General features: G+C 36.9%; 1 protein-coding gene across 1 annotated transcript; it reads left to right on the forward strand.

Moving 5' to 3' along the window:
- The first annotated feature begins 1,817 nt into the window (after positions 1-1,817).
- Positions 1,818-62,980, forward strand: PTCHD4 (patched domain containing 4). Its single transcript, XM_078001327.1, has 2 exons — positions 1,818-2,248; positions 62,017-62,980. The coding sequence occupies exons 1-2, from the start codon at positions 1,823-1,825 to the stop codon at positions 62,518-62,520; spliced, it is 930 nt and encodes a 309-aa protein (XP_077857453.1). The 5' UTR covers positions 1,818-1,822; the 3' UTR covers positions 62,521-62,980.
- The last annotated feature ends 81,199 nt before the right edge of the window (positions 62,981-144,179 follow it).

A 144,179-nucleotide genomic window follows, 5' to 3' on the forward strand; every position in this document is an offset into this window, starting at 1 on the left:
TCTCTTAACTGAAGAATCAATTCCAGTAGAAAAAAATAAAAGGTATCTATTATGACAAGGAGTCCTTTAGCTTGTTTATATGCATAGATGGGTCCCTTTCTACGTATCTTATGAAGAATGGGCACTTTCACTGTTGTTAAGAAAGTGTTACACAAAACATCTCTTGAAACTCAATCTTTTCTATGAAGTCATTCCAAAAAGAACAGAAACTTTGGAAAGCAAATCTCCAGTTCACACTCGCACTTTAGAGTTTGCCCTAAAAATTTCTTCATATCCTTTCCAGAACATGAACTTCCAAAAACCCCAATACGTTACACACACACACACACACACACACACTTATTAATATTAAAGTTTTTGAAGTTGATCTGATCTGAAGCTGAGAACTCATGTTCACACTTTTGGATGCTGAAGGAGGAATTGTATCTGGTGGGGGTTTTCTTTCTTATACGGTGAAGGACATTCACTGTTTTCTACAAGTGACTCCAATAGGTTTCCCTCTACCCAGCCAACTCTCTTTTATTCAGGCAAAACTACCTGGTGTGTGTCTGGAAGTGTCTGTTTCTGGAATTCCACTCACAGATAGACAATGAGCCTAAACTAGATGACTTGAAACAGTCCTCATAGGTGAGGGGTGGAAGGAGACACTGGGAAAAGGGGACTGAAATCAGCTTTAGGAACTTTCTATCCTTTAATCTCAAGAATACGGAAAGTGAATGTAACATGTTATGAGAAAACCTCATATTGCCTATAGATCTTCACTTTCAACACACACACATGCACACGCACACGTACATCCCAAGACACAGGCTACTGCTATTGGCAAATGCCTCCTCTCCAGCCAACAGAGGAAGGAAGCGATCCAGACAGTCCCAACGCACCAGGGATAGATGTGGTCTCCGCAGCCCTCAGCTGCAGCGGACTGGTCTGAGGAATCACAGCGAGGAAGGTGTTGCGAGGAAATCCCTTGCATGCTGCGTGGTGTGTTAAAAATGCAGCATCATCCTCTCTGCTCCTTTTCTTCGCTGAAAAGCAGAATTCGAGGGCACAGGGAAACTGGAGGGGCGAGAAGGTTGCCTCCTGGAGCCCTGGAGCTCTCTCCCTCCACGCCCCACTCCTTGGGCTCTAATTGCTCCTGCTCCAATGGGCCAGCAGCACCTTCACCATTTATTTCCTCTTCCATTCACTCCAGCGGGGAGAGGAGAGGGAACACAAAACTCTAAAAATAACTGTCAGCATCTTAAAAAAAGAAAAAAGCTTATCTGCCCCCCCACCCCCAACGTGCTCCCTCCCTTCTCCCTCCTTTCCTCCCCCCCAAGGCCCCCCCTTATGGGGCACATGTCTGCTTCTTACAACACCGAGGCACATGGTTCCAGTTAGGCACCGAACCCCACCAGGAGAGAGAGGAAATCCACATCTGTGGGACGCTCCACACGGAACCACCTCCAGCGAGGGAGGCCAGGGGACTGCAGCACCGAGATGAAGGGCTAGACCCAGGGAACGCTGCTCATGCGGTGAGAGCCAGCGCGGGAGGCGGCGAGGGCGCGGGGAGGCCGGGGAGGGGGTGGGCCCGGCGGCGCCCCCGCAGCGCCCGCCGCCCGCCCCCACGCGCGCTGTCGATATTTGCCCGCCTTGCTGCAACTTGCTGCAGTGTTTGAAAGAGTAGTAGGAGCGCATGGAGGTGGGGCCGGGGAAAGACCAGGCTGAGTGGTTGTGGGGTGAGCGCGAAGTGGGTGGGGAGGCGGCGGCGGTGGGGAGGAGGGACTGGCCCCAGGGGGTGGGATGGGGGAGAGCGGGGTAGCCCGGCGCTTACACATGTCACATGTGCTTTTTAAGACGGCCGGGAGCGCCTGCGAGCTGGATCTGGTGGAGGATGCTGCGGCAGGTGCTTCGCAGAGGGCTCCAGTCGTTCTGCCACAGGCTGGGTTTGTGCGTGAGCCGGCACCCGGTCTTTTTCCTCACCGTGCCCGCAGTCCTGACCATCACCTTCGGCCTCAGCGCGCTCAACCGCTTCCAGCCCGAGGGCGACCTGGAGCGCCTGGTCGCTCCCAGCCACAGCCTGGCCAAGATCGAGCGCAGCCTGGCCAGCAGCCTTTTCCCCCTGGACCAGTCCAAAAGCCAGCTCTATTCGGACTTACACACCCCTGGGAGGTATGGCAGGGTGATCCTCCTCTCCCCACCCGGGGACAATATTTTGCTCCAGGCTGAGGGGATCCTGCAGACCCACCGAGCCGTGCTGGAAATGAAGGTGAACCACAAGGGCTATAATTATACTTTTTCCCATCTGTGTGTGTTGAGAAATCAGGATAAGAAATGCGTGCTGGATGATATTATTTCAGTGCTAGAGGATCTCAGGCAGGCTGCCGTCTCCAATAAGACAACAGCCAGGGTGCAAGTGAGGTATCCCAACACTAAATTAAAGGTATGCTCTTTCTGCATGCTTCTGCCAATTAAAGAGGCAGCACTTCATTTCTTGCCCTAAACAAGCAAAGAAAATGCAGAGGTCTCATCCTTAAGACTCAGAAGCTAATGCTTCTTTCATTTCTGGGGGGGAAAGATGGGCAACTGAGTGAAGAAAACAGGCAATGAATGGTATGACTAGATATTAAGAAATTCAAGGCCAAACAAAACAAATGCCAAAAAATAAAAAAGAAAAAAAAAAAGAAAAATGGAAAAAAAAAAAAAAGTTGTTTCTGAGACCCTGCAATTACATCTTTGTTCAGGGTTAATAAATCAGTGAATGGAAGGGGGAGGGGGAATCCTAAACAATTTGTGGGATTTCTTTTCATTATGGGGCTCAATGTATTTCTTATTACTGATTACACATCCACCTGGTGTCATATCCACCTATTTACATCTTCAGCCTGGGTTGATTGTTAACGTGTGGGGAGTTTGTATTTTGGTGCCGTGTGATCGTGTGTCTGAAAGCAGTGAGTTATGAATGTAGTAGGGATTCCAGGAATGATGTGTAGTGTGTTTGCATAGCAAACGAAGCAGGAATTTTCTGTGTGTAAAAATAGGAATGTGCACCTAACTGATGCACTAGTTAACTGAGTCCAGTGATCTTCCTTTCCCATAAAAAATTCCAAATGAGAGCAAGATTATTACAACAGTTTAATAACAAAAGGAAAGAAAAAAATCACAGTCAGCAAAATTTACAAAGAATGGTTATGTCAGCATTAAATATATTGTGCTGTTTAGATTCTCAATTTAAATTTTGTTGCTCAAATGAGATTTCTAAACTAATTCTACACTGTCAAGATTGAGCTGCTGCAGGCAATGAGGCATGCAATCTCCAGGTGACTGAAGTTTCAGGGACAAATGTGACTTCCAAAAGAGTCACTGCACCATTTGTCTGCTTGACCCTGTGCATGCCCAGAAGCTGCACAGCCAAGAACTCCTAAGACAGGTGTTTCCCAAGAAGAATAATTTTTTTTAATGTATGTGAGGATATGTGTGTGCATCTGTGGAGATAGTGGAATAAAAGAGACCCCAGTTTCAATAAATGAATGGCCTAATAATCACTAATTTGATATAGTCAGCATCTATACATAATAAAAATAACTTTTTCAGGAGTTTTGAGAGAAAAACATCTTTTTCCTAAATTGATGTAGAATTTAATGCACTTAGAAACTAGAAATTCCCCAGGAAACCTTATAACCTGCTTTTTTTTTTTTTTTTTTTTTTTTTTTTTTTTTAATTAACATGGTGTCCTCATTTAAATGGATCCAGAGGCTGACAAGGGTTTCAGCTTTACAAAGCTGAGCAACCCCTTGATGTTTAGTGAAACGAAACAGATGATTTACCAGCTTTAAATCTAGGTTAGGGTTTGCCTGCTTCAAACTTATTGATGGGAGCATGATGGATGTGTGGTTAGGCAGCATGCTTTTCATTTCCCGAATCCTTTTCCATCAACATTATTGCTTGCTAAAGAAAAGGATGTGGTGGAGAGGTAATCTTGCTAACCTATACTCTTTTAATTGAGTTCTTTCCTATACCAAACACCTGGAGTAAAGAAAGATTTGAAACTTTGTCATATTTAGGCTTCAGTTTGCTTTTCCTATGGAGTCAACTTTGCAGTTCATTAGTATGCATTATTGGTTGGGTGCTCTAGTGCTTGTATTCAGCAGTATCCTCCAGGTGTAAAATTTTTGTTCAATCAGCCACTGAGGAAATGTTGTTTATCTGGTAATATCATTATGCTATTTACAGTATAAAGTCCCTGAGGTATTCAATTTACTCATTTAGTAATCATTGGTTATGCTCTTATGATTTACTAAATGCTCTTCTAAGCACGTGAGACAGAGTTTGGGGCAAGAAAAGCGAAGTTCTCACTCTTGTGAGTCTTAACAGTAGCAGTCTGGGTGACAGAGGGAGACCCTGTCTCAAAAAAAAAAAAAAAAAACAGTAGATGTCAGTGTCCTCACCCAGAGTAACCTGCAAGCAGGAACTCTGCAATCTTTGAGTGCACCATTGATCCAACACCATGCTAGGCCTATAACAGGTGCTCCATGGAAACTTTATGCTATTTGGTGGTTGATATATATCTTACTAGGAGTCAGAGGGTAATCACAAAAGAAGGGAATCATTAATTACAAATGTTAATATCATAATAGCATAAAAAGAACAGAAGTATTACACATTAGCTAAAGTTCTTATTCTGCAATATTCTAGTATCTATCAATGTTTCCTCAAATGTCTTGTCTTAACTCCCTCTGCATGGCATCAGTGGGAGTCTTTCAACTATGTTTGGGTAAATTGGGCTTTTGAGGTCTTCTGAGAGCAATGGGCCCTCTCAAGTGTTCAGACACAATTTCACACAATACAAAATGTAATATTTAAAATATAATATTAAGAGTACCATGGATGCCTAGAATCTTGCCAAAGACTCTCCAGGGGCTCCCAGGATCAGGACTCCCTGGCAGAGAGCAAAATGACATGACCTTTTGTTACATGTTATTTAAAAATGATTTTGGTTCCTGTGTTTCAAGGGCTCTCAAAGTATGCTTCTATGATGCTGATACATACTAAAGTGTGAGAACTCCTGGTGTACAAGATTTGAGGAAAATTTTTATATGTATATTTTTTAGCCTTCAAATTCATTTTGCTTTCTCCTGTTCTACTGGGTCACTACTCTTCCAAACTCTAACCAATATGAAAAATTTTAGTACCGGAAAATGCTATTGGTAGGCAGAAAATTAGGAAATTGCAGAATAAATAGTGGTGGCTGCATAACATGAGTATGAATTGGCAATTACTTGACATTAAAGAAGCAGGTCAGTGCTTAGGGACAGGCTGAAGATGTGTAAACACTGATTGACTGACAGAAGTGGTCAGAAACCTTTGTTATGACAACAGAAGGTCATCTTCCAAATATTATGAAGACATCCAGAGAGTCCTGGACACAGAGAGGTTTAGAACTTCTGATAAACATGATTATGTTGACAAGGTGATCCAGACAAGCAGGACACAGAAAGGTGCCTTCTGTGGAATTCCAAACAGAGGCTTAGATAAAGCTGGTATGAAAAAAGCAGCCATTGACTTAGAATACCACAGAAGAAATGGTACATATACACAATTTCAAAAGCTGTGTAGAAAAGATGCCAAAATCTAAAATCCCTACATCTATATGACATGACCTCTGCAATTATTCCCTTCATTATAATCTTTCTTTTATATTCCTCACTAGGCACACGAATCATATCATACATCGTTTCTGTACTATTCACTTTCCCAACCCCAACCTAACCTAGTTCTATGTAGATAGTATTCATGACAAATAGTCATTGATTAATTTATTGATTAATTTGCACACTTATACTGCTATATCACAAAATTATCATCACTTTTTATACTTTTGTGGCTTGCTTTTATTTTAAAGGTATTCTTTGCGTTCTCCAACTGTCTTTAAAGTGCTTTTGACCCAAATATTTAGGGGTTATTTTTTTTTCACCTATTAAAATATACACATCATACTATTGTATACGGTAATAGAAATGGGCAGACTGAATTTTTAAGTAAAATGCTTATTATATTGTTGAAGTCTACCTCTTGATTTAAGTGAGATAGGCATTCAGAATCTTTAAGCAAGGACCGTTCTAGACTCTAAGAAATGTTTTCATTATTGTTCAAGGAGGTCGGGTGCTTACAGGTAATATTTCCCTGTTTTTAGGTAGGCCATCATAACCTCACTTTTCCACCTGGCTAGTTTCATGAAAACAACAATTCTCATATGTCCCCAGTTATTTATTTTGGCTGCAGTAAAGACATAAGTAAATATTTAAGCAGACAAATGTCTTTGGATATGGGTTTGATTCCAAGTCTAGATCCCAATATCCTGGCCAACAGTGAGAGAGAAATAAAGCAAATCTATTTCCCTGAATCCTGCCATTCCCATTATATTCCATTAATAACCACACCTCTGAACAGATGTTAAAGTTAAGTCAGTATGTACTTCAATGTACCACATTTGAAATAAGAGCAAAGATAGACTTTCCTGCTCCTTAACAGAAGACAATGTTTCTTTGGGTACATTTCGGGTACATGCTCCAGGTTTGGAAGATGTTGCCATTAATTATTTAGCTCCAATATCAATGGAACAGTAACTTAAGCCAACATGAAAAGTGAGAACCAGCAATACTTAGGGAAATTTTCAAGCAAAGTTATGCTATGGACTTCTTTCTCTAATTCTAAAACCATATAAGTTATACATGTCAGGATCTTCTCTGATATTTTGATTTAAGCTTACCTTTCTGACTGAGTAAAACATCACTACCTTACTGAATCTTCAGTTTGTATCCTACATGGTGCTAGGTGTTTTAAACACACATGCTATTTAATTTTTTAAAGTTTTTAAGTCAGGGGGATTATTTCTATTCCCATTTTATAAGAAAGAAAACTGAAGACCAGGAGGTTAAGTGACTTCCTTAAAGTCCCCAAGCTAGTACTTGCTGGAGCTTGGATTTAAATCTAGGTCTGTCTGGTACTGAAGCTCATATTCTTAACCACAATACTATATTAGATCCCACGACATCCTCCATCATTCTCTGTAATGACAACCCTTTATACTAAGAAAGAAGTAGGGCTCTAACTCCTGTCATCTGAAACCCATGATAAAATACCACTACTAAGGTTTCACACTATTTCCCTTACTTGCTCAGAGTGACTGGCTCATAAGAAGGTGACAGAGTGAAGCTTCCAGTTTGGGCAAATTCTTACTGTCCCCTTACTGTGGAGAGTTTGGCAAATTCTTCACTGGCACATGATTTCACCTTTAATATCATTTCCTATCAAGTCAGAACAAACCAAGGTAAGTTAAAAATCAGCTAAAAGTAGATTCCTGTAACCTAGCCCAAAGTTTTGAGCCAGTGGCTTATGTGCCAAAGAAGCTTGAGTACTCCTGGCTTCAAATGGCCTGAAAAAGTAAAATTGATGGGATAGCACAATATGCTCTACATTAAGAAATATTCAGGAGACCTGGGTTCTATGAGACCCAGGTTTCTGTACTGGTTAGAACTCTGGGTTGTAGCCTCAGTTCTTTAAGGATCAATTGTGTGACATTTGGCAAGTCTCATCACTGATGTAGGTGTCAGCTTCTTTCTCTGTGAAATGATAGAGTTAGGCCAGGGATTGTCAGGATTCTTGTCAGCCAATCAAATTCTATGATTCTTAGGTACCATTCTACCATAGAGTAGATAATTATCATTATAGTGGATTTGGGGGTATATTCTAGTATGTTTTTCTTCTGGAGTTAAGTAGATGTGCTTGCTTCCAGTTGAATGATGCTACTGAAAGACTTTTTTCATAGCACCCAACTGAATTATTGTACATATTTTTCCTGGCCATCCTATTGGGATAAGTTCTTTTATTAAATTTTTCTGAACACCCAAAGTGGGCTAAAGAATTGCTTGGCACTGGGGTCTAGCTTCTCCTCCTTGGTTTCATCAAGGCCTTAAAACCAGATTTAAATCTGGTTTTAAATGTTTCATAAGTACTTTTTTAAGCTTCCTTTTATTTTCCTAAGCCAAGGATTAAGAGAGGGTTTAAAAAAAAAACAGGACAGAAAAGGGTTATCTCCATTCTTCTTCCCATTTCCTTATCTTCAGCTTATCTGATGATAATTTCCTTTAGTGGTTCAGGACCACTAAGGACTTGGGGTGTCAGTGGAGAGTAGAAATCAAAGAGACATACACATCATGATGGAGGTGTATAAGGAGACCAAGATCATCCCCACCCCGCCAAAAATACCATACTTATTTCCCTGTCCTGACACCATAAGCAATAATGCACCCTAACCATTTTTATTTTCTTAATTTTTTCTACTTTAAATAATTCTATATTGTAATTGAAGCAATATTTATGTTTCATTTTTCAAAATATATTGTGTATGGACAATATTTTGCATTTTAACCCATTAGCGATTACACCGTGATTTGACCACATTGCTTTTAAATCTGTTCTAGAATTGACCAACTTTTGCCCAGACCTGTTTCAGATACATCCAGACATATGCTCAATATAAATATTTTTAAAAAATAAATCTGAAATTTCCAACCGCCTAGATTTGCCCAACACACATTTGATTGGACAGCAGATCTATTTCTTCCCTAACTTAGCTAAACAAATCACTCAAGTCTCCTCCCCAGGGTGGAATCATGGAATGACTCATTTCTCTAGAGTGTTTCTGCCAGTGTGCTGGTGGACAAGGGTACATTTATAACGGCTCTGGCATGCAGAAATATTTAGGCAATGGTTCTGACTTAAAAGCATGCCAAATTGCATTGTAAGCCACAAAATTAATTTCAGTTTGTTTTCTAAGACCAAAGTGTTTTGTATAGACCAGCAGCATGAGCACCAACTGGGAACTTCTTTGAAATTAAAACTCCCCAGGTCTTATAAAAGACCTACTTATCAGAATCTACATTTCAACAAGCTCCCTGGGTGATTAATATGCCCCTTTGGGTTAGAGATTCTCAGATCTAAAACTCAAGGTTGACCTTAGCACTCCTAATTCATGATGTGATTTGGAAGACTCATATACTGTTGAGACTGAATATACCATAAGAAAATATGGTAATTGAGCCTCTCAACATATCATTTATCATGGTGTTATCTTGGAAACACCAAAGAGATATCTGGAGAATTATCAAGAGGCTGTTCTACATTGAAAAACCCTCATCCCTATCACCTACAGTTGAGCCTGTCACCTGGTTAAGCTTTAAGCTGATTACAGTCGTTCAATATTTTCTAAAACGGTTGAAATTAAATCTAACCATCTCTTTAAGAAAAAAAAAATCAGCAGCATTTTTCTCAAGTCCCTTTGCTGTTATTTCACAGTAGTGGCAGCATTAAACCCTAGTTACTCCAATTATGTTAATATTATGTGAGAACACAATATATAGGCACTATACATGGGAGTAAAAGTATTTGGAGGAAAATGAAACACAAAATTACAGAACAGTGTACCTTTAAAATGGCATTGTAATTTATGCTTTTTTTCAGACAGGATTATTATGGAAGAGCCTCTCACTGAAATCAAGGCTCATTTTCTGTCATTGAGATGAATTCAGGGCCTCTGAAAGGTGCCTGATGAACAGCATTCAAAAATGAATGGGTTGTGTTTAGTTACAGGATTTGTGTTGGAACAGTCTATGTTTATCTTCTGGAGCTCCCCTCCCAACATGCAGAGGACTCACCTGGGATCTTCTAACTTTGCCGTTTCAAAGGCTGAAGGCAGGTCAGGCACGGTGGCTCATGCCGGCAATCCCAACACCTTAGGAGGCTGAGGTGGGCAGATCATTTGAGTCCAGGAGTTCAAGACCAGCCTGGGCAGCATGGCGAAACCCCATCTCTATGGAAAAAATACAGAAATTAGCCAGGTGTGGAGGTACACATCTGTGGTCACAGCTACTTGAGAGGCAGAGGTAGGAGGATGCCTTCAGCCTGGCAGGCTGAGGTTGCAGTGAGCCAAGATTGCCTCACTGTACAGCCTGGGCAAAAGAAGGAAACCCCGTCTCAAAACAAAATAAAAAGACTGAAGATAAAGCATAAGTTCTGGGTTCTAGAAAGCCAAAAAGGTATATAAAGGGCTCTCATAGCTTCAGAAGGTTCTGAAAGATCAGGCGTTCGTGACAGATGGAGGTTTGATTGGATGTTAAGGGTTCACCCTCAAAGTTTACTCTTCCCTTTAAATTTGAGCTACATTCTCTTACCTCAGTAGGTCTTTTAATGACATGGACAGTGAGAATGTTCAGTTCTGATTGTCAGTGCAGGTCTTACTAACGTGGGCAAGACAGATATCGTGTGGGTAAGATTCAAAAGCCATTCACATACACATTCATTTAGGTAACTATTGAGTCCGCTAAGTCTCAGGCAATGTGTTGGCCACTAGAGATTCAGTGAGAAACAAAACAGATGCGGTCCTTGCCCTCTGGGGGCTTGAGTCTTGTTAAAGAAAACATACACACCCAGAATCACACAGATAAATTCATAATTACAAATTATCATGGATGAAAAATACACGATGCTGTGAGAATAGAATACCAAGTTTGGGGGTAAAAAACCAGTTTTCTTGAGAAAGTGACTGTGAGTGGAGATCTGATAGGTGAGAGGGAGTTAACACACAGGGGTGAGTTAAGGTTAGAGACAAGAAAGAATATGATGGAGAGGACACGGTGCCCTAGAAGCACTGAAGGAAAGACACTGTGGATATAGGTTAAAGAGTGATGGTTGTGAGTGCTGAGGGTCATGTAATGAATTTCTTGAGAGTCAGCATAGGTAGCATCATTTAGGTCAGGATTTGTGCATCCAGATTGTGTTACATCTCAGCTCTACCCCCATTAACTCTATGACTTCAGATACTTTTTGATTGTTTGTTTGTTTGTTTGTTTGAGACAGTCTCATTCTGTCGTCCAGGCTGGAGTCCAGTGGCGCAATCTCGGCTCACTGAAACCTCTGCCTCCCGGGTTCAAGCAATTCTCTTGCCTCAGCCTCCCAAGTAGCTGAGACTACAGGCACCCACCACCAAGCCCAGCTAATTTTTGCAGTTTTAGTAGAGATGGGGTTTCAGCATGTTGCCCAGGATGGCCTCTATCTCTTGACTTTGTGATCTGCCCACTTCGGCCTCCCAAAGTGCTGGGATTACAGGCATGAGCCACTGCACCCTGCCCATTTTTTAACTTCTTTGTAACACTTCCCTCATAGTAGCCCTTACCTCACAGTACTGAGTGTATTAAATCAACTCATAATATCTTAGGCAGTGCTTCTCATACTCTAATAATCATCTAAGAATCTTATTAAAAATGCAGATTCTTCTTCAGTAGGTCTGGAGTGGGGTGAGAGTCTGCATTTCAAGCAAGCTCCCGAGTGACACTGATGGCGCTGGTACATGATCCACACTCTGAGTAGGAAGATTATAAGGTGCTTAGAACAGCACCTGGTTCATTATACATTCTTAACAAATACTAGTGCATTAAGTTATTGAGCATTGACCTTCTGCCCTTATCCAGAAGACATGGAATTACCTTCTTTTGAATTCATGATTAGATTTAAAAATCATTTTTGTTTCAACCCTCAAAGCTGAAAATCTTTCCTATTTTTGGTAGTCCTCATTAATTCCTTAGTAAGTGTAATAAGATGAACATAGACCCTTCTGCCTTTTGCACTGAAGAACTGGAGCTGCCTGCAGGTCATCATTCGGAATGTGACCTCTCTTTGCTAAGGACAGTAAAAAGTAGCAAAGGAAGATCTCTTCGACCCTTGTCTCAGTGTGCACTGGGTCTGAAAGTATTTTCAAGGTTGAATTTTTATGATATTCTCAATAGAGCTAGCCTTGACCACTCTCTTCCCTCTTGGTTTTGTGATGTTATGGTTCTTCTATTCCTCTGATGGTTCTCTACCATTTACTGGCTCACTTTCTTTTCTATTCCCATAGGCATATTTTTTAATAAAATATTTTTTCTCAGAATCCATTCTCTTAATATTCTCATTCAAGCCAAGCATCTGCTATTTGCTTCCATGTCTGTAACTCTTTCAATGGCATCTCTATGTTGCCATTAACTCAGACTCAGTATCTCGGTCATCTATGATTAAGTTTTCCCCACTCAGTCAAAACATATAAACAGTAATATCTAATAATCATTCTACAGCAGTAGTTCTCAAAGTGTAGTCCTTGGACCAGCAGCATTGACATCACCTGGGAACTTGTTAGAATTGCAGATTCTCAGACCTAATTCGAGATCTGCTGAAACACTGGGGGTAGCACACACCAAGCCCTACAGGTGACTCTGATTCCAGTTAAAGTGTGCTCAGTCTTGGCTGAGTGTAGAAATCATTAGTGGAGCTTTAAAAATACTGATTTCATGGATCCCATCTAGAGAAATTCAGATTTAATTAACCTTGGGATGACCCAGGCACTGTGACTTTTAAAACAGATTACCAATGCTCAGAACCAAAGTCTCTTTTTCAAACATATTTTCATTTTCATTCTTGACTGTCTCTACCTGAGGCCTTTATTGTCATTTGTCTATTTTATTTAAGTGACAATCTAATCTTTCTCACTATAATTTATCATGCTTAAACCTAGTCTATTTACAAGATCATATGAATCTCTTGATTATTCTCTTCCTTAACCAACTCTTACAAGCACGTCCCATTTCGGGAAGAAAAACTACAAACTCCTGACCATTGAGAACTTCCCTTAGCTCAGCCTCCAAATTCCCTTGTAGTTTCAGTTATCGTTACATCAAATGCTGCAACAAACAAAAACAATCACATCCTGAACTTTCGTAGTTTCTTATCATTATTCATACTGTTCCTTTTGCTTGGAATTTGTTGCACAGTCAAAATCATACATATATCTTAAAAGCTGAGGCCTTAAAGCCACTTTTTCCATGGAGCTTCTCTAAGTACTTCCAGAAGTAGAAAGCATTTTCATGTACTTGAGGTAGGTAGTTCCCTTAGTCTCCATCTAACTTGTGTTATAAATATACAGTGAGTCTCTACTAAAGTACAAGTGTATGTGCCTAATGAACTAATAAGACATTTAGTTTTCTCTGCATAAATTAATTTGCCTGGGAGGATATGATCAGCAAGAAGGTCTGCAGGGCAAGTCCTTGAAGGAAGCTATAAAGGAATCGAATCAAAGCCCATTCCAGTCAGTCTGATATCCTATGATTTGTCCAAGCCCTGCCTACAGAAAGATATTGAAAGCCATTTTCATGAATGGTCCTGAGATACACGAGGCATGAGCAACAGCTTTGGGCTCAGAAAAAAAAAAAAAGACCACCAGAAGAGGGAGGGAGAGACTTTCTACCCACCTGTACACAGCATCCATGTGGCTTCAGCTAAGGAAAGGTTGCAGAGAGCATAACGTGGCTTGGGCACCTGATAGGTTGCCAAATATAGCAAGTAAAAATACAGGACACCCAGTTAAATTTAAATTTCAGATTTTGTTTTAAAGAATAACATTTTGGTATAAGTATGTAATAAATATTGCATTCTTTACTTATCTGAAATTCAGATTGAACTGGGTGTGCTATATTTGATCTGACAAATATGGCACCATGAGAGTTTGCAGAATCACATCTGGAGACTTCAGCACAGACTTCGACGTCACATGGTCACCAGCACTTGCAGTTCTATCTCACAGCAGTGACGATCAGCCAGAAGGTTAAAGAGGAAGACCATGAAAGTTCTAGTGGACACTGCTGAAGCATATTCTATATTCTAAGGACCCCTAGAAATGCATAGGTGAAGGTTTGCAGGGGTCAGAGCTCCCATCATATTCAATAGGGATGCCAGCAAGTTAAATTTAAGTTACTCTTAATATGACCTCTTTTGTATACTCTGGCCTTGAGAAACCCAAGTTACATTTATTGTTTTAATATATCCAAGAAAGTACACTCAATTAAGATTTCACTGAATCCAAATGCCTTTTGTTTTATATTTAACTATGAGAAGATAGAAACTATTTATACATAGGAAAAATTTGATTACTGAAAATAAGTGACAGGCACATATTAGTGAAAAGTTACAGACCGAAAATATTAACAGGCTAAAACCTGAACCCCTAGACAATATAGGTTACCCTTTCTATGTATGAAAAATTTCATTAAAAACAAATGTGAAGCATGCTGTTAACATTTGTACTACAGCACTAATAAGTATATGTGTTATTTAGAGCCCTTCTTATATTCCTTCAAAATGATGAAGCTTTTGAAAGTAGCCTTTTACAAAGCCTTTGAAGATAGGTATTGTATCTCATTTACGTTTATAGCCTTCTCCACATAATTTAAAAACAGTTTTGCATATAAGAAAGCCTTCAGTAAATGACGGATGAAATGAACTAAATGTAAATGTATTTGTTTAGGAAGGGAATTCTCATTTAGTGCTGATTCTGGTTGCCTGAATCTATTTAATTCAACATTTACCATACTTTTCCACTAAGAGTGGGAAACATTGGATACCATCCTAATATTCCATATGTGGCTCTTGCATAGTACCCTTCCCTCATGGGAAAAGCCTAGCTTGTCATTTCTCCCTTCCCAGGAACTGAGTCTTTCTGTACGATTCAAAGTAGGGGACAATCTCTACAGGGCAAAGATCTGGGTAGGTGAGGCAGAGCTTGCATAATAGGGCATGAGGACAGGGAGAGTAGGGTGCCAGTAAGTGCCCCAGGAGACAGATACTAACCCTGAAAGAACGCCTCAGGGGAATGAGGGAAGCTCAGGGTTTGAACTAGTTTAATGACCCCATTTTATAGATAGAGCATACCTCTCTGAGGGAGTAGCACATAAAACTGATATTAGCAGCTTGGCTTTTATTTTCATTTCATTCTTTCAATCATTTTCACCTTGGGGATTGTTTTTAAGGATATGGATTCTTTCTAGGTTGTGAGTCTTTAGACTATTTTATTAGCTAATCACATCTTATCAGAATATCTCTTCCAAAGCAATGTTCAAATTTATATTTTTAGAGTTAATTTCTCTTAAAAAGTGGTTTATAAACTGATGTTATCTTACTCACCTTCGTCTTGATTGAAAAATATTTTGGTAATTAATAATTAACTTGATAAGAACTTCGCACTCCCCATCTTTCTCTCTCAGTTCAATATCCTGTGAATTCATTGACTGGAAATTTATTTCCAATCTTTACCTATAAAATACACAGTTGTCATCATAGGGTGTGTGTCTTTTTTATCCTATTTATTTTTATTGTTTTATCATAAACTTATAAGCATCCATTGACAATCTGACCCACTTAGACTAAAACAACAAATGTTTTTACTGGGTGGATCCTGTTTCTTGCTGGATTAATAGGGGAGCCAGTTATTGATCGAGTCTGTCTGTAAAAAAGTTTAAATAATGATGAAGTAATACATAAGAAACAGACAAATCTATGAATCAAATATCTCCATTTCCTTGCATATGACTTTGGATGTGACACTTAACATCTTTGTCCCTCAGCTTTTCTGGGTTCAAAAAAATGGTATTGTTAGTATCCACCCTACAGATTTTCAAAAATTTTAGCACTTGGTAGTTTTTAAAACAAATTATAGCTAGTTTTTATTAATATAAACTCAGAATCATAACATCACTGGAAGGTTAGGAAACCATGTGATAAATCACTTACCATCCCCACACTAATTCTATAAAAAAAAATTCCAGACTTTAACTATAAAATACACAGCTGTCATCATAGGGTGCATTTTTTATCCTATTTATTTTTATTGTTTTATCATAAGCATATTTATAATCATTTTACTGGTTGCACAAAAGGTCATCAAGTAGTTGTGACATAATTTACTTAACCATTTATTGTTATCTTTAGAATACTTCTGGGGCAGTGTTTTGGCACTGAAATTTAAAATCCTTAACAGACATAAGGAAGAAAGTAAAACCTTCTGACTTGCTAATAGAAGCTGTAGGGAAAAATAATTCTTATATGATTTAGAATGTTGCTTTCATAAGTTTAAACTTATAAAACTTACGCTTTCATGTAAACTTAAGAAAGCAAAGTATAAATATAGGCCAACAAGTTCCAGGGGAGCAGTAGTCTCAAGAAAAACCTTGGATAGAAATTAGGAGGACCTGAGTTATTTATAGGCCAATGCCAACATGCTGTAAATTGCTTTGTTAAGGACCACATCCAAGATTAAGCTTCTAAGAATACCTTGTGGCTTATCCTATTAAAAAGTAATTTTTACTCCTTTTCACTTGGTATAGTTCAATGATTCTTCAAAGAAACACTTCAGGAACTTTCCAATTATATAATGCCTGGGGCCCCTCTTAAGATCAATGGAATCAAAATATCTGGGGAAAGAACCCGAGCATTGGCATTTTTCAAGATTCTTGAATGATTCCAGTGGATAGCCAAATTGAGAAATACTGAAGAATCTGAAACTGAAGAAAGATCCCCCTATCCTACCTAGCTCTTTTGCAGACAGGATGAGAGGATAAGGGAACACTATAAAATAGGATCCATGCTGCTTCCCCTGAAACTCAGCTTCAGGCCAAGTTTGGAGTCTCAAGGGAGAGAACATCTGCCCTGACACCAGGTACCACAGTACCATTTTCCTGCCAGGTAAGTTGCCTCTAAGGGAGCTCTGTAGCTAAATGGAACAACTTTATCCTTTCCTGTACTTCCCTAATCTATAAATATTGGCTAGACATATGGTGTCTTAATCAATTTGCTATGCTTCTAAGATGTCCCGGATTACTTATCATTGGGAAAATATGTCCCTAGACACTTTCAAAGGCATACTCATTTAACACATTAATGCAAGGAGATTCATTTTAAAAAGTAAATATGTAGACTCGTGGTAAATATTTGTTATGTTGATGACAGGGTCAAAAGTAATACATTTTCATAGCTTAATGAAGTAAAATGCTAAAACTTAATATAGACTTGTGATTTTTATTAAATTGTTATTAGCTCTCTGATTTCCATCAAGATAAACTAAATTCCTACACATACTGAGATGGTCAGTGTTTGTGACTTTGCAACTAATTTATTAATATTATCTGTTGTTAATCTATACTTTTGATAAGCATATAGTAAGAGATAAGCATATGTCAAATTAATGAAAGACAAAGTGAATTACTCTTTGACTTTTTAACTATCACGTTTTGAATATTAAAAGCATGATATTAAAGAATTTTAATCAGGCTTAGCTTAAACAACACTTACTTGACATTCTTCAGCCGAATTGCGTGTTTTCTGTCTCTTTACCTGCGAACAAAATGTTATACTCTTATTCTAGATGTATTTACTAGTTTTAGCAAACGTGAGATCTCTAATTCATTCATATAAGGATCCTGGCTTTCCCAGTTCAGTGTGGCAAGTCAACTCATATTCAAACAGTACTAACATAATATCTAATTAAAGGAAAAGTATGTTCATTAAAGTGCAATGAATATTTAGAGTAGTTCCAGCTACACAGAAGCCATAATCATCCAAGTGCCCTTCTTGGGTCAGTAGAAAGCTTTTCCATTAGCAGACCAGTGGGTTCACAAATCATTTACTCCCTCTCTTATTATTTTTAAATGGCAATTATAAATCACTTAATACATAAGATGAAAGGATGTTTCCCCAGTCAATATGAGTGTTGTAGTATACACCACTGGTCACTGGTAACTGGAAATTTTACATTACAAAAGGAAAGCCAAACATTTGGTACCCCCTCATCACCTTTATATTAAATCTCTATCTTTGACAGAAAGGCAAAAGCACTTTACATAGTTGAATTCGTATCTGCCTTATATTTTGCAATGCCATATAAAATAGGGAATTAACTCCTCTTCTATTTACTGCTCTAACACATCTCTAAAGATTTTAACTTAAGCATCGTGTTTTGTGCATAGAGTTTCACAAGATGCATCTCCAAAAATTGTGGAGGGTTATCTCATCTACGCACTTCAGGAAGCTCTGTTGTATCTAAATTTCCTTACTAAGGATGACTTACTCACTATTTAATGTCTTTCCAGAAGAAAATTTGTTCTCATATCTATTTCAAACAAGTGATTGCTATTTGTTATTCTTCTAGCAAAGAAGAAGAACCTAAGTCATTGCTTTATTTTACTTGAACTGTCCTTTACCTGTGACCTTGGAAATGATAATTATATTTTCTTAGCTTTCACCTCTCTGACAAAAAAAATCTCTCACACATAGATCTCATTATCAACCTCCCACCCTTTTTGTTTTTAGCTCCTGAAACATTAAACTTTTAAGTTCAAGAAATTGATGCATCTCCTAAGTGTTAAACACATATGATGTGTTATTTATAAAGATATCCAGGTGTCTTCTTAACTTTCTCCTCCCTGTATTTGTCTTATTTCAATGAATACTTTTCTCAATAGAGATGTATTCTATGCTTACATTGTTTCAGACACTGTGCCTGGCACTGGGGTTATAGAGATAAGTCACAGGCTTTCCTTTTCAGAAATGTACAATCTAGTCAGGAAAGAAGGCAGGTAAATAGGAAGTTAGCAACACAGTCGGGTAACTTGAATCTTAAAAGTTAGTCCAAAATGATCCAGAGTTCTAAATAATGCAGAATTGTTGTTACATCAGATTCAACCTCCTCAAGAGCTCTATAATTTTTTAAAAATGGGCTTTACCAGTTGGTGAAAATCTTTCAGAGCTGCTTATTTCAATTGGTAATAAATGTTTTCTTTTTCAAAATTTATTCATTAAAATTGAGGTCAATGGAGAGCTGCTCTCTGCAAGCAGGGAACTATTTTGCTATGATCAGTTACTCTGAAGGTTATGAAGTCAGCATAAAATCCCAATAATGCTATAGACTTAAAAAATGAATACAAAGCAGGAAAATTTTATGGGTATGGACCAAGAAATATCAAGATGAAAAAACCTGAGGGTTATTAATCATCCACAGGACCTGGCCAGAAGATTGTTGGATAGTGGAACTTTCCATGACCCCAAAAATTATCCTCCCTTTGGTCTTTTTTCCCTAGTGTGTAAGAACTGTTAAGGTAACTGTGGGACTGTTTAACAAGCAAATGTGAAAAATATATATATTCTTATTCTTATAAAATAATATATGACTTCTTTTATAAATCCTGAAGCATCCATAGCTAAGATGGTAAAATTATGAAGTAACTATAGCCAAGATGTTGAGCATTTTTAATAAGGACCAAGAACAAAGAGTTAATTCCTACTTTTGTATTGGGTAATATCTGATTTAATAAACATCTCTGACTTCATGCCTACTTGGATGATTTATCAGCATTTTTATTCCCATTAAACAAAGGGGGAGTGATTTTTATACCTTTAACAAAACGTCATGTTAAATCTTTCTGGAACAGGATGGGTAAAAATAATCAACAAATGTTATCTCGCAGTTTACTGATTGAAAGGTTGTTTGATGTGTGTTCCTGAGAATTGATGTTCATGTACAAACTGCAGGACTCCAAGTCTCAGTGTTAAGAAATATAAAATGAAAATGTGCATTTTTCTCTTTTTCCTTAAGGATTATTTTGTACTAGCAAAGTGAAGTACAGCATTACACAACTGTCCAATTAATTCAATTATCATGAATGGAAAATCTAGATATTGTTATCTGACTGTGCTAAGACAACACTTTTGTTTTAGTTGTCTCAGTAATTATTTGGCTCTGTATTTTGTTTACTTTAATGCAGACACAATAAGACTTCAGGTTGGGAAGTCTCTTTCTTTAAATTTTTTGAAGACAGGGATAGGTCAAGTCTTGTCTGATATGGATCTATGGCAGCAGTTCCACCCTGTAATGGTGATGTGTGCTCAATGGACCAAGTGCTCCATGTCATTTGGAACAGGACCTGCTCCAAATAATGTGCATGAATTTATTTGGTTGTCACCAACAGCCCTTAGAGCACTATATTATTCTCATTTTTACAGTAAGAAAACTGAGGCACAGATAGTTAAGTAACTTATGAAAGTCTACTCAGATTGGATGGATCCAGTATTCTTACTGCAGCACCTACATTCTTACTCATTCCTAAAGCATTGACCAGCCATATAGGTCCCTCAGTCTTTAGTTTCGTTGTACATAATATATTTAAAGTTGTTCTTGATAGTTTTCATGGGAAACTCAAGATTAAAAGTGGGAAAGGATTTACTGTATCATAAAATTCATTCTTACTTAGAACTAATGAAAGAATATTCCCTATAGAATTTTTTCCAGAAGCAAGTTAGTCAGTTTTATTAAGTTCAATTTATGTGCACCTCATTTAATTGATCGAATTTCTGCCACTTTTCTTGGAATACTCATCTAAAGCTCTAATAAACCTGACTAATATCGTGACACTTCTCTATTATAAAACTATTTCTCTTTATTATGATATTCCCTTATTACTTTTTATATTAACAACGTAGAATGACCTTACATAATTCTTCTTTTCTTAATAAGTCATTTTGATACCTAGTTTTCATTAACAGGCTAGAAATCGAAAAACACAACTTGGCTTTGTAGAATAGAAGCTAACGTAAACAGACACATATTTGATGTAGTTTTACACTGATGTCTTTCTGCCACAAATTTTGACTGGGGGAACTGGTAGCCAAAGTTTTTCTTATCTTGTTTAATAACGACTACACTGAGAGTACCCAAAATATTTGAAGATATGGTGAATAAATATTTATGGAGTCCTTACTGATAATAATAGATTGTGTGTTACCAAAGCAGTATGAAATAGTACCTCAACCAGCAAAGAATTTACGATGTAGTTGACATGTCACATATATACAGACAGTCTACAAGGCAGTAAATGCCTAATGACGGATGCAAGCACTACTTGCTATGGATAGGAGTTTAGAGGAACAATGGATCACCTTTATCTTTCCCCAAGGCTTCTAGGATGAAATGAGATTGAGCTCATTCCAAAAACAAAGGTGGGAATCAGGTGGAGAAATGCAAGAACACTTTGCACAAAAGAAGAGCCAGTCTTTAGAGCATGCTCACTTGGGTGGTAAATCAACATTTTTATCCCCATTAAACACATGAGTGCATTATTTTACTTTTGAGAGCTAGGCAAGGTAGGCTAATTAAAGACACAGAAGGCCATCTTGAAACAGCCCAATGTAGGACCCTCAAGTATTTCAATATTTCAGAGAACTTGAAACATGTGTAAGTTCTCTAGGTCAGGGTTTCTTGACCTTGGCACTATTTAGGGCCAGATGATTCTTTGTTGTGAGATTGTCCTGTGCATTGTGGGATGTTTAGTAGCACTCCTGGCCTCTACCCTCTAGATACTAGTGGCATCCTCCTCCTCCCCCAAGTCGTGAAAAACAAAAACAAAGTCTCCTAACATTGCGAAATGTCCCCTGAGGCACAAAATTGCCTCCTGTTGAGAACCACTGCTCTGGGATCTATGAACATTGAGTGAAATAGTTCTCACAGATGTCTCTCTGCCCACAAGCCATTAAGAAAATCATCTTTGTACCTCACCTATTTCCTCATAGTGAATGTTGTCAACCACCTTCTTCAGTGGTCTCAGAATGTGTGTCTTCTATGTCAAAAGTACACAGGCCACTTGGCAGGAAGCCAGATTCTACTCTCTGGAGAATTTCTGGGATGCCCAGTGAAAGCCACTAAGAAACGCTCACTAAAATATATTCTCCACTGAGGAAAAACTCTCTAAGCTTGTTCACTTGTGAACATTGTAGTCCTATTTAGATTAGAAACCTATTTCAATTGTAAATCCTGTTGGTCTGGGAAGCTCAGCATTTAGGAGAGAACACAGCTGGTGCTTCCTGGATGTTAAATAATTCATCTTCCTCATTTTGGAGAGTGAGAAACAGCGAGCTGAGATGCTAAATCCTTGGTAATATTGCAAAACCTAGTCACTGGCACGAAGGAGGGAAAAGGCCTACTAAATCACAGAGGCCATTCTCCACAGCCTTAGGGGAAGCTGTAGAAAAAATGCTATTTGCTAACTTGACTTTTCCCCATTTTGGCAACATAGGGAAGATAGGTTGCCCTGAGAGAGTTTTGTGAAATTCAGTTAAACACAATCAACCTGTTATAGGTATTTTGTATATTGTCAGACCTATGTCTCTCAGCAGACAGTTCATTTTTCAAGTGAAGTATTTTGACCTTTCTAAAAATATTTTACCCAGAGATTAGAGGATAATCATGGAAAATGGGGAACCACCTGCTCAATTGCAGTTGGCAAAAAATAGATGACATTTGAGTGACTGCTTGATGATAAATATTTCCCATTAAAGTTTCAATTCTCACATTTGGCTATTTATTGCATAATCTATTTTAAGCCAAATTATCCTAGTACCTGCTTTAAGTGCATCTAGCATTTTCATATAACCCTGGAAACCACATTAAATTCTCCAAAATGCTCAGCTTCTTCAACAGTGTTTCACAGTAGCTCATTACCCCTTTTTCAGGTAACTAGTAATCTTAGAACTTCTATTTCTGTTACATGAAAGAGATTTTTTTTTTACTAGAATGCTTATTTTATATCTTAAAGACACAATATCCATTTTCATATATGACAGAATTCATATGTATACTATTACATTTGTATGCTCTTATCTTAGTCACATCAGGCTGCTATAACAAAAATACCATAGACAGAATGACTTAGACAACAAAGATTTATTTCACACAGTTGTGGAGTTTGAAAAATCAAGACCAAGGCACTATCAGATTCATGGTCTGGTGTGGGCCCCACTCCCTGGTGCATAGACTGTTCTTTTCTCTCTGTGTCCTTGCATGATAGAAGGGGCAAGGGAGCCTTCCAGGGCTCTTTAATAAAAACACTAATCACATTCGTGAGCACTCCACCCAGATGACCTAGTCACCTCCCAAAGGCCCCACCTTCAGATATCATCGCATTGGGGATTAGGATCCCAATATACTAATTTTGGGGAGAGATAAACAATCCATATCAGCTCAGTTCAATCAAGTGGCATTGATTATGGGGTTCTCCTGAGAATTTACAGTGCTGAGTGATCTCAAAAATCATTATGTTTTGATATATGCTGCTTAACTGGTTGACTCCATGTGACATAAACAATCAAACACATTTTTTCATTGGTCCAATTATGTAGTTTTGCATTTAGGTCCACTGAGAGTAAATGCAGAGAAAAGTAAAAGGTAATAATAGAAGTCTACATGCAACCATTGTGGTTATCAAAGCAATGCAAGTTTCTAAGTGATAATTAGAGGGGGATTTTCTTGGGGTATATAAATAGATAAAAATTGAATTTCCTAACTGGAAGCTGGCCAGGAGTGGTTTGTAACAGCTATATTCTCTTGAAAAAAACACTATAGTCGTTATAACAAGAGAAGGGAAGGGAGAGAGTTCTACCAAATAAAATCTCAGTTTGGGTTCATTTATTAAACTTTATTCTCATCTCGTAAGAACAAAGGGGGAAAAAACCATTCTGGTGATTGGACCCATGGGCCAGGCAACCCAATATTCAGGCTCTCATAGTGAATCCAAGACATTGCAAGTAATATTCAGTTTATGACAGTGGGGCCAAGGGAGGTGTTTTGAGCATCCACACTATTTTTTCCTTCGTGATGTTTTCTTCAGAAAACATTTAGAAGTTAGGAATATAACCTGAGCTACTATAGCTTCTTAATAACACAGATTGCTTTAATATGCCCCAAAGAGGAACACTTAATTCAAACAAGCCTTCATTTTAATATGTTTCAAATATTTCTTCCTTGGGAAATTTTATTTTATGTGCATTTTCTTTCATTTGAAAGTCGACAAGTTGTATCATAAATCAGATGTTATACTGCATGACAAGATACGTATTATTAAACAAGTTGCAGGACCTCTTAAAAGTCAGAACAATTGAGAAAGCTGTTCCAAAATAATATCAGTAAGTTTAGAAGTGTATAGAATACAAATTAAAATTGCTGAAGAAGTTTAAAATAAGGGTCCTTGGAAGTAATATAGATAATACAGTTCAAGCAGCCGTGTATAACTAACATTAAAAGGTAGAAAATAATCAATCCATCCTATTAATTGAATATATATTCATTCAATTTAAACTGAAATCATGGTGCTGAGACTATAACTGACACTTCTAATTCTTTCAGAATCCTATTCAGGGGAGACTGGGAGAATTCACTCAAAAAGCTTCGTGGGAACAGTGCTTCCCCCAAAAGCTACTTCCATCTTCTGTTATTTTGTTTCTATAAAGGAGCCGCTCCAATAGGAATGAGTGATGTAAGAAGACTTAAACATGGTCAAATGTCTGGGAATCAGTAGCCCAACAATATACAATGAAAAGGTCTTAACCATGAAGTAATGACATTTAAAAATTAGCTAAAGTAAACTCATTCAGACATAGCAAGTTTTAGGATTATTTTCTGATTCGTTCTCCTAAGTAACTTACATTCATTTGCCCTCTGGTATTTACTCTCCAATTTTCCATTTTCACTGGATGTCTGAATGTCTAGTTCCAATGAATTGTTAAGTAAACAAGCTGGCACAGTCACAGCTATACCAAGACATGGCAAGTGCTAAGGATATAGCTAATATTCTTGATATGGATTTTAAATACACCTTGTTAAAATTTTGTTTAGCCATTCATTTATTCAACAAACATTTCAGTAAGAGTCCCCCATATACTTGAACCTATGCTGGACCCTGAGGGAATGAAGATGCGTTAAACTCAATCTCTGTCCTCAAAGCTGCAGAGCTGAGTGGGGGGAAAAAAATATATATATATATATATGTGTGTGTGTGTATATATATATGTGTATATATATGTATATATATGTGTGTGTGTGTGTGTGTGTGTGTATATATATATATATCTGGAATCAGACCAACTTGGGATTGCATCCTGGCCTTGTTACTTTATAGCTGTGTGATATTGAATAAATGATGTTATCTCCAAGCCTTTGCTTTCTTATTTTAAAATGGGGATAATTATAGGAAATATCCTATATATCACTGGAAGGACTGAAATGAGACACGCTTTTCAGTGTCTACAACAAAATAAGAAATGAGTAAATATTAGCTCTTATGCTCTGAAGGGAAGAACAATAAATAAAAATAAATTCAACAAAACCACAGAGGTCTCTAAAATGGGAGTGCTAGGTATCTCTTGTCACCTTAAGAAAAAGAAGAAGGAAAACGAGCCATCTTTTGTGGGTAGAGGCATTGCTAGAATAATCAAAACCTGAGACTTTAGAAATATTACTACTCAAACACTTTTAAATGTGATCAAGGAAATACTCTATTTCTCACCTCTGCTGTTAGAGAAGGGAATAGAATCAAACCATAGTAAAGGATTAGGCCACAGAAAACTTTCTGATTCTAAAGGTTGTTAGTAAAAATTAATAACTCCACAAAACATATTTTTAGAAGTACAGCATGCAGTTGTCTCTCCTGGATAATTTAGATGCAGGGCTGACTGGAGCCAGAGAGGTAAAATCTTGAGGATCTTCCTCTCCTCCCATGATTGATATAAGGATGATATGCAGAGTTGACAACTTACAATAAACCATTGTGGCAGAGATGGAAAGGCTGTCATAAAAGGTCTGGAGACATAGGTGACAGTTGTATTTCTGTAAGAAATGGGGCATATTCTGTAATGTGTGGGATTGCATAATCTTTCAAAGGTTTGATGTGGAAACAGTAAGATATAAATTCGGTTTGCAAATTCTGTCTAGAATTGCAGCCTCTAAATCTTATGGTGCTATTCCATTGAAGCCCAATGGTATGACTGCTGTTTGACAGGATTTTGAGGACTTCATCATTTGGAATCCATGCCAAAAATATTTGGACATTTAAACCTCAAATTCCTATCTCACTCATTTCAATAAAAGAGGAGTCTTAGCATGATGAAAAGTGGGAATGAATAAAATTGGAGTGTACCAATACCTGTTTTTCATGCTCTAGGCCAAGTGTCAGTAAACTGCATAGACAAATGAGCATGGCTGTGTGCCATTAAGATTTTATTTAAAAGAAAAAACTGGCAAGGGCCAGGTTTGTTTGGTGGGCTATACATTGCCAACCCCTGCTTTATATTAAAAAGCACAGTGTCACTCAATCATTTTTTTCAAAATGATAAATAGTTTTTCTTCTACTGAGCAACGGATATGCTCAGTTCCAAGTTTGGATTGTAAATTTGTTTTCTTTCTGTCTTCAAAATGTTGCATCTACAAATGCACTTTGACTGGAAGACTCAAATCTACAAAGAAAAAAATAGACAAATATATTACACGTTTCTATTACATACTTGCATTCAATTTGGAAGTAATTTGTGGACGCTAAAAGACTGGATGAAAAGAATGTAGTTTCAGATAACAGCAGAATACCCTCATGGTGTGTCAAAACTTTCTGACAGGAGGGAATAGAAAATGTCAGATTCTTTCATGCAAAAAAAAAATCGCTCAGTTCATGAAACTGCCTTAGGACGCAAATATAAACATTAAAATGTTAATGAAAATACACAAAACAGCAATTTTCAACACCCCCCATCAGTCTCAGGAAATAACTCATAAAATAAGAATTTCACTGGGTCCTGTAATGAGGCTCAATTGGGAAAAACAAGGTTCCTATTCTTACTCATTTCTCCTATTCTTCCCTTCAAACCTCCATAGTTTTTACATTCTAATTCTCATATACTGCAGGGAATTTTACTTTAGATTTTGGATCCAGTGTCTAAACCTGAAAACTCTCTGCTTCTGCCTCCAGATTAAGTAGTATCTTGTCTTAAGATCTGCTAGAATTCTGTATAACTTTTACAGTGCATCTGATAAGCTTTATCCCCTCCACGAGGCAGACAGCCTCACTTTTATAAATACTTGGCATCTGGAAGCATGCATTTAATTTTTGAATATTGCAATGAGCTTGGCACCTATTTTTGGTGGCATTTCTTAGAGACATTGTACATAGAACAGCAAGCACAGGCATTTGAATTTAAGGAGTGATAACATTTTTGGGTTTGAGACTGTATCCATGCTTTGCTGTTACAAAGAAAATGCATTATAGCAAATGACCTAAACTAAAAATAAAGACATTTGCGGAAAGGGCAAATGTACTTAAGGTGAAACTTTGAGACTAAGATAAAAAATAGTGAGATAACAGAATCTTACCATTCTAAATTACAGTCTTGATTTTGAAATTCAAAAAACACTGACTCTCAGCATAAAAATAATTAGGTATTTTATAGGGAGTGAATAATACTTCTCTAGTAATTCTATGAGGTGTATGTCTCAGATGGACATCTGGACATTACTAATATTGTAAATACCAAAGAGAACAGTTTGGAGAAGGTTTGATTTGTTGAAAAACCATTTGGGGAAGTCTTAGAATCGACGTGGAAATTTATTGAAATACTTTTGTGTATTTCTCCATATTAACGGTATGTTCATACCTTCTAGCAGTGAATACCTTTAATACATGGGTTTGTGTCTGTGTTTGAGCCTTTTTCAAATGCACTGTATTTCTCTCATTTCTCCCAGCTCTAATATTTTTTCCCCCATATTATCAACAGTCACTGATACTGTCTCTCTGTTCTGTACAGAGTGGAAATCCAACAGATTATTTTTGATACATTAGCTGGGGACTAGACCCAAGACCACAAAGATTCACCAGAAATCTGAGCAGACCTTGATTTGGCTCTTTCTTTTTGGCTACTATTCCTAGGTAAAAATTAAGCCAATGAGAGAAGTCAGGTAACTGTCTGAGGTGCTGGATTTTGTTGGCAGTAGTTTCTGATTAATCACTTTATTGATAGATGTAATATTTAGGGATCAGTTTTCAATATCAGATGTCTGCCTAGTGTTTTGACTAAAGCAAGACCTAGAAATTGCAGAATAGAAAGAACTGCAGGGTAGAAAAATAAGAAGAAAACTGCAATGCAGTGACTTGGGAAAGTTGACCAAAGGATCGGTCAAGCAAACAGCATCTTGAATAACAAAAGTGGGTCAGTGTCTTGCTTGGAAAGGGCATTCTGGTCCGTTTCTCTGTTCAGAATGCTGAACTGATATTTCTATCACACCTTTCAGCCTCTGTGAAAGACTTATTTTATTGGGAGCAGGGGACATTTTCACCAGACATAAATTGAAGCTTATATATCCATGCATGGAGGTGCACTGTATTATATTGTGTTGGATTGCATTTGCCTTTATATCCTCATTTTGAAGACTAAATAACTCATATATCTGGAAGAAAGTGATTTCTCCAAGGACACAAAGCTGAGAAAGAATAGGCTTAAACATACATCTTTTGACTGCTTATGGTGTTTGCCTGTCTGCACACTGCCTGATAGGAAGCTATGTAGAAATCACCTGTTTTGGGGCTTGGATTTCGATTAAAAAATTGCTCAACATGGGTAGTGACAGGAAGCAAAAGGATTAAAGAAAGGGTGGGGAATAGCGCATAATCTTTCTCTTTTCTTGGAGTTAATCAATGTGAAGAGAACAAAGCATTTGTCTCTAACAGTGTATCACTGGCCTTTTGTAATATCTCCCACCGTTCAGCTTGTGAACTTTAAAAGAGAGGAGGCTAATCTGTTTGTTTTCTGCAGTTATGACCTTGAGCGCCAAGATTCTAATTAATTTGTCAATATGTTTCTGTGCATGTCTTAAGCTATGGCAGTCAGCAAAGAAATTTTGCAATGAGCAGCTCTTTCTTCCAGCAGTCCAAACACTTTTAATTTTTTTACTAGTTATATAAACATTCACAAATAATTGCAGATAGCTTTTTAAAAGATAAGAAAAAAAGAGTAAAAAAGAAAATAAAGATGTGACTACATGTATTCTAACAATTATGGTTAAACTTCAAATTCAGATGAGTTTTCTGGATGTTAGGAGATCAAATTTAAAAAAAATGCATGACCCTCTCAACAGGAAATAAGGGGGCTACTAGTTTGTCTTATTGCTGAATCTTGGAGAGTTGACATATTGGACAATAATCTCAATGACATCGTTAGCAAGCACAGAGGAAATTTACACGTAACTGCGGCGATCAGTAACCTATGATAAAAATTGAGAGTGCAGCATTAAAACACTTTAGTGATAGAAGTTCTGTGAGAGGGCTAAATGATATAGTTAGGTGTATAGACCTCTTATGTTCAAACTGGTACTGAGAAGAGATTTTCACATAGTCTACAGAGTCAATGGACAACATGTTCCTTAAGTAGTCTTTACCAAGTGTTACTTTATTTAGATAAACATTTGGTTAGAGTTGGATTTCAGAGTGTTTGAAGTTGGGTTATTTGATAGGGAACTAAAGAGCTGATGTCCTATATTACTAAGTAAGGGAAGGTGAACGTGGTCAGAAACTATAAGAGGTAGTAGCAGGACTGATGTTTCTTTGTGAAAACTGAGAGTCTAATTACATTCTCACTTGGGTGGAGGCCTGCTTTCTCTCAATTCTGTGGTCTGAACCAGTTTGCTCACTCAACTGAACTTGTCACTGCTAAGTTTCTTTAGGAAACAAAGCTCATCTCACTGTAATCCAAAGAAACCGGTGAATATTATACCTAATGAATATTTAGATTTTAGTTAAAACATGATATTCAAAATGCAACTGCCATAATCATCACCATGGATTTATATATATATTATGCATATGTCAACGATGCAATTTTGAAGACATCTCTGAATACGATAAAATACTTGGTACTTCAAATCCATGCTTCACCAAAATGAGATTTTACCTCTTTGTAGGTGCTGTACTGTGGCAGTGTGATGGGTCAATAAGAAGACTAGTCTTGGAAGTTAGACCAATCTTCTAGTTGACTTGTAGTCTTAACTCCATCCATTAAGAGATACGTTGCCTTGAACAGCCTCTTGACTTCTCTCTGTAAAATGTGAATACTAATAGTATCCATTTCACAGAATTGTTGAGGCATTAAAACATAGGAAAGCACCATCTGGCATATAGTTGACACTTAATATATAGTTTTTACTTTTTTTCTTTCTTAATACCTCTACCATGCTCTAAAGTTGTTCATAAAATCTCCTTGTTTATAATATAGAACCATCCTTTTGGCCCCCAAATTTACAACTGATCATTTTAAACCCTCATTGTGGGAGCTAGAAAATAGGATGCATCAGACTTTTTTTTCCTTTTTTCTGACTCCTCTGAGGCAAAAACTGACTTATAGTAGGTGTGTCACTAAGGGAAGGAGGAAATTGCCTCTGGACCATGGTGACTATGCTTCCTGTGGCTCCACTTGTTATAAGGAAAAACCTAGGATGAATGCTTGCCAGAGATTCATTATTGTATTTCACAATAGGAGAAAAAAGTCACTATAAATAAAGATGGAAGAATATCAATAAAGTTGTAACAAGAATATGTAATAAGAGGAAAATCAGCCTTCTTGGATTGATAGACCAACCTTATTACCCAGTGTAGCATGGCCTTAGTAGTATGAGATTAACTCTTGCATGTACCTAAATTAAGAACTAGAATCATAGTGTTATAAAGTTTTAGGATTGGGAATGACCTTAAAGGTTGCCCATTCTCTTGCTGTTCAAAGTGACATCCACTAATTGGCAGCATCAGCGTAACCTTGAGTCTTTTGAAATGCAGAGTCTTGGGCCCCATCTCAGACTTACTGAATCAGAATCTGCATTTCCACAAGGTTCCCAGGTTTTTCTTCCATACACAAAAGTCTGAGAAGAACTGGCCAGGACTATACTCATCCAATTTTTATATAAGCTTCAAATATGATATGTAAATATCACATATTCATCTGAGTCCTTGATAAAACGTGTTCATGGAAGCAATGAACAAGGTTGGGGACAGAGACCTTCAATATGCCTCTGAAAAACTCAAGCCTAATCTAAGTACCTAAGTCCACATATTATTACACATTTCAAATTCATCTAATTGAATATCATCACTCAAAGTATTTTTTCTTTACCTTTTCCACAGTAATATCATGAGACATTTCCTCTAGCATTTTAATTGTGTAATATATCATACATACAAGAGAATACATAAAAGAAATAGGTATAGTTTAAAGGATAATTATGAAGCAAACACCCATGTAAACACCACCAGGGTTAAAACATAAATCACTGCCAGTAGCTCAGCATATCTCTGGCATCTGTCCCCAGAAACATACTTTCACCTCCTCTCCAGTGGTAATAACCAAGGAAGTATGACTTTAGTGACCTTCTCTTTCCCTTATTTTCCTTTATAGATTTTCCATGTAAGCACTGAATCCTAAATAAGATGACCCTGTTTTTTCCATTTTTGAACATTATATAAATGGAATTCTATAGTATGTGTTCCTCGCTGATTGGACTCAGCCTTCTATTTGTGCGATTTATCCATATCGATTTGCTTAGCCTTATTTGTTCCTTTCCTTTTATGTTATAACATTTCATTGAGGGGTAATTTCACAATTTATCTATTCTAAAGTTTATGGGTATTTGCATCGTCTGCTTTTTGGGGCCATTGTAGATAATACTGCCATAAAAATATTTGTGCCTGTCTCCTAGTGCATGTATGCAAAAATTTGTCCAGGCTCCCCAGCTAAGAGAGTAATCCCAGAATCATGGAGTCTCTGCATCTTTACCTTTAAGTTGATAATTCCGAAGGTTTCTCAAAGTGGTTCTGCCAATTTATATTCTCACCTACAGAATAAGTAAGAATCTTATCATTGTCAATCACAAACCTTTTCAGATGTTGTCTTGACGAAGTCCAGGTACGCTGGGTTCTCTATAATTCTTTGATAAATCAACCTGTGGCTCTATCTGAAAACAAAGGAAAATAGAAACCAGAGCTCACACCATCTTTTCATTATCCCAGTTTCTTGTGTTAATTTCTTACTCATCACTCCTTGAAATATCATGCCTTAAATCAACATCAATCCTTATAAACCCAGGTGAGAAATTAACTTTTTCTTTTTTTTTAGGCAGAGTCTTGCTCTGTCGCCCAGGCTGGAATGCAGTGCTGTGATCTTGGCTCAAATGCAGTGCCGTGATCTTGGCTCACTGCAACCTCCGTCTCCCAGGTTCAAGCGATTCTTGTGTCTCAGCCTCCCAAGTAGCTGGGATTGCAGTGGGCACCACCACACCCAGCTATTTTTTTTTTTTTTTTTTTTTTTTTTTTTGTAGAGATGGGCTTTCACCATGTTTGCCAGTCTGGTTTCAAACTTCTGACCTCAAGTGATCTGCCCACCTCAGCCTCCCAAAGTGCTGGGATTACACGCGTGAGCTGCCACACACAGCCTCTAGAGATTCACTTTCTTCCTTTCCTTAGAACCCAAATTACCTTTGTCCATCCCCAGGATTCTGGTACTCCTCTGTTTTCTGTGGCTGCATCATCACTGCAGGCAGCTCAGTCTCCTCACATTCTCTTAGAACAGTGGGTGGTAATTAGCCCAGGTCAGGAAACATAGATAATTCAAAGGCATTATTCAACAATGTTTTCATCATCTTCTATTCCTTACTCAGCTTCAATTCATTTTTCCCTAAGTTACCCCTTCATTCTCACTGAAAGAGGAAACAGAAACTAAGTACTAGTTTTAATCTTTATTTTTTCTTTTTGGTTAGCCACCAAGAGTAACATTACTAGGCCAAAACAGTGGGCTTATTTCTTGTCTGATTTTCTTTTTTTATCTGAACAAAGATAAACAAATCAAACCTCAACAATAACAAATAAAAGGAACTTTATTTTTTCTTTTAGTATTTGGTGGCTCATTTTAAAGTTAGCCTTCTGAACACTATTCTTATGGATCTGTGAAGGTCTTTTAAATTATCTTATTCTTTTTATTATTTTGACCTTTCCTTTTAAAAGTTAAGCTCATTGGAGAATACACTGTGCCACCTCATTTTCTATAGGCTCTTCCCCTTTTCTGCCCTCGATGGAATTACTTCTGTTTGCATAGCCTGAGTGATGTTTTTGAGACTTTTCAAATCTTTGATCTTTCTTTTTCTGTGATGAGTTACATGTCATAAATTCTGTCAACTTCTTTTCAACTTTTGAAGTCTTCCTTTCTAAAGTTCACAGTGCATGTCTGACTAAGCCTAAGCTTGATCAAAATGAGATTTAAAAAAGAAGAAAAGACACAAATCTGTGCATACTTCCTGTATAATAAAATGGAACTTGGCTTCTGGAGTTTATGTGCCTCTACACATCTTCAGTGTAGCATGTCGTCTTTAAGTACAGTACTTCCCGCTTATCCACAAGAGATGCATTCCAAGACTCCAGTGGATGCATGAAACATCAGACAGTACCAAACCCTGTATATACTGTTTTTCCCTACACATACATACATATGATAAAGTTTAATTTATGTATGAGGCACAATAATAGATTGACAATAACTAATAATAAAACACAACAATGATAACAATATACTGTAGTAAAAGCTTTGTTAATATGCTCTCTCTCCCTCTCAAAATATCTTATACTATACTCACTCTTTTTCTTGTGATGATGTGAGATAATACAATGCCTACATGATGAGATGAAGTGAGGTGAATTGCACAGTCATTGTGACAGAGCCTTAGGCTACTACTGACCTTCTGTATTCCTAAGTCTGCATAACCATACTTTACTTGCAGTGAATGGCTTGGTGTCATTCGTCTTCAGGGGATCCCTTGCTGAAGAACAACAAGTTGCCATCAATAGAATGCATTTTCTGTTCATGTCTTCCACTCACAAATTTAATGACTTCTCCATCTTAGCTAATCCCTTATCATGCACAGTGGCAGTAACTTAGAGTGTGAGGTGCCACAGCAAAATTAACCTAATTTTCTTCCTTTCTTACAATTTCATGGGTAGAAAATTGGTTATTAACTGTAGATCTTAGAGACCTTAGCATATGACTTTTTTTCTTTTCTTATTAAGTTAAGAACTTTCACCTATTCTCTTTAAGAAAGCACTTTGTGGGTTCCTTTTGGCATATTGGAGTTGCCAGCATCCCTACTCTTGTGTTTTGAGATATAATTAAGTAACTGTTCCTTGAACACAAGCACTGTGGTACCAAAACAGAATTTCTTATAACTGTGGCAGCTACTAAATGACTAATGGGTAGAAAGCATCTAGAGTATGGTTTCTCTGGACAAAGGGAGGATTCACATCTGGGATTTTATGGTGTAGGACAGCATGAGATTTCATCACACTACTCAGGAGGTTGTGCAACTTAAAACTTATGAATTAGTTCTTTCTGGAATGTTCCATTTTAATACTTTCAAACCATAATTGACCACAGGAAACTGAAACTGCACAATGTGAAACTGTGGATGAGGGGCACTACTGTAATTTTCTTTTTCCTCACCTGAGCACTTTTACCTTTTGTCCTGCCTTTGCATGACCTTAGTCTGGCTTGTTAGCATCACCTCTTTCTCTTTGCAAATTGTATTTCTCTTGAAACTCTTCTGTTAAGTATTTCTCTGCTTATACACACATACTTAATTTCTCAAAAATGAAAAAAAAAAATCAAACTTTTTGCCATTTTCCTGGTGTGAAATTTGACCTAATACCACTGAGATGACATTGCAAGCACTGGAGGAAGTTCTAGAAAGGTGATTCTCAAGCTTGAGGTTGTATCTGTTTAAAAAAAAAAAAAAAAAGTTACTGAATGACACCGTTAAAGAACACAAGGCAGGCTTTATTCAGGGGATGATCTTAGTAGGTACAGGGAGCACGCAATGGGATTTTTCAGTCGGGGAGAGAGATAAGGCTCAACTCTGAATACAACCAATGAAAGTGGGAAGTGGGGATTTATAGCCGAGGAGCAGGATACGCATTTATGTTTAGAAAACTACTAAGAGGAGGCCGGGCGCGGTGGCTTACGCCTATAATCCCAGCACTTTGGGAGACCAAGGAGGGCAGATCGCGAGGTCAGGAGATGGATATCATCCTGGCTAACACGGTGAAACCCTGTCTCTACTAAAAATACAAAAAATTAGCCAGGCATGGTGGTGGGCGCCTGTAGTCCCAGCTACTCCGAAGGCTGAGGCAGGAGAATGGCGAGAACCTGAGAGACAAAGCTTGCAGTGAGCCGAGATCGCGCCACTGCACTCCAGCCTGAGCGACAGAGCGAGACCCCTTCTCAAAAAAAAAAAAGAAAAGAAAAGAAAAGAAAAAAGAAAGAAAATTACTAAGAGGAAACATCAGTGGCAAGGGAGATTCTGGCTAAATTGAACTGACAGAATTCCTGCTGAAGGCAGGCCAAGGTTGTTAGATAGCAGCTGGAGTATAGTGCAGGATGAGGAACCTAATCAGATATTGAAAGTGATCAGATATTAAGGATAAAGGAATCTGTCTAAATTGACCTAGGAGGATTCTTGCTAAAATTGGACAATGCAGACATGAACATGGAAATCCAAAAGCCGAGGCTCGGTTAAAAAAGATCTCAGAAGAGCTTGAGTAGCGTTTCTTCAAGGAGAGAATCTTTGTCAGCACAGACTCAACTCAAAGTTTATTAAAACAGATATTGGTAAACTCTGTCCCCTGTTTCTGATTCATAATTTTTTAATATAATTTCTGATTCATAATTTCTGAATCATAATTCAGAGAATTGACAGTTCTACCAAGTTCTCAGGTGATATTGAGGCTGTTGGTCCAGGGAAAACACTTTGAAAACCACTCAATAGAGTGAAATATCAGAATCTTCTGGAAGATTGATTTTCCCAATTCACAGTGACCCAACTCATCTTAGCAATTTGTCATTATTTATAATAATAGAGTTTGAGCTGTTAGATGTATTATCATCTTCCAAGTAAGTGTTTCAATGGTATATCATATGACTAGGAAAAATCATAATATCTCAATGTATTTCTCTACAAAATGAAGAGAGCCTTACTCATCTACTACACAAATAATGAAAGGGGAAAATATAATTTCAGCATAAAAGTAAAGAAAAAGCATTTATATTTTGCATTTGATATACATTTTGGTATACAAGGATAATAGAGCATCAGGATGAAGTGGTTCAACTCTTATGAGAAATATGTCTCTGCCCCTTTTTCGGAAGGGTGAAGTGAAAGCAGTATGTGTGCATCAGAAAATGATTCTGGAAAGGAAGGTACCACCCTGTCCCTGACAAGGTAGCTTATGCTTGGATACCTGTATCCAGCATTTTATTATTAGTCACTTCTTTAAGACATTTTATCTCTTAATCATTTTTTAGGGAGTCAGGAGATTAAGGAGTGAAAGGCAAAATTTTCATTGACTGCAAAGAGAGTTTATTCTGATAAAATATGGTGCTTGTGGTAATTAGACCTTGAGCAATGGAAGTACTGGCAGATCTGGAAAATTCTGTAGTATGCCAAGGCTCAGGAGTAAAAGAAATAGCAGTGAAACAAAGAAAACCCTGACTATTACTCTGGGTGAATTTAATTCTCATTTAAATATCAACAATACTATTTCCAAGATCCATTTTATTGTTTTTCCACCCTCAGCCTTGTTCTATAAGATATTAACCAAATGGTCCCTGGGTAATCTTCTTTTTTTTTTTTCAAGGAAATTAAGAGAATGCAGTAACAGTCAACTGCCAATCTTTACATCTAGCCCCTAATTCTAATTCTTCATGTCAAGGCCCACACCCAAATGCCCCATTTATCAGGTTTGACCTGAGCAACCACATTTACTCACCCAGTAATAACTGTCCTTAGACATCTCCCCTTATCCAAATGGACCATCACTGAGACTTAAACCTGTCATTTTAAGTCAGTGTGCCTGCATTTCTTGTAAAATAAAAATGACTATTATGTTTGTCACACAAAAGACACTGCACAGTTAATTTTAGTCAAAAGCGTACAGTATACCGAAGCGTCCTGTTTTTCTCTAATATCCAGTGGCCCAGTATTTTCTACAAAATGTAGTAGCCACTAGGGCCATAATTCTTCAAGGGATCCTTATGTTTGACTTTTCAAAATCTGTTTATTTAATGGATGGTTACTTCTGGGACTTGCTGAAGGTGCTTTCCAAGGTAACAGATTATTGCTCTGGACTGCCCTGCTCATGAGAAGCAAACAGCATCCAATTTAATTATTCATTAATTCCCTCCTGAATTAATATTCTTAAGAGTAATTTTCCATAAAATTTTGCTCCCAACCCTATTGTCTAACACAATATCATAACACCTAATAGTAAAAATTTCAGGCCCGAGTAAGAAACAAACACAGGCTCTTGAACTCAATGGAAAAGATGTTTGAGAGAAGGCAGTAACTGTGTAAAAACACTCAGTGTTGGTCCAACTACCCTTTTGACATTAAGAAATAATATTGATTACCTGAATTTCATCCACCTGCCTGCAAATTTCATGTTTTGTTCTCTTCTATTGTCATGACTGGTATTACAAGTCTCCATGCACCTGGATGTAGAGTTTTCAGTAAGCATAATATTTCTTAATGCCTAGATTCACTGTGAAAAAGGCCAGACATATGGCCTGGGGCATTTTTTGCAATGTGAGCATCACAAACTCCACATTAAGTTCATAGAAGAAAAAAGGGGAAGGCCTGTCTCACTCAATGGAGAGGTGCAGCCACAGTGGCACTCCTGTCGCTGAACTTGGACGGAGGCAGATGCTCACATGGTTGTTCTTAACAGTTAGGGATAAAAGAGCACATCAGGCTCCAAAAATTACCAGAAAGGATGAAAAAAGTACAAACTGTCACATTTTTTTCAGAGGTCCAGAGGGCTTCTCACTCTCAGCTTCTTGCAATCTCTACAAAAATAAATGTGAGAAATTCTTTAATTACAATATTCCAGCTCCACACAGTTCAGGCTAATGGGATTTCCCATGATACTGGAAGGAGGTTGAGCAAAGTAACCTTTGAGAGATGATTTACTGTAGTGGCTACAAGTTGATTTCAAATTTTTGAGTTTCATGTAGAAATTAGACCAATTCTTTTTATAATCATAACCCTGTCCTTTTCTGTTCAGAAAAGACACACAATTCTAAAAGAAATATTTTTAGCTGATAAGATGCATACAACTCTTTGTTCAATAAGTAAATGTTGAGAGATACTTTAGTGTAGACAATTGCAAAACAAAAGAAAACAAAATCAAACACTGATTCCACCTTCAAGGAGTTTCCAGCAAAAAGGTAGAGAAATAAAAATAATGAAAATGCCGTTTAATAATGACAAATGTCATTGGAGTGACTCAGAAACTACCTCAAGACATTAGAGGAAAGAGATTTCTTTCAGTTTAACGTTCTTAAAAATTATTATGTCAATTCTAACTTGGTATGCCACAGATAAAAAGTTCCCTTGCAAATAAATTGACAGAAAATTCTGAAGTTTCCTCAGAAATACTGTGGCTTTAATGGACTTATTGAACAACTTAAAAACATGTGCATTTTATTATAACCAGAAAATGTATTAATTTGTCAAAATATTCTTAATGTAATATGTTATTGCTTTGTAAATAAGAGCTCATTCTTATAATTCGTTATTACTTAATTTCACTTCTATTTAAAGTGTTGCTGTGCCGTATTAAGTTAGAATTTTGGAAATGTCCCTTCCCACTACATAAACACACACACACACACACACACACACACAGAGAGAGAGAGAGAGAGAGAGAGAGAGAGGGAGAGAGAGAGAGAGAGAGAGAGAGAGAGAGAGAGAGAGAGAGAGAGGAGAGAGTGCTATTTTTCTCCTTAAAATATACTGCTAACTCATCTGGCCTTGAATAATCAAGCTACTCTTTACAAATAATTCTTAGCACATTCAATGACCTAACCTAACACCTTTCTTTTTATGACTAGTTCCATCTTTATAGATGTCTGGCTATGAAACAGGAAATTTGTGAGGTCATCTCTAAGGATTTTCTTCATATTGCACACAGCAGAGAAGAATTTTTTTTTTCATACTTTCTTTTAACTAGTTTTTTAATATCTGATATAAATTTTCTACAATGTGTCATTGCTTTATGCTGAGCACGTTATCCAAAGAAATGCCTGGTTTTGTGGAGAATAACCAAGTCAAGGACAAAGGGTACATCATTATATAAAAATGCAAATTTACCATTAAAAGGCAAATCCTTCAACTCAAAGGTTGAACAGGATGCAACTTCAACTTGACTGGCGGGAATTCAGTGTTCTAGGCATCGAAAACATATTCCAACTGAAGACTATTCTTAGGATCTAAATCACTTTCATTTCAATGAATTAGAAAATATGAGTGCATTTTAAGCCCATGTCTTACAAAAAAATCATTCTGAGATACTTAAACAAATGTCAGCAAATGGGTTGTCATCCATTAGAATTTCTCCTCTGCTTAATGTATTTTCCCATCCCTTGTTTAACGTATTTTTGGGGAAATGCTTCATTAATGGAGACTATACAAAAGGTGTTACTATTTTGCAGTACTGTTTGCCTCCCTGAATTTTCCCGATTGTGTTTTCCCTATTCCTATGGATTCTCCCCACGGCTTCTATTCTCACATTTTTCATTCTCTCCGGACAGGTATGGCTTTAGCCACGGTCTGTAAGCTGATTTTTTTTTTTTTTGAGACGGAGTCTTGCTCTGTAGCCCGGGCTGGAGTGCAGTGGCCGGATCTCAGCTCACTGCAAGCTCCGCCTCCCGGGTTTAGGCCATTCTCCTGCCTCAGCCTCCGGAGTAGCTGGGACTACAGGCGCCCGCCACCTCGCCCGGCTAGTTTTTTGTATTTTTAGTAGAGACGGGGTTTCACGGTGTTAGCCAGGATGGTCTCGATCTCCTGACCTCGTGATCCGCCCGTCTCGGCCTCCCAAAGTGCTGGGATTACAGGCTTGAGCCACCGCGCCCGGCCGAAAAAATTATTCTTAACACTTGTTAAAGAAAGTAATTATTCTATACTCAGAGGGGCACTATTATGATAGGTGCAGGGACCACTGCAGTGGGGTCTTGCAATGGGGGAGAGAGATTGGGCCCAACGCTGAATACAGCATGGGCAGAAGGTAATTTACAGTCAAGGAGCAGGGTGTGGGTCAGTGGATGAAAAATTACTAACAGGCAAAATAGGGATAAGGGGACTTATGGCTAAACTGATCTGATAGGATTCTTGCTGAAGGCAAACTAGGACAATTAGACATTACCTGGTGAATGGTGGCAGAGGAGAAACCAGATGTGATTAGAATTAGACTAGATATCAAGGGGCGGGAGATGGAGGGGTAGTATAAGGGTCTTGCTAAAATTGAATTTTACAAAGAAGTACACAAACTAGCCTAGGGGAAGGTTCAAGAGCCTGACTAAAGTTTCCCTGAGCAAAGAACCTTTGTCAGTTTCCCCTTTTGTTCAGGAAAAGAGACATTCTCCTTTCCTTGGAACAACGGAAGTCCATTATTGTTGTCAGATCATCTTATCCATCAAAGACTTTCTGAGTCACCTGTTGGGACTTCGTAATACAGAATATTTGCTGGATGGTACAAGGAGTCAGCCATTTAATTAGGGATATTTCTATGAAAATAAAGAAAACCAAACGTTAATAGTTAGAAATCCAGTTTCTGAGTTCAGAGGGCAGTCAGTAGAGAAGATTTCTAGATGTTAGGTTGGTATCACTGCAGTTTTTATCTTGTTAAAGAAAAACCTATTTTATTAGATGGTGGAGGATGATGGAGTGAGGATGGCAGTGACAACCTGAGAAATTTTCTGACTTGCAGTTTGAATTGTTCAGTGATGTTACTGGGTATTCTGGTGAATGTTCTGAGTGGCCTACACAGCAGCAGACATGAAAGTTGCCTACACATGATTTGTGATGGTGATTGACTTGGAGTTTATATCAAGTAATCCAGCTTCAGCTTGCAAAATCCTGGAAAAGAGCTTTTTCATTTTTAGTGGTGCTAAGTCAGGAAGGTAGGAGAAAAATTGGAAAGTTGGTTTCAAGAGTTGTAGCCAGATATTCAAGAAAAGTAGAATTCAGAATCTAGTCCTGTTTGCTGGTAAATAACAAAACCTTAAAGACAGTAAACAGGACTAAAATTTAGTACCTGCAAATGGGTGCTAAATTTTCCATTGAAACATAATTTTTCTCTCTTTAGTTACCCTTGTTTCTATCAAATATGATAAATTACAGTGAGACTAATGTATTTGCAAAATATGTCCTGTCTCATTAAACATGGCCTGATTATTTACATAAATCCAGAATAAGTGGTCATTGACTACATAGACCTTTTTTTCTCATTTATTTATTTTTAGTTTGCTTGGTGGGTACTACTCATAAGGGATCTCAGATCAGACATTAAAATCCTCTCAAGGACAGAAAGCCAAGCCAGATTTCACTTGTAGTACCTATAGATTTGTGTGACTTCTCTTCTTGAGTTCTCCAAGATGTTCTAACTTTCCTAGGCCTACCGGAAAGTAACATTCCTTACTCACTTGTAATGCTGGAACCCTGTAAGCCAAGTACCTTGGCTTTTCAAGGGACGTTGTAAGCATTAGCTTCATAAAGTCAACCTTAGTTTCTTAAAACTCTGTGATCATGTCTGATTTTATGCATCATTTTCAAGTACGATATTCTAGTCAAAACCTTGGTAATGTAATCAGTGTTTCCAGTTATGTCCGGAAAAACAGATTCTGCTTGAACTTATGCAAATAACTATATTGCCATGAAAAATAAGGGCACTCAATAAGACTTTCTGAATTCTGGAAAGATCAGATAGGGAGAAAAAGCAATTGTTTCACCTTTTTTCTCAAAGGCATACTTTAATAAATGGCTACAAATTATAGAAATGTAAGAGAAAAGAAAGGGATTATTTAAATCTAGAAAATTAAACATTTAAAAACAACAAAATTTCCAGCAGAAAAGTCATAGAAATTATAATCATCCTCATCAGTTCTTTCAGTTTCGTATGATTAATTTTTGTTCTGCTTGATCTTGGGCTAGCAATTTTATCAACCCATCAGTTTTTTTCATTAGTTGTGGAAATTTTTTCTCACTTCAGTGGCATGGTCTCAAAGTTATCAGAGATTTGTCTTTCATAGTACTGTATATGTCAGAGTTTTTTAATAAATCTCTTTGAAGATGAAGCATTTGGCTTAGAATTGATTACAAATGCTTTCAGAGAAAAATCAAAGTAAAAAACTATCTGTAGTGACCACAGATTTAAAATTGTTCAGTTTAAGAATCTGATGAGAGTTTATTGATAAGGAAATTTGGTTATTTCTGTGGCGTGTAGTGTTTAAAATAATAACTGGAATTATGACTGATAGTATTATACCAGCATGTATCAAGTTTATAGGAATTTCATATAACTTCTGGAACACTTATTAATAACATGTACTCATACAAACATCATATAAAGAAGATTTAGCTTTATTCTTATTTGACAGTGCTTCCCATATAATTTATTATAACAAGTAAACTGAATTATTTTTAATATCTCATTTTACAGAGTGAAAGAGCAAATCCTCTGAGATTTTCCAGGGGCCACCTGAGAAATCTCAAAGTTAGTTTGAGGCAAAAAAGAACTTCATTTAGAATTTAATTTTTGGAAAGTTTATCAAAAATGTCAAAAACCTTAAATATTTGATTAGGTAAGTTGTCAGATTACTATGAAACAATATTTGGGTTATCTTAAATAATCAAGAACATGATAAAGGTTGACATAAAGCACAGGAAATTATTTTGCTAAGACACAAAATCTTTGTTTTATAGGAAGATTATTTAAAGGGTAAAAAAAAAGCCCTTTAATTTCTTATTAAGAACAGACCAAAAAAAATCCAAAAATACTCGGTTAATTAGAGAAAAAAACAAGTGGTAGTTTTGCACCAGTGCACTTTAGATATTGTCTTTAAAATTTTTTTCTTTCTTTAAACATAAATGAATCCATTTAAATTTTAGCCAGCTTGATCACACATAAATTCCTTTTTCAAGATTTCTTTTCCACAGACCTTCTACAACTTTTTTATATCCACTCAATTTTTGTCCTATATTTTTCCTCTTTATTATTCTTGAACAACCAGTCATTCTACTTTAAAGCAAAATTACTCTCCTTTAACCTTAGCCAAATCAAATCTTTCATACCTCATATATTTTCTCATAAAAAAAAAAAAAAACATATCCTAGGCCAATCATGATGACTCATGCCTGTAATCTCAGCACTTTGGGAGGCCGAGATGGGCAGATCACTTGAGGCTAGGCGTTCGAGACCAGCCTGACTAACAATGCGAAACCCTGTCTCTACAAAAAATTACAAAAATTAACCAGGTATAGTAGTGTGCATCTGTAATCTCAGCTACTGGGGAGGCTAAGGCATGAGAATCACTTGAACCTGGGGGGCTGGGGTTCTAGTGAGCAGAGACTGCACCACTGTACCCCAGCCTGAGCCATAGAGTGAGACTGTCTCAAAACAAAACAAAAAACCAGAACAGAAAAAAACACATCCTAGTTTCCTTGCCTGCTTTTTATATACAGTTACTTTCCTTCACCCTTATTATTTCTGGTAGTTTTGATTACATATATTGAGAGAAAATGAGGAAGTAGACAATTGTGAATTGTCTTTCCCATACTAGGAGCCTATAGCAAATTAGCAAATGTTATTAATATACCATTGCAAGTTTCTCATAGTCATACACTTCTTCATAGTACAATTCCTCATGTTTACCTCATGTTTACCAACAGAGCCAAATATATTTATCTTATCTATGCAATACGAAAACAAGGTGCCCAAAGTTTATGAACTTTAATTTACATTCAATAACGAATGTTCCAGTAGTTTATGTTAGAAATGATCTAGATTTATAATAAACATCTATTACTTAACTTAGCATAACTCTAAAGTTGAAAGTTACCAAAGAGGTTTTGGAAACTATTTAAAGGTAGACGTATTATAACTTTACACAAAGCTACCCATCATCTCAAGCTATTTTCCTGTTATCTATTTTTAACCTTATTTGCCTAGTAAACCCAAACAGAATAAAAATGTATGTTTATGTTATAGTAATACTGACAATTTAGAAGATGTAATGTTTTCATTAAACCAATAATATTAAGTTAATCTTATTTATCAATGTTTTACCAAAGTCATATGAACTGGAAAAACATTTGGGTGAGTTTTCATATTTCTGGAAGTTTGAGGAATATTTAATTTAATTTATATATGCACTTACTCATTTCTTAGCCAATTTGAATAGAACTTTCTTAAGGGATTCTATTAATTAATGTCATAATGTTATCTACATATAGAAGAAAAATATTACATATATATAACATGTATACATACACACATATAAACATACATAAACATATAGACAGATGTAAACAAAAATCGTATCACTTTCATTCAAAAATTTTAGCCAGGGATATGTACAACACAGTAATACAAAACTTACTGGTTTGTATAAAATAGTTGGCTCTCATCTTTTCTCCACTTTAGATTTTTATCTGAATTGTGTTTCTTACCAAAAAAAAGGGACAAATTGAGGTTATGTACTCAATAAGGGTGAAAGCTTTTACCACTATTCATCAAGATTTTTGATATTTTCATTTGCCCTGATATGTAATCTTGTGGAGGCTATGGACTACCTTTTAGGCTGAGGGTACATCTAGCAGCTGTCTGGGTGTCTCCAAAGCCCATCTGAGTGGATGAAAGATCCAATCTATTTCCAATTAGATGGTTTACTTTTTCAGTCTCAGGTGGTTGTTTTTGAGAGACCCTGAATTCCTTGAGAGCTTCCAGTGGAGCTTGGGGACCAAAAGCCCCAGTGAATGTAGGGAGCTAAGGAACCTAAGTGTGAAGGGAAAGGTCTGGCAGGAATTGGCAGAGGAGTGGAGGCAGAGATGGGTTTGAAGGGGACATACAGAAGGTGGTAAGAGGAAGGGTGAGGAGAGAAGTTAATGGGAAGGGAAAGGACATAGAAGAATGACTCCCAAGAGATCTGAAGTTCCCCAAAGAGGCCACTGACGTTCCCAGTTGTCCCCTGCAAAATCATGTTAACAAGAAGGAGATGGACAAAGTTGCCAAAACATATAGTAAAGATTTGAGACGAAAGGCTTCAGTGGACTGAGAAGTTCCCATGAGGAAACCAGTATCAAATATAAAGAACAAAGAAACCTCACAGCCAGTCAGGAAGAAAGACTTCTAGCCCAGGGAGTCAGGGACTAATTCCCACTCAGATCAAGAAGCCAGGAAGACTTTCCAGCCCAGGAGGTTTCTTTCAAAAGAAGCTCGCTACCAGAAAGAACTTCTGACACACGTATCTCATCAGACAGTTGTAAAGATTTTCAGTGGTCACTATGCCAAATTCCTTAGGGTGATACACGAGACCTTTCTAATGTCTCCCTCAGGTTCATACTTATTGTCTGTTCTGGATGAGCAATAGCTGTGAGGTCATGTTCAAATTGCTGTTGGAGAGAATGGTAGGCGTCATTGCCCTTTAAAACGAGGAAGATCTCTTTCTTTTTCCAATTGAGTAGCCCTGTCCCTGAGTGCCATTCCATTCCTTCAGAACCTCTCTCAGTATTTTCTTGCAAACAGCTCCAATGAGGTCCAGGCAACTGCCAGCTCCAGTTTTGAGAAAGTATTATTTTGGGGGTGTGTATGTTATTATTGGTATTTTTAACAATGCATTGACACAGCAATACGCATTTGAAAAGACTTATCCTAAATACCTGCTTATGTAACAAATTACAGGGCTATTGCTTCAAATAGCCCTGATCTTTCAGTCAAAGCAGACACCCACTTACCAAGTTAATTATTCTTCCACAAAGTACTTTCATGTAAGTGAAGAATGTTAGATTGTTTTCTTTACATAATCTCTCTAAAGAAGAGAGTCTTTGCCCTTATTCATATGGTGTGACATAGTCACTTTGAATTCTCTGACTACTTGCAAATTTATAGGAAATTAATCTGTGTTGCAGTAAGGGAGAGTGACAGGCAATATTTTTAAGAACAATGGACCAAATTTTTATATTTTTGTGCCTGTAGCTTTGTTTATAACAGGTGCTGTCAAAAATCAGTTTTTTCTCAAGTGTGTTAAATTGGGAGCAAAGTCTATATGTACCTTTTATTGTATTTGCATATCCCACTGTGTATTTTTTTCTTGTCCCTTTAACATTATCATGTCATTTTAATTAAGATAGCTTCTATCCATGAAAGATGAAATACATTGATTTTATCTTAATACTGCACTAGACACAGTGTTCTTCCCGTTCTTGAGCAAACATCAGTGATGCCTGTGACATGTTACAGTGTATTATAAAGAATGTTTAATATCTATAGCAAGAATGAAATATTGCATTGAAACATAGATATTAAAGTTAAAGTTTGCTGCAAATTGTTTTGATGAAATTATATTTCTCTGGCAATCCAGTAGAGTGTTCAAAGAATGGGGCAGCAAAAACAAAATGAAACCATGTGAGTGTAGGATCTCATCTGACTTTTGCATACTACCATTTTATATATGAAATATACAGATGGGTGATAAAATAGAGAAGCTTTGAGAAGCTCCTTCATGCCTGCACCAGATGCTTTTAATTATAGAAGGATCCTTCAATGGAGAAACTTCTGTACTGTGGAATTAGGAGGTTTGGTTCTTACTTTCATCTCGCAATCTTGCCCTCAACGAATGCCACAAAGCTGCAGGCACTCTTTCCACTATGGAGCGTGTCCCATCCAGAAGCCCCATCTGTTTTGTGCCCGAAACAAAAGCAGACGGCAGTGCTCACACACGAAGCCTGACTCTAAGTCCCAAGGGATCGTAGAATGCCTACAGTGAAGGAGGGTAAATTCTGTGAGCTCAGTTGTCCCAGCAAATTTGCCTTCACAAGGAATTGTTTTCCAGAGTAAAGAAAGCCTATGTCTAGGTGGTCATTTGAAGTATATTAGAAGGAAAATTGAACCGACTCTTTTAGGTTTCTCCTAAAAATACCAGACGCAGTCTGCCTTTCAAACCTGTGTTGACCTAGGAGCAAGTTCTAGATTGTATAGAAAGTGGACCTCCTGGACTGGAACAGACACAGTTGGAATCTTTTGTTCATTTTAGCTAAATACACTTTACTTAGAGAGTCCTGGACACTTTCTATATTTGTAATGTAAGCTGAGGGTTGATAGAATGTTGTACGTGTCAAGAGCCATGATTTGTTTTTATTTATTTTATTTAAGTTCAGTGAATCATTCAACCATAATTTTGTAATTAGATAATAACTGTTGATGGAGCCCTACAAAATAACAGATGGAATGCTATGTCTCATCAAATATCATCAAACGTAATTCTTATAATAAAGCTTATGAGTTAGACAGTCCCATTTTATAGCTGAAGAAAGAGGCTAAGAGAATCTAAGTAATTTTCCAAGGTCACAGCAGTAGTAAGTGCCCAAGTCAGCATGCAAACTCAAGTTCTCTGAACGTTAAAACCAAACCACTATTACAAGCCATGTTGCCTGTGATGCCAAGGTGGTTTTGCCATCATTGCTATGGTAACCAGGTTATATGACCCTAGCATGAACTGTGGGTCTTTCCTCTGAAGACCTCTGAAGAGATCTCAGTCTATTTCTTAGCACATTGTAAGAACAGTTTTGGGAGCATTCTCTATGGTAAAGTTTTGACCTTTTTTAAAAAGGGTAGTTATTCATGAAGAAAAAATATTGATTGCTAAATTATGAGAAACTGAGCGGCTGAGACTAGGCCCTATTTGGGAACATTCAGAAGAAAATTAAAGCCAACCTAAAAGAAGAGTGCAATTTCCATTGGAAGTCTTGTCTCCAAACCCCATGAAATAGGAGGTAGGCGATATCAGAATGGATACAGCTAGGAGGGATATTTATATGTGATCGCAAGAAGCAGCATTCATGTTTATGTAATGGTGGCAGTTAAACTCCGCAGGGCTGGAATGCAAGTTGTCTTGATTAAAATTGGCCTAATTTTGAATACCAGATTCACAAGCGATGACTGCTTTCATTATAAGGAGACTATCTATCTTAATATTTGTCTCTATTGCATAAAAATTTAAGTAAATCAATTGTCAAAGTCTTTTGGGGTTATCAGTCATATTTTCTTTGCTCATCGTAACTTACTAGCACCAGACTTATTAAGGTTATCATATTTTCAAAACAAAAATGGTAGTATATGATCAAATGAAAGATTTTAACTTGTGAACATTATTAATTTAAAAATCTCACAAAAGTATAAAACTAAAAACACATGTAAAGAAGTCATCCATGATTGATCTCATTCAAAAAATGAAATGGCATGAAATTTTACCTTCCTTATTAAAGCTGCTCCAAGCATAGTCAACATAGTTTAATGTGCTGCTGACTTATTTCCTTGCTTACAACATATTTAGCTTGATTGGGTCACTTCTCTCCTACAACAGGCAAGTATTTGTAAGTGGAATGCAAGCTAACTTTAATATTAGCCTTAAGACAACCAGAAAGGCAATGCTTTTTTTCCTTTCAAGAAATTAAAAACAAAGAATTATTTTCTTTTTTTTTTTTTTTTTTTTTTTTTTTTGAGACGGAGTCTTGCTCTGTCGCCCAGGCTGGAGTGCAGTGGCCGAAGAATTATTTTCTAAGTATATAATGATTTTTGATTAATTTTTTGTGATAAGTTAAATTATCAGGTGAAACACATACACTTTGCTTTTGAGTTAATTTTTCATTCAGGTACCTTACAAATTTAAAAACAAAATTTAATTTACCTTCCAAAGGCATTGAGGTGCTCCCTTCCTAGGTATCCAAGAGCATGGAATTTAATACAAAGACTAGGCTATGCACTTGACTAAAATAATCACATCAGCCCAGAAAATGTTAACACGCTTGCAAAAGTGAGCTGTTGCACCCTCATCTCCTATTCTGAGAAAAGTAATATTTAACTTCCACATGGAGTGGAAGATAGGAGAGTACTTACTTTCTTGGCTTTATTAAAAGACTTTCAATTATTTTAATATCTTTGAAGCTGAATATCTTGGTTGTAGTAAGGAACAATTGTATGGACCTCATTAGAATGTATATCACACACTGTATTTTCAAAGCATGTCTGTCCTTTTGGGGATTAAAAATAAAAGGTAATTTAGCAAAGATAAAATGGACTTAAGCAAGTGTTATATTCTTTATCTAGTACTTTACTGACATTATTCAATAATTATCCCTCACTGTGGCTTTGAGGTAGTTATCTTTCAAATAAAGGAAGCAGAGAGATGGGTGAGGAAAGAGGAGGAAAACAGAGAGAAAGGGTTAGAGAGAGAAAGAGAGGGAGGGAGAGGGGAAAGAAGAGGAGAGAGAGAAAGGAGAACAAGAAAGAGGGAGGGAGGATTTTTCACATAGGAAAACAATGAGATATTAAAATCTAAATCATATTCAGTAAAGATACAAGGGTGTCACTTTCGTTTTATCAAAAGATTAAGACACAACTAACTTCACTCCCAAATGTAAAAAAAAGCTACATTATTGATCTCACATTCTTTCTTATGTTCATTCTTGTACATTTCCTTGAGATGTGTGCCCCATATTTGTTTCTTTTGGCTTCAGAAAGGTGACACCTTCATTCCCTATCTTCAGTGAACTTAGAAGTCTAGTTGGAGAGATAAAAAAGATACACAGAGAACAATAGTAAAAGACAATATGCATTAGTTATCAGAAGATGTTTCTTTGAGAATAAAAATTTGATACAACCTTAGACAGCAAAGCAAAATAGAAATTAGAAAAATGGGCTTCATATATGACAATACTGTTTCCAAATGACATAAATCAATGGCGTATTTCCTAGAAGTTGTATTCAACTTCATATTCTAGACTTCTGCAATTACAACTATCTGTATAATCCAAGAAAAAAAATAAACTAGCTTTCACTTAGCATGATACTTTATGCATAGCAAATACTCAAAAAATAATTATTGTTTGGTTGGTCAAATGATTTGGCCTTTGATTTGAAATTAAAGAAAACAAATGTATGAGATGGAAAGGTACAAAGGAAAAGATTAAAAAGAACCTCCTGTGGGCCAGTGCAGAAGTCAATTTCAATACAAGGAGAGTGATATTGAGCCAACAAGGTCCCCATGATCTTTTCTTTGAAAAGAAAGCACCATTTAGCCAAGTGCAAGGCCAGATCAGCTCAGGAGTTAAGTGTGTGTTAGCACTTTTCCCTACCATTAGCAGCCAGGAATCTGTTGGTATTCACTTTTAGCTTCAAGCAAAATACTATCTTTTACTTGTCTCAATGGGCAAAACCACAGTCTTTCATGAAGCAGAAAAACTTGTTTCTACTGTAGTATGGATAGTATACTATCTATACTAAAGAAAATATAGATTTTATACTATTTTTAAAAATAAAATTTTTTTTAAAAGACAGTACAAAATAACCTAACCAAGAAATCAGAAATGACCTATAATCCTATATCAAAAACAACTCAAGTTCAGTTAGACAGATTGCTTAGAACTTGAGCCTGGGCATAAGGAAATCCTGATTCTTGATCCTTCTTCCTCTCCCATTGCCTAAGTGAAATTTGACTGGACGTAATATCTAAGTCATGCCTCCCATTCCAATTTACCCTTTGTTCAGTTTTCTCAACACACTTTTTATTATTTTTTTGGTGAGTCAATCAAATTTTATAAAGATAGTATAAAATAACCTAACAAAGAAATCAGAACTGGCCCATAATCCTATACCAGAAACAAGCCAATGTATTTCCTTTGAATATTTATATATACACACTTATTGTTACATAGTGGAGATCATGCTGTAGTGTGTATAGTTTTGGAGCCCCAGCACGTATCTTCACTCTTCAGTAATGCCCTCTGTATTGTAAGTCTCCATGCTGCTTTATTCTCTTGGAATTTTATTTACGTGCTTTGTCTCTAAACAAAAATATAACCTCTTCAAAGAAAAAACTTTATCTTCCCTTTATTTGTCTTTATCTTGGTTTTGACATGCAGGATAGCAATGCACTTTCCCAGATATTCAGTACATGTATTATTAGTTAGGTGCAAAAGTAATTGTGGTTTTTGCCAACAAAAGTAGCAAAAACCACAATTACTTTTGCAGCAACCTAATATTTGTTTTAATTGATTGAATTTATGAGAATCATTAGAATGAGTAGATCACTTTTAACAACTTTGATAATTTTAGAAAGAAAATTTTTTCCAAGAATCTCTCAGCACTCTAGAAGTGGTGGTTCTTTGGAAAAAGCCCAGGTGTGGGAAAAATTTATTTTCAGAATAGTGTGCATTCCGTAAGATCTAAAAATCCTCTTTTCTAATCCTCCCATAATCAGTTAGGTAATTCTTGCCTTAGACAAAGCTGTAAGGAAGGCAAAAAAAAAAAAAATTATACCATGCCATATCTCTAGTGCTCATATCCATCCTCAAGGCACACCTGGAGTTCATTTCTCACATTGCAGCGAAAGAGAGCTTTGGAATAAGAAAATTTCACAATCTTCACTACCAGTGTCCATCTCTGAGAAATCACTCTTCTCTTACCCCCCTTCATTATATATTCCAGTAATTCTCTAAGTCTCAGGAATACAACATGCTTACTTACACAAAGGTCAGATCTAGACCTTCGTGTATGCTGTTTCTTCTGCTTAGAAGACCCTTTCTTTCCATGTCCGCCAAGCAAATCTTCCAGCTTTACTCAGATGATTGATACTTACGCTTCAGGACTCAGCTAAGATAACACCTTCTTTAGAAAGCCCCCTTAGTACCCACTAAGTTAGGTGATTCCTCCTCGGTGCTCTCTTTTCATCTTATGTTAATCACTGACACAGTACTTTATATTTTTTTTAAATGCCTGCCCGCTTACTTCTTTCCCTGACCCCACACCATAGGCCCTTTGAAGACAGGCCCTGTAGCTGTCCACCACTCTGTCCTCAAAGCGGTCTGGCACAGAGCATGTGCTCACTGAATCTTTCTTTAATGAATAAGCAATTGCCTCTTTCCTTGCCTCTTTCCATCTGTGCTGTGTGTCACATCCTTGGGTACCCCCACATATTCACACACTGGTGCCCTATGAAGGTACCTACAATGCCAAAGGTTCTTATCTTCCCTAACTTTCTTGTTTCCATGAGGATGTTTTGAGCTCTACTCTGAGTTTTGCCTCCGTAGTTTGTCAGTCTGATCTACTTTTCCAGTCAAAGGTGCTCATGTTCCAGATGTCATAGTCCTATAGCCTCTGGTTGTAAACTAGAGCCTCTTTAGAAGAGAATTTCTTAGTCCAGAAGAAAGGCAATAATGGCAGGACTTTTAATCTTTTACTGAAGGGGGACACTATACATAGAGATTTGCTGCTTTCCTCAAATGCTCCTGCGTTAGTGGTGGCCAACTTCTCTTATGTAGGTCAACATCAGAGCTAAGTGTTGTTTGATATTGGAATGCTTGCTTTTAAGAATCACTGTGATCTCTTTGTGAAAGCCTCATTCATGTAATAATAGTAATATTGCTTTTTATGGAAACTTTTGGGATAGAATCACTAATATAAGTTACAGAGAAACAAAGGTTATTTTTACATGGCTCACATTTAATGCAGATGTTAACTACTTCTGCACATTGTTAATAGCTTTGTGCAAAGACTTTACATAAGAGAGAAATTAAAACCTATTTGAACTAGTATTTGATAAGCAAACAGCAGAGAGAATACTAGTAGACATCTGGAGATAAAATGAATTTTACTATCTAAGAAATAAATTAATTCATCCGGGCTACAGAGGTGATTTACATCTAGGTAAATTAGAGCAAATTCCTTATCCTTCTCCATTTGAGAAGAATTATCTCCAGAGATTACTCAAAGAAAGGGAAAACACATGACTTGGTCTAGCTTTACAAGAAGATAAAATGCTTCTTGTTTCTATGGAAATGAACACTGGTCAGTGTGTGTGTTTTCCCTTCCTTTTTATTTTTATTTTTTTCTCTTGGTACAGATTTCTGCAGCATACTATGTAGTGTCTTACGACTTTACCACCAATGAATCATTAACTATAGGGCAGATAAGACCTTTAGAGATAATATAAGCCACACTTTTTATTTTGGAGATGAGGGCGCTGGCATTCAGAAAAGCCGAACAGCATGTCCTCTGTCACCCGGCTGTGTAGTAGCAGAACTGGAACTTGAAACCAGGTGTCTTGGTCCTGTGCCCTGTGTTCTTCCCACCATATTACAAACATTTACTGGAAAATGTGGAATAATCTTAGATGCATAAGTGAAGAAACAGTATTATTCAAGCATTTTATTTATAACATATATTAATTGAAATAATAGCCAACTGTTTCTGAGCACTATTCTAAATACTTATTATATATCCACATATTCAATTTCTAATGCCTATATAATTCTTATTTTAACCAATAATAAAACTGACACAGAGTGAGCTTATGACCCTTGCACATCTTGTCAGTGTTGAGTTTGGGACTCTAAGCAAGGCAGTGGACTCTTGGATCTGTGTACATAACCATTATATTGTAGTATCTGCCATTTATATGTATAATATATATATAAATTATCCAAATACATGGACAGTTGTGTTAAGAATGTGGAGTCAGACACACAAATCAGGTGATTGGCTGTACTACTTAGTAGCAGTATAATATTTCTTTCATTGTATCCTCTCTCTTGGTCTCAATGTCCTTATTGGTGACTTGAGGCTACTGCGGTGTAACACTTCTTCATAGAGTGATTGGAAGAGTTGCCTAAGATAATGCGAATAGAATTCTTATGTCTTAGAACTGATTCTGCCACATGTGTTAAAAATTTCCAACCAAGTCCCAGTTAATTGATATGCTAGAGTTCTCTTTTAAATTTATTTTATATTCTGGATGGTTAGAATTTTTATTTTATTTCAGCAACACAGAAATCTTGTTTTTTTAAATCTTCTTCTTTGAAAAACATGTGAACTACACCATGGCCTTTTCTTAGCTTACTAATGTGACAAAATAAATGGAATTTACTACTTATTTAGAGCATTTTAATGCTTTAAAGTCTTCAATTTGAGAATGACTTTTGATTCTTCTTTTAAAAATTAAATATCTTGTACAAACTAGGTATTTCTCAATTTTTCTCATTTCTACTAAATATGAAGTTCTGGTGTGGAAAATAAAGATAACCAACATTTTCATTTAATCCTAGTTTGTGTATATACTTGACCCTGGTAATAAAACAAAGATATATAAGTTAGAAAATAAATATGAGGAAAAATCTGATTAAAAAAGAAACAATGTCATTCCTTTGGAAATGTCACCATCTACTAAACACAGGAAGACTTTCTTTTCAGTGATAAGAGACAACTAACCATCTAAAACTTTCCAATAACTTTGCCGTGTCTGCCTCATGGAAAAATCAATGAAATCTGAATTGCAATTGTCTTGGACAAGAGCTGTGCTGTCAAATTATCTTGCAGTCACAGAAAGTGTCTGAATGCCAACCTAGTATATAGAAAGAACAAATATTGTACTTTCTCCCCTGTAATTTCAAACCATCATCAAGTAATTTTTTTCTCTGCACTATTGTCTGTGACATTAATGTCTCCATCCTCTCTTATCACTTTAATAATTTTTTAATCTTCTCTCTGAGGTTTAGTTTTCTACTCTAGAGCCGTTGAAAGCTCTGCATTGAGTAGGAGTAATTTTTAACGCTACAGAATAGTAACCTGAAACTAAAAAAGAGCTTTCAAACCCAAGATTTTTTTTTCTCTTCAGCATTAGTGCTGCTGGAGACACAATGTGATGAGATGCTTTGTGACCATGAGATAGCATCATGACCTGTAATTCCAATGATTCACCTTGGAACAATTTACCTACTAGAAACTGCCTCAGCTGACGTTTTCTTGTGCTGCATCAAGAACCTGAAATACTGCAGGGACGTCCTAACTGAGCTCTTTGCTTTAGAGTCACATTTACTTCCTACATCATTTTCCACAGTCCGATGAGAGTGAGAACTTTTGAAAGTAAATCATGTCATTCGCTTCCTTAAGACCCATCAATGGATTTGTATTGAAGGATAATTAAGTCCAACTCCTTAATAAGGCTTTCATGACCTTTACTGAAGAGGCTCTGCTGCCTTCTGTAGCCTCAAATCCTATTACTCCCTTCAGGTCCCTGAGCATCTTATGCTGGCTTTTGCCTGTGGGCCATGATACATGCAAATTCTTTTTGCTTGCACTCCTTAAGTCCCCCTGTCTGTTGACCAGCTTACTTCACATGCTTGGTGTACAGTGAAAATGAAAAAGAAACATATTTGGGGGAAATGCTGTACTAGAATAAGCAGATTGAAAAAGGGATGTTGTTGTTTCTTTTCTGTATCAGCCTCAAATTTCTACATACGTCTTTTTTCATTTGAGTTCCTACTATTCTCAGGCACTTTGATCTGTCTCTTACTTGTCCTGGTCTTAATAAAGTAGCCTCTAAAAAGTAACCTATAATTAGTTATATACATCTTAAAGTGAATTTACTCAGCTAATAAATATTATGGAATGTTTATTATATATTAGGCTTTTTCTAGGCACAAGGAAATTATCAGTGAACAAAACAGGAAAGGTGTCAGCTTTCAACAAGCACACGTTCTAGCAGAGGACACAGAAAGGAGCAATTAAATGACAAAATAAGATCATTTCAAATAGTAGGAAGAAGATAAAAAGGTCTATGCAATAGAATGATTGCAGGGAAAGGCTGGTTTAGGTCTTGTGGGTCAAATAGTTTCTTTGAAGCTAAGTCCTCTGTGACCAGGATGTAGTCCTGGCAGAAGAAAGCATTTCAGGCAGAGGGGACAGCTGATGCAATGGTCATAAGGTGGAAATTAACTTGGCAAGGATTAGGAGGAAAGGTAAAAAAAATATATAATTGGAGCCGAGTTCATGAGAAGGGTGATAGGAGATAGGTCTGAGGACTCCTTTAGAAATGGGCTAAGCAGGGCCTTTCAAGCAAGGCAAGAGGCATTTGTTGTAGTCCTAGTGCAAGCGGAAGCCAGGGGAGGGTTTTAGGTGTAGGGATGATGCTGTCTCATTTCGAATTGTACAAGTAGAGTCTGGCTTCCGTGTGGAGGGTAGATTGAAGAACAGCAGTGGACACAGGGATATGAGCTAGGAACCAAAGTTGTGTACTCTTAATGATGTCAGTTCAGTGAAGCACTCACATAGGAGAGCGTTGAAAATAGCATGTTAGCATCTTGTCATATTCTTACTTGTCTTTATTGGGACATAAAGGTGATTTATACACTTAAAGGAATTTCAGAATTTTTGTAGGAGGTTTTTGGGGAAAAGCAGAAGTTGAATCAGTATACGAGTAGGTGTCATTGCTAGGCAGTTGCTTTAGTGGAGAGGACGACATTGGAAAAGGGGGTCTACAAGTGAAATAAGTTTTAATCATAAAGAACATTTCATGGGGACCAGGAGCCAAACTGGCTTCCCTGAAATCGCTCCCCTAAGATTCTAGAAAGGACTTGACTTGGACTCGGAAGATCTGAGTTTCAACCTTGGAATCATCACTTTAGTAGGTTTACCTTCTCTGAGCTTCTAGGTTTGCTCATCTATTAAACAAAAGGGCTTCATCATGTAAAAAGTAAGATCTTTATCAATTATATAAATAATCCATTAATGACTCTCTTAGTTATAATGATATCCTTTCTGACATCCAGGCATCTTCAGTGAAACTTTATACGTTGCATTTTCATAGAAAAATAGAGCTGAAAATTACTTAATTATTATGTAAACATATGTTTATATACTCATAGTTGCTCATTTTATAGATAAGAAAACCAAATAAACTAGCCATGAGCTAATGAATTAGCCATGAACTAAGGAAGTTTTCCCATTAATGTGAGCTGCACACTGCATCTCAGTTCACATGATTCCTGTTTAAGTGTTCTTTCCTTATTACTTGTAGTCATCTTATAACTTCAAGGAAGTTCTGTCCACAGGATAATTACAATATTTCTTACATTCATTCTTTGTCTTTCCTACATAGAAGCATCTATGAGTTGGTTAGTTTGGGAAGCGAATAAACTTTTCTATAATCCCTTACAAAATATTATAGTTTTCCCATACAAATAATGTACAAAAGTGTATTTCTCAGAACTAAATTAGTTGGATTTTTGGGCCAACTGCAGGTACAAAATGTGGACCTTTTAATGGAGCTTTCAATTCCAGAACAGCCAAAAACCTTATTTATTTTGTTCTGATGCATGGAGAAAAATATGAATAAGAAATTCATTCTATCTGTTATATAAATTTTAAAATAATAGAAAAAGAGGGATAGAAGTGTACCTTTTATAAACTGTTTTTTGTAAAAATGGGAATTAGACAACTTCAAAAGAGGGGTTAGCAGCTAGCCAAACTCAATGAAGATCTGTTGTTTAAAAACCGATGATACTAGCTTTCTTTAAAATTTTGTCTTTTGTCCAGATACATTATCAGCACCTCTTTTATTCACTGTAATCTCCAAATGAGCCCCCAGAGATGAATAAATCATTTTGTTGCTGCTAAAGATCTCTAAGAAATCTTTTTGATGATAGAAATAAGTAAAGATAGCTGCAAATTCTTAAGTAAACAGATAATGCTTTCAAAAAACTGTCTCTTTCAAATAATCAGAAGTACAAGTCCACATCAAAGTGGGATTTCAAAGGTGTAGAAACAAGGGTGGAACTAAAAATTATACCAAGCTTAAAACAGAAATAAATGAGCCTAACTGGGGAGCAATTAGAGTCAACTTAAAGAGTAGAAATTTTCCACAATTTCTCAGTTCTGGGATAAGATCCCCACCTTCTTTCTCAAAGCATGCCTACCTTTCTACTTGCAGCTCATGGTAATAGCCCATGACATTTAATCAAGAGAGAGCCTTGGGAACCACAGCCAAAATTTCCATTTGATTCCAAAAGGAAAAAGATGGGAAAATTATAAAGATTACATGGAAATGGGAGACATTCTGAGAAAAAAAATCAAATTCTTATTGGATTGTTCCTTTAGAGTTGGTCACATTGAAATAAATAGAATGATTGTATTCATTTATTATGTAGGGAGAAAGTGGAGTGATTATAAAATTCGTTTCTTGTTCAGAAATTGAGGGAGTAATTAAGAGCCTACCAACAACAACAGCTAAAAAGCTCAGGACCAGACTGATGATACACAGCCGAATTCTACCAGAGTTACAAAGAGGAGCTGGTACCATTCCTTCTGAAACTATTCCAAACAATAGAAAAAGAGGGACTCCTCTCTAATTCATTTTATGAGGCCAGAATCATCCTGATACCAAAACCTGGCAGAGACACAGCAAAAAAGGGGAAATTTCAGGCCAATATCCTTGATGAACATCAATGTTAAAATCCTCAATAAAATACTGCCAAACCAAATCCAGCAGCACATCAAAAAGCTTATGTACCATGATCAAGTCAGCTTCATCCCTGGGATGCAAGGCTAATTCAACATATGTAAATCAATAAATGTAATCCATCACATAAACAGAACCAATGACAAAAACCACATGATTATCTCAATAGATGCAGAAAAGGTCTTCAGTAAAATTAAACACTCCTTCATGCTAAAAACTCTCAAAAACTAGGTACTGATGGAACGTATCTCAAAAGAATAAGAGCTATTTATGACAAATCCACAGCCAACATCATACTGAATGGGCAAAAACTAGAAGCATTCCCTTTGAAAACTGGCACAAGATAAGGATGCCCTCTTTCACCACTCCTATTCAACATAGTATTAGAAGTTCTGGCCAGGGCAATCAGGCAAGAGAAAGAAATAAAGCGTATTCAAATAGGAAGAGAGGAAATCAAATTGTCTGTGTTTGCAGATGACATGATTGTATATTTAGAAAATCCCACTGTCTCAGTCCCAAATCTCCTTAAACTGATAAGCAACTTCAGCAAAATCTCAGGATACAAAAATCAATGTGCAAAAATCACAAGCGTTTCTATACACCAATAATAGAGAGCCAAATCAGGAGTGAACTCCCATTCACAATGGCTACAAAAAAGAATAAAATACCTAGGAATCCAACTTACAAGGGATGTACAGGACCCCATCAAAAAGTGGGCAAAAAGTTCTCTTCAAGGAGAACTACAAATCACTGCTCAAGGAAATAAGAGAGGACACAAACAAATGGAAAAACATTCCATGCTCATGGATAGGAAGAATCAATATTGTGAAAATGGCCAAACTGCCCAAAGTAATTTATAGATTCAATGCTATTCACATCAAGCTACCACTCACTTTCCTCACAGAATTGGAAAAAACTGCTTTAAATTTCATATGGAGCCAAAAAAGAGCCCGTATAGCCAAGACAAACCTAAGCAAAAAGAACAAAGCTGGAGACATTACGCTACCTGACTTCAAACTATACTACAGGCTACAGTAACCAAAACACCATAGTACTGGTACCAAAACAGATATATAGACCAATAGAACAGAACAGAGGCCTCAGAAATAATGACACACATCTACAACCATCTGATCTCTGACAAACCTGACAAAAACAAGCAATGGAGAAAGAATTCCCTATTTAATAAATGGTGTTGGGAAAACTGGCTAGCCATATGCAGAAAACTGAAACTGGACCCCTTCCTTACACCTTATACAAAAATTAACTCAAGATGGATTAGACTTAAATGTAAGGCATAAAAACATAAAAAACCCTAGAAGAAAACCTAGGCAATACCATTCAGGACGTAGGCATGGGCAAAGACCTCATGACTCAAACACCAAAAGCAATGGCAACAGAAGCCAAAATTGACAAATGGGATCTAATTAAACTAAAGGGCTTCTGCACAGCAAAAGAAACTATCATCATAGTGAACAGGCAACCTACAGAATGGGAGAAAATTTTTGCAATCTATCTACCTGACAAAGGACTAATATCCAGAATCTATAAGGAACTTAATCAAATTTACAAGAAAAAAAACCATCAAAAAGTGGGCAAAGGATATGAGCAGGCACTTCTCAAAAGGAGACATTTAATGAGGCCAACAAACATATGAAAAAAACCTCATCATCACTGGTCATTAGAGAAATGCAAATCAAAACCACAATGAGATACCATCTCACGCCAGTTAGAATGGCGATCATTAAAAAGTCAGGAAACAACAGGTGCTGGAGAGGATGTGGAGAAATAAGAATGCTTTTACACTGTTGGTGGGAGTGTAAATTAGTTCAACCATTGTGGAAGACAGTGTGGCGATTCTGCAAGGATCTAGAACCAGAAATCCCACTCGACCCAGCAATCCCATTACTGGGTATATACCCAAAGGATTATAAATCATTTTGCTGTAAAGACACATGCACACGTATGTTTATTGCAGGACTGTTCACAATAGCAAAGACTTGGAACCAACCCAAATGCCTATCCATAATGGACTGGATAAAGAAAATGTGGCACATATACACCCTGGAATACGATGCAGCCATAAAAATGGATAAGTTCATGTCCTTTGGATGAAGCTGGAAACCATTGTTCTCAGCAAACTAACACAGGAATGGAAAACCAAACACTCACCCATAAGTGGGAGTTGAACAACAAGAACACATGGACACAGGGAGGGGAACATCACAAACCAGGGCCTGTCAGTGGGTGGTGGGCTAGGAGATGGATAGCATTAGGAGACATACCTAATGTAGATGATGGGTTTACGGGTGCAGCAAACTACATGGCACGTGTATACCTCTGTAACAAACCTGCACGTTCTGCACATGTACCCCAGAACTTAAAGAATAATTAAAGGGAAAAAAAAAAAAAGAAATTCCTCACTTGGAATTCCTGGTGATCCTACTAACAACATTTTTACTTTCTGTAAATATTGTAAACTTTTTGTGTTTGCAACACACTCTCAAGTATTAGGGTTGTTTTGTTGCATGTTAAAAATGCAAATACAAACAAGTGCCTTAGATATAAGTGCCTGAGCTAAACAAGTCCACAAGAATTAAGACATGTGTCTGCTAGAGTACATAATACCTCTGAGTTCTGTGAAAAACCAGAGTTATCACACTATTGAGTTTGTTGTCTTCTGCCCTACCCACCCTAGGAAGAACTGTTTCTTCTCCTGATTTTACCCCTTTATATCCTTGTTAGATAAACGCCTTGGCAAGTTCAGTTGACACACAGTCTACTTGTAACATAAACGTACCTTAGTGCCTGCCTGTCACCTGGTACTTGAGCATACTTTCAATGCTATACTTCATCATGCAACCTGCTACCAGCTTCAGTATTCTGAGAACCATTGCCACTGAAATAAATGATAGTGTGGCAATAATAAACTTTCCAAATTAATGATAATTTGTTGACAGCTCTTCAAGATTTCATTCTTCATGTTGGGGAACACTGGATGATAATTACTGTTCTCAACCTGTTTTAGTAACTCTTTGGCCACATGCATGTGCCTTAAAGAGGAGTGATTGCTTCTCTTAGCAATTTCCTACTTTCATGATCTTGCCTTCTCTACCTCATCTCAAACTCTGGAAATGAATTGATTTTTGGCAACTTGATCTGAAATTCTTATCAGTCTCATTTAGGGGATTTGTCTACTGTCATCAATAAGAAAAGGTCAACCTATGTCTGAGGCAGGTGTTGGAGGGAGCATTGTAATGTGTGAATAGGTGTTCACATCATATTTAGGAAATATTTCAATGCCATTAAATTAGTTGTAAGAAACAATATTTTTGTACTGCTCTTCAGTATGCAATTATATTCCCAGAATATAGAGAACATATAAGAATATTCATGTTTGTGTGTATTTGTATGAGTGTTGGCATAGGTATATGAATGAACCCTGGAAAGATTAGTGTGTTTATAGAACAGATAATTATCTTAACTTTTGAAATATTATTAGTTCATGGCAAGCTTTACTTTTGGCTGAAACTGAATCATAAAGCTTGATCCTGTATTAAGGAGTTGTAATGGATTGTTACCAAAGGAAATGTTGGGAATTGGGATACAAGTGAGATCAAAATATTTATCTACATTTTTCTATGCATGTGGCGATTCTTCTGTAACTTTGTAATACTTTTGTGTATTTTCTGTCCTTGATCATCATGCATGGTATCCCATGTAGCTCCGAATGTTGAATATAAAATTCTAACTTGCCTCTCCACCCACATCAGTTTCACAATTACTAGCACCTATCTCTGCCTTCCTTGTACTCCTTTCACTTAGAGTAAGAATCTATTTCCTGGAAAGTAAATCTGTTTGGTAATTGAAGTCTCTTCTTTTTCTGTTTTCAAGGATGGGAGGAACAGTTTTATTGGACACCAACTGGGCGGGGTAGTGGAAGTGCCAAACAGCAAAGACCAGCGGGTCAAGTCAGCCAGAGCCATTCAAATCACCTACTACCTCCAGACCTATGGCTCTGCCACCCAAGACCTCATAGGGGAGAAGTGGGAGAATGAGTTCTGTAAGCTTATGAGGAAGCTCCAGGAGGAGCATCAAGACCTCCAACTCTACTCTTTAGCATCCTTTAGCCTCTGGAGAGACTTTCATAAGACCAGCATCCTGGCCAGAAGTAAGGTCCTGGTAAGCCTCGTGCTGATCCTGACCACAGCCACCCTCTCTAGCTCCATGAAGGACTGCTTGCGCAGTAAGCCCTTCCTGGGCCTCCTGGGGGTGCTCACAGTATGCATCTCCATCATCACGGCAGCAGGGATCTTCTTCATCACCGATGGAAAGTACAACTCCACCCTGCTGGGAATCCCGTTCTTCGCCATGGGTAACTATCCATCCTTGTGGTAATCGGATTCTTACCGGTTTGGGGCAAGGTAGTATATTTCTTGAATTCTCAGGTGGAAATCTGTTTTAATTTTGCATTGGTGTGTCTATGTCGTTATGTAAAATTTTACTTGGGGTTGTGTCTGTTTCACCTTATTGGGCCTTTTGTGAAATTATGGGATGACCGAACCATCTTCTCATTTAATTTAATGCTGTCAAATGTTTTTAAGTTATACAACATTGGAATTCTCTACTCAGATCCCTCAAAAATAACAGGTCAGGGATTACGAGAGACAGAGTTAAGGAGATCCAAAACCTACTTTGAGCAAAATGTTGTGGTCCATATTTATGGCCATTCTCAAGTTAATGGGAGTGAAAAGTGAATATCATGAGATGAAAATTTTGAGAACCAATGATGTGTCCTAATCTCAAAGAACTTAAATAAGCTTTGTTTATTAATTTATTTCAAAGTTTCTGCACAGAGTATACTCCATTCCCCTCCCTCTATATAAACTAAAACCTTCCTGCTGCCACTTAGATATATCCTCTAACTTTTTTCATCTTTGGTGAAAAGAATTAATGAATAGCCTTAGTCAAGATTATCTCATCTTGTAATTTTTCCACCAGCTGTACATAAATGGTCTAGAAAATAGTGTAGGTGGTGTGTGTGTGTGTGTGTGTGTGTGCCTATTCCTTCAAAGAGAAGATCAAATCGGAATAAAGGCAAGTACGTGCTTAGCAACAAGATTGATGTGTCTTTTCAGAAAAGAAATGATGATGGTGATAGCTATTGGTACAGCAAGAGGGTTCTACACATCAGGTGTGATGTAATTCCCTATGTGTTGCGATTTAGAGAATAAGCTACAAAGAGTTTATTGGTGGTGAACTGACATGAGCAAGACAGTCTTCATATTAGACACCTTAGGGCTTGCTAGGGCTTTTGCTAAAATTGCTGGTGAACTAATTAGGTGATGGAAAGATTTATCAGGAAAATAGAAAATTACGTATTCCATACCAATAAAGAGAAGAGCTACCTCTCCTGATGCTGGATTGTAACATAGGTTCTGTGAAGCCTGAGAAGTGTTTTCATTCCTTAAACAAAATAATTGTTTCTCGCTCTCCAGGTTAAAATCAGTTCTGAATTATAGCTTTATTGGCAATTTTAAAAGATGCAGGCATGTGGTCAGAAAGTCTTCTAGGTGACGTAGGCACTTTCTTTTTTGACCTTAGCAAACGATTTTGAGAATGAAAATACGAAGTGTGTTTATATGATAGATGCTGGGGTCTAACTGATTTATCCATAAACTCAATATCATTGTGGCCATGTTAAGATGTTAAGTTGTTAGTTCACCTTTTTTTTTTTTTTTTTTTTTGAGATGGAGTCTTGCTCTGTCTCCCAGACTGGAGTGCAGTGGCACGATCTCAGCTCACTGCAACCTCTGACTCCCGGGTTCAAGCGATTCTCTTGCCTCAGCCTCCTGAGTAGCTGGGATTACAGGTGTCAGCCACCACTTCTGGCTAATTTTTTGTATTTTTAGTAGAAATGAGGTGTCACCATGTTGACCAGGCTGATCTCAAACTCCTGATCTCAGGTAAGCCACCCACCCCAGCCTCCCAAAGTGCTGGGATTACAGGCGTAAGCCACCGCGCCCAGCCAGTTTATCTTCTTAAACCTCAGTTACTTCTCATATAAAATGGGGAGTATAATGATATCATTTTCAAAAACTAGGTTTGAAAAATGTAACAGTATTTAATTAAAGTTCATAGCCTGTAGTAAATGCTAAGTAAATATCGGCAAGTTTTACTCTTTAACCTGATGTTTTAAGTGCAGTGGATTCACTGATGACTACAAAACAGTCCTTGGCTTCAGGAAATTGAGGCTTCCTGGATTTTGCGTATCATCTCTAAATACATATTAATGTTGTTAAGAAATGGTATCTTTCTTTTTCCCAAAGAACATATTCTATAAAAAATTCTTGTCATCAATGACAAAGATGAGTCTAGATTTGAACCATTTACACTTGCTACATTTTTTTGAATTAAGTCTCATCGCTTGAAATAATAAGATTTATAAGAACCATACAGCATGATTTACAAATGAAACATATTTCATTGGAGGTTAACAAATTGGACACCTTACTGCTTTTGAGGGTTCCTTTCTAAAACTGCTTTCTAAAACTAATTAGGTCATGAAATGATTTACCAGAAAAATATACAATTACATATTCCATACAAATAAAGAGAAAAACTACCTCTACTGATGCTGGATTGTAACCTAGACTCTACAAAGCCTGACAGGTATTTCCATTCCTTAAACAAATAACTGGAATGCTAAAAGCCACCGTGAGGGAAAAGTCTAGACCCTTCAACACACACTTTGCACCTCTCCCAGTGACCTTTATATTCATACATGAACCCTGGACAGTGTAGGTGCAGACTTTAGGAAGACTGCTTAACAGTCCCTCTGAAGTGTTTCTGCAATGCAAGTCCTTAAAATCTTCTGAAGCGAACATTTCTGCTATTTCTGAAAACACACCAACAAAAGACCTAAGAACATATACTTCAAGATTTTTGCTCCATGAAGGGGGCATTTGTTTTGTTGTGTTTTGTTTTATTTTTAAAATGATTGTAGTAGAAAAGAGGCCAAGATTGAGAACTGGTGAAATAAAAGGAACACTCCGCTGGGTTTTCATCCCAGCTTTTCTACTAACTCTGTGAGTTATATTGGGCAGTTCTGTGAAGTCCCTTTGCCCTAAGTCCTTCATACATAAAATAAAGGATTTGGAATCTTCAGCCTTGCAATGTGAAGATTTCAAAATACAATTTGTTTCATCTTTGAAGTTAGTATTTAATCCTTTATAAAAAACCTTTAAAGTATGTGTTATCCTCAAATCTCTAATCTGTAGTCTCCTTTGTTGCATTCTAATGTTAGAGATAGAGAGAAAGACAGAGAGAGACAGAGGCTTTAGAATAGAAAAATCACAGCTTTGCATACAGAGCCTCAGATGCACAAAGCTGTGAGACATAAAAACACATTGCTATGAAGGTGGTGAGGTAGAATGTGATGTTGAGCATAAATATGTTATGTTTGCCACATATATATCTGCTGGTGGTACACACAATGATGGTTGAAACCAGTTTTTGATGAATTACAGTTTACATGGTATCAAAACTGCATAATCCCTAAGTTAGTTGGGTATAAGGGAAAGAAGCCCAACTCTTCTGGTAAACCTCTATTTCTATTCCTATCTCTCTATAATGACTTCTTTGAGGTAGTGAGTATTTATTTACTCCATTCTGTGTCAATATTCAAACTATTCATGCTTGTCAGTATCGTCCCTGAAGCTGGGTGTGTCGCCGATACTGTTTGTTCCTCACGCTGAACTGGCTCAGCTATATTCTCTTTGACTGCCTATCTCCCATCTGTACTGCATCTCCTTGTTCTTTTTGGCTGGTCATTCATTCACTTAATATTGTCAATGTCATTTCAGAGGCGTATATACTGTACCTAAATATCCCACATTATTTAAGCCAGTGACAACTTTTATACTTTGTCCTGGTGTTCTCATAATAAAATTACATGTGTCAAATTGTATGTCTCAGATTTGGGTTTAGAAGAAAAGATTATTAGAGGTGCATGCAGTCTTTCTGGCGAAGCATTCAGAAAAGAATTCCAGAATTCTAATAATTTTTTTTTTCTTTTGAGATGGAGTCTCTCTCTATCACCCAGGCTGGACTGCAGTGGCATGATCTTGGCTCACTGCAACCTCCACCTCCCAGGTTCAAGTGATTCTCCTGCCTCAGCCTCCCAAGTAGCTGGGACTATAGGTGTGTGCCACCACACCCAGCTAATTTTTTGTATTTTTAGTAGAGATGGTGTTTCACCATGTTAGCCAGGTTGGTCTCAAACTCCTGACCTCAGGTGATCCATCTGCCTCGGCCTCTCAAACTGAACTGGGATTATAGGCATGAGCCACCGTGCCCAGCGATTTTATATATATATATATATATATATATATATATATATTTTTTTTTTTTTTTTTTTGACACAGTCTCGCTCTGTCGCCCAGGCTGGAGCGCAGTGGGGTGATCTCCGCTCACTGCAAGCTCCACCTCCCGGGTTCATGCCATTCTCCTGCCTCAGCCTCCAAAGTAGCTGAGACCACAGGCGCCCGCCCCCACGCCCGGCGAATTTTTTGTATTTTTAGTAGAGATGGGGTTTCGCCGTGTTAGCCAGGATGGTCTCGGTCTCCTGACCTCATGATCCGCCTGTCTCGGTCTCCCAAAGTGCTGGGATTACAGGCGTGAGCCACCACGCACCCAGCCCATAATGTTTTTAAAAAACTACTTGAAAGGACCTCATTTAGCGCTAGCCTAACATCCTTTCTCTCTCTAAGCACATACCAATGAGAATGGCACTCATTTAATTTATAACTCATTATCCGCCTTTTTTTTTCACCTCATTTGCTTTATGTGGATGTGTTTCCTCTTTCTGGAATGAGAAATATGGGCTAATATCACACACAGACGCCAAGCTGGCTCATTCTGTACTTTGCTGATATTCTATGGATAATTGCCAGGGACGGTAGTAGCCTCGGATCACTTTTTTTTTTTTTTTGTCCATTCTGAGTCTGTGTTATGTGTAGAAGTCTCAATTCAGTCAGCTCGACACCACAGGACACAGTGATGACTCGTGTTTTGCAAGTTAAAACAAGCCTTTCAGACACAGATTTTCACTCATTTTTCCAAACTGAGACTCATATTCAATTATTTATTAATTTTCAAATATTTATCGAACATCTACTATGTTCAAGGAATTTTGGTTTCTGGAGTCAAAGACATTGAACAGAATTGAATAAGTTGTCACCCTCACGAACCTTACATTTTAGGACTGAAGAAGGGATGAATAGAACAACTAAATAAAGAAATATAAACTATGTTGTATGGTTCTTAAGTGACATAAAGAAAACAAATAAAGCAAAATAAGGGGTAAAGAGCCTAAGTGGTCAGATAAAAGTCTTTCTAAAGAGTAAAACTGAAGCAGAGAGATAAACGAAGCACCTGAGATGAGTGGCTCTGGCAGAGAGAAATATACCTGCCAAGGCTTTAATATAGGACCTTGCTTGGTGACGCTGAAGAAGAGCAAGAAAGTGAATATGTCTGGATCAGAGTCTGATCTGAGTATGAGTGTCACGAGAAGGGGTCTAAGAGGTAGTACTGGGTCAGGTCATACGGGACACTGAGAATTAATCTTCGGGTCAAATGAAAGCTGTTTGAAGTATTCTGAGACAAGAGTGTGTGGCCCGACATACTTTATAAAGACATTTTTGTCTACATTACATAAATTAATCTGCAATGGGGCAAGAATAATTCTACAGAGACTATTCAACAGGTTATTCCAAATTCTGCATGAGACATAATGGTGATGTGAAATAGCATGGGAGCAGGGATGGTGATAAAAAGGAATTAGACTCAGGGTAAATATTTGAAAATAGAATTGACAGGACTCAGTGAGGAACTAGATATGGTGTGTAAGAGGAAAAGAATTGTTAAGAATGACCTCAAGCTTAGAGGACCAAGTAAGTGATAGAATGCGTTTGCCATTTACTGCAGTAGTGAAGACATGGGAGGAATTCACTGTGGGGGAAAAATCAAAACCAAGTGGCAAATGTAGAGTCAGTAATATAAGACAGTACATAGACCAGGCTCAGAGGAAATCTGTAAATCAGAGCTGAAGATACAAATTTGAGATTCATCACAGCATAGCTAATATTGAAAACCACAGAATCCAGTGAGATCAACTATAAAGATAAATATAAATGAAAAAATAAGGCATCCAAGATTTGAGCCCTGGAGCATTTTAATGGTTAGAAATTGGGAAGATGAGGGATTCAGAAAATGATGCTAAGAAGGATCAGGCAGAAAACTAGCATGAGAAGCAAGAGAGAATAACTAACCAGCAGCAGAGTAAAGAAAGTGTTTTAGGAAGGAACAAGAGATTGATTGTTCCAAAAGCGGCTAAGAAATTGTGTCCACTGAGAACTGAGAAGTAGTCATCTGATTTAGCAAAATAGAAGTCATTGGTGACTTTGAAAAGAGCTGCTTGGGGGAATGCTGAAAATGAAAGGGTAATTTCAAGAGATTCAATACAGATCGGAGGAAATGAAGTGAAGATAGTGAATATAGACAATTCTTTTGAGGGATTTTCCATTAAAAAGAAATTAATGTTTGCATGCTGATAGGAACACATAGGTGAGAAAGAAAACTTTATAGGAAAGCAGAGAGAGGAAGAAATTGCAGAAGCAATGCCACTGAGTAGGAAAGAAGGGACTAGATTCAGAGCATAAGTGGAGTCATTGCACAGACACTTCACCTACTATAGAAAAAGGAAAGGCCTAATAGATGGACAGATCCAGATAACTCAGTGTATATGGGGATGAGAGCATGTGGAAATTCTCCTCTGTGCCTTCAGCTTTGTCAGCAAATATGAAGTCAGTCATCAGCTGAGAACAAACTTGGGGAAGGAGGCATTGGTTTGTGGGAAATGAAAGGAATTTGAGTCACCTTGGAAAACTGGACACTGAATTAGACAAGAAAATTCAGAAAGATAACTAGAAAACTCTAAAGGCCCACTTGAAGTTTGTGTTATGAATTTTTTTTAAAAGAAATGAGTAAACATGGTTTCTGTTTTTTTAACCCCTAGGCACATATAGCTGTGTAGAAGACTTAGGTAGGTGTTGAGTTGAATTTAATCAGAAAACAAAAAATGAGGTTTACAGTATACACAAAGGTGTGACTATAATGACAGATCATGAAAATTGTGCAGGCCAGGGTCAGCTAGACTAGACCATGTTGCAATAACAAATAAAGCCTTAATTATGTTAACATAACAAAGATATATTTCTTGCTCGTCTCACAGTTTGGTGTGGGTCAGGAAGATCTCTTTGCCACCTCTCTTCCAACAGAGACTCAGGGATCCAGGATGCCTCCATCTTGTAACCTTGCATCCTCAGAGTTTGTGCTCAAGGCCATGTAGGCAAAAGAGAAAATAGAGAACTCACACCTATTTGTAACTGCCTTACCTCAGAAGTGATGCAGTTACTTCTTATACATTCTATTGGCTAGCCAACAGCAAAGAGTATAGAAAACACTGATGAGCAAATGGATTGTTTTATAAACATCACTTGTCTCTTTCATATAAACTAAGCCAAACAATAAAGGAAGTGGCAATATTATTCCCTATCATCACTATGATAAGAAATTGATAAGTTGAAATAGTATGGTTCTTGCTGGGTCAGATAATTGTTTTAGGTTGGAGTCTGTTCTAGTTATCTATGGCTAGATATCTAGTTAACTATGTTGGAGATATCTAGTTATCTATGACAAACACCACAAAATTTAGTAGGATAAAATAACCACTTTATTATGTTCATGGATTCTGTGGGTCAGTAGTTTTGAGAAGACACGGATCTTCTCACCTCTGCGTTGTGCACTTCTGTTTCCCAAAGCGTGAACCAGCAGTGTTTAGGATATAGTGGGCCCACTAAGACTTAATGCTTGGCTGAAGTTCTTTACAATGATTATTTTACAGTATTAGAAATGTCTCTAATATGTTGCCACAGGGCTTATTTTACTCAGGATCATCAAAAACATCAAAATCCTTCCTAAAATAATTCCATTGCTGTAAGAGAAAGGACCTTATTATGACACCCGGAATGTTTAGTTGGAGCTATTTCTTAACCTTACTAATTGTAGTCATGCTGTGCTTTGGTGATAGTCGCCTCCTTTGAAAAACACTGGCCAACGATGTGAAAATATTCCCATGCTTATGCTTAGAGGCTTAGAGTCAGAAGACTTGGAGTCCAGTCCAGCTCCTGCCTCTTACCTGCTGGATGTCTTCTCCCTGGGCCTCCTTCATCTTACTTTCTCATTAGATGAGGAAGAGCTCATTGTTCTTTAACATCTCTTCCACTTTAGCTCTTTAATCAGTGAATCACTTATTTGACACTCATTCTGTATGTCATCACTTCTAGAGATTTGACTCACTGGGAGATAGAACTGTGTCTCCTTGGCATCTTTGCCATTGTCTAAAGTACCCATAGTCAGCATTTTTAAACACTGACTTATTGGTGGCTTTTATGACTGCTAGAGTTCTTCGAGCAAGAGAAGTCTTAACTTTTGGTTGTTTTAAGCTTGGATATTTTAATATGCCTATTTTTATGTATGTAATTCTTTAGTTTTAGCTTTCTTGCCTATTTATTTCCTTCTCTGTCCTTCTTTTAGAGCTTTGACATGGACCTACTGTGTCAGAGCTTTCTAATGAAGTGAGACATTGTCTCACTAACTGGTTTTGCTAGACCTTTTAAAGGAGGTGGAAAAGAAAGCTATGTTGGCATAAAAAGTAACAGGTGCATTTTATGTCAAACATTTGAGGTAGCATTGACTAGTGTGTACTTTTTATTATATAGCACTGTCCAACACTGCTAGTAATTTTCCTGACTCCCTAAAGTTCTACATCTTCTTTGGAATCCACCTCCGTCTCTTGCACTTTTTACTGCAAATGAGCTTCCTCAAGTGGTTACTGAAGTTTAGGAATGAGAAAGAGTACTGTTACATAACAATTTTACCAAGTGTGAGATGCATATGGACCCATTTTAGTAATCTTGTTTATCTTGAGGGTAGCTGATATGCTAGTTTAGATTTTTTAAATGGAAAGATTTGTAAATATGCCTCCTGTTGTTCAATATGTGCTGCTCTTGCTTTTTATTTCTTGAGTCAGATAGTGAATCAGGATTGAATAGCTAAGCAGGGAGGGACATGGGAGTGACATCAATTTATCCAGCACATAGTACAATAATTAATATGTCAGGTACTTCCATTTCTCCAGCATCTAAGCCATCCTCAAATACATGTCTATCAAAAGCAACCTTAACACTCCTCATTAATCGAAGTCCACTTTACTGTCGTGTCAGAATGTCCCAAGAAAAAATATTCCTGGTGCAGGACAGCTGCAATTGCCAACCAGAATAGGATATTTTTTCTGCAGTACTACATCAAGCAAGGTAAATGCTGCAGTTGAAACTCTGGAAACTTGTAGGGTGAAAATACGTTAAGGGTTATGCCATTCTTTTTCTGAAGAAAAATGTATTGAGAAACTGGAGATATACTTCCTGGATTCAATTATCTTTCAAGCCAGTATTATCATACCTAGTGATCTAACAAAAAAGAAAATTGGCAGAGAAAGATGAGATACATTCTATGTTTATTTGATGGTCCCAGAGGCCAACCTTAGGCTTCCAAGAATTGAGGAACACCTGTGGTCTGATTCCCACCTGCCTTCCTGGAACATGGTGGCTTATGTTTACAGCAAGTGTTTGTGTATCATAGTTGTCGGCTTCTTTGTTAATGATTGAGTAATGCCTTAACCCAGACCAAGACAAAATTCTAATATTCAAGACTTTGCATACAGATGTCACGGTGTACCCTTAGCAAATCAGTCTGAGTACAATCCTAAGTTTGAGTGTAATATAAATAAGATGCTGCTGTTTGTTTTGCTGCTTCCCCACATTGACTTAGTCTAAATAGAAATAAGACTAGGTCCAGGCCAGTGATACCTGCAGTGATTGTTTTCCTTTTAGGTGTAACATTCTAAACTCAATATTCTATTTAATGATATAAAGTAAGATAGTATGTTAGTAAAGAATATTAATAGTATTTGAGGTGACATAATAAAAAGCACAAATAATATAGCCATATTAGTAAATGATAAAAGCCAAATAATGAAAGAAAATGAGATAATTTTACCAGAAAGAACTGGGGACAAGATTAGGTTAAACTACTTTATAGCACACACAAAAAAAAAAAAAAGAAAAAGAAAAAGGAAAAGAGGAAGGAGGTTAAATGGCTCACTTCATCACATGAAAACCAAATAAGATCACAGAAAAGAGATCACTGAAAGGCACCTAACATGTAGGTTTTGGGGTGAGACTGATGAACATAATGAGGACTCACTGTAATACTTAGCAGTAAATTAATGGCTTCACTCTTTATAATTCTGTTACCTTCCTCCTCCTTTACACTGCCATGATCAAGAGTTGAGGCAAGGTTATATACTTCACTGTGTTGTCACAACGTGGGGCAAATAATAAGTGGTGTGCTCAGTAATTATTTCTTGAATGAATGACTTGTGATTTTACTAGCTCACAGCCAAGATAAAGGTTATTTTTTTGAAAAACGGTATAAACCTGAGTGTAAAATTACGTGTTCTTTTAAAAAATTTAAATCAATGGCTCTTAAACAAAGCCATTGAACATGATTAGCTGATGAGGGGATTTGGGGGTTTCAAAGTTTAAAAGTTTAAGTTTAGTTTAAAACTTTTAAACTTAAAACTTAAAAGTTTTTTTTTTTTTTTTTTTTTTGAGACGGAGTCTTGCTCTGTCGCCCAGCCTGGGGTGCGGTGGCCGGATCTCAGCTCACTGCAAGCTCCGCCTCCCAGGTTTACGCCATTCTCCTACCTCAGCCTCCCGAGTAGCTGGGACTACAGGCACCCGTCACAGCGCCCGGCTAGTTTTTTGTATTTTTTAGTAGAGACGGGGTTTCACCAGGTTAGCCAGGATGGTCTCGATCTCCTGACCTTGTGATCCACCCGTCTCGGCCTCCCAAAGTGCTGGCATTACAGAAAACTTAAAAGTTTTAAGTTTAGTTTAAAAGTTGTACCTTTTTGTGTTTGTGTGGAGCTTCATGCACTTAAAAGTATTCAATGGCCATTTTTTTATGAATATGGATTCCTTATTTGCCAAGAGGTAAGCAGGGCAGCTGTTTCTATTAAATAAGAAAGTAAAGTCATCAGAACTATTCTCAAGACTGTGTGGAGTCAGGATTAGAACCTACATTTCTTGACTTTGCCTCGAGGGCTCCTTGGCTCTGCTACCTGTTCTCAAACTGAGCCCAGGGCTTCTGGGGTGCAGAGGGTACTGCAGGGCCTGAGAATAGTTGAGCCAGAAGGAATCTCACTGATTCTGTAGCCCAGGCTGGAGGGTAGTGCTGCAATCTTGGCTCACTTCAACACCCGCCTCCTGCATTCAAGCGATTCTCCTGTCTCAGCCACCCAAGTACCTAAGATTACAGGCATGCACCACCACACTCAGCTAATTTTTGAATTTTTATTAATGGTAGAGATGGGGTTTCACCATGTTGGCTAGGCTGATCTCCAACTCCTGACCTCAAGTGATCTGCTCTCCTCAGCCTCCCAAAAGTGCTGGGATTACAGGCGTGAGCCACTGTGCCCAGCCACTCTCTCCTGATTCTGACCCTGCACTTTGCTCTAAATATTTCACATGACAAGTTTCCATAAAGATTTAATTTGAATAAAAAATTACTATGAACTAAAAAAGTGTATAAAAGTTTGAAATAATCTGTACAACAAACCCCTGTGACATGAATTTACCTATATAACAAACCTGCACATGTACCCTTAAAATAAAATTAAAAGTTAAACCTAAAATAAACGTTAAAAAAAAGTTTGAAAACTGCCATTCCTCTACCATTCGGCAGTGCCTCCTTCCTAATATAATGGAAGGTAGAATTTATACTGGAGATGAACTAAATATGTTTCATAGCATGGGTGGCTGCACTTCCATCAAATATTTTATCCATGTACTTCCTGGAGTCATTTTATTGAAGTGTTCCTGGAGGTATGATTTTTACTTAACACCTTAACTTTCTCTCTTGTAGACAAGTTAACCCAATCTCAAAGACTGGAAGCAATGGTGGTTTATGGTTGCCAGGAAAAACTAACTCAGATGCCAAGACATTCAACGATAGAATTGCCTGTAATTTTATTGTATTCCAGGGGAAGAACTTCTGTCTTATGGGTCAAGAAATTGTTTTATAAAGGCACAGTGGCAAACCAAACTCTCACCGAAGGAATCCCATTAAGCATGTTGACAAGAGATAAATAAGTGAGTGAGAATCTCTGTCTGGTAACCTCTCCAAAAAAGTGGCTTATATATATCTTCTAATTAGGCTTCATTTTCTCCAGATATGTAAAAAGACCAACTATTATTCAGAAGGCTTTGTGATGAGCATAAATTAAAGCAGTGATAACCTGATGAATTTCTTTGTTCCTTTCAAAGAATGCTGCCCCAATGCCTCTCAGATGCCATCCCATTGCTTCCTGGATAGTTCTGTGTATGTAAAACAGATGTTCACCTTGCTGGCCCCGACCATTCTATGTTGGCCACCTCCTTTTGTTGATAAACTTTTGCCAACATGCATCAATATCACTGACTATGTAAGTAAATGAACTAAGTAAACAGTGTTTCTCATGGGACTATCACACATTCTTTCTCTTTTCTATATTTATCTATTATAAATATTTTACTTATATATGTCAATAAATAGGTCAAATGAGACTAACTCTATCTATCTAGATCAAATGAGTTTAATCCTCAGAAAGTGACCCTCTTTTTATGATTTCTGGTTCTTCCCTACTATTCCCTCCTGTAAACTTCCTGGAATACTTTTCTTTTTGGTTGTTATTTATTTCAGTCTTTTTATCCCTTTGCCCGTTCTAATTCTTCTTAACCTTTTCCTGAAAAATGAAAATCCTGCAGCAGAAGTAGGTGTGTTCTTGTATTCCCCCACCCTATCCAAATGCCATGACCAACATGCCATCTATATGTACTCAGCTCAGCACTGCATTGTTTCCGCAGCATTTCAGCCAAGGCAGAGAAGTCCCTCCAAGGAAACTCATGGTTTTAGTGTCCGAAGAGCTTCTAATTCTAAGCAAAACCAAGTTGATATCTATCCTAATACCCAAGGCTGTTTCATATCTTATGATGTTTCTTTTTCCAGAAATTACCTTCCACCACTCACTTGTAATTTACAAGATTCAAGTGTTCTTTGTCCTATGGCATTTTTTACTGACCTCCAAATTTAAGAATCACTGATTGGTTTCCTCTTTTGCCTTCTCCGTACACTTGTTTACATGCCTATCATCACTTCCCATGCTAGGCTGCAAAGCCTTCATTAAAAGATCAAGACTTGCTATTTTTGTGTCCCAGGCACCTAGTAGAGGGCCTAGGACAATATAGGAAGTAAGTTTAAATTATTTTTGGACTGAATGCTCTGTCATATTGACCCACTTTGCATAATGGCTTTTACCTTGGGTGCCTTCCATGGGGTTTGTGCTGGTCGCTCTGTTTTCCCTCTCCATTGCCACCATATTTTCTTCCCATCTTTCTCTTTTCTAATCTTTGCTTTGGACAGCTGATTCCTATGGACTGGATCACTCAGTATCCCTTATCCTCTGGATTTTGGTTGGGTTTGGCCAATAAAAGTCACCACCAGAAGATAGTAGGGTAGAAGGAAAAACAGGTCAAAGTCTTTCTTACCTGCTCCCTCCTTCCCTGATCTGGTAACAACTTCAGTCTCTAGCAGGCAGCCTCTGCTCCGTATCTACAGCCATCATCAGGCACTGGTAATACTATTTTGTCTCATACTTTAAAAGTGATAACAGCTTCCTGCTCTTGATAGTCTGAGTATCTCAACATAATCTTTGTTATTCTGTTTTGGTTTTCCATTGCCTCTGCCCATATCTCTGTAAGTAGTCCTTTAATTAGCCGGGCGCGGTGGCTCAAGCCTGTAATCCCAGCACTTTGGGAGGCTGAGATGGGCGGATCACAAGGTCAGGAGAGCGAGACCATCCTGGCTAACACGGTGAAACCCGGTCTCTACTAAAAAATACAAAAAGCTAGCCGGGCGAGGTGGCGGGCGCCTGTAGTCCCAGCTACTCTGGAGGCTGAGGCAGGAGAATGGCGTGAACCCGGGAGGCGGAGCTTGCAGTGAGCTGAGATCCGGCCACTGCACTCCAGCCCGGGTGACAGAGCGAGACTCCGTCTCAAAGAAAAAAAAAAAAAAAAAAAAAGTAGTCCTTTAATTAAGTTCTTTTTATTTCTACCATCTCAGGGATTTCCATATCCTGCTAAGCCTTTCAATTTCCTACTAGATATGAAACAGCATCCCCATGTCCTGCTGGATCTGAAGTCCTGCCCTAAGGTCCACCAACTTGTTTTAATTCATTGCCTAACTCTTGCCAATCAACCATGTTCAAGGGAAATGGATTCTACTCTCTACCAACCCAATTGCTGGCCATCAGTGGACTTAGGAGCAGTCTGCATTGTCCACCTGACTTTGAATATCAACTGACACCTGGACATCTACTGCCACATTCCGCCTGCTACTTTGACATCTCAAGTTCACAAAGTCCTTAATATATTGTGCATTGCATCTCCTTTCAGAGGCCAGGCAACTGTCAAGTTTCATTTTACCTACTTTTATAATTCCTAGAGTCTGCTTTCTCCAAGTGGAAGTCTTGAGGGCAAAGCTTCCTGTGTAGACTTACTTTAGTATCTATCTTAGCTATTGTGATATGTCGGCTTTGAGAAGGAGCCTGAAGAAAATTCTTACATACATGTTTTTGCCATCATCATTGGCAAAATCTGAGGCTAGCATTAAAAGAGGTTATGCTCTCTTAAAAGCAAGAATAGAAAAATTATTGCATTGGTGACTTCCATATCCCCATTATCATTTTTAGGTCATGGTGGCTATTTTTTTCCATGTACTTAGTTTAAGCTAAAAGTAGTTTGACATAAAATTGTTGCCTTACAGTCAGACTTTCCAAATATATATAAAAGAGGCTGCCTGTCCTTGTTTTGTGCCATGGTGCCTGTGCTTTTACAGCTGAAAATAGCATTGGCGTTCATTCCTGGCACATTACACTGCAGGCTTCTATCTAATTTGCTGTCCACACTCACCCTAAAGTCCTTTTCAGCACTGCTGCTTTCCAAGTATTCCCTTCTCATTGAGTATCTGTGTCTCATACAGTGCTATTCATTTTTCATTTTCAAGGTTGACACACATCTTTCTACCAATCTCTCTTCACTCTATTCTGGGTAGTAATAGTGGGTGTCTGTGTTGAATTCATGTTTTCCTTATTACAAAAGCAATGTAGCATATTTATTATAGGAAAACATTAAAAGAAAAAGAAAATATCAAACCACCATGCAGAGACTATTAGTAATAAAAAAGTGTACATAATTTTATTACATCTATACTTAGATAAATATATAAATATATGGAGATATCAAACAAAAGTAAGATGACTGTATATATGTTATTAGGCATTCTGCTTTTTAATTTAATAATAATGAAGAATTTTCTTAAGTGCAGAAACTGTATAAAACCTGCATGTGTACTATTTTTACTAACAGCTATATGTTGACATGTGTGAAGACTGCTCAAAGGAAGAAATAGAACATTACCAGCATTCCAGAAACATCCTGAGCACGTTTTCTTAATTAAAACTCCCTCCCTCGTCTTTTGTGATAACCTGTAAGTCGGAAGGAAGTCTTCTGGTAATCAATTTTTAGCTTTTCTTCAGTTTCACCACATATGTTATTACGTATGTGCATATGTATGTGTGTATATATATGTATATATATGCGCGTGTGTGTGTGTATGTATATATATAGACACAATTATATTATCTTGGTGAATTAAATATTTTATCAGAATGAAGTGGTGTTCCATCTCTAGAAATAGTTTTCTGTTTTAAAGTCTATTTTCTAACATTACTATAGCTTCATCAGAATATTTTGTTCATATTTGTCATTTCTGCACTGTTTTTGTACTAACCTGTTTTCTTACATTTTCCGTATGTGTCTTGTAAATTGTGTATAGTCGAATGTGGAGATTCTTCCAGACTAATGATTTTTTGTCTCTTGGTGGAGAAATTTAGTCCCTTTAGTTCCTTCAAAATAATTTTGGATACGGTAAAATTTAAATCTATTGTCTTATTTTTGCTTTCTAGTTGTCTCATATTTCTATATGTTATTATTGTTCTTTTTTTATTAAACATCTTTTGGATTGAATTAATATAATTCATCACTCATTTTTCCCTTTTGCAAATTTGAAAGTTAAAAGTTTAGATTTTGATTTTGTGATTGTTATACAAATTACAGTACTCATATTTTAAAAATCTAAAATTAATTAAAACCTTCCTTTTCCTTTTATATATAATAAATAGCTTAGATCATTTAAGCTCCATTTAGACTTCCTCCCGACTTACATGATATTACTGTCTAGCACTTTAAGTCTATTGTTAGTTGTTGTTTTTTTAAACTTCATTAGACCTTATTATTTCTTTTCGATATAGCTCATAATCTTTTACATTTACTAATGCACATCTTTACCGCTGTTTAACAATTGTTATTTCTTCTTACATCTCTGACCTTCCATCTGGGATCAGTCTTCTTTCTAAAGAACATTATTTAGTTCTTTAGAAATGTCCTGCTGGTGCAAACCTCTCTCCGTTTTTTGTTTGTTTGTTTTACTCAGAATGTCTTTTTGGTCCTTATACTGAAAGCTGTTTTCACTGGGTACAAAATTCCTTTATTATATTGAAAATAACCATTCTCCATCATCTTTATCCCATTGTCTTTTTCTCTGACTGCTTATAAGACTTCTTTGTCTGGTTTTCTGCAGTTCAGCTGTGATATATCTAGATGTGACTTCCTTTGATTGATTTATTCTATTTGTTTTGCTTTGAATTCGTCTCACTGGGGATTAATTGAACCTCTTGATTTCATGGTTCATGATTTTTACAAAATCTAAAAAGCTATCAGCTTTATCTATTCAAATATTATTTTTATATTATTCTTTCCCTTCCCTCTTGTACTCTAATCAAACATATATTAGAATTTTTCGTGTCTCTTATACTTCCTTTTGTATTTTCCCCTTGTCTGTGCACTACATTCTGAAAGATTTCTTCTGTCTGATGGAACAGTTTCTAATTTTCTTCTTTGTAGCATCTAGACAAAAGAGAATACATAGCTAATATGAATATGTAGCTCAATATAGTCATTAAATTTTAAAATATTTATTAATGGATTTTTATTTCTACAAGTTTTAGTTCTTCTTTGAGTTGCCTATGTCTATACCTGTTTCCTGTCATCTGAAGATATTTTTTCAAGGTTATATTTGTTTTTATTAAGGTAAGCACATATATTAGTCCATTTTCATGCTGCTGATAAAGACATACCTGAGACTGGGAAGAGAAAGAGTTTTAATTGGACTTACAGTTCCACATGGTTGGGAGGCCTCAGAATCATGGTGAGAGGCAAAAGGTACTTCTTATATAGTGGTGGCAAGAGAAAATGAGAAGGATGAAAAAGCAGAAACCCTCAATAAAACCATCAGATCTCATGAGACTTATTCACTACCACTAGAAGAGTATGGAGGAAACTGCCCCCATGATTCAAATCATCTCCCACCAGGTCCCTCCCACAACATGTAGGAATTATGGTTTGGATCTGTGTCCCCACCCAAATCTCAGCAATTCAAGATGAGATCTGGGTGGCGACACAGATCCAAACCATATCATTCTGCCCCTGGCCCCTCCAAATCTCATGCCCTCACATTTCAAAACCAATCATGCCTTCCCAACAGTCCCCTAAAGTCTTAACTCATTTCAGCATTCACCCAAATGTCCATAGGCCTAAGTCTCATCTGAGATGAGGCAAGTCCCTTCTGCCCATGAACCCAAAAAATCAAAAGCAAGCCAGTTACTTTCTAGATACAATGAGGGTACAGGTATTGGGTAAATACAGCCATTCCAAAGGGGAGAAATTGGACAAAACAAAGGGGTCTGAAATCCACCAGGGCAGTCAAACTTTCAAGCTCCCAAATTATCTCTTTGACTCCAGGTCTCACATCGAGGTCACACTGATGCAAGAGATGGGTTCCCATGGTCTTGGCAGCTCCACCCTACGACTTTGCAGGGTAGAGTCCCCCTCCTGGTTGCTTTTGTGGACTGACATTGAGTGTTTGTGGCTTTTCTAGGTGCACAGTACAAGCTGTTGGTGGATCTACCATTCTTGGGTCTGGTGGACAGTGGCCCTCTTCTCACAGATCCACTAGGTGGTGCCCCAGTAGGGCCTCTCTGTGGGGTCTCTGACCCCACATTTCCCTTCTGCACTGCACTAACAGAGTTTCTTCATGAGGGCCTCGCCCCTGCAACAAACTTTTTTCTGGGCATCCAGGTGTTTCCATACATCTTCTGAAACCTAGGCAGAGGCTCCCAAACCTCAATTCTTGACTTCTGTGCACCTGCAGGCTCAACACCATGTGGAAGCTGCCAAGGCTTGGGGCCTCCACCTTCTGAAGCAACAGCCTGAGCTGTACCTTGGCCCCTTTTAGTCACAGCTGGAGTGGCTGGGATGCAGGGAACCAAGTCCCTAGACTTCACACAGCACGGGGTATCAAGGGAAAACCCCACACCCGATATTTATCATGGGTTCTTTTCTATTTCCTTAAGTGTCTCAGCTGGTTTGAGAAATAAACAGAAAGAGTACAAGAGGGAGAAATTTTAAAGCTGGGTGTCCGGGGGAGACATCACGCCTCAGCAGGTTCCGTGATGCTCCTGGAGCTGTAAAACCAGCAAGTTTTTATTAGTGATTTTCAAAAGGGGAGGGAGTACACAAATAGGGTGTGGGTCACAGAGATCACATACTTCACAAGGTAATAAAATATCACAAAGCAAATGGAGGCAGGGTGAGATCACAGGACCACCAGATGGGGCGAAATTAAAATTGCTAATGAACTTTCGGACGCATTGTCATTGATAACATCTTATCAGGAAACAGGGTTTGAGAGCACCAATCTGTCTGACCAAAATTTATTAGGTGGGAATTTCCTCATTCTAATAAGCCTGGGAGCGCTACAGGAGACCAGGGTTTATTTTATCCCTTTGGCTTTGACTGTAAAAGGCGGCCATCTCAAGGGGGCCATCTATACACCTACCCTCAGGGCGCATTCTCTTTCTCAGGGATGTTCCTTGCTGAGAAAAAGAATTCAGCGATATTTCTCCTATTTGCCTTTGAAATAAGAGAAAGATGGTTCTCTTCCGTCCAGCTCACTGACAGTCAGAGGTCTTATCTCTCTTGTTCCCTGTACATTGCTGTTATCCTGTTCTTTTTTCAGGATGCCCAGATTTCATATTGTTCAAACACACATGCTCTACAAACAATTGGTGCAGTTAACGCAATCATCACAGGGTTCTGAGGCAACATATATCCTTCTCAGTTTACAAAGAAGATGATGGGATTAAGAGATTAAAGTAAAGACAGGCATAGGAAATCACAAGGGTATTGATTGGGGAAGTGATAAGTGTCCATGAAATCTTCACAATTTATGTTCAGAGATTGCAGTAAAGACAGGTGTAAGAAATTATAAAAGTATTAATTTGGGGAACTAATAAATGTCCATGAAATCTTCACAATTTTATGTTCTTCTCCCGCGACTTCAGCCAGTCCCTCCGTTCAGAGTCCCTGACTTCCCGCAAAAACAGGGACCCTGGACCCCACCCATGAAACCAGTTTTTCCTTCTAAGCCTCTGGGCCTATGATAGGAGAAGCTACCGTGAAGACCTCTGACATGCCCTGGAGACGTTTTCCCCATTGTCTTGGGGATTAGCATTTGCTCCTCTTTACTTATGCAAATCTCTAGAGCTGGCTGGAATTCCTCTTCAGAAACTGTGTTTTTCTTTTCTATCCCATTGTCAGGCTGCAAACTTTCTGAACTTTTATGCTCTGCTTCCCTTCTAAAACTGAATGCCTTTAACAAAACCCAAGTCACCTCTTGAAGGCTCTACTGCTTGGAAATTTCTTCCAATACCCTAAATCATCTTTCTCACATTCAAAGTTCCACAAATCTCTAGTGCAGGGGCAAAATGCTGCCAGTCTGTTTGCTGAAACGTAACAAGAGTCACCTCTGCTCCAGTTCCCAGCAAGTTCTTCATCTCCATCTGAGACCACGTCAGACTGAACCTTATTGTCCATATCACTATCAGGCTTTTGGGAAAAAACATTCAACAAGTCTCTAGGAAGTTCCAAACTTTCCCACATTTCCCTGTCTTCTCTGAACCCTCCAAACTTTTCCAACCTCTGCCTGCTACCCAGTGGCAAAGTCACTTCCACATTCTTGGGTATCTTTTCAGCAGTGCCACATTCTACTGGTACCAATTTACTATATTAGTCCATTTTCACACTGCTGATAAAGACATAATTGAGACTGGGAAGAAAAAGAGGTTTAATTGGGTTTATAGTTCCACATGGCTGGGGAGGCCTCACAGTCATGGTGGGAGATGAAAGGCACTTTTCACAAGGCAGCAGCAAGAGCAAATGAGGAGGATGCAAAAGCAGAAACCCCTGATGGACCATCAGATTTCATGAGACTTATTCACTACCACAAGGACAGTATGGGGGAAACTGCCCCCATGATTCAGATGATCTCCCACAGGTCCCTCCCACAATACATGGGATTATGGGAGTGCTATTCAAGATGAGATTTTGGTGGGGACACAGAGCCAAACCATATCATCACAGTCTTCTAAGATTTTTATAATTAGTTCATTGCCTGAGGTTTCTGTGGCTCTACTGCTGTTTGTCATTGGTATAGGTTTCTTAAGTCAATCACCCTGTTTCTTTGTGTTCTGGTTATCTATGAGTATGTGATAGTCACTATTTTTGCAAAAAAAAAAAAAAAAAAAAAAAAAAAATGTATGAGTGTTTTCAGATTCCTAGAATGGTGTTGTCCCTTCCAAAGTGGCTATGTCTTTGTATCAGCCTAGAACTTGAGAGCACTACCAATTGGAAAACATTTCAAATCTAGTCACAGCTTTAGGTTCCCTGTCCAATGTATAAATGTATTCAAAGACCCATCTATAATACAACTTTTTTTTTTTTTCTTTTAATATTTATTTTCCTCCTCTGCTTAGCACAGAGACAAGCTTCTATAAAATGTTATGTGACTGGGGCCAGGGACAGTGGCTCACACCTGTAAACCCAACACCTTGGGAGGCCAAGGCGGGCAGATCACTTGAAGTCAGGAGTTTGAGACCAGTCTGGCCAACATGGTGAAACCCCATCTCTACTAAAAATACAAAAATTAGCCAGGGCATGGTGATGCACACCTATAGACCCAGCAACTTGGGAGGCTGAGGCTGGATAATCACTTGAACCTGGAAGCAGAGATTGCAGTAAGCTGAGATCACACCACTGCACTCCAGCCTGGGCAACAGAACAAGACTCCATCTCAAAAAAAAACAAATGTTATGTGACTGAGAGTAAGACATGGGGATTAGTTTTCATGTGACATTGTTCTAAAGCTATGGTTTTTGAGATCCAAGCTTGAACTGGAGAAGGTATCTCAATAAGACTTCTCATCTTGAGCAACCCTTGGAATTAAATTTCTGAACTCTCTTATTCCTTTAGGCCAGCAGCCTCAAGGAATGAGGGCATTCAGAAATGACCCTTAAGTGTATCTATGTGTTTATTTTTTATCCAGCATTTAGTATTTTTTTTTTGTTTTTAACTAAAGGGTTAATGCAAATGACATAATCTTGGAATATTAAGACTCACAAGCAGCTGCACCATCACTTTAAATGGCTGGATATTTAGTCTTGTTTTTAAGCCTTCACCATTTGTCTTTTTCAAATATGCATGTGTATGTGCTTAATGTTAATATTTACTGCCTCTAACACAATTTTTCTCTTCGTGTAATTTCCTAGTTGACAATTTGTTCATTATCTTCAATTTTAATCCAATAGATAATATTCAAATGCAAACTTTTTCAAACTTACTTTTACTGTAGACCAATTATTACATTTTTTAAATACCCTGGTATCTCCTTCTCAAAAGAAAAGTTTTGCCACTATGAGAAGTTTCAAAATACAAGGTGCAGCAAAATGACTTTATCCAGAGTATGACACACTACCACCAGCGTTGTGTGTGATATCAAGCAGGCATTTCCCCTGGCAGTGACATACCCATGATTGGAATGTTGAGTGAATACAAAGCAATATATTACCAGACTATATCACTAGTAATCTTATTCTACAACTTGATGTATGTACATTATGGGAGTAAAAAGAAAGGTATTCATGGTGATTCTTACAATTTACTGTTCAAAAATATTATTTGAAGTACTCTGGGGTGGAGTTTGATTACACCAAATTGATAGAAGATGTAATACAGCTCCACTAGACAGAATAGATTCAATGATTTGATGACAGTAAGATATAAAGAATCTTTTATAAAGCAGTTGAAGACAGGTAGAAGCGGCCACATATATCTCCATATCAAAAGATTCTTAACTTAAATACCTCAGGAGGCAGGCTACCAATGTATTGTCCTGAAATTATACAGGACAATAGGGAATGTTGGGATTTGTACACTGGAGAATACATATGCTGCTTAAAAGCATTCAAATTTAATTTTTGTAAATATACCACCTGTCCAAGACTCTTCTGCAGGCCAGATCTTGTGGTTAAGAAGCCGGATTAATAACAATGAAGATTTAATAATAACTAAAATATATCGAGCATTTATAATGTCCCGGTGATGAACACTTGCCAGGTGTTAATTGACTTAATTCTCACAATAATCCACAATGTAGGAATGATTGTCATAAATAAGGACAATGTTACATAGAGAATTTTAATAATTGGCTGAAGGTCATATCAGATAGCATGCAATAAAGCTAGAATACAAACACAAGAGCTCCATCTAAGTTCTTCTACTAAGCACATTATCCCTCCATATCTTCATAAACAGCTATTTATTTAGACAAAATTTCTAGAAACGGGGGTCATACTGTCTACAGATTTTCTAAAAACTCAGACATACTTCTTATCTCATAAAAGGGATACATTTTATATGTAAATGATATTGTATTAATATTATATCGATACAATTATATACATATATATGCTTATATACACAATTATTCAGTTCAATATAGACTGAAAGTTTTCATGAAGAAGATCTGCTTTGGCCTCTATTCAAAAATAATTTGAATGTTGAAAAATCAAACAAGTCAAAAAGAGCAAACAAAATTTTAGAAAGAAATTTTACTTCAATATAAGATCAGATCATCACAAGTTTTCCTCACACTGCACATTCCATGGATATTGAAAAAAAAAAAAAGAATGCTTTTAAATGAAAATCTTCATGCTGAAATGACAACCTTTCTTTTCCTTAAATGAACAGTGAAAAATAGGGCATGGCAATAAAAAAATTGTCTGAATATGGATATATAATGCAAAAGCAATTGAATCAGCATGAATTTTATTTAATTAAAACTAATTCTTTCATCATCCACTAAATGAAGGAGTTTTTTTCTAAAACAAGAAAATTAAATAGGAATATTTATATCACAAATTGCTCTTCCTCTACCTTTTTACATATTTCCAACTAGCAATCTTAAAAATATTTTGTCTGTATAAATGACTTTCATACAGTCTTGCTATCTATGCATATGCTTTGCTACTGCAAATAATTTTATTACCATCTGAAAATATTAGATTATCCTAGCTAGTTACTTCATAAAATTGCATCTGTGTCCTAAAATTTGTCCTTGTACCACTTATAGGTTTTAGCATATTCTTCATTTTGTGCTGTGTGGCCTTTTTTTCAATATTTATTTAAGGCATAGAGAATCAATTCTATCAGCATGATGATTTTTATTCAACTATGTCAGCTTAAAAGAGTAGTAAGAATGGGAGCTATACATAGAGAAGGCAGGAGTCAGTAAGAAGTTAGCTTCTTAGAATAATTCCAAGGAATCACATGAAAAGATATATTACATTTGATGCATAAAAATCAGTTCTCATAAGTAAATGAAAATGTGTTGGAATGGTCATAATTATATTTGAAATTCCCATATTTGGAATTCCCAATGCATTTCACTGCAGAGAACTGAGCTAACTTTATACTCATTATGAAGTCACACAGAAAAATCTTAATAAATAGAATATATAAAAATTTGTCTTCAGGATTTACATAAAATCCTGACTTATAAACTATCTAATTGCTTTTTGTACCTTTGGATTTCTCCTAGCCAAGTTATATTATATGCATATTTATTTTATCTTAGATCATAAGTGCAATTATGACAAGTTACCTGAACATTAAATTAATTAAACCATATTTATAGTTTTATAATACTAATACTTATTTTTCTTTCTGGTGCATTATCTTCTGAAACTGTTTCCCATGGGTGTACTTAGGTATTCTCCAAGTATTTATTTATCTGCACTGAGCCTTTATATGAAATAGAGGCTTTCTTATTTAAAAGAATCATTTTTAATGCAAACACCAATAAGTAATTGTATTAAGATGATATGGTTTGGCTGTGTCATCACCCAGATCTCATCAACAATTGTAATCTGAATTTTAATCCCCACATGTCGAGGGAGGGACCTGGTGGAAGGTAAATGAATTACGGGGGTGGTTCCCCCTTGATGTTCTGGTGGTATTGAATGAGTTCTCATGAGATCTAATGGTTTTATAAGGCAATTTTCCATGCACTTGCTCGCTCTCTCTCTCCTGTCACCATGCAAGATGTGCCTGCTTCCCCTTCTGCCATGATTGTAAGTTTCCTGAGTCCTACCCAGCCATGAGGAACTGTGAGTCAATTATACCTCTTTCCTGTATAAATTACCCAGTTTCAGGTAGTATCTTTGTAGCAGTGTGAGAACAGACTAATACATTAGATTTAGTTTAATGTCTAGCAAAATTGAGAATCTTTGAATATTTTTAAAATAATTATGAAATCAATAACTGCCAATTTATAAATATACTTACTTATATAGAAGCATTACTAATGCAAATATATTTCTAATAAAACACTTATTGATGATGTTTGTCACAAAGCATTTACAGCACATTATTTCTAACACAGTATATTTAAATATTGGACTACAATGAGAGAAGAAGAATGAAATCAACATATATCCATCTCGTTAGATTTATGTCAGGCTGGAGATACTTTGACAGTTAAATGTCACAATTCTGAGAAGTGTGCACACCATCTTTTTAACAGAGGGATGAGATACAATGGGAATGAAATATGTTATTGTCTTTGTTTAAATATTACATATGTAATGTTGTCATGAATTTACATAACATTGGGTTAAATACCATTTGGTTTACTGACAAATGTTTGATATTTATGATTCATAGTATTTTGTAAATGCAAAAATATAGAATTATCCTGTTTTACTGGGTTCTAACACTGACTGACAGATTAGCCTATACTACCATAATATTTAGAGGTTTTTACAACTTGAACTTCATAAGTGTTTAAGCTGTTTGCATATTTTGCTAAGGTCATCGGTAATTTACTATCTTCTTTATTCTTCCCAAGTATGTTAAGATAACTTTAGTTTAGGCATTTACCATCATTTTATCCTTTTACACACAAAGACTGAGTTTTGTCATATGGTTGCACTATAAAAAACTAAACTTGGAAATCTTAGTTATTTGCCCTTCAAATCTTGAAATACCAAATGTACCTTCCTAAATAGAAAAAACAATCTTTTTTTCAAAACTATTTTAATGTCATGCCTTTAAAATGTTCTCAGAATATTTGTCTGAACAGTAAGAAAGTGAAACATTTAAAGCACTGAGAACTAAACGTTTGTCTTGTGAAATTCAAAAACATAGTTTGAACCATGCATAAATTCAACATTGGCATTACAAGGCACCATTAAAACTTTTTTAGATTATACTTTTTAATATGCTGAAAATTCATTTTTCTACTGCAGGAACAAAAACAAAAGCAACAAAAAACCTTCATATACTTTAGTACCCAAACAATTTTCTTTCCTTCCTCCAATTTATCTCCAACATAGTTTTCTTCCCTTCAGCTTGACATTTATTTGACTTTTTGATGTCTATTTTTAATTTACCCTAACTTGCAGAAATATGTAATCAACATAAGTAATCCTCCAAAAGTATCTCCATTATCTCTTTAATTGAATTAATTTCTCAAGGTATTTAGAGCTTATTTACTTTCTGCTTTGCCATGTACATAGTATATATGATTTTATATCCTTTTAAAAAAGTTTTAAGGTTATTTATCTTGGCATACATTCAATGCCCTCCAAGATAACTTAATCTTGTTTGGAAGTCATCTTGTACTATAGTCATAAGTTAATTCATTACTTCATTCAAAATTCTTATTGAGCACCTATTATCTGCTAGGTGTTGTGCTGGGTAGAGGGGATAAAGAGATAAAACAGACGACTGGGCGCAGTGGGTCATGCCTGTGATCCCAGCACTTTGGGAGGCCGAGGATCACGAGGTCAGGAGATCGAGACCATCCTGGCTAACACGGTCAAACCCCGTCTCTACTAAAAATACAAAAAACTAGCTGAGCGTGGTGGTGGGTGCCTGTAGTCCCACCTACTCGGGAGGCTGAGGCAGGAGAATGGGGTGAACCCAGGAGGCGGAGCTTGCAGTGAGCTGAGCTTGCACCACTACACTACAGCCTGGGCGACAGAGCGAGACTCCATCTCAAAAAAAAAAAAAAAAAAAAAAAAAAGATAAATCAGACTATTGTGATACCTTCATTTATTGAGGTTAAGTTTTCATTTTTACACATATGAACAAATAAGGACTGTTTAGGCCATAATCAGGCACAGAGATAAAATATTAAGCACAGCGAAGGCCCCGGAGAAAAAGATAGAGCAGGTTGTGATGGATTTGTTGGAGAAAATCCAAAGGGAGATGGGACTTGATATCAGCCTAACAGGTAAGCAATGCTTCTAATTAAAGATGCTGCTATGGATATTTTTAATAGCTTCCCTCCTTTACAAATTACAGAAAGCAAGCAGGGAAAGAGTCACAACCCCAAACTATAAATTGTGAAGAATACCTACTATATTGGACTATGATGAGAGAAGAAGAATGAAATCAACATATATCCATCTCGTTATATTTATGTCAGGCTGGAGATATTTTGACAGTTAAATGTCACAATTCTGAGAAGTGTGTACACCATCTTTTTAACAGAGGGATGAGATGCAGAAGTCATGGCAAGTCTTGGGAGAGTCAGAGGAATGTCCCAAGAGAACTTTGTCTACTACCATAAAACATTAGGAAAAGCTGAGCAAAACAGAAGTAATCTTTGCTCACAAAAGTGAACCTGGATGAGGGCTGGAAAGGCAGCGGTATGGAGTACCTCCTAATCTAGGGAACTGCCACCTAAGAAGGGTGTCCACAAACCACTCATGTCCTCCTGAATGCCAAAAGCCAAGAGAAGATGCACAGAGCAGAGTAACAAGCAGATTCAGTGATGGGGATTTTAAGACCGCTTGAGGGTAAGCGCACTTCACTTCTGCAACCACCTCCTGAGAGTTCAGCAAACAGCTACCCCAGATAACATTGCCTCTCTTTAGTAAAGAGAGGCACTAGCACACAAAAGTAAGAAAAGAACATAAGCAAAATACAGATGATAAAATTCTACCAAAAGATCAGATTTTTCAATTTTCCCCCAAAATAGAAAAATCTCAATGCATGTTCCATAAAAATACAAACACCATGACGCCTCTAGGAATTACAAAAATGTGAAAAATGACCATAAAGCAAACAGAAAAACTGAAGAGACAGCAAAAAGAGAGGAAAAACAAGCTGGCAGAACTCAGAAAAAAATAGAAGGAAATAATAAAGCCTTTATTAGAGAAACGAGCTGCTTTGGAAGCAACAAAATACAAAATAAACAAGAGCGCAAACATATTTAGAAACATGGAGGAGAGACTTGAGGAAATTACATAAAATGAAACAAAAAGAACAAAAATAGGAAAGCAATTAGAGAAGAGATGATTAAGATGGAGACAAAGGCATCAACATAGTGATAAAATGTGATTCTGAAGAAAAAATAGAAATATGGAATAGGCATAAAATATTCATCGTTATCCAAGTTGTTGTTCAAACATGAGGGCTAAAGATAGGTGATCTCCTGCTTGCAGTAACTACAGGAATACAGCACACATGACCCTTTCCTGAAAGAGAACCTCCTTTCCAAAATGCAGTCAGAAAAAGAAGCATCAAAATAAAAGCTCAATGGAGTAAACATGATAAAGCTACTTACATACAGAAGCAAAGTCTTCAATTCTGAGAATTACAGATATGAAACAGAATGCAACTATTATCAATATTAAAATGTTAAATATATATCTATTTGACTAATTTTTGGAGGAGAAAAAAACTGTGTATTGCTTATCTTTCACAGCAGGGAATATATAGATAGCGCTTATTGTTGAAACATGAAGTTAAAAAAAAGTTCTATTTTTTTAATTTTTCATAACTTTTAACTATTTTCATTTAAAATAATTACTTTGAAACTTTACCATTATAAATAAAATGTCATGCGAAGTTTAGTCGTTTATTGTGAAGAACTTATTTAAAGAAAAGGATGTGATAACATTTAAGTTATCAAAAGAATTCAGTAACTATCATTGATATTAGACAAATGTATATATAATGTGATTTGAAAACATGATTCATATAATCAAAATCCATTTCTTTGAAAATCTATGGAAGGATAGAGGGAATTGTTAAGGGTTTACATAAGATGACAGCTATAGAGAAACAAATGATAAGAACGGGAAAAAATTAGATTAACAACACAGAGAAAGAAGAAAGGTGTACGAAGAAGTGATGAGCAATGAATGAAACTGTCCAAGTACAACGTGGAGTAGATTTTTCCATGACTAAATAAAAATTGTAGCATATAAACATATGAATATAAAATGTGTTTTTTGTGGCCTGAAGTGCATGAATTTACCCTTGTTATATAAGAACCCTGGGAAATCCTCTTTCTTCAGGTTTTAGTTTTCTTATACATAAAAATAGAATCATTTATCTTCCATGCTTAAAAAAGTGTGTTTGATTTTAAAGTTATTGCAGGGAAACATTTTTTACTCTATGCATGAAATAAATTGAATATAAACAAATATTCTTGTTTGTCAAGTCCTAGAGGTGTCAAGGTGTCCATATTGATGAATCCTAAAAATATGGTTTATTTTAAAATTCATTAGAAATAAGATTGTTGTTTTTAAAAACAGTATTGCTTTCCGGGTAGAGCAGATTTAGTAAGTAAAAATGCACTTGTTCTATGACCATCAAAAATACAGCAAAAAGAACTATATGAATGAGCAGTGGTTGATTTTATGAACTTGCAGGAAATATGAACCTAGAAGATTTCAGATCTCTATAATGCTTTACCTAAGGATAGTACTCTCATCTCCAAATTTTTAGTACAATTTTCTCTGATATATGGGTACCTGGAAAATCAAAAATGGATTTAAAAGTATGGCATATCGAATTGGATATTAGGCACTAATTGAATATTAATGTTAGACATAATTAAATATCTAATTAACATAATTTGCTTGCTAATAAATAATTAGCAAATTTCTGTCATTTAAGAGCTTAATTTTTCCTACATGTTATTATAAACAATTTAAAACATAACCAAAAAGGCTGAAAGAATTGTATCTACCATCTAGATTTTACAATCAACATTGACTACACTTTTTTTTATCATATGGCTATTCGTCTATCCATCCTCTGCCTACTGATCAACCAGCTTATTTTTCATCCATTTTAACTTTCACCCCTAAACACGTCGGTGTGTATGTCATTTACTAGAGTTCAATATTTGTTTAGTTCTTTTTTCATTTATGTAAAATTTATATATAATAAATACACGTCTTAATTGTATCATTCATTGACTTTTGATAAAAATACATACCTTTGTAACCCAAACTTCATCAAAATATAAAACATTCCATCATCCCAGGATGTTCCTTTATGCACCTTTTCAGTCAATCCCTATCCCCACAACCATCCCTCAAAGGCAACCACTGTTCAGACTGTATGTCACCATTGATTCGTTTTGCCTTTTCTAGAACTTCATAGAAATAGACTCACATGGTAAGCTTTGGTAGATGGCTTCTTTCACTGGGTGATAAGATTTTTAACTATCATTCACTAAGTGTTTTTTTTGTGTGTGTGTGTGTGTGTCAACAAACTCAGTATTTCAATGAAAGCATAAGAATGAATACAATATTCATTCTGGTTCTGGTTATGTCTAAGTTTAATTGAATCTTGGTATAACACAAGCAACAGGATGAGTCTGTGTACTTTCTGAAATCTTTTTACCAGTGGTATATGTCTCACATTTTGAAGAAACATGGAAAAATTCAGTTTTGAATCCTGACTTTACTCTCCCATTATTCTGTTGGTAGACGAGTTACTTCATTTTAATTGACCTCAGTTTGCTTAACCATCATTAGGATAGTAAGATCTGTCTCATGGAGTTATTGTGCAGAATAAATGAGAAAACTTATGTAAAGTGCTTAATGTATTACCTGGAGCATAGGAAGAATGCAATAACTGATAGCAATTCTTATCATAATTAGAAACCTATGACTTAGTTCTTATGTCTATTCTAAGCAAATTAACACATTTAACACTCACAAGAGCTATGAGGTAGTCACTGTTATTATCTCCATTTTTATATTATGAAACTAAAATATAGAGAGCTTTATTTTTCCAGAATATACACTAAGTGATAGAGCAAGTTTCACACTGAAGCAGAGTTCTCCAGACCTCTAAGTCATACCGCCTCTGGGTAGCTCAGTAGCGCTCTGTAATAAACTGGTGTGGGGAGTAATAGTAGAGTAAGAACTGTGAGTATCAGTAATAGTAGTAGTGTTGGACTAATATTAGGAGAAATGGAAAGAATCAGAAGGACACTAAATCTCAGAGTGAAGTAAGACGGAGACTACAACCAAAAGGAAATCCCAAAAGAATGAAGAGAAGGAGGAAGAGAAAGAAGTAAAGGAGGAGAAGAAACATAAATGAGAAGGGGGGAAAGGATGAGGGAGAGGAGTAGGGAAGCGATAAGGATGATTTGTTAATTGCCCTGTTTCTATTTCTATCAATAAGTTCATTCCTTCAGGAACAACTAGTGTTGGAAGTTCCCTAGGTCACAGGATAAAGTCTTTCTGGAGCTGTCAGGCTAAAGCAACTTTACCTTCACAGGCTTCAACATATTATTCAAGGGGGCATGGAAATTCTAAAATTATTCACTAAAAGAAATAGATATTTGTTGACGTATCTACAACTTTCTTTTGTCTTTTAATGTAGCTTTTCTGATTGTATAAATAGAGCGTGCTATTTACAGAAAAACTTCAAGATATGGAATAAAACAAAGTTGAAAAATGTCATTCTTATATTGTTAGAAGAAATACTTTAATTATTTTATAAATATATATGTTTTAGTTATCTATTGCAGCATAACAAATTATCCTGTGATTTACTTACATAAAACAATAGCAATTATAATCTAAAGTTTCTAGAGATTGGGAACCTGGGCATGGCCGTAATGAGTCCTCTGTTTCAGGATCTCTCACAAGGCTGGAATCAAATTTCAACTGAGGCAGGATCCTTTCCAAGCTCACTCAGTGGTTATTGACAGGGTTAGTTCCTCGCAGTCTGTTGGAGTGAGGACCTCAACTCCTCATGAGCTGTTGGCCAGAACTTATCCTCAATTCCTTGTCACAGGGAACTCTTCAATATGCCAACTTGCTTCATCAAAGCCCTAAAGAGAATTTACAAGCAAGATGGAAGGAAGTCACAGCTTTTTGTAAGCTAATCACAGAAGTGAAATTCCACCGCTTTTGCTGATTATTATTTATTAAAAGTGAGTCATTAAGTCTAGCTCACATTCAAGGGCAATGGATTACAAAAGAGAATAAATACTAGGAGGTGTAGAGATCATTGAGAGTCACCTTGAAAGACTGCCCACCTTATATATAAACATTACTTAACTTCTGTTTCTTCATTGGCAAAATGGAGTACACAATTAGAGAGGTGAGCATACAGTTTTACTCACCTCTCTAATTATTCCCTTATGATAAACTCCTAAAAGTGAAATTGCTAAGCCACAGAATACATGCTCTTTTAATAACATCCTCAAATTACTTTTCAACAAAGTTATGTTACTTTATCTTCTCATCAGGGAATGACAATGTCTCTTTCCTCAAACCCTCACCAATCCTTAACAATATCATCTTAATAACTGATGATAACTTGAAAATCAAGAAGCATTGCATTTGCATTTAAATTTATATATTCTTATTGTTGATGCCGAATTTTTAAAATATCTGTATTGATAATATAAATTAATTTTTCTTCTATAAATTATCTATATTCTTTCCCATTTTTAAGAGGGACATATTCTTTGAATCATTGCTTTGTATTTATTTATTTATTTATTTATTTATTTATTTATTTTGATATGGAGTCCTGCTCTTGTGGCCCAGGCTGGAGTATAGTAGCGCAATCTTGTCTCACTGCAACCTCTGCCTCCCAGGTTCAAGCATTTCTCCTGCCTAAGCCACCTGAGTAACTGGGATTACAGGTGCACACCACCATACCTGGCTAATTTTTGTATTTTTAGTAGAGATGGGGGTTTCACTGTGTTGGCCAGGCTGGTCTCGAACTCCTGACCTCGTCATCCACCCACTTCGGCCTCCCAAAGTGGTGGGATTACAAGCATGAGCCCCCATGCTCGGCTGGTAATTATATATTTCTGTCAATGACTCTGGAAATATTGCTGCATTGAGATTTTAGCAGACTTTCAGCAGATTCAGAGAATTTATTTCCCATATGAGAATAGGATGCTGAGAAGACTAAAGAATTCATTCTTTCTCTCTGGAAAGATAAAATTGTGCATTTGACCCCATTCTTGAAAGACAGAAAGGGAAGTATTGATTTTCTGCCTGCTAAACCATACCTAATGAGGGCTTTTCAAGGGTTTTGGGGCTCCAGCAACAAGCTGAGTGAAGAGCATCAATTCCTTAGCAGACTCAGGAAGTTCTTTACCAAAGCAGAAAACATAAGCAATTGGAGAATGATGTAGTCCATAAATGCCCGAAAAAGGTTCTGCCAACCAGAAAGGACAAGACAGATGAAACATCTGAGAGCTGAAATGATGTTCAAAAGGGGCAGAAATGGGATCAAAGCATAGAAAAGTGGAATATTTGTTTAAGAACCCATCTCAGAAATAGGACCCCTCTTTTGACATTCACCTTGTGTACGAATCACCCAGAAAGTGTCTATAAAGTTGAAGAAGCATGTGTCACACTGCGCTTTCCAAGAACAAAAGCTTCCCTGTTCATCTTTATATGCAGAGTGCTAAGTACAATGCCAAACTGATTAATAGGTGCTAAAGAAATATTAGTAGTTTAACTAGTTTAACCGAAGAATTAAAGTAATAGCACTGTCAGGAAGAGGCACAGGTGGGTGCAGCAGTGACACATGGATGCATGGCAGAAGGAAGACAGGGTAATTATTGGTGAGGAAGTGGCTCTCAAGGTCAACCTTACAATGCAAGACAAGATTAGTAACTAACAAACTTCTAGTTGAAAAATCCATGAACCAAGAAGGTTAGGGTTGATAGGTGCAGCAATCTACCATGGCACACATTGACCTATGTAACAGACCTGCACATTCTACACATGTATCCTGGAACTTAAAGTATAATATTTTTTAAAAATGTTAAAAGAGAAGATTAGGAAAACAGATGCTGAGAAACAATAAAGGGATACCTTGGTATTTGAATAAACACCTGCTTCAGCCAGAATGAGTCATAAATTTTAGAATCCATGACAAGAAGCATTTTTCAAGTGGATTAGTCATTCATTTACTTATTCAATAACTATACATTCAGCAGCCAGTATGTGATGCTACTCACTGGGTATATGATGATGAACAAAGCACATGCTATAACTTCAAGACACAAACAATCACAACGGAGCTTAAAGGCCATGATGAGATAAGGAGATAATTTTAAAGGAGTTCCAGGAAGGAAGCCCAACCCAGCCTTGGAGGTGATGAAGGTTTCCCAGAGGAGATGAGTCAATTGTTGTTGTTGTTGTTGTTTTCCCATGGAATCTCCAGTACCTAGGAGGGTTCCTAGTAAATAAATAGTAATTGAATGAAAATAAATGAACAAATGATGATGCTGCTGCTATAGTTTGATTACAAATTATAGTTTAGTGTGAAACGTTTTAAACTCCAGATTGGTTTCTGGCTGATATTTTTGTATCTATTGGCCAACTTCCTTGCTTGCCAATAATTTGTGGTCAGCAAATAAAAATCAGTGTTAATATTAGTGTATGTTAAACACAATTAACAAGGAAAATCAGCAAGACATAACAATGTTATGCCTTCCAAAATCAAATGTTTTTCTTATATTCGTACAGCATCCTCAGCCAGGGGCAATTTTGCCTCCCAGGTGATATTCGGCAGTACCTGAAAACATTTTTGATTGTTGGGACGGGAGGAATTCTACAGACATCTGGTGGGTAGAGACCAAGAATGCTTTAAACACACTACAATGCACAGGACAGCCACCCCCCCCCCAACAACAACAAAAGCTCCAAATGTCAGTACTGTTAAGGCTGAGAAATCATGGATTTTCAGAAATCAGGGTTTGTGCTTATTTGGCACAGACCATCAAAAGATGGTTCTATCTTTGAACTCATAAAACACTTCTAGCTCTCAAAGTCCATGTTTAATTACAACGAATGTATTTGGCTCCTTAATAGAACAAAATACAGTAGGAAGCATTAAGGAGAAAATGGGAGTTTGGCTCTGGGACAAAGGACATACGAAAGGTTAGCCATTTCCCTGCTGCTAAAATGAGATGAAATATTAGAGCCAATTTTCTCTTGTTTTCTTTCCAGAATGAAGCCTGGGAAAAATTAACAAGTAGAAAGTGGTTGTCTCTGGCATTTCTCCTGACTTATCCCTCATTATTTGTACTCATTCCCATATTCTTTATGTCTTCTCTTCATGTGCAGTAAACTCATACATAAAGGGCCCAATTACTTGTGTTGCCCTGTCGTCCGCTACTCTTTCAAAATTGCCTATCTCTGGGTGTCCTGTTCTTAACCATTTGAGAGAGACTCACATCAGTGGCAATTGCTGGCAATAGCTTTGATGTTACTACTTGATAACTGGATTTTCATTTTTAAAAGGATGGTATGTGCTTAACCCAAAGTAATTGATTAATAATGGTAGGATTTCAAGCAGTGATTTACAAGAGCATGGCTTTAACTTTGCTTTGTTCTTTAGGATTGAATTTGTATGTAAACTCTAACTCTATAAACCTAAGATACTATAACCAAGGTTGGTCTTCATCCTTGGCAACAGTACTGGCTGCAGTTAACCACTAGTATTGGTTAAAGTACTAAAATATTTCCATACTTATAGATCTACAGCTACTGCCCTAAACCTCCTGAATGTGCAGAATTATACCTGTTGACCCAGCCCCAGTGCACACCTTTCTCCATCTGCCCACAATATAGCCACTACAGGGTAAATGCATGCCCCTGTTGGTGTCTTCCAGCTCCAGCAGCTTCTGCTTTGATTCACAGGTTCCTGGTTGTTAAGTTGTTTCAACAGTGCCTTGATTACATCTCCAGCTACAATCATTGTAGCATTGTTTTTAGTGTCATTATTGTTGGTGAAGGTGGAGCTTATCTTCTTAGACTCCATTAAGTAAAAGTAAGTGAAACTTTCTTTTCCTTGATATTTGGGTACTTGTTTGAGTGTTTTCAAGGGAAACAGAAAGTCTTAGGTATGAACCAAATTTTGGCATTTCACAATAATTCTCCTTAAAGGTTTAAGAATTAAATAATGAAACACATGCACATGTATCTTTGTTCAGGAAAAGTAATTATAGTAAAGTATCCATTGCAAAATATGTGGCCATTCTGTTTGTGTCTCTTTCAAATATGAAATATATACATAATGGTATAAGTTAAGCACATATTTCTGACTCATAATAATAATAAATACAATGTAGTAATGTGTACATGAAGAAAAATAACAAATGAGGAAACGAGGAACATGAAACAAGTAGTTTAATTCTAAGAGTACTAAAAACATATAATGAGAGATTATAATATAGAAGCATGATAAAGGGGGAATGACATTCAACTTGCAGGCCATAAAATTCATTTAAAAATAGGTCTTCAATTTCAAGACTCTAAACATACTTTAATATATCATTATTATTAAACAATTCTAATCAATATAAAAAGTAAAAGACAAGTGTAAAAAATAATTCCCAGTCTCATCACTTAGAAGCATCATCATTAACATTAGGTGAAGCTCATTCTAGATGTTGCTCAATTAGTACCTATGCAGACAAAAGAATAGATGGATAAATGGTTTAGATATATAAAATAGGTGATAGACTGATACAGAGCATATTAAATTTTGTTTAAATAATTATATGGTATTTACTTTAGATTTTTAAAAAGCAAAAGAATTTTTGAAGCTAAAAGACTTTGCTAAACTTTATACAATGTTCAAAAAATTTGAGGGCTATCCATTTCTAGAATTTCTATGGATAAGGGAATAAGATCATGCAAAACATTAGGAGACTGCACAGTTTTAAAAAATATATTTGTTTCCTTTTTTTTGGCCACCCTATTTCTTCCTTATCATAAAATATTTAGAAATTAGTATACTTTTTGTAGCTCCGTTTCCCAGTTCCTGATCTTTGTTAGTTATTATGTAACTTTCTAACATAACCATTATCTTCCCACTTGCCTAATTTAAGTTCTACCTTTAAATTAAGCCCACATCAATGTTCAGCTTTTTCAGTAAATTCATATACAATTATTCTGCTGTTTTGTGATTAACAACTGTACATCATATATTGACTTCCTATAATGAATTGCAAAGATTTAGCCCACTTTTACCACTTCTGCCATGCGTGTTTCTCTCCCTACATCCTTTCATTATGGTTTTACCATCATTTATTAAATCAGTGTTCAGTGCTCACATTAATATGACTATGTAAATATTTTTTCAAAACTGGGCTATTATTACATTTCTTTCCTATTCAGTTTATTTTCTTAAGTTAGTAATTGCCTTGCTTTTCTGTTAATAACCCTCATTCTTCCCAAATTCAGTATCAGTTTCCATGTCAAGTACTTGGTTAGGTCCATTTCTTCCTCTCCTGGAGCCCTCTTGTCTCTTCAGCCAATCATCTAGTCACTCTCTAAGTCTGTTGCAGCACCTTCTACCTTGATATTTCCTATAGATTTGATTCTGAGGATCCTCCTTTTCTATGTCCAGTGATGGTGGCCTTCTTTCCCAAATCTCAAGTCTTCTTATTTACATGGAGTGCATTCTGAGGAAGGGAGCACAGGAGGTACATTTTTAAGATCCATGTATCTGAAAATGTTTTTATTCCATCCTCACACCTTAAAGATCATTTGGCCTAGCATCAGTGAGAAACTTCTTTCTAATGTAGCCCACATACACCATGGAATACTATGCAGCCATAAAAAAGGATGAGTTCATGTCCTTTGTAGGGACATGGATGCAGCTGGAAACCATCATTCTCAGCAAACTATCGCAAGAACAGAAAACCAAATACCACATGTTCACACTCATAGGTGGGAATTGAACACTGAGATCACTTGGACACAGGAAGGGGAACATCACACACTGGGTCCTATTGTGGGGAGGGGGGAGAGGGAAGGGATAGCATCAGGAGATATACCTAATGTAAATGACGAGTTAATGGGTGCAGCACACCAACATGGCACATGTATACATATGTAACAAACCTGCCCGTTGTGCACATGTACCCTGGAACTTAAAGTATAATTAAAAAAAAAAAAAAAGAAGAAGAAACTTCTTTCTGAAATTTGGAGGCATTTACCCATTATCTCCCAGGTTCCACAGTTTAGCTGCTGTAGTACCAGGTGCCAAATTGATTCTCCAGGCTTTATAGGTAACTTTTTCCTACCTCTCTTAAACCCTAGTGTTCTGAAACTTCAGGTTCTGAGTTGGTGCAGGTATTTTTTCATTCTTCTGCTGGGTACACAGTATATAGTGGGCCATTTCAATTTGGACGAACTTCACATGTAACTCTTCTAGAGGGATACTTTTTTAATTGCAGCAATCATACTTTCAATTTCCAAAGAGCTCTTTCTTGTTTCTTATTGTTCCTTTTTTTTTAATTGTCTGATCTGGTTTTATGAATTCAATCTCTTTTCTTAACTTTCTGAAGCTGTCAATTATAGTTTTTCTGTTCTTTCTGTACTTTTCAAAGTCACACTTTTCTCTGTGTCCTTTTTCCCATTTGTTCGGGTTTCAGTGTTCCGACTTCAAGGCTCTCCTCGAAAATCTTGTGATTCCTTGGTGTCTGGTATTTTGAAAGCATATTGGAAGCTATGTGCTATGGGTGTAACTGGCTGGCAGCCTTCATGGTAGAGTGAAGTAGTTGATACCGTATCTCTTGGGCTAATCAGTTTTTCTAGAGCAGTGGTTCTCAAATCTGAGTTTGATATTCACACCTGAGTGCTTCAGAATCACTTGGATGTCTTGTTAAAACAAAAATTGCTAGGCCTCACACTTGGAAGTTTTCAGTCAGTACAGAGTCTGAAAATTTGCATTTGTAATAAGTTTTAGGTGATACTGCTGTTGCTGGGACTGGGGTCACTATCAAGAACCACTTGTCTAGAGAAAACTCAATCCAATTTTCTGCCTAGTGGGAATACATCTGTTACCAGGAGCAAAAAACAAAGCAATCAGACTGGGGATCTCACTCTTCAGTACTGTGTTTCCTCTAAAACCTTCAGTTTTAAGAAGATTGTCATTTCAGACCTCCATTGTACCTCATGTCCTGCAAATCACAGGTCTCTAGTAATTTCATCAGAGTAGAAACCTCATCCTACCCATGGGTCTAACTGCTTCTTAAGAAGATTTCAACCAGGCCTGGTCTTCTCAGGCAAGCCTCACACTCTTACCTCCTGAGATACAGCTTGCCGCCAACTCTTGCATTTTTCTACAATTCTGCAACTTGAATCCTTATTGACATCCTTCTGTTCAGGCTCTCAGGTTTCATCTTTCCCCATGCTTAGTCAATTACCGCTCTTCCACCTGCTTTCTATTTCCCCACTTTGTTAACAGTTCATCTAGTATTGTCTCTTATTTCCACTTTCTTTTGAATGAAGTTTGTTCTTTTTTGAAAGCTACATTATCTTAATGGGGCTCCAGAAAGGAGCAGACTTAAATGCATGTGCTCAGTATGTTCTGTATTATTAGAAATCTCCTTTCTCTTCTTGTCTTTCCCTTCTCTTCTTGTAGCTTCCTTTGACTACAAGAAAACTAAGTCATAAACAACAGACGTAGCCACAGGTGTCTCTTTTATGGGAACAGCTCTCTCTTATTCCACCTACATCCATATGCTCAGCTAGTCCTCTCACCTTTAGGAACTAATGCAACCTCCTTAAGGTTTTGAAAAGAGTTATGGATCACCTTTCACGGCCCCTTTATTTACTCTGGTTTATATTTGATGGTATTTGATTCATAGTTTATTATTTGCATTGTGGATATGCTCATATTTCATTGAGGGTAAATTTTTTTCTGTAATTTTCATTTGCTGTCAATATTGGTAAATTTCAAGAAAAAAAGACTGGAGTCTAAATTGTATTCTACCATCTGTAATTGAAATTTTCATTTCTAAGAATTTTAAATGCCCTGAAGTTTTATTTATGCCAGCTTGAGGTAAAATGAAAATTAAGTACTGAGAAATTCTTCAAGCCCCCTAAAAGAATATTTCCTCCTAATAGTTATGCAATTTTATTTTTTGGGGAGGGGGGTCATTTTAAAAATAATTTTATGCCAGCAAAATTTAACCTGAACCATGTAATATACCACTTTGATATTTAAGTTTACTCATTGTTGAGTTTAGATATAATTTTACTTTCTATAGGAACACATATATGATAGGTAGTAGGTATAAATTTTTAAAAATCTTTATAAGGATATGCCAATAAAAATACAACAAATAATTTTTCAGATTTTCTCACGCGATGCCTGCTAGCATTAGATATCAGAAGATACTATCTAAACCAATGAATGAAAAATGGATTTCAACAAATAAATGCACACTTGATAGGTTTGTTGCCCCATTTGTGTTCTGTCACCATAATCAGGTGACTAGTAGGAGTACACAAGAGGAAAATACAAGTATGTGAAAATGAAACAGGCTCCTAATGTACTGCTGAAATCCTGAAGTTTAGGGGATGAAGAGATGATCAGTAACTCCATTTTTTAAAACTTTCGTATACATTTAAGCTGTAGTTCTTTCTCTGTTGTGTATTGTTTTCCTCAAGAGCCAGTGAAGTTGTTTAAAGCAAGACTTTTAGCAATGTCAAGTGGAATTCAAACCATGAGAAATAAATAGTTCTGGATTATTATAAAGTTTATGCAATATATCAGAAACTATATTTTTACTAATAGGGATTTGCAAGTTAAGCAGTAAAGGAATTTAACAAAGAAATAAATTACTGCAAATTTAGAATAAGAAGTAAAGAAATCAGTGAATAATATGCAGCCAATTATTTGGAATGAATAGGTTGGGTACTTTCATATAATATTTATCATCATATAGCATTTTCCTCTTTCCCTCTCATTTTCATTATGTTTTCCTTGACTGGGTCTTAGAGTCTTGTTTGTATTTATAGAGGACCTTTATCTTCTTTGAGGTTTCCAAGACATATTTTCCTGTCCACCTTCCTACCATCTCAAAGTTATTTAAAAAAAAAAATACTATTTGAGACTGTTTTCAAACGATTCAAAAGGGAGAGTATGAAAAGTAAATGATTCAGGAAAGCACTTAGTTCATTAGGCTAGAGAATGACCAAAGTCTTATTTACAAATCTAGGCATATCTTGTTTTATTGTGCTTCAAGTCATCACACTTAGCAGATGTTCTGTTTTTTACAGACTGAAGGTTTGTGACAACTGCACCCAGCAAGTATATCAGTGCCATTTTTCCAAAAGCATGTGCTCATTTCATGTATCTGTGCTATAATTTGTTAATTCTCACACTATTTCAAAACTTTTCATTATTTTTATATCTGTTGTGGTGATTTGTGATCTTTGATGTTACTATTGTAATTGTTTTGAGGTACCACAAACCACGCCCATGTAAGACATCAAACTTAATCAACAAATATAGTCTGTGTTCTGACTGCCCTGTTGACCAGCCTTTCCCTCATCTCCCTCCCTCTCGTTGGTTCTCCATATTCCTGACCTACAGTAATATTAAAGTTAGCCCAGTTAATAACCCTGCAATGACCTCTATGCATTCAGTAGAAAGAAGAATCATATGTCTCTGTCTCTTTTTTTTTTTTTGAGACAGAGTCTTGCTCTGTAGCCCAGGCTGGAGTGCAGTGGTGCAAGCTCCGCCTCCTGGGTTCACGGCATTCTCCTGCCTCTGCCTCCCGAGTAGCTGGGACTACAGGTGCCCGCCACCACACCTGGCTAATTTTTTGTATTTTTAGTAGAGACGGGGTTTCACCATGTTAGCCAGGATGGTCTCGATCTCCTGACCTCGTGATCTACCCTCCTTGGCCTCCCAAAGTGTTGGGATTACAGGCATGAGCCACCACACCTGGCTATGTCTTTCATTTTAAGCCAAAAGCCAGAAATGACTAAGCTTAGTAAGAAAGGCACGACAAAATGAGAGGTAGGGCAAAAGCTAGGCATCTTGCACCAGCTAGCCAAGTTGTAAATGCAAAGGAAAGGTTCTTAGAGGAGAGTAAAAGTGCTACTCCAGTGACCTCATGACAGTGAAACGCCTAATTGCTGATGTGGAGAACATTTTAGTGGTCTGTATAGAAGATCAAACCAGCCACAACATTCCTTTAATCCAAAGCCTAATTCAGAGCAAGGCCCTAAATTTTTCATTTTAGGAAGGCTAAGAGAGGTGAGGAAGGTGCAAAGAAAAGTTTGAAGCTAGCAAAAGTTGATTAATGAAGTTTAGGGAAAGAAGATGTCTCCATAACATAAAAGTGCAAGATGAAGCAACAAGTGCTGGTAGCAAGTGCAATCACAAGTGCTGCAGCAAGTTATCCCGAAAATCTGGCTAATATGATGGATGAAGGTGGCTATACTAAACAACAAGTTTTCAATGCAGATTAAACACCCTTAATGGAAAAAGATACCATCTAGGACTTTCATAGCTAGACAGGAAAAGTCAATGACTGGCTGTAAAGCTTCAAAGGACAGGCTGACTCCTGTTAAGGACTGATATTGCTGGTGACTTTAAATTGAAGCCAATGCTCATTGATTATTCCAAATATCCTAGGGCCCTTAAGAATTATGCTAAATCTACTCTGCCCATGCTCTATAAAGGTAACAACAAAGCCTGGATAACAGCATATCTGTTTATGACACAGTTTCCTGAACATTTTAAGCCCACTGTTGAAACTCACGGCTTAGACAAAGAGTCCATTCAAAATATTACTGCAAATCGACAATGCATCTGGTTACCCAAGAGCTCTAATGGAGATGTACAAGGAGATGATTACTGTTTTTATGCTTGCTAACACAATATCCATTCTGACCTTATGGTTCAGAGTCATTTTGACTTTCAAGTCTTATTATTAAGAAATACATTTTGTAAGGCTCTAGCTGCTATAGATAGTGATTCCTCTAATGAATCTGGGCAAAGTAACCTGAAAACCTTCTAGAAAGGATTCATCATTCTAGATGCCATTACAATCATCCATGAGTCATGGGAGAAGGTTATCAACATTAACAAGATTTTAGAAGAAGCTGATTCCAACACTCATGGATGACTTTGAAGGGCTCAAAATGTCAGTGGAGGAAGCAAGTGCAGATGTGGTGGAAATAGCAAGAGAACTAGAATTAGAAGTGGAGCCTGAAGATGGGACTGAATTGCTTCAAACTCATGATAAATATTCAACAGATGAGGAGTTGCTTCTTATGAATGAGCAACAAAAAAAATGGTTTATTGATATGGACTCTACTCCCGGTTAGGATGTTCTGAACGTTGTTGAAATGACAACAAAGGATTTATAATACTACATAAACTAAGTAGAGAAAGCAGTGGAAGGGTTTAGGAGGACTGGCTTCAATTTTGAAAGAACTTCTACTGTGGATAAAATGCTTTCAAACAACATCACATGCTACAAACAAATCTTTCATGGAAAGATGGGTCACTTTCATTGTTGTCTTATTTTAAGAAATTACGACAATCACCCCAATCTTCCACAACCACCACACTGATCAGTCAGCACCATCAACATTGAGGCAAGGCCCTTCACCATCAAAGAGATTATAAACCACAAGGCTCAGGAAATCATTAGCACTTTTTACCAAAAAAAATTTTTTAATTAAGGTATGTACATTCTCAGACATAATGCTATTGCATACTTAATATACTGTAGTATAATGCAAAGATATTTTTATATGCACTAAAACAGCAAAAAATGTGTAACTTTATTGTGATGCTCAGTTCATTGTGGTGGTCTGGAACTGAACCTACTATATAATCAAAATATACCTGTATGACAAAATGAATCTTTCACATTTCTTTGTGTAAACAGAGACAAATATTTCTCGCTACTAAATTCTAGATGCTGAAAGGTCTTGAAATCAAGAAACAGTGTTATCATTCATTCTGAAATATGCCATCTATCTCTTACTTATATTTTCTCCATATTTTATTCCCCAATGCACTTATATCAAATGGGAACTTCTTAGAACCAAGAGATTTTTTTGTTTGTTTGTGTTGTTTTGTTTTGTTTTGTTTTTGAGATGGAGTCTCACTCTGTAGCCCAGGCTGAAGTGCAGTGGCACGATCTCAGCTCACTGCAAGCTCTGCCTCCCAGTCCAAGCCATTCTCCTACCTCAGCCTCCCAAATAGCTGGTACTACAGGTACCCGCCATCACGCCTGGCTAATTTTTTGTATTTTTAGTAGAGACAGGGTTTCACTATATTAGCCAAGATGGTCTGAATTTCCTGACCTCGTGATCCACCCTCCTTGGCCTCCCAAAGTGTTGGAATTAAAGGCATGAGCCACCATGCCAGGCCAGAACCAAGAGTTCTTGTTGTTCCTATTAAGCAATAGATTTTGCATTTAAATTAGTATTATTACTAAGATCTGCATCATGATTTACAGATAACAGACCCCTAGTAAATGTTAGTTTTCTTTTTAAAAATGTATTTCATTAATTAAAATCATTAAACTCCTAGTAAAACAAGGAAATCATTCTGTCTGTAATATTTTGAGTTTGTCTGAGATCTTTTTAAGGAGAATACTTTGGAAATGTTTCTCAAGATCTTTTAAAAAGTACACAGTTGCTTTTAAAACTTCAAGAACAACAGAGCTACAAAGTGCAATTTCAAGTCGTCACATCTACAAATGATATTTTTGCAACTTTGTCATGAAAACTTATCTATCTTTAAATACATTCTATTTAGTTTCAGTTAAAAATAAACCCAATTTAATAGATGCTCAGGGCATTCAAATTTGCTTACTGAAGCACTAAGACTAAGGGAAATTACACCGAGGAATTTTTTTTATTTGAAAACATTTTTCCCATTAGTACCCAATTAAAAATGTACAAAATGGTAAGAAGAAAAATAAAGAGTAAATGTGGCTCACAAGAAACCTGAATGAAGACCAGGTATTTTCCAGATAACAACCGACAGGAATCCTTTTATAAATACAAATATGGAATGGCAGTTATCAATATTGTACTGTCATACCCCAGAAAGTATTTTAGTGCCAAAAAATCCACTTGAGTATGTTGTTTTTTAAATCATTAAAATACTCTCCAACAGAGCAATGACATACTTCATAGAAAATAAAATGTTATTTCAACTAAACTTTACTGCTGTAGTAGAGTATCTTCAGCTACTTATTGCAAAGTAATTACAGCTCTCAAGCAAGCAAATACACTATTAAACAGAATGTGAAACTTACGGTTTTGACATAGCTGTAATGGATTAAACCACTCATTACTAAGATGAAACTACTTTATGCAAAAGTGCTGTTGCAGGTACCAACACTCAGACGACTGGTGCATAGTTCAGAAATACATTTGAGACATTTACAATTGCAAGCCTGTACTTTTTTCTAAAAGGAAAAAAAATTAAAGTCTTCTAAGTAGTGGCATTTAATATATTATTGTCAGTCTCTGGTAGATATTTGTACTTATGCAATTTCCAGCCCCTAATAGTTAGGCAAGTCTGTATGAGTTTCTGACTGATAAATATGAGCAAAAGGGATCTGTGTGTCACTTATAGGTTGAAACTGTGGAAGTTTACATGTGATTCTCTAGTCTTGCTCTTGTTCTGCTGCAACAGAGGTAGAGTTCTTAGTGCCTCAATGCAACCTCCTTTAAAAAACAATGTAGTAATAACACTTAACATGAGATGTATCCTCCTAACAAATGTTTATGGGCATAATACACTATCATTAATAGGCACAATATATTGTACAGCAGATCTCAAGAAATTATTCATCTTGCATAGCTGAAACTTCATACCCATTGAACAGCATCTTCTCATTTCCAATTCCTCTCTTCCAGTACCTGTCAATCACCGTTCTACTGTCTGCTTCTATGAGTTTGACTATTTTTGATAATGCTTATAAGTGGAATCATGAAGTATTTATCTTCATGCAACAGTATTATCCGTTATGCAACAGCACGTTGGCATAAAGTAGTTTCATCTTGATAATGAGTGGTTTAATCCTATTACAGTTATGTCAAAACCATTAAGTTCCACATTCTGTTTAATAGGGTATTTGCTTGCTTGAGAGCCGCAATGACTTTGCAATAATTAGCAGAAGATACTCTACTACAGCAGCAAAGTTTAGTTGAAATAACGTTTTATTTTCTATGAAGTATGTCATTGCTCTGTTGGACAGTATTTTAACAATTAAAAAAACAGCACACTCCAGTGAGTTTTTTTGGCAATAAAGTGGCTTGTTTCATTTAGATAATGTTCTCCAGGTTAACCCATATTGTCACACATGGCAGAATTTCCTTCTTTTTCAAGGCTGAATAGTATATCATTGTGTATATGTACCACGGTTTCTTTATCCACTCATCTGTCCACAGACATTTACTTTGCTTCCAACTCTTGGCTATTGTGAATAATGCTACAATGAACATGGGAGTACGGATATCTCTTGGAGATACTGATTTCATTTCCTTTGGATATGTACTCAGAAAGTGGGATTCCTAGATCACATAGTAGTTCTATTTTTAATTTTTAGGAATCTCCATACATTTTTCATAGCAGCTACACCATTTTATTTCTCTACCAACAGTGTACAAAGGTTCCAATTTCTCCATATTCTTACCAAGACTTATCGTTTTATTTATTATTTCTTTTTTAATAACAGGCATCCTTACAGATGTGAGGTGATATCTCATAGTGGTTTTGTTTAGTGATTTAGTGATTATTGAGCATCTTTTTATATATTTGTTGGCATGTGTTTATTCTTTGTAGGAATGTCTATTTAAGTCTTATTCCCTTTTTTTGTGTCTATTTAAGTCTTATTCCTTTTGTTTTGTTTTGTTTTGTTTTTGGTTTTGGTTTTTTTTTTTTTTTTTTTTTTTTTTGAGACGGAGTCTTGCTCTGTCACTCAGGCTGGAATACAGTGGCATGATCTCAGCTAACTGCAACCTCTGCCTCCCAGGTTCAAACAATTCTCCTGCCTCAGCATCCTGAGTAGCTGGGAGTACAGGCACATGCCGCCACACTCAGCTAATTTTTTGTATTTTAGTAGAGGCGCAGTTTCACCATGTTGCCCAGGCTGGTCTTGAACTCCTGAACTCAGGCAATCAGACTGCCTCAGTCTCCCAAAGTTTTAGGATTACAGGCGTGAGCCACCACACCTGGCATGCCTATTTTTCATTCAGGTTATTTGTTATCTTGTTTTTTTGTTTTTTTTGGTTTTTTTTTGCTGAGTTGTAGAAATTCGTATATATTTTGGATGTCCACTCCTCATTGGATATATGGTGTCCATTTTCATACTACTATAGAGAACTGCCTGAGACTGGGTAATTTATAAAGAAAAGAGGTTTAATTGACTCACAGTTCAGCAGGGCAGAGGAGGCCTCAGGAAACTTACAATCATGGTGGAAGGCCAAGGCAAGGCACCTTCTTCATAACGCGGCAGGGAGGAGAAGTGCTGAGCGAAGGGGGAAGAGCCCCTTATAATTTCAGGAGATTCTCAGATCTTGTGAGAACTTACTCACTATCACAAGAGCAGCATGGGGTCACCACCCCATGATTCAATTGTCTCCACCTGGTCTCTCCTTGACATGTGGAGATTCTAGGGATTACAATTCAAGATGAGATTTGGGTAGGGACACAATACCAAACCATATCATATGATTTGAAAATATTTTCTCCCATTCTGTAGCTTGGCTTGTGACTTTGTGATTGTTTCATTTGCTGTGCAGAAGCTTCATAGCCTGAATGCCTAATCATTAAGCATAGCCAAGTTCCCCTTAATCTGCAAAGGCCATATAGATTGAACAAGAATGAAATCTTGACTTTGTTAAGTCACTGGAATTTTTTTGTAGTATAAATTATTCAAGAAATTATTTCATTTTATATAAAATGTCTGATTTATTACGTGAAGTTTTTCATAATATTCGATTATGATTAAAATATCTGTAGATCTATAATGATGTCACCTCTTTCATTCCTGAGACTGATTTTTGCCCTCTTTCTTTTTCCTAATAAATCTGGTTAGATCTGAATTAATTTTTTTCTGTCTTCTTGAAGAACCAGCTTTTGTTTTCATGACGCTTCTGCATTATTTTCTAATGTTCTATTTAGTTTATTTCTACTCCAAATTATTGTTTCCTTTCTTCTGCTCACTGTAAGTTTATTTTCATTTTATTTTTCTAGCTTCCTAAAATGGAAACTGAGATGTCTGATTTAAGATCTTTTTTCTTTTCTAAAATAAGTATTTAGTGCGGTAAATTTCCCCCTAAGTATTCTTTTAGTGGCACAAATTTTGGTAGTGTGTTTAATTTTTATTCAGTTTAAAATAATTTCTTTTTTATTTTTATTTTTTATTTATTTTTTTTTTTTTTTTGAGACGGAGACTCACTCTGTCGCCCGGGCTAGAGTGCAGTGGCCGAATCTCACCTCACTGCAAGCTCCGCCTCCCGGGTTTACGCTGCCGCAGCCTCCGGAGTAGCTGCGACTACAGGTGCCCGCCTAGTTTTTGTATTTTTTTAGTAGAGACGGGGTTTCACCGTGTTAGCCAGGATGGTCTCGATCTCCTGACCTCGTGAGCTGCCCGTCTCGGCCTCCCAAAGTGCTGGGATTACAGCCTTGAGCCACCGCGCCCGGCCAATTTCTTTTTTAAAAAAACATTTATTTGAGCCAGGAGCATATTGACCAAGGAATGATTAGTAAATGACCTTTGTTACTATCCCTGATAGTATTCTTTACATTGAAATTTACTTTGTTAGGCAGGCACGGTGGCGCATACCTGTAATCTCAGCATTTTGGGAGGCTGAGGCGGGTGGATCACTTGAGGCCCGATGTTTGAGACCAGTCTGGCCAACATGGTGAAACTGCACCTCTACTAAAATACAAAAAATTAGCTGGATGTGGCTGCTAATTAAAGAAAGAGAGAGAGAGAGAGAGAGAGAGAGGGAGAGAGAGAGAGAGAGAGAGTCTTGCTTTGTTGCCCAGGCTGGAGTATTAGCTTACATTTATGGAGCAAACAACAGCAGAATTTACAGAGTGCACTTATCACAACATATCGCATACTAGGCCATCAAACAGTCTTAATAAATTTTTAAAAATTTCAGGTTCTACAAAGTGTATTCTTTAAAATATGATTGGATTAGAAATCAGTAACAAAAATTTTTGAACTGTCTTCAAAATTCAGAAACTACATAATGTACTTTTAAATAATGTACTTACACAAGTGAAATTGTTTGTATTAATATTTAACAAAGCAAATTTCCTTCTTTTTTTTTTTTCCTTTCTTGAGACGGAATCTCACTCTGTTACCCAGGCTGGAGTCAGTGGCGTGATCTCGGTTCACTGCAACCTCCACCTCCCAGGTTCAAGTGATTCTCATGCCTCAGCTTCCCAAGTAGCGGGGATTACAGGTGCAATTATATGTTAAAAAAAAAAAAAAAAAAAAAGACTGCCAGGTCAAGACAGTTGATAGCAGTTTCCTAGTCATCTATCACCCTGCTGATTTTTTATCTACTTGTTTTATCAATTAGTGAAAGAAGAGAATTAAAATTTCTGACTATACTTGTGAATTTGTATTTATCTCTTTGCAGTTCTTTTTTTCTTTCATATATTTTGAAGTTCTGTTATTAGGTACATAAGCATATTATTTTGTCTTTCTAATTATTGTTAGAATTAATAATTCTAAATACTAGTCCTTCTAATGTTTCATTAGGATCTAGTCATTATTAGGAGGATTATTATGTCTTTCTAATATATTATATTGCAGGAATAATTATGAAATAACCTTCATTATTCCTGGTGGTATTCTTTACATTGAAATTTACTTTGTTCAGTATTAATATGGTCATTCCACCCTTCTTTTGGTTAACATCAGCATGATATAATTTTTCTTTTTTTCTTTAAAGATACTCATGTTTATATTTAAAGTGAGTTTCTTGTACATAATACAGTTAGGTCTTGCTTTTTATCAGATATGAAAACTTTTGTCTTTTAATTGAAGCATTTAAACCACTTGCATTTTATGTTATTTTAATGGTTTAAGTCTATCTGCCTGTTTACCTGTATTTGTCCCATCTTTTCTTTGTTCCCCTTTTCATCTTTTCTATCAGCATATATATAGAGTGCTTTTGTTATTCCATCTTATCTCCTGGGTTAGCTTATTAGCTATAATTCTTTGACTGTGTTTTATTAGTACTTAACTGCTTGCGTTAGAATTTATAGCATAACTCTTTATCAGTCTACCTTCAAGTGGTACTTTACCACTACATACATAGTATAAGAACTTTACATAGCATACTTCCATTTCTCACTTGTTGGTCGTGTCATTGTTATCACATATTATTATTATTGTCATGTATTGTACATATGTCGTTAACCATATACTATATTGTTAATATTTTTTAAAGTCAACTATCTCCTTAAAAAATTAAATAAGAAGAAAAACTCTGGATTTTTTTTTCCTACAACATTTGTGTTCTTCATTCCTATTTAGAGAATGATATTTTCATCTTTTTTTTTTTTCTATTTGGAAGACTCCTTTTAACATTTCTTGTCTTTTTTCTCCTCATCTCTGACATTTTCTATAGATGTGGAATTCTAGATTGACAGATATTTTTCTTCAATATTTTAAAGAGGTTGTTCCATTATCTTCTCACTTTTGTTTCTTCTGATCGAAATTTTTCTTTAATTCTTATCTTTGTTTCTGTGTATGTAATATGTCCTATTGCCTTGGCTACTCCTATGATTTTTTCTTTATTCCTGGTTTTGAGCACTTTGAAGATGATGTACCTTACTGTAGTTTTCATCATGTTTTCATCATGTTTCTTTCACTTGAGTTTCTAGTGTTTATGGGTTTATAATTTTCCTCAAATTAAAAAACCTTTGGCTACTATATTTTCAAATATTTTTCTGCTCCCCCATTCCTATCCAGGGATTCCAATTTTATATATATTAGACTGCTTGAAGTTATCCCACTGCTCACTGATATTCTGGGTTCCTTTTTAAACTTTTTTGTCTCAGCTTGATTCACTATTGTTAGTTCCTATTATATGTCTTCTAGTTCACTAATCTTTCTTCTGCAATGTCTAGTCTGCCCTTAATCCAATACAGTCTATTTTTATCCCAGAAATTGTCATTTTTATTTCTAGAAGTTTCCTTTAGATCATTTTGTACATCATGTCTGTTTAACTTCTTAAGCATACAAAATACAGTTATAAAAACTGGTTAATGTCCTTATCTGCTAATTCTAGCATCCATGTCACTTCTGGTTTAGTTTAAACAGATTGATTTTGCTCAATATTATGGATCATATTTTCCTGCTTCTTTTACAAATTGGAAATTTGTATCAGATGCTAAAGATTGTGAATTTTACCATGTTGAAATCGATGTATTTTTGTATGCCTATGATTATTATTGAGACTTATATTAGAAACAGTTTTCTTTCTTGGAAACTGATCCTTTCAGTTTAACATTAAAGTTTTGTTAAGTGAAACCAGAGCAATGCTAATAATCTAGAGCAAATCATTCCCGACTGCTGATGGAAGACCCTTCTATACATAGTACCAATGCCACACGAGATTTTTTTCCAGTCTGACTAATGGTAACAGGCACTATTCCATGCCCTGTTTGAACACCAGGTCCTGTTTCCTCTGAATGTTGTTTATCTTCCCCTGTAATTTAGGATAGTTTTGTCACACATGCGCTAATCAGTACTCCTCTGAATTCTTGAAGTGGACTCTTCACAGATCTGCAGAGTTCTTGCTCCTGTAGCTACTTCTTCTCCAGTATTCTCTTCTGTGAACTCTATCCACTTGAGTATTCTCACACCCTCAGCTCCGTCTCAACTCAAGTATACCAGGTTCTGCCCAGGGTTCCCCTCCCATTATCATGGCCTGGAAACTCTCTCAAGGCAATGAGCTGGAAGTAATGGTAAGGTTCACATCATTTGTTTCTCGTTCTCAGGGATCACTGTCTTTAGTTGTCTGATGCCCATATTTTGAAAACCATTATTTCAAATAGTTTATCCAGTTCTTGGTTGTTTTAGGTGTGGTCTTATCTTTTAGGTGTTGTCTTGTGGTCTTGTTCTTGTCTTGGTTGTTTCAGGTGTGGAGAAGAATGGTAAACCTGATCTCTGTTACTCTATCTTGACCAGGAGTAGAAGTCCAGGTCACTGGAAATTTAAGATTAATTTGTTACTACAATATAATCTAGTCTATGCTGATTAATATACATATATTTCCCCAACATTAGAAAGGCTACAACCAGAGGGTATTTTGGGTTGAAATAAAAACAAAACCCACAGTAATTCAAGGCACTAAAACCTTGTCCATATTTGTTAAAAATAAAAGGCATCACGTTTTCTATCAGTAGCTAAAGAGTAGGCTTTCTTAAATACTGAGAATTCTACCTAATATACTTTTGAAAAATAATGTGGAATTGATTTTCTTTCGCCTCCAATGGACAGACTTTGCTTAGCATTGATGTGTATATATCTTAAAATTTTAGTCTTATGGCTGGGCACAGTGGCTCACACCTGTAACCTCAGCACTTTGGGAGGCCGAGGAAGGAGGATCATGAGGTAAGCAGATCGAAACCATCCTGGCTAACAAGGTGAAACCCTATCTCTACCAAAAACACAAAAAATTAGCCAGGTGTGGTGGTGGGCACCTGTAGTCCCAGCTACGTGGGAGGCTGAGGCAGGAGAATGGCGTGAACCCTGGAGGCAGAGCTTGCAGTGAGTTGAGATTGCGCCACTGCACTCCGCCTGGGCGACAGAGTGAGACTCTGTCTCAAAAAAAAAAAAAAAAAAAAAAAAAAAAACATTGTCTTATATTTGAATAGTAGAAACCCATTTTACTATTTCTTGGGTTGGAGGGAGTAGGATAGGAACGTAGGATAACTAATTCAGATTAAACTTTATAAAAGATGCACCATATGTCAATTGGTCTGAAAATCCATAGCAGAAATAGAAAGTACATCTTTAGCAATAGTATTTCTGAATGGTCTTACAAATAATGGAAATTTACCTACAGTAACATATGTAGCTTAAGTAATAAGTCTCAAAGTGAGATTTGAGAATTTGTATTCTGTACAATCAACTACACTCTTTCTTGAATGAAACTACATATATTTTTTACTCTTAACCATCATACTCTTTGAATTTTATTTCTGTTTTAAAATATTTAATATATTAAAGGCAATTTTTTTTTTGTTTTGAAACAGAATCACACTCTGTCACCCAGGCTGGAATGCAGTGGCATGATCTTGGCTTACTGCAACCTTCGCCTCCCGGGTTCAAGTGATTCTCATGCCTCAGCCTCCCCGAGTAGCTTGGATTACAGGCACCCAGCACCAAAGCCACTTAATTTTTGTATTTTTAGTAGAGACAGGGTTTCACCATGTTGGCCAGGCTGGTCTCAAACTCCTGAACTCAAGTGAGCTGCCCACCTTGGCCTCCCAAAGAGCTGGGAGTACAGGCATGAGCCACCACACCCAACCAAAGGCAATTTTTTAAATGATAGAAAATGTAGTATTCTCATTGGTCTAAGACAATTATCTTCAAATGATTTTATCTTCCAGTCCTTATCTGCATATGTATGGACAGTTTAAACCAAAAAGTACGTAAAATAGTGTTTAAAAACCATACTCTCTGGCTTCAAACACTTGCCCTGTCATTGTCTAGCTCTTTGATCCTGAGCAAGTTATATATCTCTGTGCCTCATCCATATAATATTACCTATCTTATGAGGAAGTTTGGAGGATCTAATGAAAAATATTTCTGAAGTACTTAAAACAGAAGTTGGCACATAATAAGCACTCACTTAATATTAGCTATTGTTACAGGTATTTGTATAGTCAGGATTTTCCAGAGACGCAGAAGAAGCAGAACCAGATTGGTAAGCTTACTCTTCACTCATCTGTAATAGCTCTCAATGAAAAGAAAATCTCACTTGATGAAAAGGATATTCCAGTGCTGTACTACTCATTCATTCAGAAACAACGTAAATGGGAGTTGAGCATAAAAAGAACTAGAAATACCTTCCTAGATATCAAGAACCAATATATAATGAAATTAATATATAACAAAAAACGTCATTTATCTATTCATAATCATAACAAAAGTTCAATGTAGATAAAAGCTATAAGAAAGGGAAAGATGGCTCTATACCATGGGACTCAGAAAGGAATAGGACAGGCCTCCTGCCCGCAAATCCAGGCTTATCTCTTACTATACTCTTAAATGCACACACTCCCAGTGTTTTTCACACATTTTTTATAGTAAAACACAATTATTCTGTTACATAAAATGGCCCAGGTTATACATTTATGTAAACACAAGTAAACATTTCACAATATAAGCCTTACTCTTGTTAAATAAAATGCACTTTTATATTTTTTATAATATTCTATTCTGGTCCATTAAAAAAAGTCTGATTTTTCCGATTTGATTTCATGACTCACTAGTAAGTTTCTAATTCCATTTTGAAAGTCTACCTACACTCCAGGAAAACTGGACTACTTGCTGTTGTCCAAAACCAACCGTAACGGTCAATCATCTCTGGATTTACTCAAACTTTTCCTTTGTTATGAATGTCCTTGCTATTTCTCTTCTTCACATGCCAGCCCCACCACTGTCAGCTTATACTACTTCCCTTTTTAAATCATACTCATAATTCGAGAGCCTTTGACAATATCTATTTTGTTTACTTTTTTCTTTTTCTCTGATTCTTCTCGTCTGCCCAAGTAAGATCTCTCCAGCTGTAACTCTATCAATTTATTTATTTCTATATTATATGGTTCCTTACATGACAAATATTTTTACACATGCTCCTATTAATGCCTTATACTAATTTTTCTTATTGTTCCAGTTATCTATTGCTGCATGATAAGCTTCCTCAAAACTTAACGGCTTAAGACAATGGAATTTATTTTGCTCACAAATTTGCAATGTGAGTATGTCTTAATAGATATAACTCACCTCTGCTCCACTCAGAGTCAGCTGGGATGGCTCAGAGACTGAGTGGGAATCATTTGATGGTCATGCCTATGTTTGGCTAGTTGTTGCTGAGACTTTGGCCAGGGCTGGAGGTCAAAACACCTACCCCTACCATGGGGCTTGGACTTCCTCACAACATAGTGGCTGGTCCGAGAGCAAGCTGGGTGGAAGCCATATTACTTTTTTATAACCTAATCTCAAAATCACATACTGTCACTTCTGCTGCATTCTATACTTTGGGTCAGTCTTAAAGGCCCACCTACCACCAAGGAATGGGTAAATAAACTACACTTACAGATAAGGGAGTAGCAAAGTTCTGGAAAAACATATAGGAGGAACATTCCCTTGAACACTTTTGGAAAATACTGTATACTACACTAATGCTACAACAATTTTACTAATACTACAAAATAGCTGTCATGGCATATATTAAAATTGCAATACCCGTACTAATGCTGCAACACTTAAAGCATGCCTCTAACGTCAGCTACCTCACTTTAGTGTACTTCATGTCCATGTCCATCTATCACTAGACACTGACTTCACAAGAACAGGATTTGTATCTTAGTCATTTTATTTCAAAACCTTAGCAAGAGGTTTAGCACAGAACAGGCACTTAATATATGTTTGCTGTATGAAGGAACAGTTTAGGATCATCACATCTTCAAAAACAGATAAGTTATGTCCTTCTTATTTTTTGTTTCTTTGTTTGTTTGAGACAGTCTCACTCTGTTGCCCATGCTGGAGTGCAGTGGTGCGATCTCAGCTCACTGCAACCCCCACCTCCCAAGTTCAAGTGATTCTTGTGCCTCAGCCTCCAGAGTAGCTAGGATTACAGATGTGCACCACCACGCCTGGCTGATTTTTGTGTTTTTAGTAGAGATTGGGTTTCACTATGTTGGCCAGGCTGGTCTTTAATTCTTGACCTCAAGTGATCCACCCTCCTCAGCTTCCCAAAGTGCTGGGATTATAGGTGTGAGTGACCACGCAGACCTAATTATGTTCTTCTTAAGCAATTCTAATTCATTAGTAAATTTCTAGTCTCTAGCTTCACTTCAGTAGTAAAGTGGAAGAGATTATGTCAAAATAAGAAACGTTTAAGTAGTTAAAAAATATGCTGCCCCTTAAAAATTGAATTAGGATATAATGATTTGCCACAGGAAATGTTAGGGGAAAAAAGTTCCACATTCAGAAGATATTATGAGATGTAGCATTTGTTCCTGCAATTCATTTTGGCAGACAGCATTCAAAATTAAAGGAAGATTCCATCTTAGAACAGATAGTGATTTATGTCATCATTTACGCAGTCAATGTTTTCCTGGGATATTATTTCATAGTCCTCAGTCACATCAATACATCACCCAAATACTCTTTTTCTTAATGGAATATTTTTACATGCAAAACACTTTGGACCAAGATATACATGGCTTCATTCTACTTCTCTATTAAAGCATTTTATGTGCTTCATTCTTTATAATCTGATTCTAATTTTCCAATGACTATGTTGATTTTAACCTAAATCAATGTAACATCATCTTATGTTCATACTAGAACCTATAGGGATATCTCAAAGCATTTAGCCTAATGGAATTCCCTCTGAGATGTACAGTTCAGGAGTGATATTATAGTCTAAGTAGGACACTGATGTGTACATAGATGACTTCTTGATTAAAATCTCATCTAAACTCAGAGATAAATCTAGCACTTTCATGTAGGTAGATTTCCCAAAATCATTTTCCCCACAAAGCAAGGTGGTTAACTTTTTAAAAATTCAGACCATTGTAAAATGCTGATGAAAGATAAGGACCTCACCTTCAGATCGAAAGCAAACAAACATAATTATATAGTCACACTTTTTTGCATACAATTGTCAAAATTGTCATAAACTCTCAGGAGAACATCCATTATTCAGAAGTTAAGGGGGAAACTCCTTTGTTCTAGAGGGTACATTCTGTCATTTACAGTGTCATCAGCAGCAGCAGCAGCATCATCCTCAATGTTTCACAATTATGCGTTGTTTCTACAGTAGTTTAGTATTTTTCAATGTACATGAATGTATCATTTGATTTTAAAGAATAATTGTGTGTATATGTGTATATGTGCATATATATGAAATATACTGCACATATATGTGATATATTTTATACTCTGTATGTGTATAGTATATATACTAGAGTCATATGTAGTCATGAGTCATCTAATGACAGAGAAATGTTCTGAGAAATGCATCATTAGATGATTTTGTCACTGTGCAAACACCATACAGTGCATTTACACAAAACTAAATGATATAGCCTATTACTACACACTTAGGCTATATGCTATAGCCTATTGCTCCTAAACTACAAATCTGTATAGAATGTTCCTGTACTGAATACTGTAGGCAATTACATTATAGTAATAATCATTTGCATATCTAAATATAGAAAGGTATAGAAAGGTATAACAAAAATACAGTGTTGTAATCTTATGGAACCACTGTGGTATAATGCGGTTTGTCATTGACTGAAATGTTGTTATGCAGCACATTATTGTATCTATGTGTGTGTGGTGGCGGTGGTGGGGGTATATACTTATTCTACAGTTAATTTAGCAAACATTTACCACTGAGTATACACTTTGTGCCACGTAGTCTCATAGACGCTAATAATTAAAGGCATAAAAAGTCCTCTGAAGGAACTCGTATCTTTTGCTGTTGATAGACCGACAACAAAAATTTACAGAGTAATTGGAGTGCTAAGCCAAGAGAACTATAGCTGAGATAGATAAGAAAATATTTCAGCAGCACAGCTCAGGAGACAATGAATTCTTCCTTTGGGGAACTCTATTATAAAAGCTTGCATTAAATAGACATGGACTAAAATAAGCTCAAATTACCTTACCACTACCACCATTCATTTCCATTGTCCCCTTTTCTGTAATATTTATTTCTGTCCAGTTCATTCCAATTTTGCTTCTAATCCATGCACACATCCAGCCTCTCTGAGCTGTCCTCTCCTATACTTGACTAACAAGATTAAAAATCTTTTGCCATAGCATAATCGGGAATGGAATACACCTTTGTCTCTCTTCTAAACAATAGCTTGGATGTGCAGTGTATTTTCTACTCTAGAACTTTGTGGTAACTTTAGTCATTGATATATTATCTCGGTATGTTATATAATATCTCTATCCTGCTTTTTTTTCTTTTCTATCTTGGGAAACTTTCTAAAGATTATTGTAATATATTCATATGCAAATTAATCTATTTTTATTTTGTGCAGATTGTCTTTCACGTTTTTCTCCTTAATACTCTTCTATTCTTCTGTTTTCTGGCAAGCTGATGTCTGGTCAAATATTCTTCTAAGATGTAAAAAGGGGTCTTTGTATAGAGGTGGAAGGGTCATTGAGGAACCAAAAGAAATACAAAAATATCCAGTCTTCCTTGTTTGGGGCATGGCCTGTCTTCTGTTATTCAATAAATGATTTCTGAGTATAGAACTGGCCGCAACATTTCCACATCTTACTGCCAAATAAACACCTGGGTCCCCTTGTGTGTAAATGGCTTCAGTGATATATTTTTGTTGTAGTATTTTAATACAATAACTTGACTGAGTAACCTAGATAGTGCCCAGCACTAGTCACACATCCTCCAATTCTGTGTGATATAACTCTGTGAATGATAAATACACAATGTCTTAGAGTCATCTAGGCTGATATCAAACCCACTCAGGATCCAGGAGCCGCTTCTCCCAGTGCCCCTTTGCGCTAGGAGTGATAAAGGCTCCCCACATACTAGCCCTGAAATAATGAGCTACTACTAGAACTGTGGTTTCCCTACATCCTGCCCATACTTAATTTCTAGAAAAACTACTTGAATTTTCAAGGACAAGAATTAGATTAACACACAGGCAAAGAGGATCATGCCGCTATATCTCCCATTTAAAAAGAAAATTATCTTGACTTTCATCCCCTTGCAAGAATCACATGTTATTCTTTTGCTCCCATTTACTGCAAAATCCTTGAATTTTTTTCATTTGAACTCACTCCGATCAAGCTTTTACTCATCTCACTCCACCAACATTAGCGACAAGGTCACCAGTGAACTTAGTCTTCCCAAATTCTATCAATTGACACATTGACTATTCCGTTCTTAATTTGACCTCCAGAATCTCGACTCACTTGAGTTTTTGATACTAACCAGGTTGCTACTTCTTATTCCCTTTTTATGGTTTTTCTTCATCTTCCCAACTTTTAAAAGCCAATCCTTTCTCTATCCATTCACTCCCTAGGTGACCTCATAGAGTCCCATAGCTTCAAATCCCATCTATACTCTGTTATCCCCCACATTTACAGCTCTGTAAACTACCTCCCCTTCTTCCATTCATCTAGATATAATTTCTTAATGGACATTCCATTTAGATGTCTAATAAGCATCGCAAAACTAACTTCCCCAAAATGGAAATCTTTTTTTTTTAACCTCACTGAAAATCTGCTTCGTTTCTTAGGTAACTCCCACTATTCTCTCCTTTGCTTTGGCCAAAAATTTCAGAGCCCTTGGATTCTTTATCCTCATCTTTCTCATCCAATGTCTATGTAAGCCTTTTCATCTCTGCCTTCAAAATGTATCCAAATCCAGCTGCTTCTTTCTACCTACACTGTTTCTCACTAGCAAGATTATACCTATTGCTCACCCGAGCCTCTGCAATGCCCTCTTAAGTATTGTCCTGAGTCTTGCTCTCACCCAGCTTCTATTTTCCATGTGGGAGGTAGAGTGCTCTTTAAGGTGTAATTTATATCACGCAACTTTCCTCCTTCAAACCCTCCAGGAGTTTTCCAAGTAAAACAATCCAAGTTCCTTACTGAATTAGTTAGGACCTCTAAAGGAAAGAAACAGAACATTCAAACTGGGGTTGTATAGAAGACTTTGATAAAGGGACTGTTTACAAACTATGAGCAGAATGTGGGGGAAAACGCAGCTTATAGATCATTACCCCAAGGCTAGTAAGGAGGGGAGATTGTATCACTGTTTGTTCTGAAGGATCAAAGAAAGGAGGAGTTGGAAATGTGAGGGAGAAAAAAAAGAGAGAGAGACAGTTGCAAGGAGAGAGCTGCTTGATAGTATCTGCGACCTTGAGTCAAGGACACAGACAGCCATAGCGACCCCTCAAGCAGAGAATCAGTACAATAAATTCCCAACTGCCTTCTCCCTCCTGCAGATTTCCCACTTGTGGCTTTGCATTTCCTGCCAGGGAGCCTATGGATTCACGTACACAGATCAGACTTCAGGGCAGAGACCAGGTGGCAAGGGTTTCAGGGGACACAGAGAGATATTGAAGACACTAATCAAGGCCACAAGACCCTTTCTTCCCCACCTGGTCATATCTCTTAATGCTTTCCCCTTGCTCTGTTCCAGCCCCATAAGTAAGTCTGCCAGGTGTCCAGCAAGCTTGATCTGATGCAGGGCCTATATACTTGCATTTCCCTCAAACCTTCCCATGGATGCTTCCAACTCATCAATCCAATCAGTCCTTGGCTAGCCCTTTCCTACATAGGCCTGTCCTAACAACCTTATCTAAACCAGGCACAGGCCAATCCATCCCCGTCACTTTGACATCCCTAGCCCCCACATTATCTTCATACCCTCTTTGTGATCTAAGAAATATGCATTTATATGTTTGTTTAGTTGTGTATTCATTTATTTTTCCAAATTGTTTATTATTTGTCTCGATGAACAGCATTTAATTTTCAGAAATGAAGATACTTGCCTTGACAGTTTGCTATTGGTTCCTAGAGCCTTCAAGTATATGCTCAATAATGTTTTGTCGAATAAGTGAGCTGCAAGTAATTCAATAAAAACGGAAAGAGGGTAGGGAGGGGACAGTGGTGAGAAACACAACTGGATAAATATAAAGTTCCAGGGCTAAGCAAGACCTGGAGTTCAGACTGGACCCCAAGGCTGAGTGAAGCCACTGAAAGGTGTAAACAGAGCTGCTCCACATTCAGATATACCATGTTAAAAGATCCTATGGGTTGCAGTGTGCAGAATGGATTAGAAGGAAGTCAGATTGAAGGTAAGAGACCAGTTAGAAGAATAGTATAGAAATCCAGACAAAGACAAACAAATGGAGAGAACAGAAGAAATTTCAGCTTCCTCTCTTATAATGATGCATTCTGTTTCTCATTTTAAAGTTTATAAAATCAGATATAGTAGCAAAAATAAATAAGCTAAAAAAGTATATTTGGTGGATAAACTCTGTGGTAGTCCTCACAATTCCCAACCTCTGATGTTCATGTCCTTCTGTGACCTCTCCCATTGAAGGTTGGTGGGGCTTGCAACTTGTTTTAAAACAACAGAGTGCAGCAACAATGGTGGGATGCCACTTCTGTGATTATACTATATGAGACTGTGACCTCTGTCTTGCAAAGAGCCTCTCATCATTGCTGTCTTTGATAAAGAAAGAGCCATGGTTGGAAAGCCCACAGGGCAAGGAGCTAAGGGTAGCCTCTAGGACCTGAGGGCACTCTCCAGTTGTCAGCCAGCACTAAACAGCGACCCCAATACTACAACAACAAGAACTGAATCCACTGACAACCATGTGAGCTTGGAAATGGACCCTTCCCTAGTCCAAACTTGAGCTAAGACCACAGCTCCAGCTCTGAAGCAGAGGACCCAGTTGAGTTATGCCTGGACTCCTCACCCATACAAATTTTTTGAAGGAAGAAATTTCTGAGAAATCAAGCTGAAGAAATTATTGAACACTGCACTTAGAAACAAAGAAATAAAAATTATGAAAGAGAGGCTAAGGGACATACAGAACAAAGTGAGATAATTTAACACACCTTTAGTCATAGTCCCAGATGGAAAGAACAGAAACAATAGTGGAAAAATAATATTGGAAAACAAAACTAAGACTATTCCAGAATTTATAAATGACTCAGTTTCTCAGAGTCAGAAGGTCTAAAGGAATTCAAGCAGTTGAAATAGAAAGATATCCATATCCAAATATTTATATTGAAATTATAAAACACTAAAGACAAAGAAAATAGTTTAAAAGCAGCTAGAGAGGAAAATAACATACAATGGAACAAAATTTAAAGTGATATTTCAACAACTATGCATAGTAGAATACAATTATCTTTAATGCACTGAAGAAAAAAAAAACTGTCAACATGGAATTCTATATCCAGAAAAAAAAGAAACTCTTTTGAATAAGGGTAAAATAGTGACATTTTAGACCAAAATTATACTGAGTTTAGTAAATATGAATTAATACTAAAAGAGGAGCTAATGAATGTAATTCAACAAGAAAAAAAAAAAATGACCTCAAAAGGAAGATATGAGATACTAAAAGAAACGTGAAAAAAAGAGAATATAAACTCTGGCAAATACTAAATAATCACTGATTATATTAAAAAAAAATCTAATGATAGGGGAAATGTGTCAAGATTGAGCTAAAAGATTGGGCAAAGTTAGCATATATGTGGAAAGTAGCATTATCAATATAAAATTTTCTTTACTTGTTTGGGGAAAAGGTGAAAATATTGATAAACTTCAAGCTTTTCTGAGTTAAATATGCACATAAACATTTCTAGAGTCCCTATTAAAAATAAAGAAATGAGGCCAAGGATTACACCTGTAATCCCAGCATTTAGAGAAGCCAAGACAGGAGGACCACTTGATGTCAGGAGTCTCAGACCAGCCTAGACAACATAGCAAGACCTCAACTCTACAAAAATAAAATAATTAGCTGGACATGGTGGTACATGCCTGTAGTCCTCAGGGGGCTGAAGTGGGAGGATTGCTTGAACCCAGGAGTTCAAGACTGCAATGAGCTACGATCATGGCACTGCACTCTACCCTAGGTGACAGAGCAAGACCTTGTCTCTGAAACGAATAAAAACTAAAAAGAAATAGAATAGAAATTGTGCACACAATTTCAAACTAAGAAAGATTTGAAGAAAACTCATTACTGAACAAGGCAAAAAGGAGCAATAAAAATGAAACATTAAAAGCAATATAAATTAAAGCACAAAATAAGAGGATACAAATAATCCAAACATATTAGGAATCACAATCAATGTAAATTGACTGAACTGTTCAGTTAAAATAGCCAGATTGCATTTTTAAAACACAACTATATGCTGTTTATAAGATATACATCCTAAACATAAAGATAGACAAAGGATGCATGTAAACTAATAGAAAAATACAAGTCAGCCAATAATAACCAAAGGCAGGTGAAACTACATCAATATCAGGGAACAAAAGACATCAAGTCAAAGGCTTTACTAAGAGATAAAGAGGATCATTACACATTAACAAAATTCTCAAGATATCAGAAAGATGCAACAATTCTAATATATTCTTAATAGCATAATTTCAAAATATATAAAGAGAAAATTGGCAGAAATATGAAAATAAATTGAAAATTTACTATTATAGTGAAAGATTTGAACTTCTCTCAATAATTGATAAATGTAGCAGGAAAAAGCAGTAATAATAGGGAATATTTCAACAGCACAATGAACAAATTTATTCTAATAGGGATCATGCATTGAGAGTGAGAATATACACATTTTTTTTTTTTTTTAATTTTGAGACGGAGTCTGGCTCTGTCGCCCAGGCTGGAGTGCAGTGGCGCGATCTCGGCTCACTGCAAGCTCCGCCATTCTCCTGCCTCAGCCTCCTGAGTAGCTGGGACTAGAGGCACCAGCCACCACGCCCGGCTAATTTTTTTTTTTAGTAGTAGAGACGGGGTTTCACCGTGTTAGCCAGGATGGTCTTGATTTCCTAACCTCGTGATCCACCCGCCTCGGCCTCCCAAAGTGCTGGAATTACAGACGTGAGCCACCGCGCCCGGCCCATACACATATTTTTGAGCTCAAATAAAACAATGATGGAAATTGACCATTATTTGGACCTTATAGCAAGATTCAACAAATTTCAAAGAATCAGTATCATATTTACCACATTCTCTAACATCAATGCTATTAAGTTAGAAATGAATAAGAAAAATCTCATTTGTTTGTAATTAAAAGTGTACTTCTAAATAATTGTGGGTCAAAGAAAAAATTATAATTACAATTTTAAAGTATATATTATGACTAACAAAATACTACTTAAGAAAACATGAACAATGAAGCTAAAGTGGTAATATTTACATGGCAGCTAAAATATAAAGTAACTAGGAATATCCTGACAAAAGATTATAAGACCTTTATGAAGAAAATTATAACAATTTATATTTAAAAGGCAGTAAAGGGGATCTAATTAAATTAATAATTTATAATTTTCATAGATCAGAAAATACAATATCAAATAAATGTCCACTTTTCCAAAATTGAGCCATATGAAGGTAGTAAAAAAATCAATGAAAGTAAATAAACTTCAGCTTCATCATTCAACCTGGATTGATCTCAAAAAAACATCTTTTGCACAAAAGAAAATCATCTTTTGCACTTAGAAAATAACATGCAGAATGATTACATTTATAAAAAGTGCAAAAATAAGCAAAACTAAACAATATATTGTTTAGGCATTACTTAGAAATGAGGTAACATTTTAAATAACAAAATGATTGATTTAAAATTTAAGAGAGGGTTTACCTCTGCGTGGGGGAGAATTTAAGAAAGGATATTTGTAATGTATTTCTTAGGCTGGTTAGGTGTACACAGGTGTTAGTTTTATTTCGTTTTCCACTAAAATAAACAAGTATATTATACATGCCAGTAATATTTGTTAAGATTATGCTTCTCAAATTGAATAACTGAATTCTACTCTGTTCTGGGAGGGATGGATTTTCAGAGAGAGTAAACCCAGTGAATTCTGAGGCATTCATCCTACTTAAGATGTTTAAAATATTTTAACATTATCAGTGTGAATAATGTTAAAAAATGTTAAAAAGCATTGTACCTAATGATTATAGTAAAATTTTCCTTCTCGGTTTCCATGGCAAACACATTATTCCTTGTCAATTACCCATTGTATGTCATTGCCTTGCAGACATAAATGGATTCTGTCACCTTTAGATTTGGCATTTTATTTTTATCACCTGCTTAGCATCTACTTTTACTGATGATTTCTCCTGGTTGCATGACTCTACATTTATCCACATTTTCAAATGGATCCTTTCCTACAGGATTCTATATTCCCCTATATCCATTAGCATATCATACTTTATTGTAATTTCTCAATGCTTCTCTTCATCTACTAAACCACAGGCACTGTAAAGTGAGGAGTAAGTTTGCTTTATTCTCCATTGTATTTCTGGCACTCAACTCAGTGTTTGGCAAAGAGTAGGTCTTCAATAAATGCTTGTTGAACAAATGAATGGACAAGAAAGATGCTCCCAAGTTTCATTGCAAACAGAGGTGTAGTTACAGCAGCCTAAAGAATAACATGATGACTATTCCTATTTGTTTCCCTGTGTTTTAATTCCTCTACCCTTGGCACTGTACCTGTTATTTAAATGGAGGTTTTCTAGTAGAGTTATTCATGTAGATATGTCCAGCCCATTCTCAGGTTTAAAGCCCCTGTTAAAGCTTTAACTATCTGTGTCAATGAATCACTTAGACTATATAATTTGAAGGAATAATTATTGCCATCTACTCTGCTGTTGATATTTTGTATTTTATTCTTTAAGGGCAATTTTTACAACATATTCACCTGCTAGCATCTGATAAATGTTTCAAAAATGGGTTGCAAATGCTGCCAAGCTATTTTCATTGATGTTTTCTGAAATTTCTTTGAATAATTTGTTATTGTTTAGGGGTTATCCTTACTTATGAAAAATAAAATTTGCAAAATTTGAATTTTTAATTGTGCAGTTGTAGGCAGGTTAGTCTCAATCTTTCATTGATTTCCAGAAACCACTGTGCAGTGTGTTTTCTCCAGCTGCAGCACTATATTTAATTTTAGACCGTGACATTTTTATTATAGAAACATAGAACAGTGAGATATTGGAATAGGAAGATTCTTTCAAAGTCATCTACTTCTGCCCTCTCATTTTATTTATTGCGACCCAGTCTGCCATTCCCTTTCTGACATGATGCATGCAAAACTACACTCTATTCCTGAAGACTGATCATTTCTGGAGATGGAGGTTTTCAGTCCAGCATAAAAAAAAATAAAGTTTTTAAAAGAAATTTATAGAAAATATTTACTACTAATAAAATAGTAACCTAGGATATTATGACCCTGAAATTTTGACAAAATAAGATGGAAGGGCCTTTGTAGCCAGATGGAACTGTGTTCAAATGCCTGATTTGCAATTATACTAACCTAAACTAGGGGGAAGAAACTTCCCTGAAGGGGCAGATCGTGGATATTTTAGGCTTTACAATGCCTCTCTTTCTAGGTGCTCAGCTCTGTATTTGCAGCTGAAAGTAACCATAGGCAATATATAAATAAATGAGTTTGGCTATGTTCCAATAAAACTTTGTTTATGAAAACAAGCAGCAGGGGGGATTTGGCTGACCACTGATAAACTGTAATTTTCCAGGCACAAGAGCTTGAGAAATGTATTTAAACTTAAAGCACTGTAATTGACTCTTACTTGATCATTAATACATTAACTTTCCAACCTTCACTCCCTCCCCACAACACATGTAAATTTTTCCTCTCTGGATTTAAATTTTCTCTATCACCAGTAGCACAGTGCCAAGTCCTAGTAGGTATTCATCAATGTCTATTGAATTACTGAATGACAAATAAATAAGGGTATTCTCAGGAAAGCACAATAAAATCATAAATATAAAATAATCTTAAGTTTTGTGCACAATCATCAAAGCATTTTAAAAACCTAAAGCCCCTTTCTTTCTTTACAAATTTTACATAGAACATGCACAACATTGTACATGTTGAAATATGTGACTCTCAGATTTGCATTTATGAGGCAGGAGAATGGTGTGAACCCGGGAGGCGGAGCTTGCAGTGAGCCGAGATCGCGCCATTGCACTCCAGCCTGGGCGACTAAGCGAGACTCTCTCTCAAAAAAAAAAAAAAAAAAAAAAAAAATTTCAAAAAAAAATAAGAAGTTTTCTCAGTGCTTAATCTGATATTTTTCCCCAAATGAATAGGATTAGGAAATTGGGCATGTTCTAAAGAACCATCTTGATAAATTACTGATATCTGCAATCAGCTGGATTGAAATAGACTAATTTACTAGAACAAGTTTCTCATGAAACTGTATACAGAAGGGTTATACCATAAGAAAGTTCCAAACTGCTGTTGCAGGCTACAGAATTGCCACAGAATGTTTTCTGATATAAACACCTGGAAAAATATTTTTTAGGTTACCTGACATATTCTTGCTGCATTTCTCAACTGATGAGTGAAACACTTAGAAACCAGAGGGAATAGTTTTGCACCTGAGAGAACAAACAAGACAGAGATTATTTTTTCCTCTTTCTCCCCTGGGTGGCATCTGCCAAGAACAAAAAGTGTACCTCACTTTGCAAAACTGAGCAATGTCTGCTAGGAAAAGCATAGAATGTCAAACATGAGGTTGCTACAGTATGAGGAGGTCTGCTTATTTGTTGCTGTTGTTGTTTGCTTTTTGAGACAGGGTCTTGCTCTGTCACTGAAAAGACCTGCTTTTTGAAACCAAATTTTCCCATACTTGAACTTTCAGCTGTCTGTGCCTAACAGGGCAACCTTGGCAACCTTCACCAGCTGTGACAAGAACAACAGCAATAGAGAGATCCTGCAGCTTACACTTTTTGTCCTTGAAGCTGTTTCTGTTATTATTTTTTTAGTTGTGTTTTGCTATTCTTTATTCTGCAATCCCTGAGAATTTATGAAGGACAACCCTCACATACTCATGGGATTTTATAAACCAAGAAAATTATTTTTTTAAATGCATCAACTAAAGAGTTCTATCCTTTTCAAAATAGTTATTCTGAGACCATAAGCTTATGCCAGTGATGGTGTCATTGTCTAGGATGTATTTGCAACTCCTCAGTTGGAATCCCTTTGGATTCTCTGCAATGCTATTTTGAACATCTTTGAAAGTAGCAGTGCTTCATCCTTTGAGAGTGTGTTTGATTTTGGATAAGCAGCCCTAAATCATTCAGAGTTAAAGCACATGAACAAGGTGAATGGCCAAGTTGCATAATATAGACAGAAATACTGGGGCTTGGGAGCTTCCTGCACTGGGAAAAAGAATATTCCAAAATGTGCAATTGCTGATTTTCCAATGTGACTGCTAGATTCACATTCAACACAACTTCAAAAATGTCCACATTCTAGTAATGCTTGGAGCATTGGAATCTTTTCTAGTTTGACACTGATTTTCTTAAAAACAGACCACTTTTAAGGAAATATCAAAATGTGTATTTCTTTTAATTAATTTTTAAAATTAATTTTTCTTTAGAAAAAAAATCTTAGTAGCAACCATATATCAGCCTCTATTCTATGCATTTTACAAACATTAGTTCATTAAACCACATAACAACCCTATAAGGTAGGTACTATCATTAACTTCATTTTACAAATGAGCAAACTGAAATCAAGTAACTTCCTCAAAGTCAAACAGCTAATCAGTATTGAGTTTGACTTAACCCCTACTCGGTTCAACTAGAGAGTATTTTGCATCTTTCTAGATGGTATCAATTTTGCTACTTTATGGCTCTGCCTCCTAATAAACTGGTCTATACCACGTGGATTCATGTGGATAACTTCTGTCTCCCAACTCATCTCCTCCCACCTAATCTAACTATGTCAGGTTCTGTCAAGGAGAATGGTATTTCACTCTAGATCGATACAGTATAGGAAACTGGGAGCTTCAAGACCATTAGAAGGGATAGAGGATAAAGGACAGAGAAGTTCTCCCCAAGCTTTCAGAAATTCAGGAGTTGCCGACCTGCGGGGCATGCCAGCAGCTTCCACAACTCCCTCCACACTCTAAGATTCACTTCTACCATGGTACATGTCTTTTGCTTTTTCTAGAAGAACACAAGTATGTCTTCTGCTTTTCTTCAATGTCCCAAAAGTTTCAAAAGTGTCTTTCATTGGTGAACTTTAATCAGAAACCCAGCTAGCAAGAATTCTGGAAAACATAGTTCTCATGTGTACAGCCCTTGCCTTACAAGGTAGTATGGAGGTGGGCTGAGTTGCCAACAGACAGGCATGCTGGAAGCTAAGGAAGATTTGTTTCAAAACAATTGATATGGTGACTGTGTAGGCAGGTCAAATAATAAAAGGTCTGGAAGTGAAACTCCGTGTCAGGAAGTCAAGATTTATTAGTTATCTGCTGTGGATCAGCATTGGAATGGTGCTATGGGAGATATTAAGCTTACTGCCCCCTTTCACATTTTAATATTCATTTGACTGTTAGCTTGAGATGGCCTATTGCTCCCTCTTTAAATGGATTAAGAATAGCACGACTCCTGATGTTAAGAAGGAGTGAGTAATTAGAAGGAAAAGAAAAATGGAAACATCTAAATTGGTTTTTCCCTTCCCTTATACTCTGGGTGACTTTCTTATTAAGTCACATTTTTTGAAATGCTATTTCTTACATAAATAAGCACAGCAAGTGGTGAAGGGAAATGTCTATTTTCACAAGCTTTTACAGGGTTGTGAAAGTTAAGGCTTTAACTATTTATGGTTTTAATTTTAGGCTCAGATGCAGTACAATGACCTAGAAAGACTAATGCTTTATGGTATAAAGTTTAAAACATATTCAGCTAAATGACTCTGGGGAACTCCCTTTGGAGATGAAAAACAAAATCATTCGTTAAATTGCTTCCCACTCTCTCTCTTTTTTTTAAATAATTTTTTTAGGAAAGTCATCCACTGCAGGGTGGGGGAAATATATGGATGACATGGAACCCAAGCTTTGGTGAGCAGCCACTAATACCTCTTCTTAATTATACTGCATAGGGCATAATGCAGGAAACATAATCTAGATAATTTAAACTCAGTGTACAGGCTAGTTACAGTGGTTACATTATCCAGTGAAATTATAGTGGCATTGAAGATGTAGGAGAAATATTTCTATTTATTTCTCCTGTAGTTTCATTTTTTATTGTCTTTGTGGTCATGTATGAGATTCAAGATAAAAAGATCACAAAAAAGCTGTGGTTAAATCCATTCCCATCACTGGATAAGGGACCTTTGCAGAAAACAATAATGATCATAATTATAGTTTACAATACTTCCATGCTATGTCAATGTCCTTTAAAACATTGCTAGTTCAAAGCAATGAATGTCTAAATCACCAAAAGTTCCCTTTGTTATGGGGAGTCAGATCTTAAAATTCCAAATAATATTGTGGAAAGTATAGAGTTCACCATCAAGCCAGAGGCAAAAGACCAGTTTCAGGGCAACATAGGGAGTTTCAGGAGAACTCATTTAAACAAAGAACGTGCTCTTTCTATAAGAATTTATTATTTGTTTAATAAATAACAGGTACAACTGTGGTGAGATTAGTGAGCATCATGTCTCAAAACTGTAATAAGCACTTTAACATTTTTAACTCATACATCTTCCCCACAACCTCAGGATTTGGGGTAACAAAAGCCCTACTTTAGAGATGAGGAAACAGATACGCAAAGGTAACCAACTGGTCCAAGGTCACATTGCACATAAAGGACAGATACAGAAACCAGCCTGATTTCAGAAGCTTGAATCACTGACACAGAGCAGAAGTGTAAGACAAATGTTTGCATTGCATTATCATCACATTATGATCTCCACAACACCTCACTGAAACCGGTCTCTACCCACCTCTGGGTTACTCCTCCCTCCCTTGTTTCTGGCAATTTTAGCTCCAGCCTCAGTGTTCCTCTCTCCCATATTATTCCTCTCCTCATTACTAGTGACTTTAATGTACCTGCAGGCCATGTTTTCCAAATGTAGTCTCCAACCAGAGACATCAATACCACCTAATCCTCAGGCCCCTCTCCAGACCAACTGAATTAGAATTTCTGGTAGTAGGGTTTAGTAATCTGAGTTTTAGTAACTCTTCATGGGATTTTGATTCAGCTAAAGTTGGGAACCACTGCTATGGATAATCTACTTCCTTGGTGTGTTAGTTCTTGGACCTCCTCTTCTCCAAAGAACTTATCCTCAACTCAGGCTCAGCCACTTGTTCCTACACCCATAACCTATGCCTTCCCCATTGTCCCCCTGTAACTTTGTGTAATGTGTTCCCTCTCTGAACACTACCTGCAATTTTCCAACTCACTCCTTCTTGTACCCTGAACTCTCTTTCCGCTCGACTATGACCTTCGGTACATTGATTCTATCTGTTTTCATTGCCCCTCACCCTCTTCATGGTCTCTGTTTTCTCCTTATCTAGCTTAAACTTCATTGTTAATTATTTTAATCACTCTCTTGGGAAGATTCTCAACACTCTGACCCTCTCTCATGTTCCTGATGTTCCCAAATAAAACTAAAATTATAGTTAAATTTAATTCTGCCTGCCTGCACCTGTACTTGTGTAGCAGAATATGGTTGAAGAAAAACACACAAGCATGCTACTATTCTCACTATAAATTCATTACCACATACCTGAATTTTCCCTGATACGCTGATTCCCGGCAATTATGTTCTGCATCCCCAGTCCATTCACTACCCGCTTGCCTACTACTATGTTGCAGTCCTCTCCCATCGCCTTTAGCTGAAGGTCTTGTTTTATATTTCACTGAGAAATATAAATAGAAGCATTCAAGAGAAATTTGCATAGGATCACAATCTACTTTTTAGCATCTGTAGTCACAGGCTCTCCCTTTCCTTCCCGTGATCTAATCCCTTTGCTTCTTCGTTAGATTGTTGGTGCCTAGATGTGTTCTATAGACCAGCAACGTTGGAATCATCTGAAAAATTGTCAGACATACAGAATCACAAGCCCCTTCATTCCACCAGACAATTCATGTCCAGTTCCCATTGACTTCCATACTGTTAAATTCAATGATTAATCTTCAGTCCTCATCTTTCTTGACGTACTAGCAACATCTTACAGTTGATCAGTCCCTCCTCTCTGAAATACTTTCTTTTTTTTTTAATTTTTTTTATTTTTTAAGAGGGAGTCTCTCTCTGTCATCCAGGATGGAGTGCAGTGGTGCAATCTTGGCTCACTGCAATCTCTGCCTCCCAGGTTCAAGCAATTCTCCTGCCTCAGCCTCTTGAGTAGCTGGGACTACAGGTGCGTGCCACCATGCCTCACTAATTTTTGTATTTTTAGTAGAGATAGGGTTTCACCACATTGGTCAGACTGGTCTCGAACTCCTGACCTCAGGTGATCCACCCACCTTGGCCTTCCAAAGTGCTGTGATTACAGGTGTGAGCCAGCCCGCCTAGCTGAAATATTTTCTTTACTTGCCTATCCAATCTCTTTCTTGGTTTTATTCCAATGTAGTTGCTTCTTCCAAGTCTCCATTGCAGATTCCCTCTATTCTTCCTACCCTCTTTTGGTTGAAGTGCCTAGACTCAGTTCTTGGTCATCTTTTCCATATCCATTCATCTCCACAATGGTATCATCCAGTGCCCTGGCATTGAATACCAAGTATGCGCTGACAACTCCAAACGTATGCCTCCAACCCAAATCTCTATCCTGAACTTCAGGTGTGTCTTGATGCTCATACACCCAATAGCCATTTGATCCGTAACAGACATAGGAAACCTAGAATGTCTAAAACAAAACTCCTAAAACTTCCTCACAAACCTCCTTTACCCACAGCCTTTCCTGTGTAAGTTAGCAGCATACTCCAACCAGTTATATAACCAAAAATATGGAATAATCCTTACCAGCTCTTTTTTCTTCACACAGTCCCTAAGGAAATAATGTTGATTTTATCTTCAAAACGTGGCCACACCCTCACCTCTTCTCACCATCTCCACTGTTACCTTACTGGTCCAGGGCAACATCATTTTTCATGGTGATACTATAGTACTTTCCTAACTAGTCTCTCTACTTCTACTCTTGCCCTGTTACAGTTTATTATTGAAAAGCAGCCAGTCATTCCCTTAAAACACCAGTCATAGCATGCTTTTCCATGACTCAGAACTTCATAGTTGATTCTGATTTTACCCAGATGGAAGACCAAAGCCCTCACAGTGGCCTGCAAAGGGTTACATGATCTGACCCCATTGTCAATCTGACCTTTCTTATGACTCCTTCTGTTGCTTACTCTGCCCTAGCCACATTTGCTTTCTTGCTATTCTTGGAACACAGCAGACTTGCTATTGCCTGCAGCCTTCACTCTAGCTATTCCCTCTGCCTAGAATGCTCTCCGGCTTAATTCAGTCACCTTTTCTAACCTACCTTGACCACCTCTAGGTTAAGACGGGAGTGTTTTTGGATCAATTTTCTTTATCCTACTCTACTTTTTTCTATTGTACTCATCACAGGCTAACATACTATATATTTTACTTATTTATCATATTTATTATTTCTTACCCTTTTTGTATGTATTAGAATGTAAACTGTAAAAGGGCAGGGATCTTTGGTTGATTGATGTGTCCTAACTGCTTAGAACAATGCCTGGCACATCACAATAGATGTTTAAAAAATGAACAAGCACTAAGTAAAGGGATAAATAGTGTGTTTGTGTCTTATAGGTAGAACGTCACTGGGATGTAGGAAAAAGAACATTGGATTGGAAGCCAAAAGACCTGGTTTGAAATTTTGGATTTGCTATGATTATGTTGGACAAGTCACTAAAATTTTCTCAGCTTCAGATTTTTTGTCAATCAAGAGAGAATAATGGTATCAGGGATTTTTGAGATTATGTTTGAGGAAATGTTTTTGCAAGTACAAAGTGCTTAATAAAGAAGGGACCATAAAATTTATCATCTAAACTGAAACACTTTTGAGAGTGAAAGAAAGCACTATTCCTAATTATCCAGGAGGTGTCCAATGTAAACCAGGACAAAGAGTCATCCTGTATGTATCAAATCATATTGGATAGAACTTCAATATATGTCTCTAGAATCTTGTAATTCTCATCACGTCCACCAACACTGCCCTAGTCCAAGCCACCATCTTCTTTCACCTAGTCAACTGCAATAGCCTCCTGTTTTGTCCCCTCTTGTTTCCTGTGGTGTTTTCTCCACCTCACCCTGAATGATGCACAATTATATGTAAATCAGACCAAGTCACTGCTGTGTTTCCAAAGATTCACAAGCTCTCCCTCTCACTCAGGACAAGACTCAACTACTTTGAATGGCCTACAAGGCCCATTGTATCTCTGACATTCTCTCCTCTGCTTAAATGTCACCTTATCACCCTATGTGATAAAATACCAAGTCCTCCCTATCAATCATACTGCCGCTGGCACTCTCTACTCTCCTTATCTGCCTCATTAGTTTTACTTTTCTACATACTACTTGTCATCACCTAAAATTATATGCTTTGTGTAAATGTATTCATTGCCTGTCTCACTCATCAGAATGTATCGATGAGAGCAAGAATGCTTCCTTTTCTGTTGCTTTATACCAGGATCTAAAATGATGTCTGGCACCTAATCAGTAATCTATGTATTTGTTGAATAAATGAATATATAACAGAAATTGAAAGCGTAATTAAATGCATACCAGATACAAATGAATGTGTTTAAAGAAATAGCAAGAAAAGGAGGATATGTATGTGTATTTGGTACTGATGAATTCCTCCCAAAATGCTTTCTTGGTGTTTGAGGCCTCCCTTGATGCTGTTTGGTGTCTGAGAAAAAGAATATTAAGTCAGCCTTAGTGGTGATGTAAAGGTGAGCTGGCAGAAAGCACAAGATGAGTCAGGTGGTGTTACTTCTCTTGAATTCTTGCAGACATCTGAACAATGCAAAGTGACCCATGACATGTCCTCTTTTTAAAAGACTCCAACATATTAATTTTTCCCCTAATTGAGACTCACCATAAGAACAAGCCTCTAAATACAGTTCAAAGCCACAAATTAAGAGGTAACATAGGGATGATAGACTTCCCAATTTTTATTATAGTTTAATTAATTAATTTAACCCGAGAACAAAATCGGATATAGCGTGTAAGGTTGTGTGCAATATGTGAGAACAAAATAAAGAAGAATGGCTCTAATTTTATAACAAGAGTCCTTAAAAATATCCAATTTATAAATCTATGACTACATCACACAAACACAACTTACTGGAAATTAAATAATATTCACTCTAAAACAATACCAAGAAAAAGAAACAAGTTACATAAGATCTTTTTCAACCCTATTTATTTTGCTATGTGAACATAGACTCATTTAATTTTAGGCATGAGTGAAATAAAATATTTTAAAACCTAATTTAATACTACTGTGCACATCCAATACATAAATTGGTTTACAAAGTCCCAGAAGTTTGAAAATTTATTTAAAATCTCTCTTCTCAAAATTGACATGGGTTTTATAGTCATATACAAATAATATCTGTATTTTCACAAATATTTCTCACCTAGAGATGAAGATAACAGAATCAAAGTGGGTGAGGAAGTGAGTAAATATATAAATTGAAGGTATTTTGGGGAGTGATTTATTGAAGAGCTGCTACTTCATTTCAGACCCAAATGCTTTATTTTAAAATAAATACAGTTTTAGGAGTTTAAGGAAAATGTTTAATAAGAAAGAATTTTGAAAAGTGAACCAAAAGTCATGCCAGTCAAATTTAACTGTTTCTTATATACTTTTGCAACTAAGTCACACATATATATTTTTATGCTACTAGATTACATTCCTAGATTTAGATCTGTAAGATGTGCTGGAAAGCAAGCATTATACTCATGTTTTTTTTTCTTGGCTTAATATCTAGAAAATTTCCATATATAATAGTGTTGCAGGACTTTTTCCTAGTTCAGCTAAAGATGGGGTTATTTTGTTCCAGGACCATGAAAATTCAGGCTTGCAGACAATTTGAATGGTGAGTAAGACAGGGTTTTACTGGGTGACAAGGAAGAAAAAGGGGAAACAAGAACTCTCTCAGGGCCAGAGTCCCTGGAGAGCGCTACTCGCCTGCAACTTGAATCCCAGGTTCCACACATGAGGAGGAAGGACCAGGCTCCTCCCTGCTGCAAACTTCCTGAGGCTCCACCTCAGTGGGCAAGCTGGTTGGAGTTTCTCCAGGGACCCCCCTCCCACCTGGCTGTCCTATTATAGTTCAATGGAATAGTTTCACGAGGAATTTGGTGATATGGATATACATGTACATTATATATACAGTAAAGTTTTAAACTGTGAACAGATGACCCGCTATTCTACCAAGATGGCATAAAGTAACATCTGAAGTATAATAATCAAATGAAGCTTAAATTAATAATTAATAATTTGATGCTTTTATTAAGAAATAATTTGTTTTATAATTCATAGTAATCAAAATAAATGGCTAGCAGTTTAAAAATAATATAATCAGGTAAATTTAGTTACGGTTTAAAACAAAGAAGAAAGAAGCTGTCATTAATCTTGTAAATACAGATAAAGCATTTTTCTATCGTAAATGAAGATTGGCCTTAATAAATAACTGATATGCATGATTCTCAAAAGAAAGAACTTGTATCAACTAATCTTATACTAAATCCATGATTTTCCAATATTTAATTGACTTGTGTCTTACTGCCCTACCTATCAGGCCAAACCTCAGTTTTCGAGAAGTATATTTGAATCCAGTTCGTCTTACAGGATTCATTAGGAATCTGCAGCACGTAAAATGTTTTGGGTTCCTTATTGAGATTTATAGTCAAGATGGATAAATATTTATTATCACTTTGAAATTTCTTTAGACTAAAATGATTTCAGTCAAGATCTCTCCAGTGCACAAAATGTGGGCCCTTGAAGAGCTACGTGTATCTTAGTGGACACAGAACTCTTTCTTGAAAAAACTGAATTCTCTCACAGGAGAATCTGGAAGAATATCTAGCAATGACTATTATTTGTTTTCATGCTCGCTCTTAGAAAATGCATCTGAAGTCATTGAAAGCACCTGTGGAGCTCGCAGTAGGGAAATGACCTCTCATTCACCATTTGTTCAATTGGGTTCCTGAATTTTCATTTCAGATGTCAACCTAGCCTTCCACTGGGCTGATTATCAGAGTGTATGGTTCCTCCTCTAATCAGCCATATCAAATTCCTGCAGGCTAGGAACTTGCAGAAAGTGTGACCTTGAACTCTCACTACTTGACTGTCATCACAAGTGCAGCAGCAAGAAATATGGTTTATTGTATGTGTGGCCTACGTTATATGTCCACTTTCTTCTAGATATTCTGTACTCTCTTCCTTTGATTAATAATACAAAAAACTTCGTGCCAGTGCACTACTCCAAGTCTTCACATATACCAACTAATTTAGCCTCATAATAAAACTATGAGGTGAATGATTTTATTACCCTCACTTTATAGATAGAGCCAGGGAAATGAAGTAATTTGTCCAATGGCACATAGCCAGGAAGTGGCAATGTTGGGCTCCCAACTTAGGCCTGCTGTCTGCAGCCCGTGCTCCTGACCCTCACACTGTACCACACAGAACTAGCCTTGCACTTGCTCCAGAATATGTGGGTTGCCCTTCAAAACTGTGCCTTTCTGTAGCTTTGCTTTGGCATTGAGCCACCTATTGTATTGTAGGCCATTCTAAGATGTAGCCTGAAAAAACTCATCATTAGACTCATTGAAAAATAGTACTCTGAACATAGTTTACTGAATCACACTGTGTACCTTCTAGGAAACTTCTCTCTAACATGTCAGAAACAAATAAAAACTTACGCTCCTTATCGTATGGATGCCATTAGTCTCATTCTCATAATCTGTTGTGTGTATCTCATTATCCAGCCACTGGTAGAAGTTCCAAACCTAATTTTTGTTCCACCTCTAGCCCCCATCTTTGCTCTTGACAAACATTCTTTCCTTTGACTGAACTTGAGTCAGCCTCCTCTGAACTCACTTTTTACATGCCTTACTCAGCACAGTGCTAAATCCTCCTAGCAATCCCTGAGGTCACAACTATTATAATCCCCTTTTAGATATGAGGACCAAGCGAGGATAGATTACTTATGTGCAGTCTCCTGGATAGTGAAGACGGAAATCAGCTGGCTACAGAGTTGATGTTCTCAACTGCCACACCCTGGGGATTCTGCAGTGGAGAGCAGAGAATGCAAGCTAAGCAAGATTGTTTCTAGAAAGAGGAAATTCCTGTGCAGAGAATAATGTCAAAGGTTAGGTAGAAGCAGTCCCCATGGTGCATACAAGTTGAGGCCCACTGTTAGGTTTTGCAGCATTATATGGATTTCTATAGTGTCCAGGGTATCCCAGAGAAGCCCTTTAGTCCTTGGGTCACTTCACCTTTGAATCTCACTTTCCTCACCACTAAAATGACTATAATTCTGGTTGCTGTTTATCTCCCCTACAGGAACTTTGGGAGGATACATGACACACCTCTGTCTAGGAAAACTTCCTGGCCCCTAAAATATGAGCATAATCATTACCCCTGCTATTGTGTATCATTATTATGCTAATAATACCGTTATTGGCTTCAGGCCAAAGGAAGAATCTGTATGTTTATTCAAAGAGCATACAGCCTAAATGAAAATGGGAACTTGCTTCTTCATATTTATTTTTAAGCGTATTCACATTTGGAGATTATGTTTTTAAAGTACATCGCATTTTAACAGCAAGTAAAGGAATCATTTCATTGCTTCTCAGTCAAACAGCAATGATTATACAATTACCTGTTTTTCTCCATCTGAAATTATCACTACAAATGCGCTCCTTTATTCATGCATTTAATTCTTAGCTTTTCAGCTGCCATTTGAAACACTTGGATTTTGCTGTGCATTCACAATGCTGTGTTCGTCCATCTAGAATTACTTCTTTTTCCAAAAATGGGAAAACTTGTCCAAAAAAAAAAATGCCAAGGACACATATGTAACTCTGATTGGACTCTCATGATATTTGCATGTCTGGTGGTAAGACCAAAAAGTCACTTAATGACCAGGAACAAGGACTAGAGTAAGACTGGTGATCATTGGAGAGCTGGCTGCAGCCTCCTCCTGTTGGTGGTGAATGGGGAGTGCTAAGCAGGATGCTGCCAGGCCCCTCATTCAGGAACCCTGTGGGTGGATTGATGAACCTTCTGGGAAGGATGCTGTCTTACATAAAGTCAGCGTCAAATAAAACACAATGCTCGCCGGGCGCAGTGGCTCGTGCCTGTAATTCCAGCACTTTGGGAGACCTAGGCAGGTAGATTCCCTGAGGTCAGGAGTTTGAGAACAGCCTAGCCAGCATGGTGAAACCCCATCTCCACTAAAAATACAAAATTAGTTGGGTGTGGTGGTGCACACCTGTAATTGCAGCTACTCAGGAGGCTGAGGCAGGAGAATCACTTGAACCCGAGAGGCAGAGGTTGCAGTGGGCCAAGATCATGCCATTGCACTCCAGCCTGGGCAATGAGAGCAAAACTGTATCTGAAAAAAAAAAAAAAAAGAGCTCTTCATAAATCATGTGAAGTAAGGATGCCACCATTTCCAGTAGCCTGCAGGGCGAAATCATCAGATGTTCAAAGAGCACTCGGGCTTGCCTCTCTCCTCTTTTTTTCAGCCTTTTTGATTCTGGCCCTTTGACTTTCCTCCTTCTCCTTGATTGAAGTTATGATACCTAATTCCTTCCCCCATATTTCTTCCAAATACACACTGTGAAGGACCTGGTAACCTCATATTTATAGACTAACAGACCCAATTAAATTTGGACTAAAATCAATTCATACCAGAGTGTTATCTCAGCTTCAACTCAAGTCCTCTGAAGAAATCCCTGTAACACACCTCCACATCTTAAAAGGTATATTTTTCTAGGTAACTGCAAAGAGGTAGATATCTTGAGAAAATGGTATGCAGAAATCTGATGTTAGGGAACACACACTAGAAGGCCACCCCTCAAAGAAAATCTGATTGACAATTTATGAATGACAAAGACAGATGGCTGGATGGTCACAATCTATAAACTGGCAGCACTTAGAGACATGGTGCTCTCCCAGGAATCCAGTCTAGACTCTTGCGACTGAGGAATAATCACGTTTCAAAAATTGCAAAGAATGTAAAGAGTCTATTCTATTGATTTGTCCTTCTCCCACCCCCACCCCCACGCCTCAGAAGCAGATCCTGCCTTGCCCATAGCAAAAGAGTAGTTTTTGCTCCTTCCCCCATCACAGCTAACCTCTTTGCTCCCTCTGTCAGCTTTCCACATCATAGATAATGAATACTTTTTAATATTGTGTATTTATCGTGTTTATGATTGTGTTTTGGGGACCGAACTCCCTTTCTCTAATAATAGGAAATAGAACCTAATGACATCAACATTTCATATCTACCCACTGTATGGAAGTTTATGAGAACAAAGAATGTTCCCACAAAGAGTATTTTTCTGCTGAATAGGAGTATTATTAAAAATACCCCCATTATTAGGTTTATTGAGCAATTCTGTCCAGCTCTGTAAGGGACTCAAAAACAGATAAAAGGCAGGGATCCTTTCCTCAAAGAATTCACAGTCTTGAGAATACTGTTCAGCCCACCAGAGATGACAAGTCAATACTATCAGCTAGTTATCTTCAAAGATATGATCCATTTAAGAGAAAGAAGAAGATGGGTGTCAGTGTACAAGAAAAAAAGGTCAAATTGCATTTGCATTTGCCTGAATTCTCTGAATGATGTAAACCAGAACAGAGTGTGTCTTGAGTTACCCAAGTAATTGCTACTCTAGGTCTCTGAATGTTTAACCATTTTTAAACAATTGGAATAAAAAATAATATAGAAATCTATATTCAGGCATAAATCTGGGGGGTTTTTTATGGCAAACATATTCTCACACAAATAGCTAAAAGGAAAACTGGAGAGTATAATATACACTTCAGGCCAGGTGTGGTGGCTCACGTTTGTAATCCCTGCGCTTTGGGAGGCCGAGGTGGGAGGATTACCTGAGGTCAGGAGTTCAAGACCAGCCTAGCCAACATGGCAAAACCCCGTCCCTACTAAAAATACAAAAATTAGCCAAGCATGGTGGCGTGCACCTGTAATCCAAGCTACTCGAGAGGCTGAGGCAGGTGAATCACTTGAACCTGGAAGGCAGAGGTTGCAGTGAGCTGAGATCACGCCATTGCACTCCAGTCTGGGCAACAGAGCAAGACTCCGTCTCAAAAAATAATAATAATAAACAAAATATACTTCATGAGTACACATGTATAACTTCATCATAATACCAATATTTATAATATGAAAGGAGACAATATTTCCTGGACATTGCCTATGTAATGTAAAGTTTCTGACTCACTCAAATTCCAAGCTGGTCCAGAACTATCACTTGGAATATACATTTTCCTAGAACTCTGTGTACCTTCTAAGCATACATAGTTCTCATGAATTTTATTTTTTTTAGGTTTTCTGGAAAGTAAATCTCCTAAAATTATTTTCTTTAATGTGTGTCATGGATCCTTGGGAATATGTGCCTAGGAATACACAGAAACATAGTGATCTTGTAGACACAGATAGCTAAGGTTTTGCTACAAGAATTGATGTTGTAGAGTCTCAGACTAACCTTATTTTAGGAAATTATATTTTAAAAAGCCATGTCTCTTTTACAGACTTTATATCAGATCCTAAACATCTGTATACAAAACAAAATTTTCATCCAATTACCTGAATATATTTAGAATGGATCTTTGGAATTATTTAATGTAGCTGAATGCTAAGGCATAAGACATTGTTATATGTCTGTAAAATATCCACCTTTTTTACCCTTTCAAAGAGCTTTGTGCTTACCCCAGTGTGCTGCTTCTCCTCCCACTCCTTCTCTTTCCTTTCTTTTGCATCCACTTTAGAAAAAAATATACTATTTTCGAATAGTTGATTGAAGGCCACTGACCCAGCTTTAACCACAGGGCATGGAGGTCAATAGAACTAGTCAAAACAAGCTTGAGAGGAGGACTGCAAAACAAGTTTCTTACTTCAGACTCTCCACATTTGGTCATGTAAAAAGTGAATCTGAGAAGCTGTAGAACGAAAAGCAGGTGTCACTGCTTCTGTCTAGCATGGTCTCTGATTCACTGATTTGTGAGGGGCGTAGAATGCTCCCACCAGGGTGAAATGAAAAGTGAAAAGGGCCAGAAAGAGGGCCACATTCAACAGCAAATAATACCTGGCAGTGGGTAGGATGGTCAGGATGGCTTGTGTTGGCACACAGTCGTTGCACACTCAGCAGATATCCACAAATCACCTGTGAAACAGCA

Source organism: Macaca mulatta, chromosome 4 (genome assembly GCF_049350105.2).
Source record: "Macaca mulatta isolate MMU2019108-1 chromosome 4, T2T-MMU8v2.0, whole genome shotgun sequence".
Classification (NCBI taxonomy): domain Eukaryota; kingdom Metazoa; phylum Chordata; class Mammalia; order Primates; family Cercopithecidae; genus Macaca; species Macaca mulatta.

Excerpts from the sequence above, each read along its gene's own strand:
- PTCHD4 (XM_078001327.1), top strand. The coding sequence starts at position 1,823 with ATGTGCTTTTTAAGACGGCCGGGAGCGCCTGCGAGCTGGATCTGGTGG. Across the intron at positions 2,249-62,016 it reads GAGCCGTGCTGGAAATGAAG|GATGGGAGGAACAGTTTTAT; the intron begins GTGAACCACAAG and ends TCTGTTTTCAAG.